The sequence below is a fragment of the Vigna umbellata genome, chromosome 10 (genome assembly GCF_029865625.1).
Source record: "Vigna umbellata cultivar VRB3 chromosome 10, Vumbellata_1.0, whole genome shotgun sequence".
In the NCBI taxonomy this organism is placed as follows: Eukaryota; Viridiplantae; Streptophyta; class Magnoliopsida; order Fabales; family Fabaceae; genus Vigna; species Vigna umbellata.
In genome coordinates, this window is record NC_142174.1 from 20,783,231 (window position 1) to 20,885,500 (window position 102,270).

A 102,270-nucleotide genomic window follows, 5' to 3' on the forward strand; every position below is an offset into this window, starting at 1 on the left:
CTGTTATCACAACCCCAAACTTAGAACTTTGCTTGTCCTCAAGCAAACAAGATGTAACTCAATTTTCAACCAATTCATATGATGGTTCACTCATTCAAAAATCCTCTTTTTCAAGATAAGTAACAACTTCACTCAAACTTATGACCAAGAGTTCAATCAAGATGTGCACATGCTTTAGTGTTCACAAAGTCATTTAAATTCCAACAAATGCTATTTTTCATGAATGATCAATCAATTAAGCATGGATGTTCATGTGCTTATGGAATATTTCCTCACTAGGTAAAGTGTTTCACTCAACACACAAGTGTATAAGAGGTAAAGTGTTTCACTCATTCACTCCACTATCACAATGTTACATGAATCAACTTTGCCTTTCATTTTACCACAATCAAAAACATTCACAAGCATGCATCATCACAAGGACTTTTCAATGGCTTATAATGTGGCTGGGCTAACAAGAAAATTGGTTTTTCTGGATCACAAAATCCTTGAGTTAAGAGAATCATAACAACACAATTTTTCTTATTCTTCCCAACTTGCCTTTGCATTTGCATTGAGCTTTGCTTCTTTTTCTTTTCTTTTTCTTTTTTTTCTTTGCATATTCTTACTTTTTAGCTCTTAGCTCAATGCTTTTCCTTTTTCATGTTTTCCCAACAACCCCAAACTTGAACATTTAACAATACCACACAAGATCTTCTACTTAACTCAAGGTAAAGATTTTCAATCAAGGGTTTCAGTGTATCATTTAATGTGTTATATACTAGCACATGGCACTAGAGGCCAAATGCTCTCAAATCCTAGTACAATTCTACTGGTCCTTTGGACAACCTGGATAATTTTGTCATGAGCTTTGTTAGAGGATCATCCTCCGCTTTAGCCATGTAATCATCTTCATCTATGACTGACTCATGCATCGGCTGCTTCTGAGGATGTATGAACTGAAATTAAAAATTTCAAAGTTATCAATCAATATTTATAAATTTAACATAGAAATACTAATAATAAAAATAGGTTTAATTGTTTCCTTTGTCCCCAGTTTGGTTGAATTGTGTCAAATTCATCCTCATTTTTTAAAAAGTTTCATTGTCATCCTCACGTTGTGTAAAAGTTTCATTGTCGTCCTCACGTGGTATAAAAGTGTCAATTGAATCCAAACATAGAAAAAATTTGTGTCAAAGTAGTCATTTTTCCTATATCTCTGTGTCTTCCTTTCATATGTCACTTCTCTGGAGCTATGAAAAGCCTTAAATTGGATAAGGTAAAATGAATATCTGTACTTGATTGTATGAAAGGAAGACACAGATATATAGGAAAAATGACTACTTTGACACAAATTTTTTCTATGTTTGGATTCAATTGACACTTTTACACCACGTGAGGACGACAATGAAACTTTTACACCACGTGAGGATGACAATGAAACTTTTTTAAAAATGAGGATGAATTTGACACAATTCAACCAAACTGGGGACAAAGGAAGCAATTAAACCATAAAAATATTATACATGTGGTATAGCAATGTATGACATGATCAATGCTTTAGGCCAGACTATAAATGTTCCTATGGCCTCTCCCACAAAATGAATTTCTGAAGTGGGTACAGGCACCTGAGTTTTAAGACATCGACAAGTGTACCAAATCATATCAAGTAATAATAAATGGTAAGACCAAGTATCGTTTCACAAGAGACTCACGACACTAAATAGTGATGTAATTACTTAACTAATTTAGACTTTAAAGAACAATTTAGGGTCATTAAATGTAAAAACAAGAAAGTAAATATGAATGCAATTATGATCAATTGAAGAGAAACACAAAAGTGAATGATGATGTTGGTATTATAAAATGAAGATGTTGTTGGGGTTTATATTTCACCTAATCACTCTCATGTATATAAGAGTTCTTCTTCTTTATTAATTGTCAATGTCACTTTCTAAATTAGTTAGAACCCGATGTCTCGGTGAAAGAAGTCTATCCTTAATTACTAGGCCACAATGTCTTGCATCCCTAATAATTAATTTTGCATTACGAACAGAAGCTTAGGACAACCAAGCATTCTATCCCTATGTATAGGCAATAGTTCCCTTAGGAGAAATTCCCCAGTTCTAGGTTTCTAGGTATTTGTCAATAACAAAGAAAACCAAAATTCATGCCATGAATGAGTTAAACATAACAAGCATAGAACAAAGGAGAATAACCATAACAATTAATGAAAGAAGCATATATAAATCTGAATCAATTCAAATACATGAGATTTTAGAGGTTACATCTTCCTCAACAACAAATGAATTTAGTTCCCCCTTGTCATAGAGAAACTAGATGTACAATGGAATGAGAATGCAAGATAAACCCTAAAAACCGAAAAGGAGAGCTTCCGCATTCAATTATGCCTTCAGAGAACTGAAAAAGTCTGAATTTGCGTCCCTTATGTCAAAAGATACCCCCATCTAGGATGTGCAAGTCCTTATATACAACTGTATTGGATCGTGGGTCAACGTCACCAACGCTCAGCGACCCTACTTAGGGCGCCCAGGCGAGCTTGCGAGAGAAATGTGGCTCAGCGCCCCAGGAAGGGCACCCAGGCGTGAAACGGTACTTAAAGATTGGCGCTCAGCATTTCTGAAAAGGCGCCCAGGTGTGGGTGCGAGACCTCCAGCGCTGAGGGTCCAGAAAATGGCGCCTAGGCGTGGTTGCGAGACAACCAACTCCTAGGGCCACAGAAAAGGGCGCCCAAGCTTCCTGCGACCTTTTGCAGCCTTCTCTTCTAGTGCTCTTTCTGTCCTTTCTGAGTTCCAACTTCTTGACAATTTAACTCCTCTTCCAATTCATCCTAGTTTCCTACAAAATCAAGGGAATTTCGTAATAAAATCCTCAAGTATAACATTGACTCTCTTATTCACCAAAATAAGCTAAAAGAAAGAGAACTAGCAAGTTTCTAAGTCAAAAATGGTTCATTTATTATAAAAATTTAATCCTAAATATCGGTGAAATCAACCGTTATCACAACCCCAAACTTGAAACTTTGCTTGTCCTCAAGCAAAACAACATGTAACTCAGCCTAAACAACACTTTAATGGTTTAGCATATCACCAAACACTTTCTTCTAAGACAAGTAATCGCTCATATCTGCTTATCATAAAAATATCAGTCAAGATGCATTGATGCTTTAACCAATCAAACTCAACTATGGTGCTCACATATTCACAATATATAACAGATGCAAACTCATAAATGATCACAAAGTTCTTTCCAGTTTCTCACAACCCTAAACTTGAACCATTCTCCATTACCACATAAACATACTCTACTAAATTCAAGGCAAGGATTTCAACAAAGGGTTTTATTCAAAATTCAAATTTAGGCTCAAGGTTCAAAGGTTAGAGAAAAACATTGTTCTTTGTTCGGTTCACATATTGGCATTGGCTTATAAGGGAGAAGAAAGCATAGCCTTGATCATGTGTAACAAGCAAGCAAGTGGTTCAATCATAGAAAATTAGGCAAAATCAATCATGCTTCCAAAGCAATAACATTCAATCAATCAAAGACTCTGGAGTCCAACCTCTCACAGGTTAAATCAAGTTCCACATTAATAACATCCTGCCTAGAAAATTAATCACACCTGAAATCACGCATCAGTTTCTAACAATTATGAGCAACCACTTGTCTATAAGACTAACTCATGCATCATCTCAACATCAATCAGTACAATAAAGCAACACAACACAATATTACTCATTACCACTAGTAAAAATTAAGGATTTTAACTCGTGCATTAGACATCAGTTTAGTTGTAACCGAAGCAAAAAATGGTGCGGTGGCGTTTTTGTAATTATCACAAACGTATATGACACGGTTCAAAAAGAACCGATGCCTAAAACTGACGTGGTGGCATTTCTGTAATTATCAGAAACATATATGCCTCGGTTCATAAGGAACCGATGCCTAAAACTGACGCGGTGACATTTTTGTAATTATCGGAAAGGTTTATTACCTCGGTTGTTTAAAGAACCGAGGCATAAAATAGCTAAAATTTTTTATTTTATTTTTTCGAGAGGGTTTAGGCATCGGTTCTTTATAGAACCGAGGCGGTAGACCCTGCTGAAATTTTTTATTTTATTTTTTTGAGAAGGTTTATGCATCAGTTCTTTATAGAACCGAGGCCGTAGACCCTGTTGAAATTTGTTTTTGTTTTTATTTTCTTTTTTTGAGAGGGTTTAGGCATCAGTTCTACGTAAACCCTGCTGAATTTTTTTTTTTTGTTTTTGAGAGGAGGGTTTAGGCATCGGTTCTTTATAGAACTGAGGTCGTAGACCCTTATTGCCTCGGTTAAAAAGATAACTGAGGTAATAACATCTGTTTAGGGTTAAATTTCGTGAACAGGCATGGTATTGCGCCGCTCCTCTTGTTTGTGGTGTTGCGCCACTCCTCTTGTTCTCCCGTTTTCTTTCACGTTGCCAAGAGGGAGGCTTCCTTCCTCTTCTCTGTTCCTTCCTCCTCTTGTTCCGATCCAACCTAGCCTAGGGTTCTTCATCTCGCGCAGACAACCAACTTGGAGGGATCATTAATGGTGCAACGGGGGCGCAGCCGGGGCACAAGGGCGCAGTGTGCCACTCTTCTTCTTCTTCTTCTCTCCGTTCCGATTCGCAGCGAAGGAGGAAGCCTCCTTCCCTCCCCTTTTTCTGATTTTGAATAGGTTGTTTTCTGTTTGATTGATTCTCTGCAGGTGGTGGTGGGAGCACGCTGTCCTTGTTCTTGTAGTGATTTGGAGGTTGCATTTCAGTGGACGTTGATCGATTGCGGCCAAGGACTAATGTCTGACCTAGCGAATTGCAAAAAAAAAAACACAAAAAAACCCTATACTGCCTCGGTTGGATTTGAGCCGAGGCGAAAGTACACACCTTTTTGCCTCGGTTCTGAAAAGCCTACCCCTTTTTACCTCGCCTGTATATGCCTCGGTTGTAGAACTGCTGCGTATAAGCGAAAATAACCGTTGTCATTTCTCTGTATTGTACTAGTGTACAAACAACACATCATAGCCAAACCATTGAAACATAGTTAATTTAAGCCAAGTACATTACACATTAAAATTAAAAATTAAAAAATGCATAAAAATAAAGAAGTAAGTTTAGAAAGTTGGGTTGCCTCCTAGTAAGCGCTTATTTAACGTCACGAGGCTAACACCATTATGCTCAATTTGAAGCTTTGTTGTTGGTGCTCTTCTTGCTTTCATCACACCAACTTATCTTCAACAACTTCCTGTTTACCTTCTTAACTCTTCTAGAATATGAAGCTTCAATCTCAATAAATCCATTCACTTTAATCTCCTTCACAACCTATAACATGTTCCTATACTTGACTGGTTTATTAGGTTTGAATTCTTCATCTTCAGGAGAACTTAACGTTCAAAAATGTTTCATATTACCGTTCGGCTACCTCTCTTGCTATCGAACGGTCTAACTTAATAGATACCGAACGATTTACACACCATTCACGTGGAGTATCTTCTAAGTTAGTCAATTCCAGAAAGTAACAATCTCACTAACATACTAATAAAAATCTATCTCAAAAGTTAGATGTCCAAACTAACCCAATTGCTGATGTTGACACCATGAGATCAAACAACACCCTATTCTCTACAATTAAAACAATTCACAGTTTTAGCAAAATGCAAACAACCAATATTACCTGTACCGATCGTTTCTTCTCAGAATCAAAACATACACTCTTCTCGTAGCCTAAGGTTTGGTACCTCTGCTTCGTTGAAACCTGCCTACCGAACGAGTTTCAGTAAATGATCTCCTATCCAAAGGACAGTCTTCTACCAAATGACCTTCACTCCTGCACCTATAACATCTCTTGTTTCCTCTTAATTGAGGACAAATTGACTTCAAATGAGGCCCTCCACAATTATAGCAACTTATTGGCCTTTGCTGCCCAGATTGACCCTAATCACCTGATGACTTTGCAAAAGAACCTTTGGATCCAGAAGGAAGATAAGAAGGCCGAGAATAAGGAGTTATTCTGGAATCCAAATTACCTCTAGATACGTTTGGTTCATCCACTCTCTTTTGCTGACTTTCTACTTCCTTCTTCGTCTTTTCAAATACTCTCGCTCTCTCAATCAAAACTGGTAACTCCCAAATACATAAACACTTGATCCACACTTTAATGTCTCCTCTCAACCCGTTCTCAAACTTTCTGCACTTCCATTCTTCATTTGTTTCCAATGTATAAAACCTTAGGAGATGCTTAAACCGATCGGCATACTCATACACAGTCATGCTCCCTTGAACCAATTCTAGAAACTCCACTTCCTTGGCAAACCGAACACTGTTAAGAAAGTACTCAGCTTAAAACTTTTGCTTGAATACTTCTCAAGAAGTGAGTGTATCGTTTCCTTCCAACAACATCCTCATGTTACTCCACCAATGACTTGCTTCCATAGTTAGCAAATACTCTGAATAAGCCACCCTGTTCTCGTTCGAACACTTCTTGACATGAAAAATCCTCTCCACATCACTGAGCCACTGGTCGGCTTCATTTGGACTGCACTTCCCACTGAACTTAGCTGGATGATGTAGTAGAAAATCCTTTAAACTCCACTCTTGCTGATGAGTAGCAAAAGAAGTAGACGACCCAACTGCAGTTCTAACATTAGACATCACATCCTCATACTGCCTCTGAGACCTCTCTACTGAAATCCGAACAGTCTCCAAATGTTGAAGAGCCACTGTATTCTGCTGAACTAATGCGACATTCTGTTGTTGCATTTCTGTGATTATTGATTCCATCAATGTCGTGGAGTTAGGTGCATCCATATCCGTAGATGAGGGAGGAGGAGACCGAGATACCATCTTCCAACCATACAGGGAGAAAGAACCACCAGTCTAACTCAAGGACACAAGGATACTATTAAAACTGAACGCTGACTGCAGCCAAAAGCCAAATCAGCATAACCAAGTAAATCACAAAGATAAACAGTACATAACCGAACAGTAAGAGATAAAACATTCGGTCACAAAAAAGTCAAGATAAGACCAAACGATCAATATAAAACCGAACGGTCGAATACAACAAATAGAAGAATTTAAATTTCAATCAGAATTGAGAAAAGAAAATCGTCTCAGGTAAAAGTCACGAGTGTGCACCCTCATTACTTCTATCAAAACATTCTATGTTCTCAAAACTCTTAGTTGAATCCATAAATTATCCATCTAAATTTGGAGAAAATGGTAGAACATACCATTTAGACTCAACTTTCCACAGGAAAGACATGACAAACCCACAACTCGCAGGTCGTTTTAGGAACTAACTGCTCTGATACCATTAATGTAACATCCCAAAAATATAGCTTTAAAACTATACTTAAGAGTCCTTGCATTCATAATAAAATAGAACAGTTTACAAGAAGAATAAAGTTAATTTACAGTTATCCTAAAATAACCATAAATTTACAACTTTACAGAAACCTATACTAACACAACTCATAAGGACAGACCGATCGATCATACAAGCAATGTATTAAACCGAACGATCCTATATTAATACAAAACCAGCACTAGACCGAATGGTCTTACCCAAGAACGATCTTCTCCTGCCAGTGCCTGCTCTAGAGAAACTTCAGCTCTTTCTGCTCACACCCACAGGGTGATCATTTCAAGGACAAGGACGACTGAACGGACAACCAAACAAGACAGGAAAATAAAGGGTAAGCTAATGTAATTTAATTAACTATGTAAACAGATAACTCACATAAATCTGATATAAATCAATCAGTTCATCATGCAACAAACAATCATACATTTCAGACCATAATCATACAACAATGCATGCATTGACTGTTCACTTTACTCTGAATGAATTATGTAGTTACGACGTTCTTGCACTCGTGGAAAGGTAATATGGAAAATCATCAGAATTACCATAGCTGGAAACTCAAGCCGCCACACGAGGTTAGCCCTTCATCCCTTACTGTAGCTGGAAACCCAAGTCTACACATGAGTTTAGTCCGATAGTTGGAACCCCAAGCTATACGCAACCACGCCTCCTGCTATTCTTACCACATGCGCCACCATTCTTTACTTAGACTCGGTGACCATTAGAATGTCAAGATGAACGACAACTTAGTCTGACCATATTCATACTTTACAATTCCATAACCAATTCTAAGATATTCCTCCTTGGAATACTCTTTCATATCCATATGATTTCATAAATATCACAATTTAAATACCATACCTCATTAACAACATATTTCCTTATTCATCATATTTTTAAGGGTTAAATATGTTTTTAGTCCCTGAAGTATCAGACGATTTTGTTTTTAGTCCCTACTTAGAACTTTGATAGTTTTTAGTCCTTATTGTTTTGAAACTCTGAGTATTAGTCCTTAAAATTGGACGGCGTTAACTTTGATCAGACGTGGCAAACGGCGATGCTACGTTTTATGCCTACTGTCCTCTTCACCCTCTGCCACGTTGGTTGTTTAAGTTTTGAAATGAGATTAAGTAAGTTAAGTGTGCATTTGGTTCGTCATCTATTATAAATGAAATTTTAAGAAGTTGGGTTCTTCTTCGTCAATGCAGTTGGGGCAAAGAAAGCTGAGGAGGTAGATCTGGGTGGGACTGGTTATGTTTCTTTTATCAGGAATCTCTTGTACTCACTATATGAAAGGGGGAGATGGCTAGAATAACAAAGAAATAATTAAATAAACCTAAAAGCCCAACATATCTATCCCCAACAGTAAAAAGAAGAAACTATATTCTGTCCGTCTCTCTGTCTCCCTCCCTCTCTCTACTATCTGACCTTCCTTTAAAGCTTGTTCTTCTTTCTCATATTAAGACCCCAGTCATGGATACAACCTCAACCCCTCAACCTCAAGACTCATCCTCCAAGAGGCATTTCCATTGGACCAACAATGCTGGAAATAAAGACATCCAAGTCCCCTCCTCTGAAACAATGTCCAAAATCATAAAGGAAGACGCAAACACAAAGGGAAAAGACGAACAAGAACAAGATGACAAGGGTCTTCCACTCCCAGGCCCTGTTACCACTTCCCAAAGAAGAAAGCTTCAGGCCGTGGCAATCTCAAGGCTCCGCTCCGTCCTCACCGTGTTCGGCAAGAACCGCTCCAGCCTTCCCTTTGGCCTCGGTTCTCGAGTGGTCGGCACCCTCTTCGGCTACCATCGCGACCATGTCCACTTCGCCTTCCAGAAGGACCCAAGTTCCCAACCCGCTTTCCTCAACGAGCTTGCAACACCCATAACCGGTTTGGTTCGGGAAATGGCTTTTTGGGCTAGTCCGAATCGCGCTGGAATGCGACAAGGACAAAGAGTCAGAGAAGAAGAGTTTGAGGTTGCTTCAGGAGTCCGTGTGGAGGACCTACTGCAACGGCAAAAAGTGTGGCTTTGCCACCCAGAAGAGAATGTGGAGCGAAAGACTAGGAAATCCTGAAGGCCGTGGAGCCAATTTCAATGGGTGCAGGTGTTTTTCCAGTGAGTAATAAAAGCGATGGAGGTGATGGGGAGGTGATGTACATGAGGGCTAATAAATCGTATCAACTTACCTCCTCGAAGACGAACTCCAACCTTCAGATCTACCTCCTTAGTTTTCTTTGACGAAGAAGAATCCATCTTCTTAAAATTTCATTTATAATAGATGACGAACCAAATACACACTTAACATACTTAATCTCATTTCAAAACTTAAACAACCAACGTGGCACAGGGTGAAGAGGACAGCAGGCATAAAACGTAGCATCGCCGTTTGCCACGTCTGATCAAAGTTAACACCGTCCAATTTTAAGGACTAATACTCAGAGTTTCAAAACAATAAGGACTAAAAACCATCAAAGTTCTGAGTAGGGACTAAAAACAAAATCGTCTAATACTTCAGGGACTAAAAACATATTTAACCCTATTTTTAAATACATATCACACATCACAGTGAAACAATAATACCACCTTTGAACAAGACCGAACGTAAAAGCTCAACATAACCTATGAAAAAGACCGAACAGGAGAGCACTCCCTATATGAGAACATGACCGAGCGGTCATTTAGAGGATAAGACTCAAGAAGGAGTCGAACACTTGGACTTATAACACACACTTATGATTTAGACCGAACATTGTTAACTTAGTACAATTATGATATTGAGCACTAGTACAAGACCGAGCGTTATCACTTGCCTAACGGCTAGTACAAGACCGGGCACTATCACTATCCTAACGGCTAGTACAAGACCGAGCACTATCACTAGTCTAACAGCTAGTATAGGATCGAGCGCTATCACTAACCTAACAGCTAGTACAGGACCGAGCGCTATCACTAGCCTAACGACTAGTACAAGACCGAGCGTTATTACTAGCCTAACGGCTAGTACAAGACTGAGCGCTATCGCTAGCGTAACAACTAGTACAAGACCGAGAGCAGAATAAAACCGAACGATCAACACTAACCTTTTCAATGTTCTGCATAATTCTGCAGAACTTCTACAGAATTAGGAATCAGCACTCAACATGACCATTTCTAAACACTTTAGCTAACTCCAAATCCTCAAAACTTGAATCATATATCACTACACGCCTAATTGGATTTACTTAAACTTCAATAACACTAATCTAAAGATTTCATGACAGATTTCTCCTTAAAATACACAGAAATAAGAACCCAAGAACCCAAAGTCAGATTTCTCACTTCCCATACCCTACCGAAGAACTTCAAGACTCTAACCAGTCTAGCTAAACATGCTCAGACACAATTCATTACCAAATTTCATTTTTAGCTTCAACTTCTCAATTTCTCTCATTTTCTCCAACCAATCACAAACTGAACACTATTTCAGCAGAAACCAAAGAGTTCACAAGATCTTGATCATACATACAAATCAACAATCCAATCATTCAATCATACATGCATACATTTAAACAACCAATTCCAATACAAAAAACGTTAATTAAATCACTAACTTCCCTTACCTCTTAATTGGACCGAAAGAAGACCTCTTATTGAAATGACTATCTCACACGCACAATCACCGCCTACAAATCTTTGGATAGTTGAGAAAACAACACTCACCCAACCTAGAACTAAGTATTAGACCCAACAAAGTAGTTTGATAGACACATGGAAGTTGAATAGTGTTTGCATGTAACAGGGAATGTAGAACTTCAAGGAATAAAGGAATTTAACTTGCCAATTCCAAAACAGTAACTTGATGGGTGAAAAGAGAAGCTTTCGTCCCCAGAAAAGCTTAGACACGACCTGATTGTTGATCAGGTGAAGAATAAGGTGAGAATTTGTAGAGAGAGAATGAAGAGAATGGTAGAGAGATGGAGGAGAAAAGATAGAAGATTGTGTTTTAGAGAGATGCAAATTTTAAGAATTGAAGAGATGAGCTGTGTTTTGGAAAAATTCTATAAAAAGGCTCAATCCCTTTAATTGAAACACATGTCATCCTTATTTTGAAACATCTGTCCACCCCTTTACACACTTTATTTTCGGAGTTTGACACTACAAATGTGAAAAAGAAATTATACAGAGATGTCATTCTTAGTTTTTCATTTATTAGTGATAAAAAAGAAATATCGCTAAAACAATATTAATATCTTAAAATTTGAAAAAATTTAAAATTATTTTCTTTAAGTTTAAATCAAATACATTAATATATATATATATATATATATATATATATATATATATATATATATATATATAATTAATGTGAAATGCTATTTGAATATAAAAATATGTTGATGTCAATTTTTTTGTTGATACCATCTATGTGTTAGTATTTATATGTTTTCTTTCATGCATTCTTTCAAACTACCAATTTTTACTCGTGTTCACACATCGTGTTCATATCATTTTCTCGTTTCTTTTATAACTAATTTGTTAATTTTAATGATATGTTTTTCACATTTTCATGGAAACTTGAAAAAAAATATTGTTGTGAATAACAATATTTTCTTTTGTCATGTGAATAACAATATTTTCTTTTGTTATACTCTTCTTTACGAAGTAATATACTTTTATTCTTTTTATTTTTCTTAGTTTTATTTCTCTCTCTAAAATCTTAAAATTTTAAGAAAGTGATAGTTTTCTTATTTAGTTTTCAATATAGTAATTACCGATCACGCTCTATAATAAACTTCTTAAATAGAAAACTCATTTAATTCCAATATTAACTCGTGTAATCGTATTTTGAAAAACCTAAAACTTTACAAACCATAATAAATCATTTGAGTATATTATCATTCATAATTATGATATTACAATAAAGGTTTAATCATCTCGGACATTTCTATTTCTGTAGGATTTTCTCAAATTGGTCATCGTATTGTAGATGCTCTCGATTAGGTCTCTTATTGTGAAAATTTGAATCAATTTAGACCTTGTCGTTAGTTCCGTACTAACACCGTTAAAGGAGGGGACACGTGTCAGTTCGTGGTTTTTTGAATTTTTTAATTATTTTTAATATTTTTAAAAAAATAAAATTAAAACAAAATGCCACATGTCAAACTGATATCGTGCCACGTGGCAATGATAGTATGACATGACACTGACAATGCCACGTGTCATTGTCAGGCCACATGTCATTGCATTAGTCTCAATTTGGTCTCTGTATTTTTACTGTGTCTCAATTTGATCCTGTATTTTTATTTGGTCTCAATTTAGCCTTAATTTTAAAAATTAAACAATTTTGTCCCTCCTCAAATTCAAACAAAATTTAAATTGTATATAAATCTTAACAAATATTTTTATTAAAATTGATATTTTTGTTAAATATTTTTAACAAGATTAAGTTTAATTATATTTATATTTACTTAATCGTATAAATGTTAATTATGTTATTTAAATATAGCTATAAGGGTTTAAAAAAGAGTGACATAACATGTTGGTGTGAATTTTCATAGTGAAAGTTTCCATAGAAAATTATGAGAGAAGAAACCACCTTTAATTACTGTTTTCACCAAAACTTTCTCCAATTTTTTATTTAAAAAAAGTGAAATTTCACATTAATAATTTGTTCAATGAGCAAATTCATTTGGAAAATTCACACCACCATGTTATGTCATTGTTTGGAAAATTCATTTGTAAAAATATTTGTTAAGATTTATATACAATTTAAATTTTGTTTGAATTTGAGGAGGGACAAAATTGTTTAATTTTTAAAATTAAGACTAAATTGAGACAAAATAAAAATACAGGAATCAAATTGAGACAAATTAAAAATACAGGGACCAAATTGAGACTAATGAAATGACACGTGGCCTGACAATGACATGTGACACTGTCAGTGCCGTGTCACACTGTCATTGTCACGTGGCATGATATCAATTTGACACGTGGCATTTTAAATTTTTTTTTTAAAATATTAAAAGTAAATAAAAAATAATTTAAAAATTTAAAAAAACCACGAACTGACATGTGTCCCCTTCTTTAACAGTGTTAGTATGGAACTAACGGCAATGTCTAAATTGATTCAATTTTTCATAATAAGGGATCTAATCGAGAACATTTACTATAAGAAAACCTATTTGAGAAAATTCTACAAAAATAGGAATGTCCGAGATGATTAAATCTAGGTTTAATTCCTATTTTGGTCCCACTTTTCGTAGGGTCTGTTCAAATTGGTCCTACTTTTTTTCAAAAGTTCACTAAGATCCCACTTTTCGCAAAAACGGTGCAAGTTAGTCCTTTTTGGTTACGGCGTTAAAAATCTAACGGCACAGCTGCCCAGCTGGAAGAAAACTGATGAGCTGTACATTTTTTTGTTGACGTGGCACTGTGAATTGGTGATTCATCCTGAGAGCAGAGGATTCATGGCTGTTTTACCCAAATTGAAAAGCAAAGTTAGGGTTCTGAAATCTAAAAGCAGGAGGTTTCAGCAAAGTTAGGGTTCTGAAATTTAAAAGCAGAGGTTTAGGGTTAGGGATGAATTCATCACAGAGTTGTTCTTCCTGTTCGAAGGCAACCTCCAAAGGATTTTTGCAATCCTCACACGGTGTTGTTTCCAGGGGAGTTGGGATAACCCCTATTTGCCACTGTGGTGATATTGCTGTAATGAAAGTTGCTAGAACTTCAAGGAATGCTGGGAGGAAATTTTGGGGATGTCGCCATTACAAGGTGTTTTGAATAGCGTACTGTCCACTTCCATGTGTTTTGGATTTTATTTGTTTTAACATTTTTGTGTTCTTGGTGAATAATAGGGTGGGATATCAAGTGGGATGTCATGTAATTTTTTCAAGTGGTGTTCTGAGGACAATGCTGATGATAGAGATGGTACAATTGTGAGACAAAGCAACAGGATATTTGATCTGGAAAATAATGTCAAAGAGTTGCAGAGAAGGATAAAGTTCTTACTTGGAGTTGTGTTTGCTGTTATTGTGTTGAACATTATGACATTGTGGCTGTGTTTAGCTTGATCTTAGGTGTGCAATGTGCAATTTATGTTTTGTTCATGTAATGGGTTAGGTGTTTAACATCATGTTTTGTTGATGTAATATCAGTTGTTGTAATATGAGTGAACAATCTGAGTTCGTGCAATAAAGTTCGTTTTAGTCCCCCCTTGTTTTTTTTGTTTTTTTTTTTCCTTTTAAAAATGTTAAATGTGGTCCCCCTTTGCTTTAAAAATTGTTCACGGTGGTCCCTTTTTCCTTTAAAAATTGTTGAAGGTGGTCCCTTACGTATATTACTGTAATACATATTAAGGATACCTGGCAAAAAACAGATATAATTACATAATATCACTACTTCCAAATATCACAACATAATATCAGTACAATGAAAGTGCTTAATAAGAATTCAACATAGACAATGAAAGTGCTTAATAAGAATTCAACACACACAATTAAAGTACTTAATAAGAGTACAAAATACATCCAAATACATCCAAATTAATGGTAATTAATGGGAAGGGGTTGATCAAATTCTGAGTGGGGAGATGAGTGTTGGTCATTGATGTAAACGCAAGAAGTGTGGAGTGACCCGTGATGAGTAGAGGGACGAAGTAGTGCAAGGGATGAGTCAGAGTGTTGAAAAAATGGTCTGGTAATCGTTTACAGAATCCTGGTAAACGATTACCCGAGAGAAAATTGGATTTTGTACATAAAGTCCAACATAGGTAGTCAGCCAGGTGAACAGGGGTCACCATTGGAAAAAAAGCTTAGTTTTAGGCAGTTGTGCACCTGTCTGAGGCTGGTCCAGGTGTTTCAGTGGTGGGAGAGGGTGGTTGGTGATGTGATGTGAGTCCAATGAGTGTGGGGTGACCCCTCATTAGTTGGAGGAGCAAGCTCTGCAAGGGATGACTAAGAGTGTTCAAAAAAGGGCTTGGTAATCGTTTACAGCATCCGTGTAAACGATTACCCGAGAGAAAACTGGATTTTGTACAGAAAGTCCAACACAGGTACTCAGTCATGTGAACTGGGGTCACCATTGGCCAAAAAGGTGAGTTTTAAGCACTTTTGCACTTTTCTTAGGGTGGTCCTGGTGTTTCAATGGTGGGAAGTGATGTTTTGGCACCCCATGATGGAGGAAAAAAACAATGTTTATGAGATGAGCAACTTGGGTGAGATAACATGCTGTCAACTTTGACCTTTGCTGGCTATTTTACTGATAACTTTTCCCACCGACCTCCAAATGATGTGATTCTTTTTTATTAGAAACTAGACTCAAAAATCTTTCCAATGACTACTAATTTGTATTTTTTGGACATCTGAGTTGATACAGTTTATTCTTTCAAGTTAGCGTTTCATATATTTTTGCCAACTCTGACCTTTGCTTGTTCTTTTGCTCATAACTTTCTCCACCGAACTCCAAATGAGTTGATTCTTGTTTTGTTGGAATCTACACTCAAAGACCTTTCAAATTATGCCTTAGAAATCAAGTTTACACCTTTTTTGACACTGTAATCGATTACAAGGACACTGTAAACGATTACCCGAGAGAAAACTGGATTTTGTACAGAAAGTCCAACACAGGTACTCAGTCAGGTGAACTGGGGTCACCATTGGCCAAAAAGGTGAGTTTTAAGCACTTTTTGCACTTTTCTTAGGCTGGTCCTGGTGTTTCAATGGTGGGAAGTGATGTTTTGGCACCCCATGACGAAGGAAAAAATAAGGGTTATGGATGTAATATGAGTGAACAATCTGAGTTCGTGTAATGAAGTTCGTTTTAGTCCCCCCCTTTGATTTAAAAATGTTAATTGTGGTCCCCCTTTGCTTTTGAATCTGTTCACGATGGTCCCTTTTTACTTTAAAAATTGTTCAAATTGGTCCCTTACTACATTACTATAATACATATTAAGGATACCTGGCAAAAAACATAATATCAGTGCAACATATTTAATTAAAGTGCTTAATAAGAATTCAACATACAGAATGAAAGTGTTTGATAAGAATTCAACACAGACAATGAAAGTGCTTAATACATCCACAATTAAAGTAGTTAAGAAGAGTACATATTAATACATCCAAATTTTCAACTAAATCTATGGATCTTTTCTTCTAATGTTTAACTTCTGCCTTTGTATTGGCTCACTTAAATCTCGGATGGAATCTTGACTTGGTTGTGGTGGTTGAGGAGATTGGGGACTTGATGGCTGTGAAGGTGCAATGGGTTGTGAACTTTGTGCCTGTGTTGATTGTGTTGGTTGGATGATGGCTGGATTTAAAGGGCACATTTTTTTGTTGTGCCCCAGTTCATGGCAGATACTACATCTCTTTCGCTGCCCACCAACACTCATCTTGGTCCCATCTTTTGTTAGCTCCCATGGCTCCATTCTTCTTTTTTTCTTGGGTCTCCCAGGCATGTTCCTCTTAGGTGGTGGCAGTACATCAGGACAAGTAGTTTTTTCCCATAAGAGGTGGCCATTCACAGGATAGATGATGGACGCATATGCTTCTTCATATGTGGATTTCCTGAAACAAATTGGTATAAAACTTTCTGGATCTACATTTGAATAGTTCATTGATGCAACTGCATGACAACATGGGATGCCACTGATCATCCACTTCCTGCAGCTGCATTCTTCATTGTCCAGGTCCACTGTGAACTTGTTCCCAATGATTGAAACATGTCTAACCTCAAATATCCTTCTTGCAGACCAGCTGAATAAATGAACATCAAAAAGGCACATCAACAGTTGGATATGAACATAAATAAGCCATAACAACAACTGGATATGAACATAAATAAGGCATAACAACAATATTACCTTGGGATCCAATATCTTGACAAGTTACATTCCTTCATAAGTCTCTTTTTGATCTTTGGACAGACATTGAAATCCATACCTGCCACCTTCGTTCTGTTGGTGGCCCATCTTTTCATCAAATACAGTCTAATATCCTCCAGCATGGTTATTATGGGTTTTCCCCTGGAATGCACAAAAACACTGTTGAATCCTTCACTGATGTTGTTATCCAGAGTATCACACATTGCTTGAGTTCTGAACCTACTTCTTGACCAATACCTATTGCACGAGAATGAAGAAAATGAGTTACCAAACATGAGTAATGCAGAATATTTGTGCATGTAATGGTCAGAATGTACCTTGGGGGAATGGCTATGAGATATTTATATGCTTCTTCATTCACTGCTCTGATATTCAACATCTCTCTCTCCCAAGCTTGGGGGTATGTGCTTGTGGCAGCCCTCCACATCAAATTCTTCAATATCTGACCAGAAAATCTTTTCCTAAAGTTAGCATAAAGGTGCCTGATGCAGAATCTTTGTTCTGCCCTAGGCAAAAGCTCTTGGATAGCTGGCACCAACCCCTGCCAACATCAATTATTTAATCAAACACACATGCATAATAAAGTTTGCAAAATAAAATAATAAAAGTACTGCATGTACCTTTTGCTGGTCAGACATCCACGTATATGCCTCACAAACTTCATTGCCCCCAAGGTCTTCAACCAATAATTGCAAAAACCAGGACCAACTATCTTTATTTTCGACTTCAACTACTGCATATGCAAGGGGTAACATTTGCTCATTTGGATCCCTCCCAACAACAGTAAGCAGCTCTCCCTTATAAAGACCTTTCAAAAAACACCCATCTAAACAGATGATGGGTCTACAACTAATAAAACTATCCTTACATGCTTTAAGACAAACATAACATCTCTGGAATATGGACTGACCATTATCACTGTTGACTTTAACCTTAACCGTTGACCCAGGGTTACTTCTCAATACCTCATGTGCATAGTCATAAATCCTTCTAAATTGTTCTTTAAAATCCCCTTCACGTTGACTTGATGCCATTAACTTCGCCCTTCTTGCTTTAGAAATTGATACATTGGTGTTCCATTTCCTTAATGCTTTGGTACGTATGTCTTGGACCTTTATACTAGGATTGTCATTCATAGACTTATCTATTTCATGACTCAACCACTTACTATTCATCAATTTTATGTTCAGTTGCCTGCTGCAAGAATGAACATCCACAATCTTCCTTAATTGCCAAATCTTGCGTGATGGCAAATACCCACAGTAAGCTACCCATGGGCAGTTTTTTTTCCCACCCATGCATCTCACCCTTACCCTACGCTTATCATTTTTTACAAACTTAAGAGCCCTCCCAGCATGAATAGCATAACTTCTAATGGCTTCCTTAAACTCATCCTTATCTGTAAAGATAGTACCAAGTTCCCATTTGTAATCTGACATTGACTTCTTTTTACCAAATGTAGGAAAGGGACCTCTACTTGGTTTGTCCTCAATTTCATCCTCCTCACTTGCACTATTATCTGGAGTTAACAGCACATCTGACTCCCATTCATCATCTGACAACCCCCTACCATGTCCTTCTGCTTCATTATCACTGTCTTCCATCATGTATTCTGAATCACTATTATCCAAATTCCCTACCTCCTCCAAGTTCTCTTCAACAGAAACATGTGCTTCATCCTTCTCAGTATCCACTTCCACTTCTTCCTCACTGTCCACTTGCAGTTCTTCCTCACTGTGCATTTCCACTTCCTCCTTCCTGTGCACTCCATCATCTTTCTCCAAGTCACCACCACAGTTAAGAGGACCTTCCTCAACCTCCTGTTGCACTTCAACAACACCTTGTACACCAACCTCAACACCACTACCCTCACCACTGTCTGCAGGTCCTTGGCAAAGGTAAAGAATTTCATCCTCATTTTCTTCAACCACTGCTTCGCTCACTTTATGTACAACATACAAGTTGACTTTCCCCAACAATTTTCCCACATTCATCATGTTCAAAGCACCTTTATCGTCATATAGCTTATATAAAACATGGTCAATATCGTAATATAACTCATGTACTTCAATATACCCCAAATCCTTAAGTGAACCTACTACTCCAAAATAGCTCCATGTATCGGGGTCAATGTCCCAATAACATCTTTCCCCACCTATATATTTAAAGGGCACTTCCTGTATCAAGGTCCCACCGTGGTGGACCACTACCTCAAAATTATCGTTAGACATCCCTACACTGCAAATGGAAAAAGGGGACCACTCATTAACTTAATTTAACAGACCATGGGACCAATTCCAACACCCAACGACAGTACTTTTTCCATTAACCCCCCACCATGCCACAAATATAACCATATTTTAAACACAACAAATATAGAATCCACCCATTAAAGAAAAAGCAAAAACATAAGAACAGTAATGCGATCACTAACCTGGAATTTGATTTCACCAAAAATCAGAAGTTGCACTCTTCGAAACGAGATTCTGGAACCCTAAATCGCATGCAGATTTTACCCCAAATGTAATTGTCAAATTTTTTTAACCCTATCTTTTAAATTAATTAATTTAACATATTACAGTGCCACGTCAACAAAAAAATGTACACCTCATCAATTTTCTTCCAGCTGGGCACCTGTGCCGTTAGTTTTTTAACACCGTAACCAAAAAGGACTAACTTGCACCGTTTTTGCGAAAAGTGGGATCTTAGTGAACTTTTGAAAAAAAGTAGGACCAATTTGAACAGACCCTACGAAAAGTGGGACCAAAATAGGAATTAAACCTTAAATCTACGATAAATTCAAGGTGAAGATACAACAACATACAATGTGAAAATTCTGTCACTAGTCTAGCCTCCTTGCCCCTAAATCTTTTATCTATTTATTTGTATTGGTCTTCTTCACGCAAAATTTAAAAACTCCATACAGAATAAAACAGATAAATCATTTTAAAGAGGGCACTTGAGAATTGAGTATTTGTTTCTCCTCTAGTGACTCTCTCGTAGCTTACTTTCGAACTTAGTCTGAAAATTAAAACATTCCAATATCAGTGCAGTGTAAGCACCAGATGAGATTAAGTTGAAAAATATTACCGATAAAAATGTGTACATTTCACACAAAGAAAGAGAGAATTGGAAAGAAGAAGAATTCAGTGATATGGATTCAATTGAGTGAAAGTTGAATAAGAAGGATTTGTGAGTGAGCATATACAAGATCTTCGCATTTAAACATTAGAAATATCTTCCTTTACCAATTCTTCCATGACTCCATAAGTCCCTCAAGTCTTGAGAACTTTGCTTCAGAATGATATTTCTGATATTACCAATTTGTGGCCAATCATCCCCTGTTTCAGGTTGACACCTTGGTGTTAACAGAGGACAGTCGGTAATGGCCAAGGTATGTAAAGACTCGATCTTTCCTATTCCTTTTGGCAGCGAATCCAACTCTCCACATTTACAAATCACTAGTTTTGTAAGCGAAGTGAGGTTGGCTATGGTTTCGGGTAGATTAAGCAAGGCAGGGCATTCATGAAGCTCGAGCTCTTCCAAAGAGGTAACATCCTCAACACCCCATGGAAGGGATTTGAGCTTCGGAATTTCCTTTATAATCAGAAAACGTAGACGTTTCAGACCCTCCCATTCAGTCTTTGATCTGTCAAGATCAAGTTCCGCACATCTCTCAATCGTAAGACTCTGGAGTGAGCTCAAAGACTTGAAACCTTGTGGTAGATACAGTAATTTAGAGCAATCACGAATTTGAAGGGTCTGAAGGGAAATGAAGTTTTTAAGCCATCTCTCTGGTGGAGTTTGTGTAATACGCGATATTAGCATGGTCTTCAATTTGGAAAAAGGAAGGAAGTCCGCTGAAATACTAGCATGCACTGTATCCCTCATTGACTTTACACTTGAATCCACAACCACTAACTCTTCATCCAGATAAGGGTACAAAGGCATGCAATGCAACTCAGGGCAGCATTGTACGTCAAGTTTAGAAATGCGAGTAAAGAATGGTCTGTTGGGTTTCCAGTTGGCAGTTTCCCACCAGCTTCGGAGTTTCGGGCAATCAGAGATTGTGAGTTCCTTTAACGATGGAAAAAATGGTGTACTAGAGGAGGAAGATGAGGCTTCAGTGTCAGCACTGATTTGGTCACTGTTTTTTGAAACGTATTCAAGGGAGTCCAATCTCCTTAGCTCGAGAACCCTGAGGTTTTGGAGATGATCCAGTGCTGGGAGATATTGGCAATTGTAACAATCATTTAGGCTAAACTTAACAAGGCATTTAATCGAAGAAAGCCAATTAGAAAACGTTTTACCGTAATACCCAACTACGGATAACACTGCCAGATTTGGATTTGGATCAAGACATTCCAGTGATTCCTTGTCTTTTTTAGCAATGACATTCCTTTTCTTCTCATCTTCCTCCTCTTTCTCCTCATGATCCCATCTTAAAGTCAAACAATGAAGGTGCTTTTTATCTCTCAAATACTTGTCTTTGGCTTCCAATGGTGAAGAAAAATTCAATTGCTCCAGATGCAAAATTTCCAAGTGTCCTCTGAGGCCATCAAGATGTGTGAGTTCCCTTAGACCTCCCACTTGGTAGTTCTTGCCAACCACAAAAAGTGACAATGTCTGCAGAGAACTCAGCTTACCTATTCCTCGAGGCATCTGAGTGAGATCAAGGCACCCCTCTAAGTAAAGATGGATGAGGGAACTCAGATTCTCCAAGTCTTTTGGCAGTTCTTCGAGCACATGGCATTGGGAAAGTTTCAATGTTTGCAAGTGGAAAAGCTTGGTGATTGAACTGGGAAGCTTCTTAATGTTGTTATGGGATAGGTCGAGAAGCCTCAAGTACTTCAGTTCCCCAATAGAGCTCGGAACCATCTTGATCCCCAAGTCATGGAAATCCAGCACTCGCAAACACTTGAATGTTTCCAAGATCTTTTCACAAGTTGATATGGTCATCTTCACCTCGTGTGGAAGCCTCGATTTGTTAGTCTTCCCCAGCAAGAGAATGCTCCTCAGTTTCTTCGCATTCTCGAACAAAGACTTTGGGATTCCACACTGAACATCCAACGCAAAATGAAACGAGGATCTCACCACTCTCTCCTGAACTTCAACCTCTGCCGAGTCCACTATGATATTCTCATCCCAGGCCACAGTCCTTGCCAGTTCATGCATTAAACGGTTCATCTTGTACCGCTTCACAACACCAAACTCGTCACTCCCCATTTCCTGGAAAACAAAAGGAACAAAGTCGTTGAAACACGCTAAGCCAAATTCTTGTGGATCGGAATATAGGTTCCGCCAGAGAAATCCTTCTGCCATCCAGAGACGAATCAATCTCCCAGCGTCTATCTCTTGTTCTTGAGGAAACAACGAACAATAAGCAAAACATAGCTTTTGTTGCGGGGAAAGTTCGTCATAATAAGTAAACCTTATCTCTCGCAGAAACTTCTTCTTCAACTCAATTTCTGGAACTGGTGAATCAAGATCTTCTAACAACCTTGCTATGGCTATTATCTTCATAGGGACTCCTCCACAATATTCCCTCACTACCCTCCGTCCCACATCTTCGTTTATTTTTCCGGAACCCGGTCCATGAACTTTCTGAAACAGAGACCACGATTCCTCTTCGTTAAGCTCTTGCAAAACATGGGGTTTAAGTTTAACCGTGCCAATTTCAGAAATCTTCTTTGCAACAAAATTGCTACGTGTAGTTACAACCACCGCCCCACCAACTCCAGCCTCCGCTAACCTGTCCTGCAGCTTCTGGAGACATCCCTCACCGTTCTCGACTCTCAAATCATCAAGCACAAGAAGAAAGCGTTTACCCTTGTTAGTTGTTTCGATTACACGTGTAGCAATGGACTCCACGTTGAATGTTTCAAGGTTTACCCATATCCGTGATGCAAAGAGACCTTTGACTTGCTCATCCCCATAAACCAGACGAGCAAGTTTAGTCTTCCCTATTCCCGCAACCCCAACAATGGTAACCACAGGAACAGAAACAACATTGCTGTTCACAAACATCTTCACGAGTTGATCTATAATATCCTTCTTCACATTTTCTCTAACAACCACTTCAACATACTCTAATTCCTCACTTTTACGAGTCAACTTTCTTTCATTCTGCCTAGCTTCTTCAGAGATGACCAAGTTTTCTGCCTCGTTTGAGAGGCGTTTGAGCTCCTCAGTGGCGTCTTTGATTTGGTGCTTGAATTTGTGGCGATGTGCCATGTTTTGGCCGACTTTGATTAGAGATATTGTGGCAGCGGTCTCCTTGTTGTGACGATGATCCTCCATGAAATCGTTCAAATCGTTGACCACGTCTTTAACATTTTTTAACCAAATTGAAAGAACCGATGGGTCTTGGATGTTGCTGTGCATGGCCTTCTGAACAATGTGGAGTATCCTTTTGAGATTGTCTTCAAATTGTTGAATGTCGTTTGAGGAGAGACGAGTTGCTGGGGGTGATAGGAAGGTGGTGGCGCATTGAAGGGTGTAGGATATGGCTTCGGAGAGAATAACCATGTCCATTGATTCAACTAAGGTGGATGAAAAATGTTGGTTTGGAACAAGGCAGAATAACAGAAAGTGTTGTGTTGACGAGAATAGCAGACTCAATAAGACATTGATAATACATTAAGAGAATGTATTATCGTGTTTTTTTTATTCTTTTTATGTAACATTATATTTTAACACTTTTTTAGTAACATTTTAACCATTTATATATTTGAAACAGATAAATAAAAAACTATCACATAAATTATATTATTATAAAAAAGTTGTAAAAAATAAGTAGTTAAAAATTCATTTTCTTTTTTTATTTTTCATACAACCGTATTATTCAAATATGTTTAATATTATTTATTATTTTATTATTATTTAAATATATTTAGTATTATAATTATTACTATATTATACTTGTTTACATAAGTTAAGGTTAAAAGCAAATCTACTAAGATTTCACAATTTACGTGAGTGTTTGATGAATAATCTTATTTTAATTACGTACATTATGCTTTGAATTCATATATATTGTAGTTTAATTCATGTTAACATGCATAAACGAGTGTGTCAGTGTTCATATAAATATATATGGATAAAAAATGTTTCAACGAAATCCAATAAAAGAAGCATTTGATAATTTGTTGTACTACTTCCTGCGCTAATTAAAGATTCACATTGCTACTAAATTTATTAACCTTACCAAACACGCAGACATATATTTAATTTATTTTATATTAAAGCAAGCATGAATGTTGTGCTCAGTGTTCACACTAATGTGGTCCAGAGTAAAAGTATTCACACTAATCTAGTACATTACAGTAATAAATTGTTAATAGTGTTTGTTTCCTGTGTTAGTTAGGTCAAGATTCATTTAATTGATATTTTACTGCACATAATTAAAAAACTTTTAAAAAATGCTCTCTGAAGGGAATCCAAGGCAAGAGACACACTCCTCCACCCACAAAACATAGGTTAAGGAGATAAAGATTAACATCAAACCATGGGATGAATAAAAAAAACTATATTCTATTGTAAAAAAGAAGTATTATACCCAAAATATTTATGGTAAAATACGATATAATACAAAAACAGATTGATTTTTGTTTTCTATTTTTAATCAATTAAACTGGACTATGTAAAAAAAGATATATACACAAAGCTATCATATTATTAACTGTCATTTTTGTTCTAATAATAATTTTTTAATACGAAATAAAAATATGAAGACCAACTAAATCAAACAAACATGTGTTTGCACTTGAATTAAGAAAAGTTTTCACATTTGCCGGTTGTTTCCCAGACTATAGAAAGGATTAGTCAATAGAAGATAAGTCTGTGCTATTTTTATACATATTTTTAATTGACTTGACCCGTCAAATATGGATCATAGTTCCTCTTTTTTTAGTAGTGAAAATTCCTAGGAAAGTAAAGGGTCATGTCACTGGAAAAGACACAAGCAAATGGTATAATGATGTTGAAGTTCTTCTTTTTTTTTTAGAAGAAATTCAATAAAGAAATAAGAGAGAAGAAAAAAGATAAAATATAGAAAATTGAATATTAAATAAAAGAGTAAACGGGTAGATTTCATATTAATAAAAAATAATATAATTTTATATAATGATTAAGAACTAAATTGTAAATCTATCTTTAATTTGTGATTTTTATATTATATTAAAAAAATACTTCCAACAATAATATATATTGAATATAAATTCATTTAAAAAATTGATATTGTAAAATTAAATTAAAAAATTGAGTTAAGAAATTGAATTAGGTTTAAACTTTAATTTTTTAACATAGTATTGAATTAAAAAAATATATATTAAAACTCTTTGTAATAATTTTAAGGTAATCTTAACTGAAAATTTTTAAATGTTTTATTGTATCACTTTTCATTAACATAATATTCTTATTTTATTAGATTTTGAAAAATCTTATTTAATTTTTAAAACTGAATTGTAAAATATAATTTTCATAAACATTTCCCTCCTAATTTTATCGCAACTTAAAAGATTAATGTTATTAATAAATTTAATATTTTCATTTGTGGACTAATACATCACTTGTTTTTTAAAACTGTAGTAGGGTAACACTTCTACATTAAAAATACAGAAAAAAAAAATGTATTCATTCATTTCAAAATATATATATATATATATATATATATATATATATATATATATATATATATATATTTACTTACTCAATGATTTTTCACGATAAATTCGGTATTCTATTCAAATAACCATAAAATCGAAATAGAATACTCTATATATGTAAAAATTTAGATCGATAGTTAGCATCCAAGATCGATCGGTCTATCTACTGTAGCAGCGTTCATCAACAACAGTGCTCGTCAGCCAGGTCAAACCGCTATAGCGCTTGTCAACCAGACAACGCTTGTCAGCCAGGTCAAACCGCGACAACGCTTGTCAATTATGTATTATACCTAATAGATACCGAACAATCATACACTCGGCACCGTTTGGTCGCCACTATAGCCAACAAGGGCAATCAGTTTTATTAAATTGGGCTAGCGCTCATTGGGTCAAGTGTCCAGTGGATGATTAAAATAGTCAAAGATATCTGATTAAAAGATATTCATAAAGCTGTTTATGAGCAATCGCCCGGATTTTAAGGTAAGTCTGTTTGGCTTGTGACAACTTATAAATACAAGATCAGGGACATCAACCAGGTACGTTGAATTAACACTCCAGAACGTTCCATTCAAAGTTTACTATCATATATTCAATCAAGAGCCAAGGCACTTCAATCACACACCTGACCTGGGCGTCGGAGTACCTTTTGCAGAACCGCCTCCCTTTCTATCAAGAAAGCAATTGAACGGTCTAGGTGGAAGGAGCAGGTGAAGCACGTGATTCAAGCGTCAGAAAGGTTAGTGTCTCGGTCCCACAAAAATTACCACTCAAACACATATAATTGTATATGTAATAATATAAAAATCATTTTCACGTTTATTTGTAGTGCACAATTAGTGTTAAAGAAACTTAGTTACTATCAATTAAAACGTTGTTCCATTTTATATTTTAGACAAAATCCATCTATGTTATTTTAGACAAGATACATTTAAGTCGTTTTAGACCTTAAGCATCACGACAAGATACGTCTTAGTCATTTTAAAGCTTATCAAAAACAGTTTTATTCTGACAAATGTTAAATAAAACAAATCGTTCGTTCTATTTAACAACGTATTCTATTCAAATTCCAAACTTATGGATATAATTATTTGTATTTGATATTTTTGAAATATAAATGATGAATATTATAAAATCTAACAACTTGACTATTTTATATTAATATATCTTCAATATCATATTTTTTATTATCAATAATAGAGAATGGATGAATAATAGAGAATTGATGAATATAGGATACTTAGGGTGTTGTAATCCTTTTAATAAAAATAAAAATCTAAAATTTACAAACATAAAGATCATTTAATCGCAAAATAGAAAAAAAGTATGTTCATCACTCTAATCCTACACACATTCTCTTGCATAGATAAAATAAATTTATCTTATTTCCTTTCGTCTCATGTTTTATAATCCTAGCTACATCCTTTAACTTGTTTAATTAATTGAATTTCAACCTCTACACGAGCTTCTATATCTATTAAAATCTATCTCTAAACCAGCATCCCTCTATTGAATTATGTTTGCCCTGCATCCCACTTGTTTTGACGAATTAAGTGTAACCTATAAGGGTACATCGTTTTCCTCCTTTTATATGTATTCTATTAGTATATATTATTAGTCATTAACAAAATTCCTTTTATTATATCATACTATTGTTTTTTTCCCTCAGTTATTCCCACACTTTGTTTGCTTAATGTTTCTCTAGAGATTTTGTATGCTATTTGCATTTTGTTATCTCCTTTAAATTTGTGTGGAAAAACATTTCAATATTTTCATCTGGAAGTGGCCTAAAATATACGAGAACTTCGTTGTTTTGTTTGCTGGAAGGAGAAAAAAAAAACAATGGATACTCGAGATAAGACGAAGTTCGAAAAATAAAAAAAGTTTTTGAAACAAAGTTTGAAAAGTAAAAAAAAAAAAAATTAGAACTTTGTAACGAAAAAAACGTATTAGAATGATTATTTTTTTTAAACAATCTAATATATACATATTAAATTAGTTCCAGTCTAGACTCTAATATATACATCTTATATAATATTCTAATATCATTATTTCCAGTCTAGACTCCATACTATCTTCAATATGTTTATAAAATATAGAAATAAGTTATTATATCATTATCTTAACCCTAAAACTAAGGCTCTAAACAAAGGTTCTAAACAAACATAGTAACGCCTCTAACCAAAAAAAAAAACTCATTTTAACTTATACGTGCTCTTATATGATTTTATTATGATAATTACTTTTTTCTTTATCTGATTTGAACATCGTAACTTTATGGGTAAGTAGACTTCTATTCTCATTAATATCTTCAACTTTTCTTATAAAATTTAAAGTTTATACTCTAAAAGTATATATAAAATCGAAGGTATATATATATATATATATATATATATATATATATATATATATATATATATATATATATATATATATATCAAAGGTATTGTTCTTGTTAGACCTTGAATAATTGAATAAAATAAAAAAAAACAACTTGCATGTGATAAAAAAATAGAAAACATATATGTATTCTATTGTTTAAATTTTTACAAATAAATAAGACTAGAGATAACGATAGATGCATATACGACAAAACTAAAAAAATAACATATCTGTGTTATATTACATCAAGGACGAAGCTCTTAAATCCAGTTCTTATTTGGCCAGTTTCACCAAAAAATAACATTATTTGGCCAGTTCATAAATCCAGTTCTAAAATATTCATATCAATACATTTTAGGTTCACCATTATTACTATTAAAAAAAATCTCGTGATTCTAAATCCTAATCTCGACGCATCCAAGTTTATATTCTTCTGTGTAGGAGTGCGCGTGATAGAACATAATCCTTCTCTCCATACAGGTCTCAACGTTTAAGCTTTTCAAATTAGTTAGATAATTCCAAGTACCAAACTTCCCCAGTAAAGTTTTTCTCTTTCTTTTCTTTTTCATTTTCTGGTGCCACATGCCTACCTTCTTCCCTGTGTACCATGTAGTCTTCTTTCCCATTTTCATTTGACAGTTAATTGATTGGGTTACTTTTCAGGCGCAGGTTGTGGAACCTGAAGCGTAGAATGGCAGGAATGGGTGGTGGAGCGAGTGGAATAGTTCTGGAACCACTCTCCAGAGACAATTACGAGAACTGGAGTGCTCTTGTGAGAAATTATCTGATAGGTCAAGGTTTGTGGGGTGTTGTGACCTTTGTTTCTGAGATTGGTGCGAAAGCTAAAACTGTTTCAGACTCGTGGAAGAGGAAGAATGCCAAGGCTTTGCACATCATTCAGCTAGCATGTGGAAAGGAGATTCTCAGTCAGATCAGAGATGTTGAAACGGCCAAAGAAGCTTGGAACAGATTGGGCGCCCTCTACAGTTCACATTTAAAAGCTCATTCAGATATTGAAAAAGGTATTTATGCATGTTAATCACTTTGGTTTGAGCTTAGTTATATCAAACTTCACTTCTATGTTTCAAGAATAAATGCTTCAAATCAACGTGAGTTTCATGAGATAAAATCAAAAAGTTTTTCTTTTTTTTCTTCTTTTCTCTCTGTCTCTAGATTCTGTGAAAATCAATTGTCTGAGAATTTTTTTTCATATATTAATTACATTTAAATTAAGTAAACTAATTAAATCAACTTTCAGTTTTTCTTATGGAATGTATGCTGAATTGTCCAAGGGAAGGATATTTTTGTACATTTCTCAATATTGACTTTTTTAGTCCTAAGACTTGGTAAACTGCAAATAATTTGAAGTTGTTGTAACAAACACTGCATAAAGTAAATGTGGACTTTAATTGACTTGGAATTATCGTACTTTATCAGTAACTGCGTTAGACAACTTTTAACTTATAGTAGCATAATGCTGAAGAACTTTTCAACCCTGTATGATGATAAACAAAACCCTAAACAAAAAGAAAAATGTATTTTTAATAATTGTTTTTATAATAGTAACTTTCATATACGAATCAATAAAATAATAAAACATAATCTGTTATAAAAAAAAAGTTATTATCATAACAAAAACACTTTTTCAACAAAGTACCAAAATTTTAGTTCTTCGTCTTTTATATATATATATATATATATATATATATATATATATATATATATATATATATATATATATATATATATATATTTATTAGAAATAAATATATATATAGGTAATGTAATAAGTTAAAAATTTATTGTAAGTACCGTCTAGGAAAATATTATATAAGCTAGGCTAATAAACTCGTATACTTAAGTTAAATAAATTCATGTCAAGTAAATTATGATATGCCAAAATTGAGTTATTAAATACTGGTAAAACTAGTTTTATTAAGTTTGCTTGTTAAACTATAATAAATTTAAAATATTAAAGTTAATAAACCAGCTTAATTAGTTAATACGAAATCTTTGATAAAATTCCCTATTAAAATAGTTAAAAGTGCATGTAAAAATTTAGGAGAGACACCAAGATTCACTAGTGAATAATATTCTCCCTCCGAAGTTGTGGGATTTTTGTTGGAAGAAACACATGCAAGATCCAAGAGTTAATAATATAAGGGATTTTACATTCACACTCTCACATTTTTATGATCTCATTTAACAACTCTAAAAATTCTTATTTTATTTCAAAATTTTGTTTATATTTATTTTTATTTTTATTTGTTAAATGTAACATTTCATTATTAAAAAAGATTGTAAAATAAAAATAAGAGAAAATAATGATGTGAAAATGTAGCATCCCATTTAAAAAACAACTAAACGAAACATTATCACTAGTACAAAATGGGCTTTTAAACTCGCACAATAGATCTCGGTTTACACCAAACCGCTGTCTATTCAGACACGGTGGCATTTTTGTAATTAACGAGACCTTATAGGCCTCGGTTCAGACTTGACCGGTGCCAAAAAGGGTTACCACTTCGGTTGTAAAAGCAACCGGTGCCTAATGAGTGATTTCTGACACAGTTTCTGAAGCGGTTAAGAGAAACCCGAGGTAAAAGAAGTATACTGCACCGGTTGATAAGTAGAACCGAGGCGTATCAGCTTCTACTGCCTCGGGCCAAGAAGGACCGAGGCATATAACCCACAGATATTTTCACTCTCGTTCTCGCCTCCCCCTCGCGCCTCCCTTCCCTCACTCTCCCCTCCATCACTCTGGCGCTCCCTCCCCTCACTCTCCCCTCCATCACTCTCGCGCCTCCCTTCCCTCACTCTCCCCTCCATCACTGTTGCGCCTCCCTCCCCTCACTCTCCCCTCCATCACTCTCGCGCCTCCCTCCCCTCACTCTCCCTCCCCTCGCTCTCGCCTCCCTCCCCTCTCTCACGCTTTCTTCTTCAACGCAAGGAATCCACGGTGCCGCCTCCCCCGCAGCTTCTCGTCGCCCCTCTGCTGCAAGCTCGGTCCTCCTTCGCGTGCTCGCCCCTCCGCCGCGTGCTCGCCCCTCCGCCGCGTGCTCGCTCCTCAGCCGCGTGCTCGTCCCTCTGTCACGTTTGTTCTGTGTATGTGCAATTAGGGTTTTTTCTGCAGGTTTCATCTAATTTGGGGATTTTTTCATCTAATTCGCGATTAGGGTTTCCATCTAATTTGGGGATTTTTTCTGCAGGTTTCATGGACGAAGTATGAGGAGGTTGTTGGAGATGAAGGAACTCACGATTTGGCTCACGGTGGTGATGGTGGGTTTTGGTGGTTGGATGATTGATGAAGGCATTGCGTGAGGAGGATGAGATTGCTGGTGTGAGGTGTTTTTTGCAGGTCTGTAAATTTTTTATGATGGACGAAGAAGATGGTGGTTCGCAAATTGGGTGGCGGGGTGATTCTCGCGAAGGACGAAGGTGGTCTACGGTGGTGTTTTGGGTGGTCTGATGTGAGAAAGATGGTGGTGGTCGGCGGGGGGAAACCTTGGCAGTGTGAGAAAGATGGATGGTGGTCGGCGGGGGAAACAGCGTGAGAAAGTCGGATGGTGCTTGGCAGCGTGAGAAAGTCGGATGGTGGTCGGCGGGGGAAACCAAGAAGACCATACTACCTCGGTTCTCCTTGAACCGAGTTGTAATCCTGTCATACTACCTCGGTTCTCCTTGAACCGAGTTGTAATCCTGTATCGTTTTTGTCTCGGTTCATAACCGAGGCATAAAATCGTAGACTTTTTACCTCGTCTACATACGCATCGGGTCAAGAACCGGTGCCTATAAGCTAAAATAACCGGTGCCATTGTCTTTAACTGTACTAGTGTATAGATGTGATACTAAACAAGCACGTAAGACAATCATAAAACTATTATACTATAGTCATCCATAAAATATGTACTAATTATAGAGAATTATATATACACACTAATATAAACTAGAGTTTTTCTAAAAGAAAAAAGATTATACATAACAAAAACTATCCTAAATTATGTTGCTACATCGTCCTCACCCTGTACTGGATCAACTAAAACATTTTATCTGTTTACATCATTAAGATGATCATTGTAAATAAAAAAGAACAAAAACAAGATAAGCTAATATACAAAGAAGAGAAACACATATAGAGATGTTAGCACGTATAGACATTTACATCAACAAATCCTAACACATGCAATCATTCATACTAGATTGGACCATCTAGATACATGTATTGATATCATACTTTGGTAAGTCGTACACTTGTGGTGGTTTCTACTGCTCTGCAGAGTCATGGCCAATGGGTTTCACCTTACCACACACAAGGTTAGTCCACTAAAATCTTTGGTCAAGGTAAAACCCCTAAATTAGGACCTTCTACTTCTCTTACCACATACCCCATCTTTCTCTACTTGAGATTAAATAATTATCAAAGCGACATGATAACTCCCAATATGGAATCCATACATCAATACATACATTACTGAAATCATTACAAGAAACTTCTCCTTGAAATTCCTTCCATATTTTTTATCATACATACTTACAATTGTATTTTCAATCCATAATACATACTAAACTTACATCATATCCATAGTAATCCATTTAAAACAAATCAAAGCATCAGAAAATCACAACATATACACTGACGCTCAAAAGAGTCGCTCAATGCTATACTTTTCGCAAAAGATGGCTCTCAACAATAGTCTTGTCACTCAATGTTGTTCTTCTTGTTAAATATTGTGCTTAGCGACACCCCTCTGTCGCTCATCGACTAAAATTAAACTGTTCCAGAATTGTAGTGAAAAGTGACACTCAATAATGCCCCGTCACTGCTCAACAACAAAACATTCACATTTCTTCAGACTCAACTGTACAAGCTTGGCGCTAAACGGTCTAAAGCTAAAATTCTCTCAAACTTGCACAATGAACTGACACTCAACGCTAGTTGGCCACCGCTCAACACTATATCAAATACCAACATACTTAAAATTGATTTGGAATAAAGGACTTGTTCAAACGGTCAAATTGGTATTCCCTACTTAGTACCTTGGTAAAAAAAAAATTTCAATGTCTGGACACTTACCAACTTGTTCAAATGATCAGATCCTAAGTTCCTCAATTTAAAACCAATTCACTCAATTCAACAAAACAACATTTAAAACAACCAACGTCAGTAAATCAACCAATTTCAAGCAAACCAAACATTCAAACTAAGATGACCAAACAACTCAAAAACATCCAAAACACCTTTAGAAGCTCAAAAGCTCTATATGTCCCTATGAAAAACACAAACACGATAAGGACACACCATTAGGATCACTGATCAGTAGAGACTATTAAAGAAGATTCAAATACTACATGTGATCTTATATGGTCCACATGCATAAAAAGACTAAACAGACCAAAGAAAAGAATAGAAAATCATCTTACGAAATCGATCAGATAGAAGCGGAGAGCTCACTGCAAGGATCACTCTAGCAATCTCTAATTTTCAAACAAATAAACAAATATTTAGAAACCCTAAAGAGAAGTGAGGGAGCTCTACAAAATAAAATTTAAAAAAATGATGTGATTTAAGATAATGAAACTCATTTACAGAAATTCTATTTATACTTAAAAATTTTAATATTAGAATAATTGAGTCTAATTATTTAAAACACGTTATAATTGTCAAATACAATTTTTTAAGTTCTTAAATAAATATAAATAAAATTTTAAAATAAAATAATAATTTTTAAAAATCGTTAAAAGAGAAGATAAAGTAAAAAGTACCTTTCTAATATAAGATATCATGACATTATTTAACTTAGAACTTTCATTTATTTTAAATGGATTCCAGATATTTTTCTTTTTCTTTTCTCAAGAATATATTGATTAACGAAAGAATAAACTTTAAGATGGTTTGTGTGGCAGGTGTACTGGTGGAGGATAGTGTCCTTCAAAATAAACCGTTGTACAGATATGTGGAGAGCGATGAGTGGAATGATGCAAAAGCAATAATCAACAATGACGACACCGCCATATTTTCCATTTCCTCTACGGGAAGAACCGTTCTTCATGTTGCAGTAATGGCTGGCCACGTGCACATTGTGAAGAATCTGGTGAAGTTAGGGAAAGAGAAGTTAGTTCAAATGCAAGACAACTTCGATTACACCGCTCTGTCTCTCGCTGCGGAATTAACCGGAAACGTAGAGATTGCAAAGAGCATGATAGAGAAGAAGGGAGGGAAGAAACTTCTAACTGTGAAGACCAAAGATGGTGAAATTCCTGTTCTTCTTTCTGCAGCAAAGGGCTACAAAGAGATGACTCGCTATCTCTACTCTCAAACTCAGTTGGAAGCGTTTGTGGACAAAAATTCCCGCAACGGAGTTTTGCTTCTTTCGCGATGCATTACTGCTGAAATATTTGGTAAGCAATAACAGTCAGTTAACTAATTGAGTTTCTCAGTCCTTACCTATTGAAGTTGTGGTTGGTGTTGTTTTTTATGAGATAGATGTGGCTTTGAGCTTAATTCATCGCATTCCCCAACTCCCTCTAACCCATGAATCCGGTGGACTAAGGCCCTTATATGCATTGGCACGCATGCCTTCTGCATTCCCTAGTGGCAGTGGATTTGGACGTTTACAACAACTCATTTATAATGGTAAGTTCTAACATTCTATCTCTTTCTTCTCTGATCATATGTTTGAAGTTTCTAACGATTAAGATGCGATGATGAAGGCAGAGGTAGCAGAAGTAATGCTAATTATCCTCTTAATCCGTTTTCAGGTTTAAGATTAGAAAAATTAGAGGTGCAAAACTTGTGCAAAGGAAAAGATAAGTTGTTCGGAATAAGAATTGACCGTTGCGGAAAAAGCATTGGGATAGTGGCAGATGTTACTCAAGTAGAAGGCCTTCGTGTTGTTCAAGAAGACCACTATAATACTTCCTTCACAGGTCTGTCTCATTGTATAATTTCAACTAGTGTTTAATTAATTCATTCATTTTGAAAAACATCACTCACATATATCATCCTCCTTCTCTTCATTTTCTTCTTTCCATTAACATGTATCAATCATTACTAAGTTTATTTCCTCTAATGTTTCTTCAGGGAGGCTCTGTGAACTGGCTGTAAATTTTCTTCCCATTAGACTGTTAGGTACGTGTGTCCCATTTCTTTCAGGGCTCCTGTGCCCTGGTATCAAATATAACTCTTTTAATTCTTTCTTTGTTTTCCAGGTCGACTGCTTATATTCCTTTATCTGTTATTTCAAAATTACATACTGTTAAAGTTCTCAGCTGGTACGTCAACATACATTGGATTCATTTCTTTCTCTGGTTTTCCCCTCATTAGATTAAAATATCAAGGCAACACTATTCTTTTTGATTTCATGTTATTTATTTAAAAGGATTCCTTTTAATTAATATGTTATTCTCATATAATGACTTGAATACCTCAGGAATTAGAGAAATATACCAACAGAAAAAGACTCACCTGGTAGTTCTTGAAATTCTGAACTGCATGTGCGATAGAGTTTCGGAGTACGAGGAATCGCAGCTGCGAGAGGCTTCGGCGTACGATGCAATGTTGCAGGCAGCGAAGCTTGGAATCATTGAGTTCATAGATAAGATGAGGAAGACGAACCCTGACCTCTTGTGGGCCATTGACAGAAACAGGAGAGGTATATTTTCGCATGCAATTCTGAACCGTAGAAAAGAAGTGTTTCGACTCATACAGAGCGTCAATGGACGGAAGGAGATAATCAGATGCAGTGCAGACGTGTTTGGCAATACCCTCTTGCACTTGGCAGCCTATTTAGGGCCCTCCTCTGATCTTGATCGCAGATCCGGTGCTGCTCTTCAACTGCAAAGAGAACTTCAATGGTTCAAGGTTATTATTATCCACTTTCTTCATGTCATCATAACTTGATGGAAGGAAGCAAGATAGAAAGAAAACTATGATAAAAACAAGAAATGATGAGAAAAATGAGTTAAATATATGTTTGATTATTGTATATGATAATAATAATAATGTATTATAGTGCAGGTTGTTGAGGAAATTGTGCACCCCAAGTGCAAGGAAGAGAAAAATGGAGACGGTAAGAAGCCCCGAGAGATATTCAGTGAAAGCCACGTGGAGATGGTGAAAGCTGGTGAGAAATGGGCGAAAGACACAGCTAGTTCTTTCACTCTTGTGGGTACTCTGATAATCACCATCATGTTCGCGGCGGCTTTCACTGTCCCCGGCGGAAACCAGCAGGACACTGGGGTACCCATTTTCTTGCACGACCAGATATTCACTTTGTTTATCATAGCAGATGCAGTATCGCTCTTTCTTTCTTCCACATCGGTCCTCATTTTCATTGGGATCCTGACCTCGCGTTATGCTGAGAAGGATTTCCTGAAGACGTTGCCATTGAAGTTACTTTGCGGCCTCGTGTCTCTTTTCTTGTCTGTGGTGTCAATGATGATAGCATTTTGTGCTTCACTTGCGATGATGCTTAAGGGTCATCAGCGGTTGATAATAGCAGCTATGTCACTTGGGAGTATTCCTGTTATCGTGCTTGTACCCTCACAGCTTCGCCTCTTCCTTGAGATTTTCAATTCTACCATGCACAAAAGATATATCAAGTGAATAAAACCTCTTTTGTAACTTGCTAAAAGGGAACATCCGTTGAGTACTAAAGTTTGTTCTTGTGTCATAATCATGCCAACTATTGAATTAAGTGTATGGCTTTCTATGCAAATCAAGCTAGTTAAACACATGTAATGCTGTAACTACACATAAATTAATCTTGTCAAATTCTAGAATGAATAAATATTCTGAAAGTTATTATGTATAAGTAATGTATAGAAGAAGCCCAAGGACGTCTTAATTAGCGGGTTGTCACACGTTGCACCACTTTTTTAATACACATAATAATTAAATAATTTATTTTAAATTTATTTATTATTATTACTATATTAATAAAATGAGTTATCAACTAAAAATCTTGTTAAAATATATTTTTTCTCAAATAAAATAGGTCACTTTCAATTGTTAAGAAATAAAATAGATAATTTTTATGTAGTTAAGTTCTTATCGTAGGGCACCTGAAAGTTATATATTATATTTCTTCTAAGCCACTAAAAAAACATAATTAGTTATAGGTGAAATTTGCCTGCAATAGTAAAATTTTATTAATAAATTAAAATTATTAATCCAGACATTTTATTTCAATTTTCTCTTTTTAGAGTGACTTTCTTTAAAGAGTTAATTTGTTTTGCGATTTGCAATTGAAATATTTTGTTTCACTACTCAGATTTGTAAAATGAACAAATATATATAAAGGAATGAAACTTATAACCTATTTAGGATTTATTAGCAAAACTCGTAAGAATAAAAAAAAAGTGAAACTATGATTTTACATGAATTTGGAGAAACAATTTAAGATAACTGATTAATAAGTGATTTTATTACTATAATTAATAAGTGGTCAATTTTATTTTCAATTTTTCCTTTTAATGAAATTATTATTATTAAATATATATCTATTATTTTCAGTTTTATAAATTAGTTACATTATCATTAATTATCTTTATATCTGAATTTATATTTATTTTTATTAAAGTTAAATTAATATTATGATCACAATTGTTATATATTAGTTAATTACTTTGTTTTTTTTGGAAATTTTCATTTACATTTTACTTTTTCATCCCCGAAGTGAAATAATTAAAATTTATAACAGGAAATTACTAATTTAGAATCTACTATTAAACATTTTTTTATTACTTAATTAATTTATTTTGGTTGAAAATGTTAACTATATTTTTCTGTAATCAAATGTGTGACTTCTAATAATGTTTTTCAAAAAAAATGTATACTGTGCTTCTAAGATACATTTTATTTCGAATAAATTCCTAACAACGCTTTGCATGATACATGTGTCCAATTACAACCCCCACCCACCCACCCTTACATCTTAACAAAAGTAATTGTTAGTGTTTATTAAATTGTTACTCTATTATAATTAATTTATTAGACATAACGAGTTGATTTTGTTAGTAACTTTAGGTCATTCATATATGTCAACACCGTCCGGGTAAGGGTAAGAAGGGATAAAGTAATGACTTTTATATTTTTAAAATGTTAGTTTAATATGATAATAATTTGAACTAATATTATGCTAATAATTAGAAACAATAATTAAAATGGTATATTAATATAATTTGTTGTATCAGTTGCTTTTAAAGAGAAAAATATGATTTTCTGATAATAATGATAATCAATATTTTGAATATTATTTAATTTGTTTTCTGGCAACTATGACTATTTTTTTTCTCTATTTTTTTTATTGTTAATTAATTCACAATTAAGGCAAGATTTTCATAACATTACAATATGTGTATATAATTACGCATTCTGCCATAGAAAATGAAAAAAAGAAAAGATAGAGATAGCAAGAGTACTGAAATATAGAGAAAAGTAAGTTCTCAGGTTTGAGGAACTCTGCCAAAAGGAATCATCAAAGAAAGAAAGCTAAAAAAGTATGTCACCTCTACACCATTCTTTTTATCTTTTTATTGTACTCTCTGAAGTTCTCTTAAAGATATTTTTTTTTTCTATACACAAATAATGTTTTTTTTAAATCATAATTTCTTTTTATAAGTATGTGTCGGCCTATGGCCGGTTTCTTTCTTTTTCCCACCATTTTTTAAATAAATAAAAAATACAAAATCTCCAAAAACCAAAAAGAATGTCAATCTTGTTTAAACCATATCTTTTTCAGATTCACTTGTTTTCAAAAGATCTAAATCAATCAATAATAATTTTCAAACAAACCCACAAACCTTTTTCTACATAAAGAACTACGTGATCCCTGATTGTTCATTATAAATGGATGTACGTAGGACCAAGGTCAATTCTTGTCGGGTTCATAAAACAAAAAATATTTTTTGTTTCTTAATAGTTTGTTTTGTTTTATTTTATTATTTTGTTTAGGGAAAATTAACATTTTAGCAAAACCACGTCAACTTTATATATTTAATTAAAGGTACTGCCTTTGGGTAGGCGCGATAGAGTGCTAACACCTATCCTTACGCGTAACTGATTCCTGAACCTGAAAATCTCTTTTCGTAGACCATGTCTTATTTTTTGGTTTTCCATAGTTTTTCCATATAAATTATGGTGGCGACTCCATTTTCCTAAGCTCGTTTATTTTTCGGGTTGCCGTACCGTTGCGATTTCGGTTGCGACAAATGGCGACTCCACTGGGGTCTGCTAGAGAAACAAGCGTTCTTAATTAAATGTGCAAAATTGATGTGGTTTTTATTTTATTTATTTATTATATATGATTGTCTTTATTTATTTTGGTAATTTATTTATATTCATTTTTATTATTATTATCATTGTGCATATCATGAGTGGGACCCTATACCCGGGTTTGAGTGCCACATAGAATTAGAGGGGTTGCGTAGCGGTGTCACGTCTGGACTACTTCTAGTTTGGCTATCGTGAGAATCTTAGCCAGTGTCTGTTCTCTTCACATGTAATTTCACACCTAGTTGCATCTCATAATGCTAATTCTTACCATTATCTAAGCATCATTTTAGTAGCAAAATCAACTCTTCTTTAGCTTATTACTTGCTTAAATCTTCTCTTTTATTTAGTTTTAGTATTTATCTATATTTTGAGCTACATTACGTAAATAATACTCTAATCCCTTATTTTTTGATCTATTTTGATGTTAGGAAGATCCTCCATTACATTGAAGAGCCTCAGTGATCCAGGAAGTCATTGATTTAAAAGTCATTTTCGCTTAAGCGAGAATAATTTAGCTTAAGCGAGAATGACTATCTTCTTCAAGAAGTTTATTTTCGCTTAAGCGAGAATAATTTAGCTTAAGCGAGAACTCGGATAGTATATATACTCACGAGGCAGAAAGAAAAAAAGGGTCTTTGGTTCTTTGGAGGCGCGATTTCACGTCTGGAGCTCATGGAGGGCGCGAGGAGCTTGTGGGAACATCTCCTCCTCTTCCTTTGGGTCTCTTTCTTCTTCCATCTTCCATGTTTGTAAGATTTAGGCTTCTCCATGGAAATGGAGAACCAGATTCATCTTGTTAGGGTTAGATGTAGCCTATGAACTCTTGTGTAATGAATGATTGTTTCGTATTTATAAATGCCTTTTCTATCTATTACTAGTATTCTTGTTTCCAATCTTAAAGCTTGCATGTAATGGGGACGTTTATGACTTGATTTTGGGGTTTCATTGAGCCAGGGATGAGATATGAAATCTTGAACTGAAACAAGAGTCCTTGTGGGTCATTGAGCCAGGAATGGGATATGATTCACATGTTGTCTTAGATCCTAGTTCTTAATGCGGGTTTGCTTGTTAGATTGTCCAAGGGATTGGAGTTTGATAAGGAAAACCTAGGCTCTTTCACCTAAGGGATTAGGGCTAGAGTGTTTTAGTGGATTGACTTTAGTAAATTGATAGAGAGGGGATGAAATTGGTTATACACAAGAGTGCATTAGTGAAAACTAACCTTAACAATGTCATTTCATACCATTTCTACTATTTTCCATTTCCAAGTGCCTTCAATACCAAAGTCCAACCTTGTAATTACTTGTGAATTTATCTTTTTGCACATATTCTTAAATGATGAGTTGTTCTTGAGTTTAGATGAGTTGTTAATCGCACAATTTTCTAGTATTACGAGTCTCTTGGGAAAACGATACCTGGTCTTACCATGGTTTATTACTTGAACGATTTGGTGCACTTGCCAAAGAGATTATCAAGTTTTTGGCGCCGTTGCCAAAGAGATTTGAATTCTTTCATTGTTTTGTTTCTTTGCTTTCTTTTGCACATTTCTTTTAGTATGTTTTTGGACCTTTCTCTTCAGTTATTGACTATGAGATACTAATTTTACTTTGAGCTTTCTTGTTACAGGATAAGATCTTCCTTAGGAATTAAAGAATTCAAAACCACCATTGGTCAACCTTTGAGGCATGCCTGAGCTGAGAAACATATGACTTGAAGATTTTGCTGCTCGTGTAGCATGGCCTGGGGGCCAGCCCCCTACTGATGGGGGAGGTGGAGCAATTGCGGAGTATAAGCTACTGGATAAGCTACTAGAGGAGGAAGATGTTACATATGAAAAGTGAAGCTAGTGTTCTACACTGTTGGAGCTGCAAAGAGTCCATTTTGATCGGTTTTTCAGTTTTAATTTCCAGTTCTTATTTACTTTCAGTTTTTGTGTTTTTGATTTCTTTTTGACTTGCCTAGTGGATAGTTCTTTTGAAATTGGTTTGGTAATTTGAGTGAATCATATGTTATGCTTGAATTGAATACAAATCTTTTGTGCTTGCTCTTTATCTAAGAAAATTTCTTTGAAAATTTAATTGAGATTATGTGGTTAAGTTTGTTGAATAGAGGTTGTGGTTGCTTGTATATGTTTAGATGGATGCTTGGTTTTAATTGTGATCAATATTCTTGGCATGATGTTTATCAAACTTTGGAACCCTGAGTAAACCTGTGAGATGTTGTGCCCAGAGTTTATTGTTGAGTGTTATCACTTTGAAATCACAGTTGATTTTGCCTGAGTTTTTCTATTTGAACTATTTGCTTGCTTGTTACAAATGATCAAGGTCATCTTGTTCTTCAACCTCTTCTACATTTTTGAACCTAAAAGCCAATGAAAAACACTTGAACCTTGAAGAAAAACTTTCTCACCCCTAGAACCTTAAGCTTATTGAAAAATCCTTAACCTTCTTACCTTGAGTTGAGATGAACATACATGTTAGGATGAGGAGAATGGTTTAAGTTTGGGGGAGTTTTTGAAAAAAGGGAGCATTGAGGAAATAGCAAAATGAGTCAAAAAGAAAGAAAAAGAAGAAAGAAGAAGAGAAAGAAAAATGAATTCATTGAAAAAGAATTGGGAAATAAGTTGAGAAGTGGTTTATCCAATTGTGAAGCAAAGAGAGACTAATGCTATATCATGAAGTAAATTGTTTTATCTCTTAGCTCAAGGTGCTTTGTTATCCAGAAAAACTAATTTTTCTTCTTAGCCCAGCCACATTACAAGCCTTAAAAAGTCCTTATGATGCTAACTTGCTTGTGAATGTGTTTGATATTGTGAAACGAACGACAAATTTAATTTGTGTAACACTGTGATAGTTGAGAGTTAGACACACATCCTTACACACCATTGTGCTTGAGTGAAACACTTTCCTTGGTGAAGGATGGTTCCATGCATTCAATGAAAACATCTTGCCACGTTTGTTGATCTATCAATTACATCTATCTTGTGATTTTAAATTGTGAGCACCATGATTGAAGTTTAGCTTGCTAAGGCCAATTTATCTCTTGAATGTAATTTCCAAGTTGAGCAAGCATGATTGATTTTGTTTATTTGATTGAAACTATGCTTGAGTTGCTAGACTATCGTGATTGAATTGTTTACTACGTGAAGTACTTTTGCTTGAGGACAAGCAAAGTTGTAAGTTTGGGGGAGTTTGATAATGCTAATTCTTACCATTATCTAAGCATCATTTTAGTAGCAAAATCAACTCTTCTTTAGCTTATTACTTGCTTAAATCCTCTCTTTTATTCAGTTTTAGTATTTATCTATATTTTGAGCTACATTACGTAAATAATAATCTAATCCCTTAGTTTTTGATCTATTTTGATGTTAGGAAGATCCTTCATTACATTGAAGAGCCTCGGTGATCCAGGAAGTCATTGATTTAAAAGTCATTTTCGCTTAAGCGAGAATAATTTAGCTTAAGCGAGAATGACTATCTCCTTCAAGAAGTTTATTTTCGCTTAAGCGAGAATAATTTTGCTTAAGCGAGAACTCGGGCAGTGTATATACTCACGAGGCAGAAAGAAAAAAAGGGTCTTTGGTTCTTTGGAGGCGCGATTTCACGTCTGGAGCTCATGGAGGGCGCGAGGAGCTTGTGGGAACATCTCCTCCTCTTCCTTTGGGTCTCTTTCTTCTTCCATCTTCCATGTTTGTAAGATTTAGGCTTCTCCATGGAAATGGAGAACCAGATTCATCTTGTTAGGGTTAGATGTAGCCTATGAACTCTTGTGTAATGAATGATTGTTTCGTATTTATAAATGCCTTTTCTATCTATTACTAGTATTCATGTTTCCGATCTTAAAGCTTGCATGTAATGGGGACGTTCATGACTTGATTTTGGGGTGGGTTTCATTGAGCCAGGGATGAGATATGAAATGTTGAACTGAAACAAGAGTCCTTGTGGGTCATTGAGCCAGGAATGGGATATGATTCACATGTTGTCTTAGATCCTAGTTCTTAATGCGGGTTTGCTTGTTAGATTGTCCAAGGGATTAGAGTTTGATAAGGAAAACCTAGGCTCTTTCACCTAAGGGATTAGAGCTAGAGTGTTTTAGTGGATTGACTTTAGTAAATTGATAGAGAGGAGATGAAATTGGTTATACACAAGAGTGCATTGGTGAAAACTAATCTTAACAATGTCATTTCATACCATTTCTAGTATTTTCCATTTCCAAGTGCCTTCAATACCAAAGTCCAACCTTGTAATTACTGTTGAATTTATCTTTTTGCACATATTCTTAAATGATGAGTTGTTCTTGAGTCTAGATGAGTTGTTAATCGCACAATTTTTTAATATTACAAGTCTCTTGGGAAAACGAAACCTGGTCTTACCATGGTTTATTACTTGAACGATTTGGTGCACTTGCCAAAGAGATTATCAACATCTCAACTGTTCTGGAAAATGCTGTGAAAAAGAACCATAGCTCTGGTGGCCTTAAGTTTAGGTTTAGGAAGCTATCCTTGTGAGATTGCATACAATGCTTAGACCTTAAGACATTGGACCTACTTTAAAAACATAAAACATGTTGTCTTTTAGTCATTATTTTGGCATAGACATCTTCATGCATCATATGTATTAACATTATTTTTATCATTTTCCTTCATTCTCTTTATACATAACAATAAATGTGACTTGTTTTTATTTAAATAAAAAAAAACAAGAACAAAAATGTCATGCTTTAATGCATAAATAAACAAGGCAAAATAAACAATTTTTAATCAATTGAATTAATTAACTTTTTTTGAAGCATGTATGACATGAAGTTGCGAAAATAGTTTTCTTCTTCATCATTTTCCATTTCTCATTTTATCCATAAAAAAAATCAGTCTATAAGGGGCACTATCTCAAAGTAATCACAAGAAATCTTTTTAGCAAAAAAATAAAAAAAATAAAAAAAATTGAAAATGAAAAAAAACAGGGGCAACTTATCTAAGTTAAGATTTTAGAAAATAAGGCGATCATAATTTAATGGGAAGATATGTTTCTTCATAAAAAAAAATTATCATTCTTTGTAACCTATTTGGAGTCTTAAAAATAAAAATAAAAATGTTTTTGAACAAGTCAGGTTGACATCATGTTATTTAAGAAAGAATTGTTTTTTTGAAAAAAAAATCAAAATTTCAAAACACAAGGAAAAAATGAAAATGACAAACTTAATTTTCATTTCACTGTAACAAGAACTTTTTTTAAGCCCATTGGGCCCAGTTGATAGTTTTCTTCAAATTCAATTTCTTGAAAAAAAAAACAAACGAACGTCATAAGGGGAAAATTTAAAAAAAAATATTTCTCAAAAAGATCTATCATTTTCGTTTCGCAAATAAAGCATAGAAAGAGAAAATTTTGAGTAATTTATTACCATACGTTTTTGCGACCAAATATTTTAAATAACCAATAGCATTTTCTGTTGCGACATGAGTGTGTGCATCGCTTGAAAACACTCATTTTCCAGCCTTCCCCAAAAGAAAAGAGATTGACTCTAACAAACAATAACGCTACCATATACTATATTATATTTGTCTTGTCAAAGTTATTCTCGCTTGTGTTATTTGAGAACTCCCTAACTAGCCATGCAAAAGAAAATCAAACCATTTGGGGCAATCCTTTTTCAGTAAACCCTTTCCATACCCGTTCCCTATCATGAACAAAACAAAACCCATGCCTAAAAACTAGGGCAGCTTTGACATTCATGGATACATATCTCCATACTTACTTTGCCAAACACCAACATCCTTTTGGTGTGTTGTATCTCATATTCACATATTATACGCCAACGTGGCTATCTAATGTCCTTTAAATCCTTACCACTTTCAACTTTTCTGTGAATTCAAGCATGCACATATCAATGTCAGAAGAAAATGCCAAGCACTATTTTGAATATCCGACTTCGAAATTTTTGACATTCATTGTTTTCAAATTGACTCCGCAAAAATAAAATAATACTACAAAAAAAAAATCAATCAAAGGCAAGACATACTTTTTTTTCAAAAAAAAAAATACTTGCACAATATTGCATCGTGAAAAAGTCATAACCATTTATCTGCATAAATAACTATCATGTATATATCTTCGTCATTGAAAAACTTTATTTGGAACTTTTTTCGTGGTTGTCAAATCTCATTCATTCAAAAATACAAAAAGCTTAGCATACATCTACGTTTCCTCTTTCAAGTTAGTCAGGTTTTCTCTCACATATTAGGGTTAGCCAGGTCTTCTACTAGGCATTGGTCAAAACCAGGTTTTTCATTATAGGTCCATGCATTCATACATTTAGCATCATGCATGCATCATCGTAGGGGTTCAAAGAAAAGAGAAGAAAAAAACATAACTATGCATCGCCAACTTCGATGGGAATTCATGAGTTTGATGCAAATCATTTCAAAAAGTACATATGTGAAAAAGTTCAGAATTAAAAAAAAAAGGGTGGATGAGGATCTCACATGAATTTCTACCCATATATCAATACATAAAGCACACATTACTATAGTGTAGAATGCAGGGAAGTACTAAAGGCCAAAAGGTATAAAGTTAAATAAAAAACAACGGCGGGACTTCCACGACATCCTTATAGGACTCGAGTGAACTCTAAGGCTATGGAAGTTTGGGGAAGAAGAACATGAAGCCATAAGGGCCAATATTAGCCAACTAAAAGATCAAGTCGGTCAAATCTTGGAAGCTTTCAAAACCATGAAGAATGTAGGAGAGACTTCGTCTGTAAAGGCCGAGGATAATGCTCACCCTCCAGTACATAACGCTGTAGGCACACAATTCACGCTTCCAATGTATGGTTTGCCACCGGGTTACACACCACCCATTGGAGATCATTTAGAGGCAGAGCACACCTCTTTGGCATTTTCCATAACAAATGGTTTACTTCCTATTAGTACGCAAAGGCCTATCCTCACGACAGAGACGAAGATGAATGAAACGTCCAAGTCTCCTCACACAGCTATTGCCCATGATGTTTCGACTAAGGCCACCATACACACGGACACAGAAGACGAGAAAAGTAAACTTGAAGTACTGGAAGTCAGGTCAAAGGCCATAGAGGGGTTTGAAAGTTACGGATTTCGTGACATGGTAAAGTTGAGTTTGGCCCCAGGAATGACAATTCCACATAAGTTCAAGGTGCCAGAATTCGAGCAGTACAAGGGTAACACATGCCTCAAGAACCACTTGACCATGTATTGCCGGAAAATGGCTGCTTACGCTATGACAAAAAATTACTTATTTATTTCTTTCAAGACATCTTGGCCGAAGCAGCGCTGAGTTGGTATACACGTCTGGAATCCTCTCATATCGGTTCTTGGGCAGATTTGGCAGACGCCTTTGTAAGGCAGTACAAATACAATATGCACATCGCGCCAGATAGGTTACAATTACACCACATAGCAAAGAAAGAGGAGAAGTCTTTTAAGAAGTATGCGCAACGATAGAGAGAACTGGCAGCACAAGTGGAGTCACCTCTATACAAGAAGAATATGGTTGCAATGTTTGTGAGCGCACTACAACCACCTTTTCATGAGCATATGATCGAAAGTGTGATTCCCAAATTTCGTTAGTATCATCATCATAGACCAAAAGAATTGAGATTGGGCTGAAGAATAAGAAAATTACATCTTCAGCCACTATTCCAAAAAATTCGTTTTAAACCAGAAAAAAAAGAAGGAAAGGGGATTGCATGCAACATTAGCAATACCCATATGGGGACGTCATGCCCCCACTCATAACTATCACCAAAGCCCAGTTTTCATCCTGGCACCGAAGCCTAGTTTTCATTTTGGCACACAAAAAAAAATCCCAATTTTCATCTTGGCACCAAAGCCCAGTTTTCATCCTGGCACCAAAGCCTAGTTTTCATTCTGGCACCCGAAGAATTAAAAAAAAATAGCCCAGTTTCCATTCTGGCACCAAAGCCCAATTTTCATTCTAGCACCAAAGTCCAGTTTTCATTCTGGAACAAAAGCCCAGTTTTCATCCTGGCACTCAAGCCCAGTTTTCATCCTAGCACCAAAGCCCAATTTTCATCCTGGCACCAAAGCCCAGTTTTCATCCTGGCACCAAAGCCCAGTTTTCATCCTGACACCAAAGCCCAGTTTTCATTCTGGCACTAAAGCCCAGTTTTCATCCTAGCACCCAAGCCCAGTTTTCATCCTGGCACAAAAAAAAAGCCCAGTTATCATTCTAGCACCAAAGCCCAGTTTTCATCCTGGCACTAAAGCCTAGTTTTCATCCTGGCACCAAAGCCTAGTTTTCATCCTGGCACAAAAAAAAAGGCCAGTTTTTATTCTGGCACCAAAGCCCAGTTTTCATCCTGGCACTAAAGCCCAATTTTCATTCTGGCACCAAAGCCCAAATTTTCATTCTAGAACCAAAGAACTAAAAAAAAAAGTTTTTACGAGGTTCGTGTGCCTCTCCATTTAATTTTACGAGGTTCGTGCGTCTCTCCATTTAATTTTACAAGTTACGAGGGTCGTGCGCCTCACCATTTAATTCTATGAGGTTTGTGCGCCTCACCATCAAGTTATACGAGGTTCGTGCGCTCACCATCAAGTTATACGAGGTTCGTGCGCCTCTCCATTTAATTTTACGAGGTTCGTGCGTCTCTCCATTTAATTTTATAAGTTACGAGGGTCGTGCGCCTCACCATTTAATTCTATGAGGTTTGTGCGCCTCACCATCAAGTTATACGAGGTTCATGCGCTCACCATCAAGTTATACGAGGTTCGTGCGCCTCTTCATTTAATTTTATGAGGTTTGTGCGCCTCACCATCAAGTTACAAGGTGTCATGGCTCTTCAGCAAGGTCCACAAGGTTGCTACATGCTGTACCAGGTACACTCCGAGGTAATCTCTTTCCTTTCCCTTGGACCCAAACGAAATTAGTGTCTTTATCTTTATTTAGCTTTTACAAGGATAACACAAAAAACTCTAAGGTTCATGTTTTCCAGCAAAACCCAAATAAAGAGGGACAACTCACCCAATTTCGTCCAAGTAAGACAATAATAATTAATGGTGAGCAAAAAGGGATAAAATAACAACTTTAATACAATATTTTTGAAATGTTAGTTTAATATGGTAATAATTTGAACTAATATTATGCTAATAATTATAAACAATAATTAAAATGGTATATTAATATAATTTGTTGCATAAGTTGCTTTTAAAGAGGAAAATATGATTTTCTGATAATAATGATAATCAATGTTTTGAATATTATTTAATTTGTTTTCTGGCAACCATGACTATTTCTTTCCCTATTTTGTTTTATTGTTAATTAATTCACAATTAAGGCAAGATTGCCATAATATTACAATGTGTATATAAATACGCACTCTGCCATAGAAAATGAAAAAAAAAAAGAAGATAGAGAGATAACAAGAGTACTGAAGAATATAGAGAAAAGTAAGTTCTCAGCTTTGAGGAACTCTGCCAAAAGGAATCATCAAAGAAGAAAGCTAAAAAAGGTATGTCACCTCTACACCATTCTTTTTCTCTTTTTATTGTACTCTCTGAAGTTTTCTTAAAGATATTTTTTCTCTTTCTACACACAAATAATGTTTTTTTTTAAATCATAATTTCTTTTTATAAGTATGTTTCGGCCTATGGCCGATTTCTTTCTTTTTCTCACCATTTTTTAAATAAATAAAAAATACAAAATCTTCAAAAACCAAAAAGAATGTCAATCTTGTTTAAATCAAATCTTTTTCGTATTCACTTGTTTTCAAAAAATCTAAATTAATCAATAATAATTTTCAAACAAACTCACAAACCTTTTTCTACATAAAGAACTACGTGATCCGTGATTGTCCATTATAAATGGATGTACGTAGGACAATGGTCAATTCTTATCAGGTTCATAAAACAAAAAATATTTTTTGTTTCTTAATAGTTTGTTTTGTTTTATTTTATTATTTTGTTTAGGGAAAATTAACACTCTTGCAAAACCACGTCAACTTTATATATTTAATTAAAGGTACTGCTTTTGGGCAGGCGCGATAGGGTACTAACACCTTCTTACGCGTAACCGATTCCCGAACCTGGAAATCTCTTTTCGTAGACCATGTCTTATTTTTTGGTTTTCCATAGTTTTTCCATATAAATTATAGTGGCGACTTCAAAATCTTTTTCCTAAGCTCGTTTGTTTTTCGAGTTGCCGTCCCGTCGTGATTTCGGTTGCGACAATATATATATATATATATATATATATATATATATATATATATATATATATATATATATATATATATATATATATATATATATATATATATATATATATATATATATATATATATATATATATATATATATATATATATATATATATATATATATATATATATATATACACACACACACACATATGTATGAAATCATTTGTTAGGGTCATTGTTTATTTAAGTTTGTGTCATCTAAAATCATGTTTAATTATATATTATAAATATGTACATCTTCATTAAAACAAATAATAATAATAATAGATTATTTTTAATTTATGAACTTTTTTTGTACACTCTTTTCCTTTATCTATACTAATTTGTTTACTCACAAATATTTTCATCCACTTTGTCACAAGGACATACATAACACAAAACTTAAGTGATCTTTTTAAGGCTTCTTAATTAAGTCATGAAAGTGTAATTGAGTATAGGAAAAGATTGAGATTAAATTAGCATCTTTACTGTGGAATAAAAAAAATTAAAAGCAATGAAAGGTTTATAAAGGTGTATATAAAATGAAGATACATGTGTGTCATTACTCAATTTATAATTACTCATTCAAGATCGTAGAGTCATCCACACTGATACACAAACATCTATATAAATATGCAAGATATAACGCAAAACTCTTCCGCTGAAGGTTTCCTGGCGACCGGTAATGGGATTTACTGTTGTAAAACTGACAATTTGAGATATGAGCTTTAAGGGTACGAGTAAAATGAAGAGAACGCACGCCAATATGACGATTCCTACATAGAAGTGCTTGTACAAGCTTGATTTTTGTAGAACTATTCCAAGCGCAGCACAGTAGGCAATCATCATGGACACTAGGGACAGGGAAAGGAACCCAAGCCCTGACATTATCTTGGTGGGCAATCTTTCTAGGAAGTCTGTTGCAGCATAGCGCGATGTTTGAAGGTCAATATATATCAATACTGTAACGATAGAAGCCAAGAAAGAGATTACATCAGCTACAATAAACACAGTAAACCGTTTTTCCTTTATCAAAGTCGGCATTCCAGTGTCTTCATGGAGACCCCCTGGGACAGTGAAGAGTGCAGCGAACGTGACAGTTATAACGAGAACACCCACAATTGCAAATGTCCCAGCTGTTTCCTTTGCCCATTTTTCTCCATCTTTCATCAGCTCCTTGTGAGTTTCATTAAACATCTCTTCAGGCTTCTTACCCTCATCATTTAAGGCTTCTCTACATTTGACATGCACAACTTCCTCCACTGCCTGCACTCATTTCATCCACGTTAATGCATGCATAGACTATATATTGCACTAGAGAGAGAGAAAATTAATGAAGATGAATGCACCTTAAACCATTGAATTTCTCTTTGCATTTGGAGAGCAGCACCGGGTCTGAGATTCAGATCAGACAAAGGTCCTAAACGTGCAGCCAAGTGCAATAGGTTATTGCCAAGCATGTCTGTTGTATAGTTAATTATATCCTTATTTCTACAGAGAGAACGCATGAGTTTGAACACATTGCATTTGCGATGAAGAACTGCATACGAAAATATGTCTCTTCCATGATCATCCATTGCCCATAAGAGGTCATGGTTAGCCTCCCTCATAGCATTTATGAACTCAACATTTCCATGCTTTGCTGCTTCCAACATGGCATCATACACCAAAGCATCCCGGAGTTTTGAACTATTAAACTTCGAAACAATATCTTTATAATACCTTAATATTTTTAGAAATTCATGCTTGTGTCCAAATATACTCTCTGTATTCATTGTATTCAGTCCATATAGATCCGTTGTCGATTCTGAAACTATGGGAGGGAAAACAAAATTACTTATGGTTTGGTTTTACTAACCGAAGATATTTAGAAATTTGATCATTTCAACCAGCAAACAATTTCAGTATTAACCCTCCAGAATGTTAGACTCCGTAGACAGAATTCATTGTAATTAATGAATCTCAATAGTTACCATTAGTGTAATTTAAATTGACTATTACATTTTTTTAAATTGTTTGATTTTGTATTTTTTTTATAAGAGTTTAATACGCTGATCCAACCTGATTTGGAATTCAAATCAAACAATAAAAAAGTATCATCACATCTTTAATTCTTAAAAAAACATTATTTTAAAATCCATATCCACATAAACTAAATATGATTTTAGTGTAACTAAACCTTATTTTTAAAATTTATTAAAGCATCTAAACGAAATAATATCTAATAATATTTAAATCATCTAGTATAAAAATAATGAAAATGTTAAACGCTATATATTAAAATATCTTAATACTCATATAATTTCTAAACATTTAAGATTGTCTAAAGCTTTCATGCATGTACATAGATATACTCTTTTATCTGTTAAATTGTATTCTATTTTTCTGTGCAGAACATTACATTTATTAAAAAATTGCATTAGAATAAAAAAGAACGTTAAAAGATATGAAAATATTTTAAAAATATTTGTTTCATACCCTTCCTAAGATCCTAAAAAAATATTAGAGCATAAATATAGTATTGTATCTTTGTCTACCTTTAAAATTAATGAAAAAGCTTGTTTTCGTAAAGGTCATAGTTCCTTGTTGGACTAGTGGTTGTGTTTTAATTTTATTTAATAAATAAATCATTTATTTGTTTTATTAATTTATTTGAACACTTCCTGTGGAACGTAGGTTGGAAATTGCTTTATCTTGGTATTCAATTTCTTTTTGTTTTGGATCGCGATATGTTGAAAAAGCTATTTTGAGAACAATTTGACAACGACACATATGTAAGTGTTGTATTTGACCATTTTAAATAATTTTATTTTAAAGAAATATGATTTTGAAAAGGGGATAGGGTTCCATATTTGAAAATTCTGAAACTACCCTTCTTTGTTCAGTACTCTTTCCTCTCCATTTTAGGTTTTCAGTTTTCATTTCAATTTCTCTCTCTCCATTTAGTGAAGGTCTCGAAGTGGACGTTCAACGATCTCTCTCGACGTTGAGGAAGTTTCGTCGTCGCTGGCCTCGAAGTCTCTCTTTCTCTCTCGAGTTCGTGATTTCAACGATTTACGTTCAACCATCTCTATGGTTGGTCTGATCAAAGTGTCTCGTTCAGTGTCGAAGTTTTGAGCTTTTTTTGTGCAATGGGTTCATCCGCTGACATTTGTTCTTCGAACAAGGTATGCACTTTTTCCCTTTTCCGTATTCGTATTTTGGGGTTGGGTTTTTGCGTTTGGCCTTTGTTGGTCATTTTGCTGGTTTTTGCTTTCGGGTTGTGACCTTTGTTGGTTATTTGTAACAAGAAATATTAATTTTTTTGCAGTTGTTTGTTCGCCATTCAATGAAAACGAAGTGTGTTGCTACTTTGAATGGAATTTTGAGTGAGAAGCACAAGTCCATTATTCCGAAGACGCAATTTGGGTGGTTTTTAGAACTAAATGATAACCTTAAGATTGGTAGAAATAGTGCCAAACATGACTGATTTATGTAATTTATGAATAATGCAATATTGGTAGATGTTCAAGTATAGATATAACTGGATATGTATTGCAACAATTATTTTGAATGTTAATAAAGAAAGTGGTTATTCGAATTGTGATTGTTATATTAATTCCATTTGTTGTTGTTTGATAGTATTATTTAAGATTCAACCTTTGTGAATGTTAAAAGAAATGTATAATTCTGTTACCCCTATGTGAAGGGAAGACCCACTAAGGGTGTTTATAGTTTGAGAGATTAGGTTATGCACCATTGACACAGGAATGATGCACAATCGATTACCAGCGAAAAAATCCCCATTTATACCAAAAGTGGAAGAGTGCTACCCCAGACATGGCTTAAGCACTCATTAGTAGTCATGACGACTGTGTTTTCAAGGTTTTGTGGATTGATCCCCCTGTTGGCCATGGTTTAAGGTGTCCACAACAAGAAATTTAATGTTTGGTGAGTCCTATGTGAGTGGAAGACCCACTAAGGGTGTTTATAGGTGTAGAGGTGAGGTCTACACCATTGGCACAAGAATGATGCACTTGTAATCAAGGTAAAATAGTAGTATAATTAAGGTGTGAGGTGATTCTACTAACACAAGCCAAACACTTATATGGACTTCACCTACCTTGGTTTAAACACCTATATGAACTATTTTGTCCACAATTGAGTGGGGTAAATTGTGTTTTGATGCACTTGACACCATCAATGATCAACAACATGAGACGTCCATGCAAAAACTAGAAAAAATCACCTATAAGGACATAAAAATAACCCTGGGGAGTCAAGTTCTTCCAACTAGGGAATACAGATGAAGTTTCCGTACAAATGACCATTTTTTCTCTGGTAATCGATTACAGGGGTCTTGTAATCGATTACTATAGGAAAAAGGGTCATTTGTACAAAAACTTCAATTGTACTCCCTAGCTAGATGAACACTACTCCCCATGCTCTATTTGTTTTGAATTTTTCATTTTTTGAGATGGTTGAGTGAGTTCAATGTTATTGGGTGTGCTCCCTGAACCAATAATGAGGTTAGGTCATTGATTTCTTCAAAAAAAATATCCATTTAGGTGGTTTTTTCCAACTGAGGTGAGGTACATGACCATTGTTGTAACACCCCTTCTTGGAGTTTTACAGAAAAATTTTTCATTTTATTAATTAGAAATATGTTATCTAATGTTGTTATAATGCACAAATTTTAAAAGGCATTTTCAATAAATAATAGATCTGTCAACAAAAGGGAAAGATATACGTATAAGATAACATGCTGTCAACTTTTACCTTTGCTGACTATTTTAATCATAACTTTTTCCACAGACCTCCAAATGATGTGATTCTTTTTTTTATTAGAAAGTAGACTTAAAAATCTTTCCAATGACTACTAATTTATAATTTTTGGACATATGAGTAGGTGCAATTAATTCTTTAAACTTAACGTTTTATATATTTCTACCACCTATAACCTTTGTTGGTTGTTTTGCTCATAACTTTCTCCATTGAACTCCAAATGAGTTGATTCTTGTTTTGTTGGAATGTAGACTCAAAGATCTTTCAAATGATTATTAACTCATAATTTTTAGATCAGTTCAGTAGCAGTTAATTTCCCAAAAACAACGTTTTTCTAAGCTTTCTAAATGAGTTTACTTTCACGTTATTGTCTCATGTTTCTTATATTATTCTAATTTATTTTATTTCTTTATAAAATGTCCATAATTCAAGGTAAAATAGTAGTATAATTAAGGTGTGTCTGATTCTACTAGCACAAGCCAAACAGTTATATGGACTTCACCTACCTTGGTTTAAATACCTATATGAACTATTTTTTCCACAATTGAGTGAGGTAAATTGTTTTGATGCACTTGAAACCTATTTGAAAACTCTTTGAGTCTAGATTCCAACAAAACAAGAATTGAGTCATTTGAAGTTTGATGGAGAAAATTAAGAACAAAACAAGTAGCAAAGGTCAGAAAAACAGAGTTGGGGAGTGTTGTTCATCCAGGTGGGGAGTACAGTTGAATTTTCTATACAAATGACCATTTTTCTCTGGTAATCGATTATAGGGGTTTTGTAATCGATTACGAGGGCAGAAATTGGCCAGAAAAGCTTATGGAGCTCATCTAACTTACATGAAAGCACCTAAATGACGTTTTTTCTCGACAGTTGAATGACCTAACATGTTCTTACACCATACACACTGGACACATGCACTTGTAATCGCTTACAGAGAGGTTGTAATCGATTACCAGGTTAAAATTGTAGTTTTGTACTTAAAGTTGATCTACGCTACCCAAATGTGGCAATTGCGCTCCCCATGAATTTTTTTTGTTTGTTATGAGTGTCTTTTTAAGATATTGTCAATGGAGGACCCTTGTTGATCATGGTTGATAGTTTCCACAACTTGTAGTGTGAAGTTTGGTAAGTCTTCTGTGTAGGGAAGACCCATCGTGGGTGGTCTTAGCAACGCATGTCAGGTCTTGCACCATACACACTGAAAACATGCACTTGTAATCGCTTACCAGAAAGGTTGTAATCGATTACCATGTTAAATTTGCAGTTTTGTATTGAAAGTTGATCTGTGCTAAGGTGTGGCAACCGCGCTCCCCATGATTGTTTTTTTCTTGTTTGTTATGAGTGTGTTTTTAAGATTTTATGAATGAAGGACCCTTGTTGGTCATGGTTGATGGTTTCCACAACTTATAATGTGAAGTTTGGTAATGAATCAATGGTGTGTGTGAAAAAGCCTAAACCTTGGGTATACCAACCTCGACAGTGTGTGCGAAAAAGTCCAAACCTTGGGAGAAATATCGCCAACCACAATTGGAGACAAAAGCCAAAGACTTACACAACCACAAAAATGCATGCCAAAATCAACAAAATTCTAGAACGAGGGATATATACCGCCAACGAGCCGACGGTGTCACCATAAAAAAAAAGGAAAATGGGTAAAGAGGGAGACGAAATCCTCGACAGTGACCAAATGACCCAAGAAACAAAGTAAAAAAAGTTGAACTCAAACTCAAAGGGTGAGAAAAACAACATTTCAATGGTGGACAAAGAGTGAAGAAAAGCAAGGAACGAAAAAGACCGAAACGGTGGAGAGAGATAAATGCTTCATTGGTGGAGAGAGATGGAAGTTTCAATGGTGGAGAGAGTTGAAAAAACCAAGCTGCGGAAAAGAGTGAATCTGAAAAAAAAAAAACGCTAAAAGGAGTTTCTATCCAAATTCTTTCCAAAATTGCCCTTCTAAACAAATTTCACCATTTTAAAAAAACCTTTTAAAACCAACCAATGAAACAATGCCACGTGGCATTGTAAAAAAGTTATCAAAATAAAGTTGTTAAAGAAACGTTTTCCTTTTATTTTCAACGTGGGGTCCACTTGCTTTAAGGGCATTAATGTGTTGTGCAGAAAAGAGTTAGTGGTATAGGCCATTTAGTTCATTTAAATTTGTAGGTTAACAACTTTTTTTAATTACTTTTTGATTATAAATTATGTGTCATTATTTTATTGATTTATATATTTGAAGGAAAATGTTTTTTTAACAACTTCTTTTGACAACTTTTTTACAATAATGTGTGGTAACTTGTGATTGGTCCGTTTGAAATATACGTTATAAAAAAAGTTGTTAATAAAATCTTTTTCTTTAAATTTTTGGTAACAACGGAATAAAATATCGTCATTTTTTTTAGTGGTATTTACAAACAACTTTGCCAAAAAAAGGCTACAGGGGGACAAACAAATAGGATTAGTGGATCCGTGGGTTATTAAAACGGAGAGACTAAGAGAGATTAGTTAATAATTTGATAATAGAGTATGTGTCATTGTGTTTTATTAGCGTGTATATTTTTCTTAAATATATTTTGGTTACAAAGTTTAGAAACAGAGAGTAAAGTAGGGTGTGCAATATGAGATAGTGGCTGGAAAATCAAAATAGTGATATTTTTCTTGGCGCAAGAACGTGAGCTTGGAGGAGGTGAAAGTTTAGGCTGTGAATCTTGAGCAAATAAAGGAAGTTAGGATGAACTAAGGTAAGAGAAGCTAACCATGGTTTTTATTAAAGTATAATGCAATTTTTAGAAGAATGTAGAACCTCCTGAGATAGAGGAATTGAAATGTAATATAAATTCTAGAATGTTGTAGAAAATCCTAAGATAAGAAGAAATAATCAAGAAAATTCTACACAGGTAGAAAGCCTAGAACTTTCTACATAAGTTCTAGCTAGAATTTTCTAGAATAGTCATGAAAGAGAGACCAGGTCTATAAATACCCATGTGTACTATCATTTGATGTAAGAAGCCAACATCTACAACAACAAAGACAACTACAACACTTCTTCCAACTACTACTTCTACATTCTATTATCTCTACATTTTTTCTACCACATCAACTACTCCTTTCACAAACTTAAAATACTAACAGTTTTGTGTTCTTTTGTGATTGTCTTTCTGTTGTAGTCTATGCATGCTCTATGCAATGCCCCTTGCTGCTTGGTTTAGATGTGATGAATGCTGTGATGTATAGCTTCGTAAGCCTATGTTATACCGTTAGTGTAAGATTGAGTGATACAATTTCTCTAGATAAGGTTTGACGAGGATGCAATGTGCCACATATGTATGTATATATATGACGTAGTAAGTGTACAAATTTAATCTCTCCATGATTAGAGTTTCGTAGGATCAAGTAGTGTTTGAGTTTACTATTGTGGTGGGAATCTGTGCTTATGCATTGTATGATGTTATTTAGTTTGGGTGGTGAAGCAAACTACGACAAGGGTAGTAAATGGCAATGAGTCTAGGCTAGGAGGCTCTGAAGTAATAGTAGTAAGATGGATAATGTAGAGTATGGTTATTGAGTCAGTAGTGTTGGACAATTGTTTTGGACTGAGAGTGATATTTTATTAGTTATGAAAAAGGTTTTATTAGGTGAATTTATGAATGTTATTTTATTAGGTGGTGCAGACATGTTAACGTAATAAAGTCCTAATGTTTATTTCTTTAACAAGTTTTACATGAATTTTAATTGGTTAGGTGATTTTCTTTTGTCCTTTTCTTTCTATGACGTCAGAGCATTAATGGGAACTAAAGTGCATTTAGGTGCAGTATCTTTTATAAAGGTTATATAATGATGAAGGAGAACAAATTGGAAAACGTTTATTTAACAACTAATTTTTTTTTGCAAATTTTTTGACAAGGCCACATGACACGTATTGATTAGTCATTTTGAATTTATTTTTTAAAAAAGATATAATATATTGTTGAGGACATTTTAGGAAGGGAAAAAAGATTTCCTGATTTCATTTGATAAAACCCTATGTGTTTTCTATCTTCTTTTCTCTCACGAATATTACCATTGCTTTTACTCTCTCCACCATTGCTTTAATGGGTCTCTCCACTAAAGTTCTCTCTCCGTCTCGTTCTTCCTTTCCCCATCGTCGGTGAAGTTGGTCCAATAAGCACGGTTCTCGCTCTTTTCTTCCGCCATTTTCCCCCTTCCTGCTCTCTCTCTGTTTTCGTTGGAGCAATTTTCCCTTCTCTACCTCTTGCGATTTTTACCTCCCCCAACGTGTCAAGGTTGGTAGCACCATGAGAAAGTGCAAAGAGAACAAGTGTTGCACGACTTAGGATTATTATAGGTTTTCAATTTATGTTAATTACATGTGTAGAGATTTTCATTGTATGAACCTTGTACATGTTTTAGTATACAAAAGATTATTATTATAGATGTTGGATAATATGTACTTATCTGATATGATATGAATAAAATTTCAATTTTGATATATTTTGTCTTTGTTTTTGGGTGACCTTTTCCACTTTTTCGGATGGATGATTGAGTTTATTAGTCATGGGTGGTGTTTACTTAACCAATGAACAACATAAGTCATTCAATTGTTGAGAAAAATGCCCATTTAGGTGGTTTACACCAAGTTAGATGAAGTCCATGACTATTCGTACCAATGTCATGCCCTCGTAATCGATTACAGGGATCTTGTGATCGATTACTAAAGACTTGGGGGACAATTGTACACAAAGTTCAACGTGACTCCCTAGTTGAAACAACAACACCCCCATGATAGTTTTTGCTCTGTTTTTGTTAAATTTTTCCATTTTATGAGAAGGATGACTGAGTTCAATGCTATTGGGTATGTTCCCTGCATCAATGATGATGTTAGGCCATTTATTTCTTCAAAAAAATGTTTGTTTAGGTGGTTTTCTCTAATTGAGGTTAGATGCATGACCATTGTTGTAAGACCCCTTCTCGGAGTGTCACAAGAAATTTTTTTATTTTTTTAATTAAGAAACATGTCATATAATGTTGTTATAGTGCACAAAATTTAAAAGGAATTTTCAATAAGTAATAGATTTGTAAACAAGAGGGAAAGATATATAAAATAACGTGCTGTCAACTGTGACCTTTTCCGACTATTTTAATCATAACTTTTCCCACAGACCTCTAGATGATGTGATTCCTTTCTTTATTAGAAACTAGACTCAAAAATCTTTCCAATGACTACTAATTTGTAATTTTTGGACATCTGAGTAGGTACAGTTAATTCCTTAAAGTTAATGTTTTACATATTCCTGTTAACTCTGACCTTTGCTGGTTGTTTTTCTCGTAACTTTCTCCATTGAACTCCAAATGAATTGATTCTTTTTTTGTTGGAATCTAGACTCAAGGAGCTTTCAAATTACTACTAGCTCATAATTTTTAGAGCGTTGTACTAGGTGTAGTTAATTTTCCAAAAACAACGTTTTTGTAAGCTTCCTAAATGGTCATAGACCTATGTGGATTGTTTCGGCCCAATTGAGTAGGGCGAACTGTGTTTTGATATACTTGACACCATCAATGATAAGAAACATGTGGTATCCATGAAAAAAATTGGAAAAAATCACCTATACAAACACAAAAATGACTTTGGGGAGTCCAGTTCTCTCAATTGGGGAGTAATGTGTAACGTTTCGTACAAATCAGCAATCAGCCCCTGGTTACCAGGGGATGATTGCTGATTTGTACGAAACGTTACACATTACTCTCCAGTTGAGAGAACTTGACTCCCCAAAGTCGTTTTTGTGTCCCTATAAGTGATTTTTTCTACTTTTTTTGCATGAATGACTCACATTGCTCATCATTGATGGTATCAAGTTCATCAAAACACAGTTTGGCCCACTCAATTGTGGATGAAACACATGTTGCTCATCATTGATGGAGTCAAGTGCATCAAAACACAGTTTCCCCCACTCAATTGTGGAGGAAAAAACTCCTATATATAGGTGTTTGAACCAAGGTAGTTCAAGTTCATGACAATTTTTGCCCAACTCATATCCTGGTATGCCATCTAATGTTGTTACAGTGCACAAAATTTAAAAGGATTTTTCAATAAGTAATAGATCTGTAAACAAGAGGGAAAGATATATAAGATAACGTGCTGTCAACTTTGACATTTTCCGATTATTTTCATCATAACTTTTCCCACAGACCTCCAGATGATGTGATTCTTTTTTTATTAGAAACTAGACTAAAAAATATTTCCAATGACTACTATTTGTAATTTTTGGACATCTAAGTAAGTATAGTTAATTCCTTAAAGTTAATGTTTTACATATTCCTATTAACTCTGACCTTTGTTGGTTGTTTTGCTCTTAACTTTCTCCATCAAACTCCAAATGAATTGATTCTTTTTTGTTGAAATCTAGACTCAAAGAGCTTTCAAATGACTACCAACTCATAATTTTTAAAGCACTGTACCAGGTGCAGTTAATTTCCCAAAAATAATGTTTTTGTAAGCTTCCTAAATGGTCATAGACTTCACCTATCTTGGTTCAAACATCTATATGGACTATTTCATCCACAATTAACTGAGGAAAACTGTGTTTTGATATAATTGACATCATTAATAACAAGTAACATGAGACATCTGTGAAAAAAATTGAAAAAATCACCCATAGGGACACAAAAATGACCTTGGGGAGTCATGTTCTCTCAACTAGGGAGTAACGTGTAACTTTTCGTACAAATCAACAATTAGCCCTTATTAGGGACTGATTTCTTATTTGTATGAAAAAGTTACACGTTACTCCCTAGATGGGAGAACTTGACTCCCCAAGGTCATTTTTGTGTCCCTATGGGTGATTTTTCTATTGTTTTTTGCATGGATGACTCACGTTGGTCATCATTGATGGTGTCTTCTGCATCAAAAAATAGTTTGCCATACTCAATTGAGGACGAAACATATGTTGCTGATCATTGATGATGTCAAGTGTATCAAAACATAGTTTTTTCCCACTCAATTGTGGAGGAAAAAGCTCCTATAGGTGTTTGAACCAAGGTAGTTCAAGTCCATGACCCTTTTTGCCCAACTCATACCCTGATATGTCATTTATTGTTGTTACAGTACAAAGATTTTAAATTGCATTTTCAATAAATAATAAATATGTGAACAAGAGGGAAATATATACGTATTAAATAATGTGTTGTTACCTTTGACATTTTTTGACTATTTTAATCATAACTTTCCCCACAGACCTCCAAATAATGTGATTCTTTTTTTATTAGAAAATAGAATAAGAAATCTTTCCATTGACTACTAATTTGTAATTTTTGAACTTCTGAATAGGTACAGTTAATTCCTTAAAGTTATCATTTTATATATTCTATTTTATTTTATTTCTTTATAAACTTGTAACCATCAACCATGACCAACACGAGTCATCGATTGAAGAAATGGACAAAGACAACCTTAAGCATAGAAAAATCACCATGGGGATCACGTTCTCCCAATTGGGGAGTTACTTGCAAGTTTTTTGTACAAATTGCCATTAAACCATTGGTAATCCATTACAGACACCATGTAATCGATTACCAAGGCATGTATCAGCTTCAAGTGCTGAGGGACTTTAACTACCTTGCTGAAACACTCACATTGGTATTTGCTCCACAATGGGCTAGACAAAGATGAGTTTTGATGCACTTGCAACTATCAACCATGACCAACAGGAGTCATCCATTGAAAACAATCTTAAGCATAGAAAAATTACCATGGAGAGTCATGTTCTCCCAACTGGGATACCTATTAAGCCACTAGTAATTGATTACAAGCACCATGTAATCAATTGCTAGAGCATGTCTTGGCTTCAAATGCTAAGGGACTTGAAATACCTTGCTGAAACACCCACATGGGGTCTTTGCTCCATAATGAGTTGGGCAAAGTACAATTTTGATGAAGGTTATTACCATGGAGAGTCATGTTCTCCCAATTGGGGTACCTATTAAGCCACTAGTAATCGATTACAAGCACCATGTAATCAATTGCTAGAGCATGTCTTAGCTTTAAATGCTAAGGGACTTGAAATACCTTGCTGAAACACCCACATGGGGTCTTTGCTCCACAATGAGTTGGGCAAAGTACAATTTTGATGAAGGTTGGAGAGAGGACCAAAATGGAGAGGGATAGAGGAATGAAATATGAGTTGAAAACGGAGGGTGCATAAAGGGGTAATTTCGGAATCCTTAAAAAGGTAAATCTGCATCCCTTTTCACCACAGCGACAACAAAAAAACAAATCCTATGGTCCCATAAGAAGCTAACACGTGACTGTTGTTAAATTGTTGTCAAATTTTAGTTATTAACATATAGCGATCCAAACAAAATATGCCAATTCATAAACTCTTGCAGGTGGTGTGGATCCACGAGTACGAGTTCGACAGAGTATCGAGTCGTTGGTTCGGTTCTAATTCAATAGTGACGCAAGGATGCTCTATTTGTTTTGATATTTTTTATATGAGCTTGGCTGTAATAGAATACTATGGGTTTGAAAAAAATGCATATTAGGGTGATTAAGAATGTGTGATAATAATACTATACTAGTAGTACCAAAAGTACTTATATAGTTACATGTACTCTCTTCGTGCCACTGTAAAAACCAAGGTAATACCTTTCCTGTTGCGAAAAAAAGGTGAGTATGTTCTTCTATAAGAGGCGGTAGAAGAGACAAGGTTCGAGTGTCACTCTTTCGTCTTTCGAGGGTTAGAAAGGGTAGGATGTCTCGCACGTAGGTTTTCTAATTGAGCTGAGTATAGTGCACGTTGTGGAAGTAGCAAAACTTTTACTCATAAGTCTTGAGGAGCAGGAGAGATAGATCTAAAGCTGCGGTGGAGGATGACTCGAACTGTCCTGTTTTGGTGAACAGGTTTTTGGTACAGTAGAGTACAAAGGAGTAGACATTGTTTTGAAGTTATTGAGTTGTGGCTCATTATTGCGATGGTTTCCATTCGAGTTCATTTGTGTAAGGTGTATCATGTTGATAATAGTAATATCTTATCTATGAGTTTTGTGGTATTATTTTATTGTTTCTTTATTTCCTGGTAGCTTAACCTTATTGTTTGTGTATGTTGCGATGATCATATAATATTTTATTATTATATGGGAGTAGATGTTGTTACAGATGTTACATAGTAGAGTGACGAGACGTTGGGGAGAGCTTGGGAAAATATCTTTCTTATGTTTTTAAACATTTTTGCTTAAATTGATGTAATTGTTTTGAATTATTATTTAGAAGTTCACTATGGTTGGTTAAATTTTCATTTCGTTGGTAAGTAAATAAATTGAGATTTGATTATTCGTTTCTCCTAATATTATTAGTTTAGGTATTTTTTTTCCTCACATGAGAAAGTATTATGTTACTTTTGATACCCTATAAAGGGTGTTACACCTTCTGCTGATCACTTTCGTACATAGCTCAATTGTCTCTACAAGACACAATATAGCTTCTGACCTAGTACAAAAGGATACATCCCTACGTGAAAGTGAAAAACTCTAAACAATAGATATTTTTCGAAGAAACCTATATAAATATGACTGCACGAAGAAAGAAAAAAATAGAATCATTGTGCAAACTTTCTTGCTCTTGTTTTCTCTAAAGACTACATCGTCTGATGCTTGTTCTTTGAAAAAGAAAAATTCTTTACAAGTTTTCAGAATCTCTTATTATTGATTTCATATCCTCTCTATGAGCGTTACATATTTTGTTTTTGTAATCTGTAAACACTTTAATGTGTTTCATATTTAGAAGTAAATTCAAACACTTATAAGTTTAACTCAATGTAGTTAAATTGTCTAGTCAGTTAGACTAGTTCTACCAGAAGTGGTTATACTCATCCTAACCAGTTGGGTTAGTTATATGTTATAAGTGATTACACTCGTTATCCTTTATGATTATTGGAATCCCTTAAGAGTGTTTAAGGAAGAACTAGACGTAGCTCAATTTAGAACAAATCAATGTAAAAATAAACGTGTCTTGTTGCTTTTAGTTTTCAAATTTTTCCCTAAACATGGTTTTAAATAGTGTTTAACAACTATTGTAGATTGTCTAACCCCTACAAAAAAAAAATTAAACACTATTTTGGAAAAAGATTTAAAACTCTAATCAAAACCCCTAGAGTTTTTCCAAATTACATTTAGTTTATAAACTTTAATCATATTTAATGATTATAAATTTATTTTACAATTTACTAAATATTACTTGAAACCTATATTTGATTGAATTTAATTCATCAAATAAATAATTAAAAAAAAATCAAGTTTATTAAATATGACCCAAAACTACATGAAATTGAGCATGCATATCATGAAATAAAATTAGATTGACTCAACCAGTTTAACTCATGAACACATTATCAATTTAATTTTAATTAAACACACTAAATTAAATCAATCAACCAAATATTCAACTTGCTAGGTTGAATAGAACTTGGTTATACTCATAAGTTAAATTGTATATGTTACTATATTATTACTCTATAAATTCAAAATTGCTTGGTTGATACACATAGCATCATGTAATAACATAATGATTTAAATATTTTAATTTCTTATCAAATTATCCAATTTTAACTTTATACCTAATAAAAAAACATCATACTTTCATTTTCAAACAATTAATTTTTCTTTTAGAATGTAGCATTTGTTATCAACATATATAATATGTTTATTCAAATGTGACTTAACAATAACAAGTAGCACCTTTTATTGTAAATCTTTAAAATAAGGTTTAATGTCTTTTTATGTCCCTATTTTCGTCCAGAATCTCAAATAGGTCTCTTTCTTTTTCAGCATCTCAATTGGGTTCTTATTTTTGTAAAATTGAATCAAATAAAGACTTTCCGTCAAATTGATCAAACGCAGTTAAGGTGGGTGTTACGTGACATGTTGACAGTATACTATGTAAGGGAAGTTGACATACTAACGTGGCATGCTGACACCTTGGTGGATGGTCGGCTTGGTGAGTCGATCGGCGTGGTGGTCGGTCATTCGATTTGGTGGGTTGGTCGGCTTGGTGGTCAGCCGTTCAATTTGGTGGTCGGTCGGTCAGCTAGGTGGTTGGCCTGGTGGGTGGTCGACCACCAGGTCGAGTGGCCGACCACCAGACCGAGTGGCCGACCACCAGACCGAGTGGTCAACCACCAGGGTGTCAACATGTCACGTCAGAATGCCAACTTCCCTTACATATGTATACTGTTAGTATGTCACGTAACACCCTCCTTAACAACGTTTGATCAATTTGACGAAAAACCTTTATTTAATTCAATTTTACAAAAATAAGGATCCAATTAAGTCACAAAAGAAGAAATGAACCTATTTAAGATTTTGGGCGGAAATATGAACATAAAGAGACACTAAACCTTAAAATAAATATTATTTGTGTACTTTAAAACAAATTTTAAGATAGAAAATAATTATTTCAAATTTTGAAGAAGTTAAGATTAAAAAATATTTCCCTAAATTAAAACCAAAAGTTATTCATTTTATAAAGATTAAACCCAATACACTTTACTAATTTAGACACAAGGACGCGTCAAAATTCGTTTAAATCACTTGTATGTATGCGATCGTATGCAAATATGTGATAAACGCAAGACGATGAATGAAAGAGATAAAGCAGTACTTACCCACAAACTTTCCAATCATGTCCATACTTGACAAAATCAAACCGACTAAAGTACCTGAAAGAACCATAATAAGAAGAAGTTTAAGTCAGTGGCATATCTTTTGTGCTTATAGTTAAGTGTTATAAATTATTCTTCAACCATATGTTTCCTTCATCTCGTTTAGGGATTCTTTTTAATTCTTGATTTAAAGAATATTTTATCGTAATTATGAAATAGATGATTATAATAAATTATATTCAGTATCCGAATGCATAAAGATTAGATATCATGGTTAAATTATATTTCAATTATAATTTTTCAATTTTAAATACACCATTCTAATTTATTGATAAACAATGTTTCATCAGTTATTAAAGAGATATGAAAAAGTGAAAATTCTATGGATTGAATGCTTTCTTCCAAAAAAACATAATTGAATGGCTAATTAATGCAAGAGAAAAAGAGAAAGCATTAGGTAAAAAAGAGGGAAGTACCACCATTTTCGAAACCGTCAATCACTGTCTGGAACAAACTGCTGACCTTTAAATATGCAGAAGGCATTCGAGCCAATTGGTGCAAGACGCGTAAGGATTCAATGGGCAGTTCCTCGTAAGAATTAAGCAATTTTAAAGCTACATCTGCGAGTTCAAACCATGCAACCATTTCAGAATTAACTTCTTTTTATTAAACATTCTATCAACTGCAAACTAGTATTCCATTATATATATATATATATATATATATATATATATATATATATATATATATTAAGTAAATCAAAAGAGCATTGATTTGGAGAAGAAAACGAGGGAAGCAGTGTATATGGATGTACTGTGGTTGATTTGCTTACCAAATATATGCACTTGGATGCATCGTTCCAGAAGCAAAACTCGATTGTGTGAAGACTGCTGATCAATGACATCGGAAGAAGTTCTAAAGAATAGGAAACGAGTCATTCTTTTGCGTCCTGAATTAGCAGCCAGAAGAAGAGGGATCTCACCCTCTTTGTTCTTTATAGCAAGTAGGTTTTCACCACCTTGCGCATTTATAAAGAACTTTGCTATATCAATGTCTCCAGTGTAACCAGCAGCAAGAGCAAGAGCAGTATTACCATCCTCATCCTGCATTTCTAGTAATTGTTTCTTTCCTAATACGACTAACCTCTCCACAATTGTCTTATGTCCTTCTATTGTTGCAACATGAAGAACCGTCCTACCTGAAGGCGGACTCCAAATTATGGCATTCGGTTGACGCTCCAAGTATGAGCTTGTTTCTTTCCAATCACCGGTTTCCACAAACTTGTATAAATCTTTGTGCTCGCTAACGTCGGATACAATACCTGTGTGCGTCTCATTCACATAAATAATATTTTGAATTAATATTATGAGTAAATGTATACTTTATATAAAGAAAATCTGAAGATACATCTAAACACTTAGTACCGTGTCGAATATGCTGATGGACTTTAAACTCAGACCTGCAGACATTAGCCAAGTGATTCCAAGCTATGTGGGAAGTTTGAAAATGTTTAATTTGATCAAAAATATTTGGTGCACATGATAGTTGAATAATATGCAGAGCCTTTGCGTTTCTCTGTGCATCAAAAACAGAATCACTCTCCACAACTTCCCACAGATTTTCCCCCCTCAAATAGTTTTCCATTAGAGTTTTCCATTCTTGATAGTTTTCTCTTGTGAGCACTTCACGAACTATTCCTCGGGATACAACACCAATGCGTTCCATTACACTGTCTTTGCCTTTACTTTACACTAGCCTTTCCTTGCTTCACATCCTTTATATAAAAAGAGACAATAACATAATTTTATTTTTAACTCTTTGTATGGTGAATTCTGCAAGAAAGGATATTTTTGAAAATAAATATTTTCACACTATTTTTTTTATTACATTTGATACTGCATAAGTGTTTTTTTTACTACTTTCAATATTTTTTTTATTGTACTTACATATTATAAATTCAATGATATATATATATATATATATATATATATATATATATATATATATATGTACTAAAATGTTTGTAAAAAAATTGTATTATCGTATCATTGTTAATTATTTTTTGTAAATTTCCCAAAAATGACTTTTTTTACTGCATATAATTTGAAGTTGTTTGTACCAAACACTGCATAAAGTAAATGTGAACTTTAATTGACATGGAATCATTGTACTGTATAAGTAACTGTGTTAGACAGCTTTTAAATGTATAAATGTGCAAGTACACTATTTATTGTTTCTTCAACAAACAAACTTCTATGATCTTAATTCTTCGTCTTTGTAAGTACTGCCTAGGATAATATTATATAAGTTAGGCTAATAAACTCGTATACTTAAGTTAAATAAGTTCACATGCTTGTAAAATAAATTATGATATGCCAAAATTGAGTTATTAAATACTGGTAAAACTAGTTTTATTAAGTTTGTTTGTAAAACTATAATAAATTTATAATATTAAAGTTTATAAAACCAGCTTAATTAATTAATACGAAATGTTTGATCAAATTCCCTAATAAAGTAGTTAAAAATGTCATGTAAAAATTTAGGAGAAATACCAATATTCACTAATGAATAATATTCTTCTTCCCAAGTTGTGGGATACTTGCTGGAAGAAACACATGCAACACTAGTAAAACAGAAGCTTTTTAACGCGCTATATATGTCTAAGTTTTACTGAAACCGAAGCATATAATAGCGCGGTGGCATTTTTGTAGTTTTAGACAACTTATATACCTCGGATATCGGTAGAACCGAAAAAGAAAAGCTTTTCAACATCTGTTACACGTCAACCGAGACATATAACCCGTATATGTTTTTAAATTTTAATTATTTTCCGAAACTTTAGGCATCAGGTATGCTTGAAACGGAGTCAGTCTGCCTCTATTACCTCAGGTAAATATGTAACCGAGGCAGTCTCATACATATCTTTGCTTTCACGGTACCTTTCTTACTCTTCCTCTTCTTCTCTCTCGCTCAGATCTCCTTCTCACAGTTCCTCTTCTTCTCTCTTCTCTCTCGCTCAAATCTCAAAGCCACCACTCTGGCGCTCCGCCGCCACCACTCCGTTGCTCCATCGCCACCACTTTGTTGCTTTGCTTTCACGGTACCCTTCTCACTCTTCCTCTTCTTCTCTCTCGCTCAAATCTCCTTCTCACAGTTCCTCTTCTTCTCTCTTCTTTCTCGCTCAAATCTCAAAGCCACCACTTCGCCGCTCCGTCACCACCACTCCGTTGCTTCGTCGCCACCACTCGTTGCTCCGCCGTCGCCACCTCTCCTTCAACGTCGTCGCTCCGTTTTTGCTGCCCAAAGCCATGGCTGCATCCCACCCTGCAACCCCTACCCGTCACGCCTCCCACCCCGTAACCCCAACCCCACCACCAATCGCCACCCAATCGGATCCATCAAACCTAGGACCAAAATTTTAATTTTTAATTTTTTGTTGGCTTGGTTGACATTGGGTTGCAGACAGGATTCAGAAAGTAAGAGTTTAGAATTTGAACTTTGTTTTTCCAATGCATATGAGAGTGAAGTGCAGATCTCTGTGATATAGGCAAAAAAATGGAGTACAGGACAATCAAAGATGAGGTGAGGTGATTGCTTTAATGAAGAGTTAGTTAGCATATTTCTTCTCTCAACCGATTGGTCTTAATTATTTTGATTTGATGTGTTGTTGTAGGATGAAGTTAGGGACGAGCCCTTGAAGATGTTAAAAAATCATTTTTGCTTTCACGTACCTAATGTCGCTCCTCTGATGTAGAATCCATTTCTAGTTTTCACTTTCTGTATAAACTCCTTTTCTCCATTAAATTGCCTCTGGTTTATATTTTGCAGGATAGTGAGCCTGACATCATCGATGGTGTGGTTAGTATGTGTGAATTGTGGATTGGAAGAGAGCACTAATGAAAGCCTAATACATTGCGGCCAGCTTCGGGATAGAGGTTTAGGGTTTGGAGAATCAAATATGGGGTTGGAGTGATGTGGGAGTAGCTAAGGTGGAGGCGCTTCAAAATTGAGAGAGGGTCTCCGGTTCTTTCAGAAGCTCATTGTGTTAGCAGGGGTGCCACCTACAACAATTATGATCGTCGTTGCTCACCATTGTCAACAACCATCACTGTCACTGTTGGCAGAGGGCTATTTCCGGTCGACACGTCTCTAACCCTATTTCATTAAAAATCTCCTAATTCGAAGAAATTCTTAATCTGGACAATTAAATAATATAAGATAACACGTCATATAACACTTAGACAATACTTAATAACAAATTAAATAAAAATTCCACGTAATATAAGACATATATATATATATATATATATATATATATATATATATATATATATATATCAGCATATTAAGTTTGCACCACGTTAGCCAATTTTAACACCATCTATGAAAACTTAACGGAGAGAGCTTAATTAGCTCAACTTTACAAGTTTATGGACCCAACTGAGACCGAAAAAAAACGATGACCCACTTGAGATTGACCAACAAATATGAGAACCAAATAAAAATTTAAACCTAAAAAATAAATATTTGAATCTTGAATAAAAGAGTAAACGGGGAGATTTCATATTAATAAGAATTAATATGAGTTTATTTAATATGTAAGTGAATATAAATTTATTTTACAAATTGATATTATACAATTTAATTAAAAAATTGAGTTAAAAGTTGAGTTAGAGTGAAAAGAAATTATATTAAAACTCTTTTACAATAATTTTAAAATAAGTTTAACCGAAAGTTTTTAAATGTTTTATTCTATCACTTTTCATTAACATAATGTTATTTTTTTATTATATTTTGATAAAAGAATCTTATTTAATTTTTAACAATGAACTGTAAAAGTATAATTTTCATAAACATTTCCCTCTTAATTTTATGGCAACTTAAAAGAATAATGTTATTAATAAATTTAATATTTTCATTTGTGGACTAATAAATCACTTGGTTTTCGTAGTGCGGTGACACTTATACATTAAAAATACAGAAAATATTTTATCTATTCATTGCAATATTCGGTATTCTACCTAAATAACCATAAAATCGAATTCGAACACTCTGTATATGTACAAATTTAGATGGATTGTCAGATAAAAAATATAAAATTAAATTAAATTTTATATGATTTCTTAAATCATATTGAAAAATGATGAAATAAAATTCAATTATTATATTTGTTTATTTCTTATATACTTTTCACTTTTTTATTTTGTTGTTTTTGAGTTGAAATATTATATATTTCATGAATTCAATATTACCATACTGTTTGTATATATAGGTTTTTTTAAAAATCATATAATTGCATATATAATAATATAAAAATCATTTTTCACATTTATTTGTAGTTCACAGTGTTAAAGAAACTTAGTTACTATCAATTCAAACATTGTTCCATATTATATTTTAGACAAAATTCATTTACGCTATTTTAGACAACATTCGTTTAAGTCGTTTTAGATCTTAAAGCATCACGACAAGTTATGTCTAAGTCATTTTAAAGCTTATAAAAAACTCTTTGTTCTCACAATACTTTTAAATAAAACAAATCGTTCGTCTATTTAACAACGTGTTCAATTCAAAATCCTTATGGATAATACCTATTTGTATTTGATATTTTTGAAATATAAATGTTATAAATCAATTATTATCAATATAGAAGTTGTTAACAACTCCAAAATAAAATCTAACAATTTGACTATTTTATATTAATATATCTTCAATATCATATTTTTCTTATCAATAATAGAGAATTGATGAATATAAGAAAATCTAAAATTACAAACATAAAGATCATTTAACATATTACAAATCATAAAATAGGAAATATATGTTCGTGGTTCCAATCCTATACACAGATTTCCTTTTATAGACAAAAGAAATTTGACTTTCGTGTAGTGTCTTATAAGCATACATCCTTTAACTAGTTTAATTAATTTAATTTCAGCCTCTACACGAATTTCTAGTACCTATATTGAAATCTGTATTTGGACCTGCATCTTCCTATTGAGAGTAAGGGTGTTGCTCCCTCCACCACCACACCTTTCTCCCTCCACCTCCCCAATTTTTTTTAATTCCAATTATATCCTCAAATTAAAATTTTTTATTTTTATTATTTTAATTTATTCCAAACCTAGTTCTCCTACTTTACTCTCTGCACTCAATCTTTCCATCTCTCAATTTCGTTTAACAATTTGTCTTCTGTTTTACTTTACAACTCCATTTGTCTTCTCCGTTTCACTTCTCCTCATACCATTCTTTCTTCTTCATTTTCCTTACATTATTAAAATACATTAAAAATATATTAAAAAATAATAAATCAAAACATTTAAATTAAATTATTAAAATATTTCCAAAATAAAGAATAAACTAATAAAATAAATCCTAAAATTAAAAACGTAATTCGGAGTCCGTTTAAGGAAACAACTGATGTCAACATCCGTTTATGGAAAGAACGGATGTCAACATCCGTTTAAGGAAAGAACGGATGTCAACATCCGTTTAAGGAAAAAAACGGATGTCAACATCCGTTTAAGGAAAAAACGGATCCGTTTTTTCCTTAAACGGATGTTGACATCCGTTTTTTTCCTTAAACGGATGTTGACATCCGTTCTTTCCTTAAACGGATGTTGACATCCGTTGAAGGATGTCACCGTTTAAAAGTTACGTTTTTTATTTTAGGGTTTTATTTGAAGGTTTATTCGAAAACACACACCTTAAGGAAGCAACACACGCACTGCACCACTCCACACACTGCACCACGAGAACGACACTGCATCACGAGAGCGACACTGCACCACGAGAGGGAGACTACTTGATAATTCTTTCCACTACTATCAACCTTTACAACTTGTAGTATCTCACCGCGACAAAAGAAAGAGATGAAGAAAAATAATGTTAAAATAAAAGAAAAATATTTTACTCATGTAGGAGGAACTAAAATAGGTTATTAGTGGAATAGGTTGTGAATGGGTAAAATTAAAAAAATTAACCCTAAAAATAAAATTTTATTTAAGGGCAAAATAGTAAAGGGGAGGTGGAGGAAGAAAGGTGTGGTGGTGGAGGGAGCAACACCCTGAGAGTAATTATGTATGACCGTATGCAATTGATACCGAAAGTTACTTTACATATATGACCTTCAGCTTGTGACTCGTAAACATTTTGAGAACTCCCACTTGTTTTGAGCAATTGGGTGTGACTTATAAGGATCCATCGTTTTTCTCTATTTATATGTACTTATATTTGTATATATTAGTCATTAACAAAACTCTTTTCCTTATCGTACTATTTTTTTCTTAGTTATTTCCACAATTTATTTGTCTAATATTTTTCTATAGATTTTGCATTTTTTGTTATCTCCTTTAAATTTATGCGCAAAAACATATATTCAATATTTTCACCAGGCATGTGGTAGGGAGATTATTAGTTAAAACAGTTACAAAAACTTGGAATAGATTGGGTGCCTGTACAGTTCACACTTAAAAACAGATTCAGACAATGAACAAGTATTTATGCATGTAAATCACTTTGGTTTGAGCTAAGTTATGAAACTTCAGTTCTGTGTTTCAAGAAGAAATGCTTCAAATGAACATGAATTTCATGAGATAAAATAAAAATGTTTTTCTTTTTTTCTTCTTTTCTCTCTAGATTTTGCGAAATCAATTGTCTGAGAATTTTTTTTTATATATATTAATATCTTACATTTAAATTAAGTAAACTAATTAAATCAACTTTCAGTATTTTTTTGTTTGGAATGTACAGCTGTTAGTATGCTGAATTGTCCAAGGGAAGGATATTTTTGTACATTTCTAAAAAATGTCCTTGTTTTCCTCTGAAGACTTGGTAAACTGCAAATAATTTGAACTTGTATCAAACACTGCATAAAGTAAATGTCGACTTTAATTGACTTGGAATTATTGTACTATATACGTAACTGCGTTAGCCAACTTTTAATTTCGGACCGGGAATGTTGTTGTACCAAACACTGCATAAAGTAAATGTCGACTTTAATTGACTTGGAATTATTACGTAAAATTGACAAAGTTTTGTCGGTGACAGTCTTGAATTGGTTGAATTAATTTTTTTTTTACGAAAATCGATTAGAAGAAGGGTTGAAGGGTTAAAATGTGTTTATTCTGAAAGTATCCTTGTACGTGCAGTACAGTTTTTATTTGAGGGTTTTCATTTGTACTTTTTCTCTCTCCATTTGGTGCATATTTTCCTGAACATTGATGAATCTTCTTTGATGGCGGTGTCTTCTAAGTGTGGTCTTGTCTCTCCATTTCCTTCTTCTTGATTGATCTACGTTGACGATTGAAGATTTGAGCTTTGTGTTCAATGGATTCCACCGTTGACATTGGTTCTTTGAACAAGGTAAGAACTTTAATGCGTTCCCGTTATTTTATTTTGACGCTGGTTATTGGTTTTGGCATGTGATGGTGTATTTTTTTCGTAAGAAGAAGTATACTTATTTTTTGTGTAGTTGTTTGTTCGCCATTCAATGAAAACAAGTTTGTTGGTACATTGAATGAACTGGTAAGTGAGGAGCACAAGTCAATCATTTCGAAGACGCCATTTAAATTGTTTTTAGAACTTAAGAAAAATGTTAAAATTAGTAGGAATATTTTGAGCGAATTATTGATTAGATGGGTTGATGAGAGTGATTGTTTTTGTTTCGGAGAAAGACTTGTGGAATTCAAGTCCAATGATGTATGTTTGAGTCTGGTTGAGTTTAGTTGGTGAGAACATTAAATTAAAGGAAAAGCAAGTTGGAGAGAGTGATTGTTGCAAGTACTTTGTGATGGAAAGTAACAATTGCAATTCATATATGATTTCCTTAAGAAAAAACACAAGAAGTTGTCGACAACACATTTTTGTAGCTTGTACATTTTGGTTGGAATTTGTGTAGTCTTGTTTCCTAATCGTAGCAAAACTGTCTTCCAAATTATGTTTGAAATTGTTAATAGAATAAGTGATTTGGGAAATTATTATTGGGGTCGTATAGTGTATCGTTTTCTATTTAGGAGTTTATGCAAAGCTTCTACAATGTGGAATAAAGGAGAAGGTGCGAGCAATGTTTATGTGGATGGTTGTGTTTACATGTTGCAGGTAAATGTTATACATTGATTGTTTGTTGGTATTGAATTCCAAATACTACTTATATCCCGTGTGATGTATTTGTAGGTATGGTTTTGTGATTGTTTCATTCCTTCAAGTGTTTGTGTAGAGAAGTACCCTAGACTTTTGCATTTGATTAATATAAATGTGGGAGACAAGTTCATCAAACGTGCTATGGAGAGGGGCATGGTATGTACTTCGTTGTCCATATTAAATTAGTTTGAATGAATGGGTTTTTACAATGATATTTTGGGTTAAATTTCATATGCTTGATGATTTTGGTTCATCAAGCAAAGAAATTAGTGAGTCCATTGTGAAAGCATCCCTGATTACAATGGGAGAGGATTTGAAGGATGAAAATAAGGAAAGACGCAAAAGCAAACATAGAGAAACAATGATAGCTGCTGTAGATGATCAAGATACTTTAATTGAAGAACTTGAGAAAGAGTTAATTGAATTGGAGGATGAGTTGGTGGAAGAGAAGAATAAAGATGATGGTTGTTACTTCACGCCTTGTGCAGCAGATGACTTGGACAATGACTATGCAATGGAGGGAGCAGTTCCAAACTTTGACAAGCATGAAAGTGTTATGAAGGACGAAGGACATCGTAAGCATTACAAAAGTAGACTTTGTAGAACTCTGTACACAGGATATAGTCTGAAACTTAATTGATTTTTGTAATTAGTTAACAATAGAGTATTGTTATATGTTATAATGTATGGATCCTTTTAAATGTATGAGAAGAAATTTAATGAATGTTACTAAAGACATTGGTTAATGCAATTGTGTATTTTATGTTTGTTTGATTTCTCCTAGTGTAGTTTTATTTAGGACATATATTGAATGTGGTTGGAGAACCCAATGTGGTGGGAAGACCCCCGTAAGGGTGCTATTAGGATGATAGTGGGGGGTTCTGGTGCTTTGGACAGATGTGTGAGTGTAGGGTAATCGATTACTTGGGGAGATATAAGTTTTTGTCCTCAAAATACATCACCGTAACTCAGGCGTGGTAATCGATTACAGATTCCTGGTAATCGATTACTAGGGGAAATATGAATATTTGTAATGAAAGTGAAGCCCTGCTCCCCAGCTGTGGTGATTGTGCTCCCCATCCATGTTTGGGGGTCCTCCGTTCACTGTTCTGGACTTGTTGTCAGTGGATGCAGGGTGTATGCCATGGTTGAGTGTGTCCACATCAAGATCTCCATAGTTTGACATCCCTTTGTGTGGGGAAGACCCCCTATGGGTGCCTTTTCTCTTGAGTGTTGGTGTCCTTGGGAATGGACACAGCTGAGGGGCGTTGGTAATCGATTATTTATTCCTGGTAATTGATTACCAGGGGAAATCTGCATATTTGTACTAAAAGTGAATCCATGCTCCCCTATTGTGGTGACTGTGCTCCCCATCCATGTTTGGGGGTCTCCCGTTAACTGTTCTGGACTTGTTGTTAGTGGATGCAGGGTGTGTGCCATGGTTGAGTGTGTCCACATCAAGATCTTCGTAGTTTGACATCCCTTTGTGGGGGGAAGCCCCTATGGGTGCCTTTTTTTCCTGAGTATTGGTGTCCCTGGGAATGGACATAGCTGAGGGGTGTTGGTAATCGATTATTTATTCCTAGTAATCGATTACCAAGGGAAATATGCATATTTGTACTGAAAGTGAATCCCTGCTTCCTTGCTGTGGTCACTGCGCTCCCCAAATTATTTTTTGGTATGTCCTCATTATGTTTGTTCAAGTAATAAAATATGAAGTTGGACGGGTATTTAGTAATGAAAACATCATTCATTAATTAAAACACGATTCATTTAGTTACTAACGTTACAATACAAATAAGTTTAACGACAAGATGGAAAGTTCTTCAAAATGTAAAATTACAACAATTTGTAGAAAGATATCCTATCTACGAAGTTGGATGTCCATCAAAGCGAATGCAAATGTTGTTAAGGTTGTGCTTCACGTTTCGAACAATATTTTCAATTGAGTCAAATCTATCGGCCACGAACATGCGGAGGTCTTTGATTTCATTCATTACCTCAATCAATGTTATAGAAGATGTGTCTTCTAAATTTTCAGAATGTTGTCCTTCTTCTGCTTCATCATTGCCTACTTCTTCTTCTTGATTTTTAACGTCGTCTTTGTGAACCCATATTCCTTCATCATTTTTATGATGACCAAACGACATTATAACTTCTAAACCAATCCTTTGTTTAAGCTTAACTTGGGTAAAAGGATTGGTGTGTGTAGGCACACCAAAGTGATCCATGAATATCGTAAATAAATGCGGATATGGTAGTTGGGCGTTGTTCCTTAAAGCCCTTTTCATCCTGTGTCGAATGACATGTCCTCAATTAATCTAAATGGAATTGAAAAGTGCCCAGAGCAACATAATGTCCTCTTCGGTTGCTTGTGAAACATTGGTTGAATGAGGAACTAAGATACAACAAATAACATATGAAGAATCCTACTATGCACCTTCATATTCCTTACAAGTATTCTAATGTATATGTTTGAATTAGGTTTACAAATCAAATCCCTAGCACTAATTGAATTGTATTGGTCCTTCCACTCATGAACAATATTTCCTTCATAGAGAACCCCAACAGAAGGGATCGTTGTTAGTTCATGAAAAAGAGAAGGGGTGATTGTCATTTTTACCTTTTTCACTTCGCTTCGAATAACTCCTGAATCTGATATTCACATATCACAGTAGAAAACTCTGACTAATTCAGGATGGAAATGGCGTCCATAGGACACGAAATCCTTCAGTCCAGCAGTTGTCAAGATGTTGTAGAATTCGAAATTCTCGTCTTCAAAGAATTCCTCAGCAAGATACTTCCCTTCAAGAATTGGATGCTCAAAGAAATGGGAACCGAACCTTTCAAATTGGTCGTCAATGGAGAAGAGTTCGTTGCTTGTTGGTGTTGTTGACGGTGGAAGGGATGGCCATAGGCTGTGACGACGACGACGGTCCCCCTTTGTTGACGAAGGCCTATGCTTTTTCGATGGACGATCTGCCATTCGAGGTGTGGTTGCGGTTATGAAACGTCCACGAAGGTTAGATGGGTTATAAGGGAATAGGGTTTTCAAAGGGAGAATATTTAAATTGTTTATTTTGAAGGGTGAGAGAGACAAAACTGTTACAGGGTGTTTGGGGGTTGGGTGCTAATGGAGTGCGTTTTATTACCTAGCAAATTAGGGTTCAAATAAGTGAGAGCCAAAAAGGAAAAATGTTCTTGATTTATAAATCACCATGTAATCAATTACATAATAAAAGTAATCGATTACAATAAGTCTGTAATCGATTACAACGTATAAATACGACATTACTACTTCCTGTGGATGTGGTTGTCTTTGTTTTACAAAACTGCATTGTGGATATTATGTAGATCACTACTGTAACATGAAGTAAAACCAAAAGGCATTTTTCCTAGAGGATATCAATTCATGGAATTACTTAAATGTAATATTCTAGTGACCAAAATAATGACACATTAAAGATTTAAACATCTAAAAATCATACACATCAACACTCGGGATGATCTAGATTGTTATGAACATTAGATAACAATGACATGAACCCATTAGGAGTCCCTTCAGGTAGTTGATGTGTATGTTGCATTAGTCTCGCACATTGGTCAACCTCCTGGTATTGTGTTACATTAGATGTTGTTGTTTCCTGATTAGACAAATTAACTAATAAGATAAAATGTAATAGAAATAATTGACATATGATTAATATATCAATTGAAATTCCTCACATTTTGATGTAATGATGTTGATGAAGTGTATTTCCTTGAACCGCTATTCCTTTTCTTAGTTACTGTTTCAACGATCGACTTCAATCTGTTAGTTCTCGGTCGGCCTTTGCGCTTCACCACTACAGGACTGCGGACAAGAGCCTCAATACTGCCACAAGTATTATACAATGGCGTCTGGGTGACGGGGTTCTCATACCTTAGTTCTCCATCATAACTGATGACGTTATTTATCAAACATCCCGCCAATCCAAACTTTTTAGCCAAACAATTCAATTCATTTTCCAAGTGAAAGGATGTAGATTCAGATTCACACAAAGCCTCAGTTATGTGATAGAATCGCTTACACAATGACTGGTATCTTTCCATCTTTGGTTCTTGATGCAAACAACTATACGGTGCTCTAATCAGTGTGTGCCTTCTACGGATATTTCTGATCCAACGGCGAAGAACATATTTTGACGGCACATTATGTACATCCTCTTGACCGAGGACCAACAACTAATGCCGACAAATTATACCTTTAAAGTCAAACAGTAGGCAAGAGTAGTTAGTATCCTTTGTAAGGGGATGAAATTCCATAAAGTAGTATTCGTCTTTTCCATCCCACATGCACTCCTCTTTAATTGTGTACTTGTTCAAAACACCTTCAGTGACTTTGTGCTTGATAAAACAATTCATCCTTGACCGGAACTCAGTTTGGACCTCCTCAAATTTAGCATGTGTGTATTCTTTTTGGAATTGTCTCTCAATTGGTGATTGAGACCCACATGTGACCGTTGTATTCAAGGACGAGAAGTCAGCTTCTATTTCTTTTTGTGCATTCACTTTAAGAGCATTGTCGTATTGAACCACAAATTGTTGTGGTGTGGTACTGGAATGGATAAAACCATAAAAAAAGCATTCATTCCCTCACTTCTTTGAGTACTGGACATACCAGCCCAAAAATAATTCTTCAAGTAACACGGTACCCATTTTTGTTTCTCCTCATACAAAGTAGATAGCCAATCATTTTTTTTCTAAGCCATGTATGGATAATAGTTGTTCCCACCCACGATCAAAGGTTGTTGCACTACCACACTCACAAACAAGCTCTTTAAGATCAGTTTTGATAGCCACATAATTTTTATAACCTTGTAACTTTTTCGATATCTTTTTCATTATGTGCCATAAACACCACCTGTGCCTTGTTTTGGGGAACACTTCTTCAATTGCATTTGCCATAGCCCTACATTGGTCGGTTACTATACCGAGGGGGGCCTTGTTACACATGCATCTTAGCCAACAATTGAAAATCCATAAAAATGAAGCAGTGTCCTCTGAAGAAAGCAATCAACATCCAAGTAGAATGAATTTTCCATGATGGTTAACTCCTACGAAAGGTGCAAAAGTCATGTCGTACTTGTTTGTTAAGTATGTGGTGTCGAAGGACACAACATCATCAAATTCCTCACACGCAGCTCGACTTCTACCATCAACCCAAAATACACTACAAATTCTATTGTCTTCATCCATTTTGATGTCATAAAAGAACTCATTATTAAGGTATCTCATTTTAGAAAAATGCCTCGAAAGCACTTGACCGTCACCCTCCTTACACAACGAACTTCTATGCTGATGAATGAAGTTCCTAGCATCTCGCTCCACAAATTACATATTTTCAAATCCACCTGCTTCGCCTACCATGCTAGGAAACTCTTACTAATATGTACACTGGCATCGTCATTGACCTCCAATGTGTGCTTCACATGCATGTCCAGTTTCTATTTGCATGGATTAGATTGGATGTTTCTGGACAAAGGTCATGACTGTGTTCTAGAACAACAGTCCTTATAATCCATTTTTCATTTTTTCTTGCAATGGTTATTCCAGCTGGACATTGTTTTGTCTGACTGGGAAGAGTTTTCACTTCCGGTCGAATGGAATAAACATATTTACCTTTCCTTGAACAAACCAACATCAAGTAGTACACTTCGTTTTTATCATTCTTTTGTGAAGTTCTTGTTCGTACACCAAAACCACATCTCATCTCGTACTGTTCATAAAATTTCTTTGCTTCTTGCATTGTGTCAAAACACATGTGCAAACTTGGAACCAAGTTCAAACAACTATCATCAACGATATTTAGTTCCTGAACAATTTCATCCTCCACATTGTCCAAGTCTAAACAGTTGGCCATAACAATGTTGTTTTGCCTGGTCATAGTTAACAATAGCTACATCAAGTTAGTTATTTTTTTAAAATATAACGAAACAAACAATATATTCTAAACTAGTAGTCAAGATAGTTATTGATCTATAAAACACAATCCCAATATTATATAATGGCAAAATTATTCATTAACAGGTTCACTTTTTACATACAAATTACTTAAGAAATCGTTAAGTAGGATACCCATCATATGTATATTGATTTGATAAAAAAAACCTTCACAATAAAGGTTTAATAGGTATACGTACAAGGAAACAACTTGAACGACTTAACTCCCTCTTCAATGAAGTTGTTGTGCTTCCCACCAACCTGGAAAAATTGCCTTTAATGTGTTCTTTAAAACAGAGCAAAGAATTAAAAATGACAAAACACGTCCAACCCTGGAAGATGAAGCAAATGGAAACCATAAGCAACCAATTCATTTGTTTATTAAGGTTGCAACATTTAATGCAATGACAAAAAGTATGTAACATTTTCCAAAAGGAAGAGTATAAAAGTAACTTTCCAATCCCCACATTAAATGCAACTTACATGGATGAAGGAAAAAGTTTTCCAAATGCACGGGGAAGTAGGACAAACCTTTTGCTAGAGTCATCATTTAAGCTGCCTTCATTAATTGAATGGGAAACTTTTACCGTAAAATAATAATACTTTATTTCACAACACATTAATACATATTTTGGTGAACAAATTTTCAATCCCCAAAAACAGAGTCAAAAACTTAACCGAATCGTATCAAGTAATAAAAAATGGTAAGACTAAATATCGTTTCCTAAGAGACTCACGACACTAAACAGTTATGTGATTACTCAACTAATTAAGACTCTAAAGAAATATTTTAGGGTTTTTGAATGCAAATGCAATAAAATAAACATGAATGAAATTTGATCAATTGAGGTTAAACACAAGAATGAATGAATGAAGTTGATGATATTGTTGTTGGGGTTTAGATTTCACCTAATTTACTCTCATGTATTTATGAATTCATCTTTCTTCATTAATTGTTAATGCCACTTTCTAAATTACCTTAAACCCAATGTCTTGGCGAAGAAAGCCTAATCATAATCACTAGTTTACAATGTCTTGTATCCCTAGCAATTAATCATGCATTATAGAGAACAGAAGCTTAAAGGCAACCAACCATCGTACTCCTATGTCTAGGTTTATACTACTATTGGGAAAGATTCCCCAGATCTAGATTTCCCCGTATGTGTCCATATCGACAAAATCAATAATCATGATATCGAATGAGTTAAACAATGCATGCTTTCAGCAAAGAGGAAAAACCCTAACAATTAATGAAAGAAAGCATGTATCTTAAAATAGATCTTGAAGAACAAATTCAATACATGAGAGTTTAAGAAGGCTACATCTTTCCCAACAACAATAAGGGTTAGCCCTCCATCGTCATGGAAGAACTAGATGAATAATGGAATGAAAGAGATAGAAAAACCCTAGAAAGAGAAGAGGACAGTCGTCACCATCTCCAAATCTACCCCCAAGGGGTGAAAAGTGTTTATGTGCTTAAGCCATCAAAAGATGATTGACCTAGGTTAACTAAAACCTTATATAATATTCTAAAAAATACAACTCAGTAGTAGTAGAGCATGATCAATTCTTCCCCTCAGTGGTGCCAACGGGTCTTTGAGAGTGCCGCTCAGCGGTAATTGGCGTTGAGCGGTACTTGCGGTTTCTCTTCATTTGCAGTTTTTGTGTCCTTTTCTGATTCCACTCTGTTCCACTTCACTTCTTTCATCAAATTCATTTCAAAACCTGAAAAAATAAGGAAATCAAGCATAAAACCTGTCCAACTCTCTTATTTCCAACAATTCAACAAAATCATGAGTTCAAGCTAATTTCTAAGATTCACTTTCATAGATTCACTTTCACTTTGACTTTGGTTGCACAAAAATTGTTTATTTCATTCTTCTTATACATACATATAATATGGATGCATGGGAAGGACTAGTAGTGGATGAAGACGTCCTTGAATCATTTATAAAGAAATGTGATGCGTCAACATCATTTATTCCTGGTCTTGCTGGGAATGTTCAAGCAGCATTCATGTATAGGATAAGTGATGACCAAGGTACCACCCAACAATTTGCTAAAGAAGTTGCTCAAGCAACGTATGACAGAGATTTCAACTCGAATGCGTAGAAGTGGGCTAAGATGTTCGTCCAACACCATGGTCTCTAATTCAATAAACTTACAAATTTTCTTTCACATTTTGAATTTTTGTACTCATGAAATCACAAATGTAGAGCTTGTGCCGGATGGAGATATGAAAAACCTGAATCGGCTAGATTCAGCAAAATCACTGGCAAGACTACGACTTGTTGCTTGTCTTGTCAAAGAGTGTAAGCCCAATGGTCTGGGAGATATGCAACTGACTATTAAGGTAATGATTTGTTAGGTTAAGGGCTTCAAAACCGTAAAACTTCAGTTCTTTAAGTTAAGTAATGTGTCATATACTTTGAGCAGGATCCCAATGCTACCATGAAGGCCTCATTACATAGGAAAGTTCTTCAAGATCCACAATTTGGGCCACATATTGGAGTTGGCTGTGTTTTGTTACTTAACCTTGTAACCCATCTTACTAAAGGTTTTATTTTGTAGTGAGCACTTTTTTTATTGTCTTATTCAACTAATTTTTTCATTTAACAATCAGGTTGCTATATTCGGTGCATTTGGCAGAACACATTACCTAAACATTGTCCTCCGCAATGTAGTTAAGGTCTTTGTCACTGACGTATGCCCTCCTACAAAGCAACTGTTGGAGGAAACATCCAAACCTGTCATTCGTCAACCTATGATGGAAGAAGAGACGACGTATGAAATCATGCGAAAGTTGGTTAATCCAGCTCATAAACCATCAACTTCCAAAAACCCATAAAACAATAGGGTAGATAACTCTACACCAAGGAATTAACTACTGAATCATATTATATGATAAGTATTTTGACTTGCAGGTTGATTTGAACACCTTATGTATTACATAACTAATTTCAATTATTAGATGAACTTATTGTATGGATGAATGTAATATGTATTGGGATGACTTTGTATTCAGTTATGATCAATGTTTTATTTTGTATTGATATGGAGAGTAACATTATTGGACAAATATTCGAATGTTTGTGTAATTATCATTGTGAATGAAGTACAACTAATAAAAGTCAAACACATTTATAATCTAAAACCAATTTAAACAACTGAAAAAGATTAATGGGGAGCACTCTTGCCACAGAAGGGGAGTTGAGAACATCCTTTCCTACAAAATGCTGATTTTCCCTTGGTAATCGATTACAGATTACACGTAAACGATTACAAACACCAAAGTTGGCACCCAGTCCTGAGCCACCCCCACCTGACCTCCACATAGGAACACCTTACACCTCATCACGCCTTCAAGTTCATTTGAAGTGCCCCTAATAAGGCCAGTACATAACGTCACCAGTTGGACCCAACCATCCAACCACGTTTCATCCCAACACTGCCCAAGTCAGCTCTAAAAAGATTAATGGGGAGCGCTTCTACCACAGCAGGGGAGTTCAAAACATCTTTCGGTACAAAATGTTGATTTTCCCCTAGTAATCGATTACAGATTACACGTAATCGATACAAACACCAAAGTTGTGATGGACGGGGGCCAAGCCCAATTTTCTTAGTGTAGTATTTATTTTATTTTTATTAAAGTATGTGTAACAGGTGTTCGGTATGTGGTAGATAGGAGAGACTCTTAGTCCTATATATAGACATGGTACCCCCTCTTGTAAGGCACTTTTGAGAATATTGAATTGCATTTCTGTAGAGGTGACTCCAGAACCAATTCACCCTTGAAAGTCAAGACCGGAGAATCCAAGGTATTCTACCCGGCCACCTTCCATCTCACACCATCCATTCTCTCATTTCCTATCTTAAGTTTCTCACTCCTCCGTATAATCCCCTCTCCTTCATCCAGCGGATGCACTTGGCACGCGTCAGCTCTCCTCGTAGACACATCCTTCTCACTGTGTCATCAGCCTTATCAACAATGTTTCATTCTCGCACCTCAAAGAATCCAGTCATTCCTCATTTTCGTCATCATCGCGTCGTCCATATCTCTCTCGAGAGATCTTCATCCACAAGCCACAGTTAGCACCTTGCTCTGCACATTTCCACCATCTTCTTTGTTTTTCTCTTAAGATCTCAACCACAAACCCCATCCTCATCATCACTGAACCTTCACCGTGGTGACTCTCATCACCGAATTAGGTTCCTCGCTTCAGTTTATCATCGATCCAGCCTTAGCCTCTTCGAACCACATCCATTCGAGCCTCTTCACCGAACATCATCATGAGCCTAGGGTTTTCTTTTGCCTCTAGGTTATTTCTTAGATTTCCTTCAGTTCCACCAGTTATATCTTGTTCTCCACTGATTAAACCCTCTCCTACCTTCATCCCTAGAGTTCCCACCAAACAAATCTCCAAACCTAGGGTTCTTAGTTCTTCAGCTATTTTCGCTGCCTCATTTGCTTCGTCTGCTTCTTTTCGTTGTGCATCAATGTCAAGGATGCCTCGAGGAGTCCAAATCGCTCAAGTTTCGTCTTCTCTTCGGAGCGTCATCCATCAAGTTGGCACCCATTCCTGAGCCACCCTGATATGATCATAAATGGGGCAACAATGAAGAGTTTTCAAAGTGACAACAAGCATAAAAAAGAGTAGAATAGGTTTCATTGGCTTGTATTTGCCTCTTTTGTTCTTTCGTTATTTCTAGTTGTAGAGACGCTTATAAACTCTTCTTTTTCTTTAAGAACAAGCAATGTGGGACTTTCCATGGCTTGGTCTTAAAAAGAAAAGGAGAGGAAATGGGCATCCTAGGCGTTAGTGCAAGGTAGCATAGGTAGTTTTCATGTTTTGAACTATAGGAGAACTAGTTGCCTTATAAACCCTTTGGAGTGGAGAGAATTGAGCAATGTGGGACTCAAAAGCCCCTAGAAGACCTGCAGCAGCTGTTGGACGAACTACACCCTCAAAAGTCCCACATCTCCTAGATCTTGCATCTTAGCTCACTCCAAAGGTTATATAAGAAGGCTTAGGGGTCTCCTTTTTTGTACACCTTACCTTGATTCAATGAATTTGAGTTGATTTGCACTTTTGCAATCCTCTTTGAGATAGAATTCTATCTCTAAAGTCCCAAATTTGGGCAGACCTTATCTTGTTCAAGCAAGTGGCGGTCCTCCTCTTGATGCTTATCTTGGAAGCTTGTTCAAGTGGCGCATCTTCAATTCCTAAGTTTCCTTTTTTTAATCTCTTCCATTTTTAATTTCTTTCCCATTCTCTTAAATGTCATTTAGTATATTCTCTCTAGGTATGCACTTCCCCATCATGTGGTATCATGAGCCTTAGGTTTTTTATCTCTTAGGAATTGCATGCTAGAGTAGAATAGCTTAGATATGTTCATTTTCGCTGAGCCATTTTCTGTCTCGCCCAGCCTCTGCGTGAAAATACAGTGAACTTGTATGATTTAGTTTAGCTTCATTTCTTGTCCGTTTTCCATGAAATTTTTTTTCCTAGTTTCGTCTGGATGTCTAGTTTCGTGAACATATTTTACTTTTCTCAAATTCGTTCTGTACTGTTCCCAGTAAATTTTTTTCTCCACTGTGTTCATCCAGATTTCTGTTGTTGAATTAATACTCCACTGTTGTGCTTTGTTGTTGGCTATTTGGACAATTTGGTGGCTGGAATTGCTCCCTGGACGTTGCTACACCCTCTCAATACTCTTAAGCAAGGAATCAACACTTCAAATCAATGCTTTGAGGGACTAAACCGTGGCTGTCCAGAGCCTTGTGCAAGTAGACATTTCATCAAACAACAACAATGCTATTGGAGGTCTTCAACAACTAGGTGTCCTATTTTCCTTTTGTTTGTTTGTTCCAGCTATTAATTCTTTGTCTTGGCTGGATTGTATGTGTCTTTCTTAATTGCTTAGCTTTTAATTGAGTCATATGTGTTTCCTCTTTAGGAGTTTTCTAGAGTATTTTTCTGAAATTGTATAGCTAAGAGTAAATTTTACATCTCCTTGATGGTATGCTGAATTGAGCTTGATCTTTATAGGATTTAAGTGTGTGAACCTTGCTTATATGTTCTGTATTCATAGAGGCATCCATCCATTCTATTTGGCATATTAATCAAACACACTTAATGTGTTAAACTTAGCTTGGCCGAGAACATTCTTGCAAACTGCACCAAAACAGCAAAACAAATTTTTTTGTAATTGGTGTGCATGCTTGCTGGCCGAGACATCTTCCTTGTGTTTAGTGTGTTTGAGCATTGTTTTCAAGCCTCTTTTCTCATTTAAATACAGAATATATTGGTTTGAGGTTTGCCAAAATTATTTCCAGCATTAATTTGGTCTTGCTCTTCATGTATACTTAGTATGTTGATGTATATTTGCTTCTTGGTTGTGTAAATTTCTTTGCTGTCTTGTTCATTTTGTGCCACTGTTTTGACTCCATTTTCTTGCTGTTTTGTCTTCATAAAATCATTAGAGTGTTGCCTCCTTGTTTTTGTGCCAAGTTTCTTGATTTTTTAGGTTCCATTTTCATCATTTGTCTTGTAGTTTTCATTCTTTCTTTGGCCTCTACCATGTGCTATCTTGATTTGGCTTCTTTGCATTAAAGTGGATTGTACATCTTTCCATTTGCTTTGGACTTGAGTTGGTGCTCTCAAAGTGGACTTGTGAGACATTTTACTATCTTAAAAGAAGGGTGCTGCCCTTTCCTTTTTTCTTTGAGACAATTGCCGTGAGTTTTGAACCATTTCATTGCTTTATTTGAGTCAAACAGTGACCAGAATTGTGGCTGCTATATTGCCGTGATTTTTCATTGGTTCTAACCTGTTTTTTTGGTGTTAGTTTTTTTTGTGGTTGTTGCCTTACCATGTCTGCAGGTTCCAGCCGTGCTTCATTTCATGGCCATAACCCCCATGGAAGTCCTTCTAGCAAGTTTGATGTGATGAAGGCTTACCAACAACTGCAACATCAACTTGATGCTATGAGCAAGCGGTTAGACGCAGACACAAAGGCTAAAGGGAAGCAATCTCATGGTTATGAGCATGGTTCATCCAAGAAAAAGCAAGAAGACAAAGCTTTGGATCCCAACCTTGCAATGCCAAAGTTGTCTTTGCCAAGTTTCAAGGGAGATACCGATCCTAGTGTATTTTTAGAGTGGATAGCTAAAGTAGAACAAGTTTTTAGTTTGTATGATGTAGATGGACATTTGCATGTAAAGTTAGCTACTTTAGCTTTAGAGGGATACGCCATGCAATGGCTAACTAGGATGAACATTGCCAGGGGCTCACCCGCGAGCTCTTGGGAACATTTTCGGTGCTTGTTGTACCAGCGATTCGTACCTCCATACTACCATAGGGACCTCCTGATTAAGCTCCAACGACTTACTCAGGGTAGACGAAGTGTGGAGGAATATGCGCGTGAGCTCGAAGTGCTCTTATACCATACTAACACTAATGAGACTGACCACGCGAAAATAGCTAGATTTATTAGCGGTCTCAATAGAAACATCCAAGATGTTGTAGAGCTCCATGATGATGAGGATTTAGATGTTGTGGTACATCGGGCTATGAAAGTAGAGAGACAAATTTTAAGAAAAGAGTCCTACCGCAACAAATTTTCCACTTCTTCAAAAGATAATTTTTACAAAACCTCATCATCAAGGGACAAAGAAAAGGATGTTTCTAGAGAGATTCCTCATAAATCTCGGCCATCTTCTACTAACCCCGCGCCTTCTTCTTCTAAACCTAAGTCACCAACGCGACCTAGTCAAGTCAAATGTTTTAAGTGCTTAGGTCATGGTCACATTGCATCTGCATGCCCAAACAAGAGGGCAATGTGCATTAGGGGAGAAGAGGTTGTCACCGATGACTCTCCTCCTTCTTCACCTTCACACACTTTTCACTCTTCTTCTTCCTCTAGTGAAGATGAGTACAAGGTTCCATTTGATGGCGACCTACTAGTTATAAGACGTCTCTTGGTCAAGTCCACACGGACTTTGACACCACTCAAAGAGAAAATATATTTCACACTAGATGTCTTATAGCTAGCAAGGTTTGCTCCATGATCATAGACGGGGGAAGTTGCACTAATGTAGCTAGCACACGTGTAGTGGAAAAGCTCAAGCTACCCACTATTGCGCATGCCAAGCCATACAAACTTCAATGGTTAAGTGAGGAGGGTGAAATCTTGGTAAATAAGCAAGTCCATATTTCATTTTCCATTGGCAAATACCAAGATGAGGTTCTTTGTGATGTTGTACCCATGGAAGCAACTCACATTTTATTAGGAAGACCATGGCAATTTGATAGAAATGTTCAACATGATGGTCTTACTAATAGAATGTCTTTTACTTACCAAGGGCACAAGGTCGTCTTAAACCTCTAACTCCAAAGGAAATACATGAGGACCACCTCATCATGAAATCCAAGAGAGGTGAAGAAAAGGAGAAGGTCAAGAATAATTTCCTCATCTCTCATAAAGAGGTAATTAAAGTTATTGAAAAAGAGGAGAAAGCAAACAAAGACAAAGAAGAACTTGTGAGAGAAATGGAGAAGGACAAAGTCTTAGTCAAAAAGGAAGTGTTACTGAAGGCACCATCCACTCCCATCATCCAAATAGATCTAAACCATGACAGGGGAGTTTTTCAATCCTTCAACTTTTCTCCTTTTACTAAGTTTTCTTTCTTTGTTCCAAAAATATTTTGCGCAACTTTTTCACCTCCCTCTTTCCTTCTTTCCAACTATTCCATAAACATTTGTGAAACACATCATGAGTTAGTGATACCCCTTTGGGTCCATTCAACTCAAAACAAAAATAATTTTTTCTCTAAAAATGGTCTCCTAGTTCTCACCACTAAATGCCATAAAAATATCAGGAGACTTTCTTTTACTATTACTTGTTTATATACATTGATTGGTCAACATAAATTCATTCACAAAATGTTTAATGATTTTTGCAGGTTGACATTTGATCCAGGAGGAGTTGCTTTGGTTTATACACGAAATACCATGAATGTGCCAAATGACTTTGGTGATTTTAACAAAATCTTGGCATATCGCTCCTTCATGAGAAATCCTCAACAACCTCTACCTAATAGGAGATATCTTCTAGTAGGAAATCTTAGAATGGAGGAAAGGGTACTTCATTATATTATTGTGTGGATGCTTTGTCCAAGAGGTACCAACTTAGCACAATGTTTTGAAACCGATTTGATGCTCATGTCCGCCATAACTCAAAATATCAAAATCAATTGGGCAAGCCTCATCTCCGATACTATGGTCCGAGCCAAGAGGTATGACAGAGGTCATCTTCCATATCCTCTCCTTATTTCATTAATATGTATCTATAAAGGAGTTGATGTCACGGGAGAGAAATTTCTCACTGTCTTACCAAATCATCAAATTGAGGAATCGACATTACATCAAATGGGCTTTATACGACAAGGAAATCTGTTTGTCCGTGCTGAAGATGATATTGCACAAGAAGATGACGCATCAGACGAAGAAGATGAAGATATTCCTATGCCTCATCCAACAAATGTTGCTGGACCATCCCATCCTCCACAAGAATATAGTCTAGAGAGTATATCTAGACAAATTGAAGAAATGGCCTCTATGCAACAAACAAGGATGGATGATATGATGGCTTATCACACTCTTCGATATGATGAAATTAATAGTCATCTTAAGGAGATTGATGACAAACTTGCAAAACTCTATGTTCCCGATAGTGATGATGAGTCATAGGCAATTTATGTTTCTATGTTTTTATTAGTGTGTGCTCTTTATATTTCCTTGTATGATTGCCTCTTTAAAATTCAAATAAAATGTATGTTGCTTTTCTTATTATTTCTATGCATACATGCTTTTATTAAGGGGGAGTATAATTTGTAATAAATTTAGGGGGAGCTATTCTACATCACTTTTTAATAATGATCAAAAAGGGGGAGAAATACTTAAAGTCTTAAACTTATTTCTAAGTTCACTAACATTTGTTTCTTCCTTAAGTTGTATTTTAAAAACAGATTATTACCAAAAGCTTTAAATCAAGAAGGTTTTGATCATCATCAAAAAGGGGGAGATTGTTAGCAAAATGATGAAGATGAAGTTTTGATGATGTCCAAATCAAGTCAAGAACAACCAAGACTCATGAAGACTCATGAAGAATGATCTTTGAAGACTTGTAATCTTTTGTAATAATTGTATGAACATAGGAAAATTAGTAGTTTTATGTATGCATTCAAAAGTGATGTAAAAATAAACCATTAGCAAAATTCTGTGCAGTGCTAATCGATTAACAAGAGGTGCTAATCGATTAGCGTTAATCGATTAACAGAGGGCGTTAATCGATTGTTCCAGAGACGAATGGAGAAGCACAGCATTGCAGTGTTAATCGATTAACAGAGGGTGTTAATCGATGAACGTTAATCGATTAACAGAGGGTGTTAATCGATTAACATAGTGAACGTTTGAAAAACTAGCCGTTTTTAGAGCCGTTGGACTATCCGTTGGGATGTTAATCGATTAACCACTGTAGCTAATCGATTAACACTGTCAGAAAGGCTGAAAACGAAAAATGGAAGAGTCTTTGGATGAGTCTACAAATAGACTCTCATTTTCTCTCAAACCAATCTACAACTCTTCCCTTGTGCTCAAATACTCAGAAACTCTTTAGAATTGTGTGATCTTGCTCAGCTAAGGAAACTCTGTCTGTAGAGTTGGTGAAATACTGCTACGGTGATAGAGGAATAGCTGGTTCATCCTTGGTGTGTCTAAGGAGGTGTTTGGAAGAGGAAGTCATCCTTCGTGAAGTATTCGGAGGAAGTGTTTCATCCTTTGTGAAGATTTAAAGGAGGTGTTGGTTCATCTCTTGTGGCATCAAGAGAGGTGTTTTCTAAACTCTTACAAATTGTATCTGTGTGATTGTAGTTTGTAATTGTTTTGTGATTAGTGAATTGTTTATCTTGTTTTGAGATAAGCGACTGGACGTAGGATTGGTAAGATCCGAACCAGGATAAAATCATCTGTGCAAATTTCTCTCAACCTTACTCTATTTTATTATTATTATTAATCGCTAAGTAAGTTTAATTGAGTAGAAATTTTTAAGGCACACGTTTTTAGTAAGAACCAATTCAGCCCCCCCCTCTTGGTTTGTTGTTCCACGCTAACCCATCCGCTGCAGCCGCTCTGACAATTGGTATCAGAGCTTGCTTTGATAGTCATTCAAATGGCGGGATCGTTTCAAACATTCACAGAGGGTGCTTCTATCAATAGACCACCACTATTCACAGGTGAAAATTACGCATTCTGGAAGGTAAGAATGCAAATATTTATGGAATCTATTGATATAGATATTTGGGATGCGGTTGCATTTGGTCCTTTTGTTCCAACTAACAATATGCAGGAACCAAAGCCCCGTGACCAATGGACTGCTGAAGATAAAAGAAAATTTGGTAATGATGTAAAAGCTCGTAATATTATTTCATCTGCTTTAACTGTTGATGAGTTTTACAGGATTTCTGTTTGTAAAACTGCACAAGAAATGTGGGAAGTACTAAGAGTAACCCATGAAGGTACAAATGATGTTAAGAGAGCTAGAAAGAATACCTTAATCCAGGAATACGAGATGTTCAGGATGAAGCAAGGGGAAACAATAGTAGATGTTCAGAAACGCTTCACCAACATCGTAAATCATCTTATTGGACTAGGTAAGTCTTTCGATACAGATGAGCTTAATATAAAAATTTTGAAATCTTTAGACAAGTCTTGGCAACCAAAAGTGACTGCAATTTCTGAGTCACAAAATCTCAACACAATGACCATGGCTGCGTTATTTGGAAAATTGAGAGAGCATGAACTTGACCTCGGAAGACTAGATGAAGAAGAAGCTAAAACTAAGAAAAAGACTCTAGCCTTCAAATCTGAGGTTGAAAGAAGCAAAGGTAAATCGGAAGATGAAGACTCAGACGAAGAAGAAAATTTAAGTCTTATGATCAAAAGGTTAAACAGGTTCATGAAGTCTAAAGGCAAAGGAAAATTTAGATATGAAAAGAAAGATAATCAAGCATCTTCCTCAAATTACCGATGCTACGGCTGTGGAGAAAAGGGGCATCTAAAAGCAGACTGTCCAAATCAAAAGAAGGGTGAAGACAAAAAGGAGAAAAGATTCTTCAAGAAAAAGAAGGCATACATTGCATGGGAAGACGACAATGAGACCATTTCAGATTCAAGCGACTCAGATGAAGAAGCAAACATCTGTTTGATGGCAGATGATGATAATGTCCGCCAAGTAAGTAGTTCACACTATTCTGATAATGATAGTCACATTGATGAAGATGAATTACATGAAACATATGCTGCATTATTAATTGAATCTGAAAAATTAGATATTTCCCATAAAAAGCTGAAAAAGGATTTTAAAAATTTAAAATCTGAATTTAACAATCTTCTTGAAGAAAATGAAAAATTGAAATTTACTTCTGAAAATTTCTGTAAAATAAATAATGATTTGAAAAATGAATTTACAAATTTGTCTGAAGAAAACAGAAGTTTGAAAAATAAATTCTTATATCAAGCAGAAGAAATCAGAAATTTGAAAAATAAAATTTTATTTTATGAAAAAGGTAAAAATACTAGTAGTGATGAATGTGCATCTTGTGTTAATTATAAGAAACTACTAGATGAAACAACCTTAGGAGAATGTAGTAAAATTAATGAAAATAAGGTTGTTAAAAATAAGTATGTTCCTAGAATTAAAAATAAGCATAATCATAGAACTCGTAGAACTTGGGTAGAAAAAGGAACAACTTATAGGAACACAAATGTTGCATCATGCTTTTATTGTATGAAAAAGGGTCATACATCTAACAAATGTAAAATTAAGCATTATGGTGTTCCAAGTGGTAGATATATTTGGGTTGTAAAATGATTTCAAATTTTCAAAACTAACCCAAAGGACCCATACAAAGTAGTTGGGTACCTAAATAGCTTGTTCTTTTTATGTTGTAGGAATTATCAAAACCAAGGAAGTATATGTGGTGTCTTGACAGTGGATGTTCAAAACACATGACCGGAGATAAAAGGAAATTTACAAGCTTCCGGAAAAAGGAACGAGGCTTTGTTACCTATGGTGACAACAACAAAGGAAAAATCCTTGGAATAGGAGATATTGGAAGTGAAGATACCTTGATGATCAAAGATGTACTATATGTGGAAGGATTAAAGCACAACTTAATTAGCATTAGTCAATTATGCGATAAAGGATTCAAGGTAACCTTCGAACAAAATTCTTGCACTATTTATAAAAATGATTCTTCTGAAATTGCTTTGAAAGGAATTAGGCATAACAATATTTATTTGATTGATTTAGAAAATGCATCAAATAGGAATATTTCATGTTTAGTAGTAAAAGAAGAAAATCCATGGTTATGGCATAAAAGAGCTGCACATATTCATATGCAACAATTGAATAAACTCATTTCTAAAGACTTAGTAATTGGCCTACCAAAACTAAAATATGTGAAAGATAAATTGTGTGATGCATGTCAAAAGGGAAAACAAGTGAAATCATCTTTTCATTCGAAAAATTTTGTTTCTAGTTTAAAACCCTTAGAACTTTTGCACATGGATTTATTTGGTCCCTCTAGGATAAAAAGCTTTGGAGGAAATTATTATGCTTTAGTTATTGTAGATGATTATTCAAGATATACTTGGACTTTCTTTCTTACTCTTAAAAGTGAAGCTTTCAAAGAATTTAAAAAGTTTGCAAATTTAGTTCAAAATGAAAAGGATTTGAAAATAAAGGCTATTAGAAGTGACCATGGAGGTGAATTTCAAAATGAATCTTTTGAAACCTTTTGTGAAGAATATGACATTTCTCATAATTTTTCTGCACCTAGAACTCCTCAACAAAATGGAGTTGTAGAAAGAAAGAATAGATCCTTAGAGGAACTTGCTAGAACTATGTTAAATGAATATAGTGTTCCTAAACAATTTTGGGCTGATGCTGTGAGTACTGCATGTTATGTATTGAATAGAATGCTTATTAGGCCAATTTTGAAATGTACTCCTTATGAACTTTTTAAAGGTAGAAAACCAAATGTTTCACATTTAAGAATTTTTGGATGCAAATGTTTTGTCTTAAACAATGGAAAACAAAATTTAGGAAAATTTGATTCTAAAGCCGATGAAGCTATTTTTCTAGGATATTCTCTAACTAGCAAAGCTTATAGAGTTTTTAATCGGAAAACATTTGAAATAGAAGAATCTGTGCATGTTGTCTTTGATGAAATTGTGGACCTTGAGGCAAAACCTCTTGAGTCAGATGAATCAGATGCAGGTGAAAATGAAGACTTGCAAAAGACAACCAATGAAGAGAAAATGGATAATCCTCAAGATGATGAAGATCTAAACAAAATATGGCAACAACCCAGAGGATTATCATTGGACAACATCATTGGCGACATATCAAAAGGGGTAAACACTAGAAGAAATTTAGTTAAATTTTGTATGAATGTAGCTTTTATGTCGCAGATAGAACCTAAGAACATTAAGGAAGCTCTTCAAGATGAACAATGGTGTATAGCAATGCAAGAAGAACTCAACCAGTTTGAAAGAAATCAAGTCTGGGAATTGATTCCTAGAGAAGATACTCATCAAGTAATTGGAACAAAATGGGTATTTAGAAACAAACTGGATGAAGATGGAAACATCACCAAGAATAAAGCTAGGCTTGTGGCTCAAGGATATAGTCAAGAAGAAGGTATAGATTATGATGAGACATATGCTCCAGTTGCCAGGTTAGAGGCAATACGCCTACTTCTTGCTTATGCATCTATAATGAAATTTAAATTATTTCAAATGGATGTTAAAAGTGCATTTCTAAATGGTTTTATAAAAGAAGATGTGTATGTTGAACAACCACCCGGTTTTGAAGATTATAAATTTCCAAATCACATCTATAAGTTGAAGAAAGCACTTTATGGTTTAAAACAAGCACCTAGATCTTGGTATGAAAGACTTAGCAATTTTCTTTTAGAAAATAATTTTAATAGAGGAAAAGTTGATTCCACTTTGTTTATTAAAAGAGTCGGAAAACATATTTTGATTATTCAAGTATATGTGGATGATATTATTTTTGGATCAACTAATAAATCTCTTTGTGAGGAATTTGCTAAGACTATGCAGGGTGAATTTGAAATGTCTATGATGGGAGAATTAACATTCTTCCTCGGTCTTCAAATTAAGCAAATGAAAGAAGGTACGTTCATTTCTCAAACTAAGTATTGTAGAGAAATTCTTAAGAAGTTTGAAATGGACAAAGCAAAGGAAGCATCTACACCTATGGGAACCTCTTGCTATCTTGACAAAGATGAGTCAGGTAAAGAGGTAAATCAAACTAAATATAGATGTATGATAGGTTCTTTGTTATATCTCACTGCTAGTAGACCGGATATTATGCAGAGTGTTTGTGTGTGTGCTAGGTATCAATCTAGTCCTAGAGAATCTCACCTTACAGCAGTTAAAAGAATATTGAAATATCTTAAGGGAACTGCATCCTTTGGTTTATGGTATCCATCAGGAACGGAACCTAGTCTTGTAGGTTTTTCCGATGCAGATTATGGAGGTTGTAAGATAGATAGAAAAAGCACTAGTGGAACATGTCATCTTCTAGGTAGTTCCTTAGTTTCTTGGCATTCTAAGAAACAAGCCTGTGTAGCCTTATCTACCACTGAGGCTGAATATATTGCTGCGGGAAATTGTTGTGCGCAAATTTTATGGATGAAACAGCAATTAGAAGATTATGACATTCATTTAGATCATATACCACTTAAGTGTGATAATACAAGTGCAATAAACCTTACAAAGAATCCCATAATGCACTCTAGAACCAAGCACATTGAGATTAGGCATCACTTTCTTAGAGATCATGTGCAAAAAGGAGATTGTGAAATAGAATATATTGATACCCAACATCAATTAGCTGATATTTTCACCAAAGCATTGCCTAAGGATAGATTCTATGAGCTTAGAAGAGATTTAGGAATATTAAAAATATCTTAAAATTGGACATAGGTAAAAATTGGACGTTTTTCGGAAATCAGCGTCAGTTAATCGATTAGTCCGTACTGCTAATCGATTAACGTTAATCGATTAACAGGTCCTGTTAATCGATTAGCATACGTTACAGGCAGTAAATTCTGCAGAATCTAGCTGTTGTAACGGCTATAAACGGTCATTTTTTTGAAATTTGCACGTTGGGGGTCATTTCTCAGCCTATTTAAACCCATTCCATCCCTCATTTTTACCCACTCACTTTACCCATCCCTCTCCAACTCAATTTCCCTTCTTTTCTTCACTCAAAATTCCATTATATTGCTGTCCAAAATTCTTTTCACACTCTCATGGCTGAACCATCAAGAAGAAGAAGAAGAAGAAGCTATGGATCGGAAAGCACGCCTCCCGCACGTGGTCCAAATATTCACGGTTGGATTTCCGATGTTGGAAGGCATGACGAATATTTGCAATGGTGGAAAGAACGCAAGATTCTTCGTCAAAAATTTGTTGATCTCAATTGGTTTACTGTACATCAATTTCAATTTTCTCAGCAATTGATTGACCAAGGCGTCCAACATCTATTGCAACTTCAAGGGCGTTACTATCCAGATTTGGTAAGAGTATTCTACTATAATCTGAAATCCCAAAATGGTATTGTTTACACTCGTGTAAAAGGGGTAGATATTATTCTGGATAATGACATTTGGACAAATGTTGCTCATCTTCCCCTCTTAGAAAATACCATGAATGTGCCAAATGACTTTGGTGATTTTAACAAAATCTTGGCATATCGCTCCTTCATGAGAAATCCTCAACAACCTCTACCTAATAGGAGATATCTTCTAGTAGGAAATCTTAGAATGGAGGAAAGGGTACTTCATTATATTATTGTGTGGATGCTTTGTCCAAGAGGTACCAACTTAGCACAATGTTTTGAAACCGATTTGATGCTCATGTCCGCCATAACTCAAAATATCAAAATCAATTGGGCAAGCCTCATCTCCGATACTATGGTCCGAGCCAAGAGGTATGACAGAGGTCATCTTCCATATCCTCTCCTTATTTCATTAATATGTATCTATAAAGGAGTTGATGTCACGGGAGAGAAATTTCTCACTGTCTTACCAAATCATCAAATTGAGGAATCGGCATTACATCAAATGGGCTTTATACGACAAGGAAATCTGTTTGTCCGTGCTGAAGATGATATTGCACAAGAAGATGACGCATCAGACGAAGAAGATGAAGATATTCCTATGCCTCATCCAACAAATGTTGCTGGACCATCCCATCCTCCACAAGAATATAGTCTAGAGAGTATATCTAGACAAATTGAAGAAATGGCCTCTATGCAACAAACAAGGATGGATGATATGATGGCTTATCACACTCTTCGATATGATGAAATTAATAGTCATCTTAAGGAGATTGATGACAAACTTGCAAAACTCTATGTTCCCGATAGTGATGATGAGTCATAGGCAATTTATGTTTCTATGTTTTTATTAGTGTGTGCTCTTTATATTTCCTTGTATGATTGCCTCTTTAAAATTCAAATAAAATGTATGTTGCTTTTCTTATTATTTCTATGCATACATGCTTTTATTAAGGGGGAGTATAATTTGTAATAAATTTAGGGGGAGCTATTCTACATCACTTTTTAATAATGATCAAAAAGGGGGAGAAATACTTAAAGTCTTAAACTTATTTCTAAGTTCACTAACATTTGTTTCTTCCTTAAGTTGTATTTTAAAAACAGATTATTACCAAAAGCTTTAAATCAAGAAGGTTTTGATCATCATCAAAAAAGGGGAGATTGTTAGCAAAATGATGAAGATGAAGTTTTGATGATGTCCAAATCAAGTCAAGAACAACCAAGACTCATGAAGACTCATGAAGAATGATCTTTGAAGACTTGTAATCTTTTGTAATAATTGTATGAACATAGGAAAATTAGTAGTTTTATGTATGCATTCAAAAGTGATGTAAAAATAAACCATTAGCAAAATTATGTGCAGTGCTAATCGATTAACAAGAGGTGCTAATCGATTAGCGTTAATCGATTAACAGAGGGCGTTAATCGATTGTTCCAGAGACGAATGGAGAAGCACAGCATTGCAGTGTTAATCGATTAACAGAGGGTGTTAATCGATGAACGTTAATCGATTAACAGAGGGTGTTAATCGATTAACATAGTGAACGTTTGAAAAACTAGCCGTTTTTAGAGCCGTTGGACTATCCGTTGGGATGTTAATCGATTAATCACTGTAGCTAATCGATTAACACTGTCAGAAAGGCTGAAAACGAAAAATGGAAGAGTCTTTGGATGAGTCTATAAATAGACTCTCATTTTCTCTCAAACCAATCTACAACTCTTCCCTTGTGCTCAAATACTCAGAAACTCTTGAGAATTGTGTGATCTTGCTCAGCTAAGGAAACTCTGTCTGTAGAGTTGGTGAAATACTGCTACGGTGATAGAGGAATAGCTGGTTCATCCTTGGTGTGTCTAAGGAGGTGTTTGGAAGAGGAAGTCATCCTTCGTGAAGTATTCGGAGGAAGTGTTTCATCCTTTGTGAAGATTTAAAGGAGGTGTTGGTTCATCTCTTGTGGCATCAAGAGAGGTGTTTTCTAAACTCTTACAAATTGTATCTGTGTGATTGTAGTTTGTAATTGTTTTGTGATTAGTGAATTGTTTATCTTGTTTTGAGATAAGCGACTGGACGTAGGATTGGTAAGATCCGAACCAGGATAAAATCATCTGTGCAAATTTCTCTCAACCTTACTCTATTTTATTATTATTATTAATCGCTAAGTAAGTTTAATTGAGTAGAAATTTTTAAGGCACACGTTTTTAGTAAGAACCAATTCACCCCCCCCTCTTGGTTTGTTGTTCCACGCTAACCCATCCGCTGCAGCCGCTCTGACAAGTTTAATATGGTAATAATTTGAATTAATACTATGCTAATAATTATAAGCAATAATTAAAATAGTATATTAATATAATTTGTTGCATTAGTTGCTTTTAAAGAGGAAAATATGATTTTAAAAATGGGCAAACTTTCTGACAATAATTATAATCAATGTCTTGAATATTATTTGATTTCTTTTTCTTGGAACCAAGACATTTTCTTTTCCTATTTTGTTCATTTTCATTTAATTAGTGTCAACATCCAATTTCGTCCGGGTAGGTAAATAAATAAAAATAGGGAATAAAATAATAATAATTAATGGTGGGTAAAAAGGATAAAATAATAACTATAATACCAGACACAATATTTTTGAAATGTTAGTTTAATATGGTAATAATTTGAATCAATATTATGCTAATAATTATAAGCAATAATTAAAATAGTATATTAATATAATTTGTTGCATTAGTTGCTTTTAAAGAGGAAAATATGATTTTAAAAATGGGCAAGCTTTCTGACAATAATTATAATCAATGTTTTGAATATTATTTGATTTCTTTTTCTTGGAACCAAGACATTTTCTTTTCCTATTTTGTTGATTGTCATTTAATTTACAATTAAGGCAAAATTACCATAATATTACAATGTGTGTCTATAAATACACACTCTGTCATAAAAAAAGGACGACGAAAAATAGAGAGAGACACTCTGAAATAATAGAGATAGAAAAAGTATGGGAGACTATAGAGAAAAGTAAGTTCTCATACTAGAGGGACTCTACCAACATAAACTATCAAGGAAGAACTAGAGGAGTATTGAAAGCTGAAAAGGTATGTCATCTCTACACCCTTATTTTTGTCTTTTATTGTACTTGAAGTTTTTTTTCTAAAAGGTATTATTTTTTTTCACTACACACAAATAATGTTTTTTTAAATCATAATTTTTTAAATATACGTACTTGTCGGGCCTATGGTCGGTTTCACTCTTTTTTTCCCACCATTTTTCAAAGTAAAAGAATTTCTTCGAAATAAAAAAAAAACGATGTCAATCCTAATCGAGGGCACTTTTCAAAAATCCAAAATAACGCATAATAATTTTCAAACAAACTCACAAACATTTTTCTAGATAAAGAACTACACGATTCCTAATTGTCCATCATAAATGGATATACGTAGGAGCAAGGTCAATCCTTGTCGGGTTCATAAAATAAAAAATATTTTTTTTCTTAATAGTTTTCTTTATATTATTATTTTGTTTAGGGAAAATTAACATTTTGCAAAACCACATCAACTTTATACATTTAATTAAAGGTACTGCCTTTAGAGCAGGCGTGATAGGGTGCTAACACCTTCCTTACGCGTAACCGATTCTCGAACTTAAAATCTAGTTTTCGTAGACCATGTCTTATTTTTTTGGTTTTCCATAGTTTTTCCATAATAAATTATGGTCGCGACTCCCAAAATATTTTCTCAAACCCGTTTGTTTTCGGTTCGTCGTTCCGTCACGATCCCAATTGCGATAATTAGATTTATTCTTAAGATAATATACCTATACCTTTCTTGTAGAATCATCAATGAAGGTTACATAATATTGTGAACCGTCAAGGGATTTCACTAGGGCTAACCCCCAAACATCAGTATGCACCAATTCTGCTCTTTCAACTTCAAGTATCTTACTTGTTTTTGGAGAAGAAATTTTTTTTCTACTTTCCAAAGATACAATGTTCACAAGGCCTAACGTCAACATGCTTCAAGTTAGGTATTTTACCTTTTGAGATCATGAGTTTCATTCCTTTCTCACTCATATGCCTAAGCCTTTGATGCCACAAAAAAGAATTATTGCTAACTTCTACAGATGATATCATATCTTCATCTGCAATCATGTAAAGAGTTTCTTGCTTCTTTCCACGAGCATTAACATGATTGTCTTTCATTACCTTCCAATGTCCATCTCCAAAAGTAGTCTAATGCC

At 34.8% G+C, this 102,270-nt stretch overlaps 4 protein-coding genes and 2 pseudogenes across 5 annotated transcripts; 3 read left to right on the forward strand and 3 right to left on the reverse strand.

Moving 5' to 3' along the window:
* Positions 1-8,679: 8,679 nt before the first annotated feature.
* On the forward strand, positions 8,680-9,617 carry LOC124842558 (protein MIZU-KUSSEI 1-like; annotated as a pseudogene).
* A 6,874-nt stretch (positions 9,618-16,491) lies between these two features.
* Positions 16,492-18,677, reverse strand: LOC148192148 (uncharacterized). Its single transcript, XM_088100019.1, has 4 exons — positions 17,859-18,677; positions 17,556-17,779; positions 17,218-17,475; positions 16,492-17,110 (listed from the first exon to the last, which is right to left on the reverse strand). The coding sequence occupies exons 1-4, from the start codon at positions 18,675-18,677 to the stop codon at positions 16,492-16,494; spliced, it is 1,920 nt and encodes a 639-aa protein (XP_087956145.1).
* A 1,661-nt stretch (positions 18,678-20,338) lies between these two features.
* Positions 20,339-23,829, reverse strand: LOC124827687 (disease resistance protein RGA2-like). The gene has a single exon (XM_047300799.2). The coding sequence runs from the start codon at positions 23,770-23,772 to the stop codon at positions 20,467-20,469; it is 3,306 nt and encodes a 1,101-aa protein (XP_047156755.2). The 5' UTR covers positions 23,773-23,829; the 3' UTR covers positions 20,339-20,466.
* A 4,759-nt stretch (positions 23,830-28,588) lies between these two features.
* Positions 28,589-37,082, forward strand: LOC124827686 (uncharacterized). 2 transcript variants are annotated; one of them, XM_047300797.2, is made up of 9 exons: positions 28,589-28,821; positions 28,947-29,305; positions 34,188-34,682; positions 34,768-34,917; positions 35,043-35,210; positions 35,365-35,412; positions 35,493-35,555; positions 35,714-36,144; positions 36,301-37,082. In XM_047300797.2, exons 2-9 carry the CDS (start codon positions 28,975-28,977, stop codon positions 36,886-36,888), a joined length of 2,274 nt encoding a protein of 757 aa, XP_047156753.1. In that variant the 5' UTR covers positions 28,589-28,821; positions 28,947-28,974; the 3' UTR covers positions 36,889-37,082. The 2 variants fall into 2 exon arrangements, with proteins under 2 accessions (XP_047156753.1, XP_047156754.1); XM_047300798.2 differs by having other exon boundaries at positions 28,589-28,763.
* A 13,264-nt stretch (positions 37,083-50,346) lies between these two features.
* Positions 50,347-67,940, reverse strand: LOC124827685 (uncharacterized). Its single transcript, XM_047300796.2, has 6 exons — positions 67,631-67,940; positions 67,039-67,527; positions 66,683-66,826; positions 66,210-66,263; positions 51,141-51,604; positions 50,347-51,057 (listed from the first exon to the last, which is right to left on the reverse strand). The coding sequence occupies exons 1-6, from the start codon at positions 67,929-67,931 to the stop codon at positions 50,377-50,379; spliced, it is 2,133 nt and encodes a 710-aa protein (XP_047156752.1). The 5' UTR covers positions 67,932-67,940; the 3' UTR covers positions 50,347-50,376.
* Positions 67,941-86,406: 18,466 nt separating this feature from the next.
* On the forward strand, positions 86,407-91,103 carry LOC148192149 (uncharacterized; annotated as a pseudogene).
* The last annotated feature ends 11,167 nt before the right edge of the window (positions 91,104-102,270 follow it).

Excerpts from the sequence above, each read along its gene's own strand:
- LOC148192148 (XM_088100019.1), bottom strand. The coding sequence starts at position 18,677 with ATGTCAGATTACAAATGGGAACTTGGTACTATCTTTACAGATAAGGAT. Across the intron at positions 17,476-17,555 it reads CTCATAGCCATTCCCCCAAG|GTATTGGTCAAGAAGTAGGT; the intron begins GTACATTCTGAC and ends CTCGTGCAATAG. Across the intron at positions 17,111-17,217 it reads TCAAGATATTGGATCCCAAG|CTGGTCTGCAAGAAGGATAT; the intron begins GTAATATTGTTG and ends TCATTTATTCAG.
- LOC124827687 (XM_047300799.2), bottom strand. The coding sequence starts at position 23,772 with ATGGACATGGTTATTCTCTCCGAAGCCATATCCTACACCCTTCAATGC.
- LOC124827686 (XM_047300797.2), top strand. The coding sequence starts at position 28,975 with ATGGCAGGAATGGGTGGTGGAGCGAGTGGAATAGTTCTGGAACCACTC. Across the intron at positions 29,306-34,187 it reads TCATTCAGATATTGAAAAAG|GTGTACTGGTGGAGGATAGT; the intron begins GTATTTATGCAT and ends TTTGTGTGGCAG. Across the intron at positions 34,683-34,767 it reads CATTACTGCTGAAATATTTG|ATGTGGCTTTGAGCTTAATT; the intron begins GTAAGCAATAAC and ends TTTATGAGATAG.
- LOC124827685 (XM_047300796.2), bottom strand. The coding sequence starts at position 67,931 with ATGGAACGCATTGGTGTTGTATCCCGAGGAATAGTTCGTGAAGTGCTC. Across the intron at positions 67,528-67,630 it reads CCATCAGCATATTCGACACG|GTATTGTATCCGACGTTAGC; the intron begins GTACTAAGTGTT and ends AGACGCACACAG. Across the intron at positions 51,058-51,140 it reads GAGAAATTCAATGGTTTAAG|GCAGTGGAGGAAGTTGTGCA; the intron begins GTGCATTCATCT and ends AAATGAGTGCAG.